This window comes from Triturus cristatus, chromosome 3_1, assembly GCF_964204655.1.
Source record: "Triturus cristatus chromosome 3_1, aTriCri1.1, whole genome shotgun sequence".
Taxonomy (NCBI): Eukaryota; Metazoa; Chordata; class Amphibia; order Caudata; family Salamandridae; genus Triturus; species Triturus cristatus.
The window spans coordinates 1086629189-1086773367 of record NC_140583.1 but is presented as its reverse complement, the minus strand read 5'-3'; positions in this window follow the sequence as shown (position 1 = coordinate 1086773367).

Genomic DNA, 144179 nt, shown 5'->3' with positions numbered 1-144179 from the left:
CACACCCCATCCAACCACACACAAACTCAGTGTCCCATACAAATACTCACCCAACTAATCAATAACTAATATAGAAACTCATGTAGTTAGTGACCAACTGATGTAGCATGTTATACAACAACAGAGACAGTGATGCACACATTCACATAGTTTAGTTACTAATTCATGTATTAAGTGAGACACGTTTAATTACTCACTTAAACAGACAGTCAGACAGCTACTAAATCCTCCATCTAGACAGTTATATATCCACTCAATTTTCAATACAGATTGGTATATATATAATACATATTTAAATTTCAAACTAAGCCACCTTCACTGGATGATGTCATCAGTGATGTCATTTGAGATGTCATCAGGGATGTCACTGACCATGTCATGAATGATGTAATATGTGACATCATCAGCAGTGCATTGCGGGCACGTGAATTATAGTTAGCAGAACTAACTATAACAAAGGAATTTCTATGGTTTTGTATGAGTGAAATGTCCAGCTAACTATAACACCCCTGAAACCTATGGTTTTTTCTGTGAATATGTATATATATATATACATACATGTATAAACATATATATACATCTGCATATCCATATAAATACAAATATAAATGCATGCATACATATACATATATACATACATATGCATGTTATGTACATGAAAGGTTGAAAAACACTAATAAAAGCAAAGCTAAAAAGCCACCTAATTACAAACAGAATTGCTTTAACTTAAACGAGGGCGAGACCTATTGCATTTTCAATGCTTGTTTTAAAGTGCCAGAACTACCATTAGTGCAGCAGGTGTAGGGGAATGAGGCAAGAGGTGTGAGGGCCCCTTCATCACAATTATGGCTGTCTTACTACTGAACAGAAGCGTGTGGGCCCATTTCCTTACCAGCATTACGGCCCATTTGAGTCATACTTGCTGCACAGGACCCAAGCAACAGTGAGGTGGGATGCGGGACTATCCTCCATTTCTTTTTTTTATCAAATGGGCAGACAGCCTGCTTTGGGCCTCAGGTCTTGGAGTGGGTAGAGGAGACAGACTGCATCATAGGGCTGTAGGCATCATTGGTGCTACAGGTACAGTGGCACTGGAATCCAGGGTGCTGAGGGGACAAATACACCCCAATATGGCTGTTTTTGCTATCCTTCCCTGCTCATGTTAGGGCCCAGTACACCCTTGCTGTGCCAGTGTTGCTTTGGATATTAAAGTAGTGCCCAAGAGAGGAGAAAGTTGAAACACTTGAGACAGCTTAGTTTGGGCAACAGAGATTTGGCGGTGAGGTAGGGTGTTAAGATGGGGCCCTATGTTTTAAAGAAAGGCAGAAGGAGACAGTTCACTTTACAAGGTACTACCTATCTAAAGATGAGCAGTTACAGTGGCACTAGGTAGGGCCCATGGGTGTGAGGGACCCACTGCATCACAATTATGGCTGTCACACTTTACAAAAGGGGCATGGGAGCCCTTTTTCCATGTATCAGGGTTGAAGACTCCCTAGTTCCAAATGGGAGCTCATTTTTGTCAGAAAGAGAGAGTCTGTTTCAAGATTGGAGTGGTGACCAGACGTAGCAGGGAAAGGGAAAAAGAGGTAGAGAAGACAGCCTGCGAGTCAGTGCCATAGCTATCATTAGTGAAGCAGGTGCAGTTGCATTGGGGTCCAGGAATGTGAGGGGCTCATGCCACCACAATTATTGGGAGCAGTGTTTTCTGGTCAGTTTCTGTTTTTGTTTGGTGCTTTGCTATTTTACAAGTGGTGCACCTAGTGTGGATTATAAGCTACTGAAAAAGTACACCTGAAATGTTCTCAGTAGTCCGCCTCCTGCATTCAGCCCAGCCCCTCACGCTTCCCCGGCCCTTACCATAAAAGTTTAGAGACGGCACGACTTCAAAACATTTTGCTTAAGGGGCCTCGGGGCACAAAGGTTTGAAGACTTCTACTTTAATATGTCACTGTATGCACAAATGAGTGTAGCAATTAGCAGCTGCATTCCTCAAGTAAGTAAATTAAGGCCCAAATGTAGAGTTTGGCAGGTAAACTCATGGCACTCCCACCATACTTAATGTTGGAATACCCAACACTTTTCTGTTGTTAAAGCCCCCTCTGATTTTGCTGAATGAGCAGTTGAAGGGAGGTAATTATGCTTCCCGCCCTCTTTAGGATGGATGATGTGATGTCTTTTTTTCTGTCGATCACTGCCAAGTAAAACCTTGCTGTGAGGGACAGAAAAAACAAAATAAGGAACCCCCACACCAAAAGAAAATAAACCCCATTGTCCTGAGGATCATTAGTTTGTTGCTTTTCTGTAACAAACTCCCACTTTTGGAGTTTATATTTGAAAAACAAAAGCTTTGTAAATGTTTAATGGCCAGCAGTAAACACTGATGGCAGCCAGCCACCAACATGTTGGTACCTTGATCGGGTTGTATGACATTACACAAATGCCTTTACCATGCAATGCTTTTACCACGCATTGCCTTTACCAAGCAAGTCTTTACCACGCATTAGCCTTTACCATGCATGCCTTTACAACAAAATGGTAAGTATATATCAGGTAAGGGAAACCCCTATTCTATCTATCTATCTATCTATCTATCTATCTATCTATCTATCTATCTATCTATCTATCTATCTATCTATCTATCTATCTATCTATCTATCTATCTATCTATCTATCTATCTATCTATCTATCTATCTATCTATCTATCTATCTATCTATCTATCTATCTATCTATCTATCTACATAGCTATATCTATCTGTATATACATATATATACTCCCTTATCAACCCCTAAACACACCCAACCCAAAAAATACCCAATACCCTTACAATACCCCTAGACCCTAAAAACACCCTTGCCATCAAATACTCTTACCCACCACTAAATGCTAAAAGCCCAATACCCCCACCCACTTCTAAACCCTAAAACCACCCTTGCCACTTTACCACCCATAAGCCCTAAAACACCTTAATACCCAATACCTGTACCCACCCCTAAATCCTTAAATTAACCTTACCACCCAATACCCTTACCCACCCCATAAAAGTAAAAATACCCCTACAACCCAATACCCATCCCCACCCCTAAATCCTAAAAGCACCTTTACCACCCAATACTCTTACCCACACCTAAACCCTACAATACCTTTTCCACCCAATACCCTTATCCACCCCTAAACCCTAAGATCACCATTACCCCCAATACACATACCCACCCCTAAACCCTAAAACATCCTTACCACCCAATACCCTCACCCACCCTAAACCCTAAAAATACACTTACAACCCAATACCCTTACCCACAGCTAAACCCTAAAATCACCCTTACCACCCAATACCCTTACCCACTCCAAACTCTAAATACACCCTTACCACTCTATACCCCAACCCACCCCTAAACCTTACAAACACCTTTACCACCCAATATCCTTATCCACCTCTAAACCCTAAAAATACTCTTACAACCGAATACCCTTACCTACCCCTAAACACTAAAAATACCCTTACAACCTAATAACATTAATCATTAACCCACTCTTAAACCCTAAAAATACCCTTACCACCCTATACAGTTAACCACCCCAAAACCTTAAAAACACCCTTACCACCCATCACCCTTATCCACCCCTAAGCCCTGAAAACGCCCTTACCCTAATCACTAATATATATATATTCATTTTCACAATTTCCCCCAGGATGCCGAACATATGGCGGGTGATTCCGTAGACGGTGTGAGTCCTGTTTTTGTTGCACAAATATAAACACAGGTCGGAGCGCATGCAGAGTGATGAAAATGATTTATTCCTGCAGATGCATTTCGGTGTGATTCCTTCCTCAACGCAAGAAAATAATTTTATTTCAAGCACAGTGTTTCAATAATTTCAATCATTTATAGTTCACTTACGGGCCTGAATGCCCTATAAACCATCTTGCTCCAATGAACCGGGTAAAAAATGTTTGCAGTCTCTGCTCCAGGCCGAAATGCTGAATGCGTCTGCATAAATAAATCAATTTAATCACCCTGCGAGTGCTCTGACCTGTGTTTATAGTTGTTGTGCAACAAAAACGGGCCTCACCCTCCATCTAAGTAAGCACCCGCCATGTGTTCGGCCTCCTGGGTTAAATCTTGCAAATGAATTTGTTTGGAGTGCCAGAACCACCGCTATCAGAGCCTGTCGGCCATGTAGGTTGTGGATTATGCAAAACTAGGCGTTGCAACTAACTGATGGACATCCGCAGGAATCCTGTGTATCACAACCTGCGGCGGGTGAGAGAGGTGTGCACAGTAAAAAAGTGCCTGAAAGTGTCAATTGAGAATCGGCAACATCATAAGACTAACATCTGGAGCGGAGACTGCGAGCGGTATTTTCCGGCTCATTGGAGCAAGATTGTTTATGGGCAATGAAATTTTAAACTATTGAAATGCCAACACTGTTGGCTTTATGTCTGGGGGCAATAAGATATTGACAAAGAAAGATGACGTCTGCCTATTGGTTGCAGCCCCACCAATAGTAGCAATAGCTGGACATTTAAATGGACCTCACACTGTGCTTGAAATAGAATGAGTTTATTGCATTGGGGAAAGCATCATGCCGAAACGCGTCTGCAGGAATAAATCATTTTCTTCACCCCGCAAGTGCTCCAACCTGTATTCATATACATATATACTCACTGAAAAACCAAAGGTTACAGGAACATTATAGTTAGGCTCAGATTTCACACGTATAAAACCATAAAAACTCAGCAGATTATAGATACATGAACCAACTGTAACTTATGCCCCTACAATGCACTACTTATGACCTCACATATACATCACTCATGACATGATCAGTGACATCACATTATGTGTGTATGTGAGTGGTTGTGAGAGTGGCGCTATGGATTTTGGGCATTTGCATACTTAGGGTATTTACAGAGTTGCACAGAAATAGAGAGACGGGCGTTTCAATAAGAAGGGTTTATTGAACAGTCTTATTTCTCATGCAAGAGATATGAACTGCTACAATCGTAAGACAGGCTGCAAAGTACAATATATACAGAGTTAGCAGTAAGATAAAATAATACTGCAATAGCTTGGTTTGTAGCTATGGCATATATTTATAAAATACATACATAAATAACTAAGGCTAAAATGTGGATACTCACCTGATGCTTCTAAATAGTTCTACCCCAGTGTATCTAACCTAAGTGTCGTACAAGGTAAGAAGTAGGTGCTGTTTTCTAAAGTATAGCTAGCTATAGCTATAGTTTTAGTTTTGCCAAGAGTTGCCAAAAGGTTCTCCAAGTTCTAGTCTGCTCCATACCTTAGAATGTGTGAGGTTGGAATCTCTTTCCGGAACTCGATATCTAACACCCCGCAAGGGGAGTCAGAAACACTGGAGCTGGATTCTCTGCGGGGAGGATGACAGTGTCTGGTCAGTGCGTCAGGCTGGAACTCGATTTCCTTCCGAAATTGCCATGGCGAACCGCAAGTAGTCAGTTGAGCTGGACCGTACCGGAACCGTGGTTTTCCAGGGCAAGTGCTGGTATATTTATACCTTGAAGGTGTTTAGGATTGCCTTTATTGACGTAAAAGTCGGGCATCGGAACGTCATGAATGAACCCCTAAGGAATAGATGTTCATGCATAATAAATGAGTTCCTGGAGAAATCAATATCCAAGCAAGGGAAATTCCTAAAGGCTTAAGAGTCTGGTTTTCCAAGAACTCGTTGTGACATGGATGGACGGATGTAGGAGACCATGCTTGTATTTGGTTAGCATGTACAATGCCTAAATAAGGGCTGGATTTTCTATGCCTAAATAAGGGCAATATGAATTGTACCTATATAAGGGCATAAATCAGGAAACCTATATACGGAATCTAAATCTACACACAACACCCACTCCAGTTTCGTATGAACAACATTACTAAATCCTAAACATGTCTAAAAGAGAATATCACATGATAATCGAAAACATGCTAAAATATATCTAAAAACATATGTCCTAAAAATGCATTACAAACCCATTATATGCGTGCATTGAAAATGCCAACAAGAATGCACCAGAAATATATACATATGATGAAATGGCTCGTCAATACCGAAGAAAAATGGCTGAAACCATTTCATATCAGGTTAACACACATCAATTGTTGATGTGACAAGGTGGCATAATGTCCCTGGAAGATTTTCAAATAATTCAGTTCTCTATGAATAGTTCTACTATAAGCAGATTACTGTGCCAAAAACCGAAAAAATCCAATTTTGGAAAAAGAATTAATCATAGGAAAAAAGTTCCAAAGTTAGTCCCCTGTCTGAAAAGAACGAAGGCCAAATTTAGAGTCTCATCGGAACACTGCGTGCCTGAATCAAAAGTTAGTGTGTGGATCTGGAGAAAACATGAAATCTTCTAATCCTGTAGACAACAAGTTGTCTACCATTGTAGGTGAAAGTTGGAATACCTTGTTTAGAAGATTAACTGCACATAGATGTGAACTATCGCCTTCAGCATTGGTTGCATCAGCAATGTTCAAATCGGATGTTACCTGCGTGCCTGTTGTTTCCTCTCATACCTTAGCAGTAGCAATTTGCGTCTGTGAGATCTCAATGAGACCCGTCATCAGGATTGGTAGTCGCTGGGGACAAAACAGAGCATGGGCCGTTACTGGGTCCAGCAAAGTATCGATATCCGTAGGCATGACTGATGGGAGTGTAAGACAGATGTCTAGCACGCATTCTTCACCGCAGAGCAGGCAGCGTAGAACAGGTAAGATGCAATCTTGCCAGATTGGTCTGAATGACAGAAACCATGCGGTGCTTAATTCTCGTAGACGAGGCTAACCGAAAATTTGGACAATGCGCTCACGACATTTCATCTCCAATAGAGCTCTCTCTATGGTGCCTGGAGTGACGCTGGTGATGAGGCTTGCCATATCGTAGCAGAAGGAGCAAAAATAGAATCCCTGCAACGAGTGCTAAAAAGAGCGGCAGTCCGCCAAACACAGAGTGCACGAAGTTTAGAAAAATTCCGAGGAATGCTTGAAAAGGTGCTAACAGTCCTGCATACACGTTCTTAAATACATGTATAATACTGCTCGTATCGGACATGTTTAAGATACGACCTAACATTTCCGAGAAATGTACAGGGCAGTTTGTATACAAAAGGGTATGTATCTCCGCAGAAGTCCTTGCGACTTGGAGATCATAGGTTTCTCTGGCCGAGGTCAGTTGCACTGTTTTTTGTAAAAGAATGGCTTTCATTCTGCTTAGAGTATCAATTCGTATAGAAGAGATGTTCAGTGAAGGCCACAAAGGCGACTCCCTGATTGTGTCTATTTGTGGAAACAAGATTTCCATACAGCAAGTGACCCTGGATGTAACCTTAACTAGATATGGAATACCTGGCAACATGCCACAGCATCTGTGATCACTGCAGCCGGTGAACCTTGCAGGTGACAGGATAAGTTTGTAGTGGAACCATCACAGGCCCCGTGTTAGTTAATACCCTGAAAAAGGAGAAAACCGCTTAGTGTGTGTTCACAGTTTTCACCGCTAAGAAACAATTCACGTTCCCCACTCCAACATAAATGTGATATCTTGATGTATCCTTTACCCAACCTTTCATATTTGCCAACTGGTATATGTTCTAGGCAATATTGAAAATGGAAAGTTGTAACAGGCAGAGTAATTTTACCATGTATGATCCACTCAGTAGCTGGTTTTTCTGCCACCGTGAACTGTAATTTTTCCAGTTTTTCAATGCATAGAGTAGTTTGCTCTCCTGTGTGCCAGTCTGATCTGTTTATCAGTGAGATTGAATGCTGAAAACAGTGACGTAGTATTGATTAAACGCCAAGGCACATACCCTGCACGCAGGTTTTGTAGCGTCCAGCCCAATAGCATGATAGAACGTAGCTGAGACTGACCAAGTCTTGTTCCATGATGTCTATGACAGAATACACAATGCTGTCCAATGAATATATTCTGGTCGACAGAGTCGTTAACCCATTGTCTACTACAGAGAGAGTTTTCTCTAAATTAATACAATCAATTTCTCGTATTCGTTCTGCAGTCTCTGCTTGGGTAACCTTCCATACTTCATTATAAGCAGCGTAAATACCGGCATATATGAAACGTTTTTGACGCGGTTTTCTTGGTCCTAGCAAGAATTCCCTAAGGTCTGCGCCCCCTTGAAGTAAAGTGAAGTGTTGTTTAACATCCTTCAGTGTAGCTTTCTGTAGCCAATCAAGAAAAACGTTTCTCTACACTGTATGTTGTTACTACCCCTGGATGCTGTCTTTGAACATAGCATGGGTCTGGCCTATTGATAGTGAAACCCTGTGCTTTGTTCAGGAATCAATTTTGACAGTTATTTGTGTCTTTGGGCCAGAGCAACCATTGTTTCCATTCTGGATCTGATCCGTTGTGATGCAAAATATTATGTACGTTGACCTCCCACCGTGTAGTGCTATTACTTGCAGGTATAGGTATGGTCAGTATGTTCATGTCTTTGATCCTGGCTAATCCAAGGCAAGACGTTTGCTGGACAGTGTCATTCAAGCTTCTACCCCCCCTACTTGCCAATCTTTTGTACCCCAGACAGATTTTGTCTCAATGTTGTCTTTCCAAAAGTCGAAACCCTGTTTAGACAGTTGGGCAATAAAGGCTGCAGAATAAATCTGTTTCGTATTAGTTAACATATTTTTCATTCCTGTCTTGTTCATATTTTTAAAGTAAAACGTTTCTGGATTAGACAAGTTGAAGCCTGAAAAATATGGAAATTTCATTGCAAAAGTTTTTGAGCTAACCTTTGGAGGTGTATGACAATGTTCCCATTGCTTATACATAAATACATTTCTAGGTGTTGCAGATTTATGCAAGAAATGATGACCATAGTAGTTATAACAACACATTTGTTCATAGTCTGCTGAACCCTCTAAATATTTATGATTTGAGAAAACTGCAGACATCTCTAGATCAGACATTATGTTATTAACAGTCTCGAAGTCCCAATCATCAGAAAAGGTACTAGAGGTAATAAAGTTACTTAATGAAATCATAAATAAATGTGGAATCTTCAAAAGCTCCGACGGGCCAAAAATGTCATATTCGGTTTGGTCCCAAACTATACCATCATGTATAGGAACGGCTGTGATGTTCACTGCTGACAAGTCTCTTGCTGCACGATGGGATGATTTGTGTGGCTGGAGAAGCAAGTTCACTCTTTTACTTGCTGTGTCCATTTGAATATATCTTCCATTTATCAGCATACCCAGAGTTAATACCAGAACTAACCAAAGTAGAAAAAAGAGTATTCCAAAAAACAATCCATAGCTCAATCCATGGTGAAACCAGATAAGTCTTTTTCAGCAAATGAAAAAAGTCTGTTGCTTGTTCTTTGAAAGTTCTTTGTGCTGGCGTCATTTCAGGTTCGCTGGGATTCTCAGAAAACGTATCAAAGTTCATGAAATAGCCAGAGGCAGTTCTGTCAATGGTTGGAATTGCATCAGGATCTGTTGAATTTGCTGTAACCAGTCGATCACTTGTTACTTCATTGTAGACATGTGTATCGGGACGAACTGTTATTTGGGTTTCAAGAGGGACAAGTTCCATAGCTTTGTTGCTTAGTCCTTTACTTCTCACTGCAGAATCTTCAAAGGTGATTAGTCTCTCAGTTTGAACCTCTTGGATTGTAGCTAGAGGAGTGCGTCTGCTACATTGGTGGAGTCCACTTGGTTTGATCAGGTCGATGGACACAAATTTTTTCTCCTTTTTACCAGCAAGGGGCGGCAAAAGTACGTTCTTGATCCGTGGATTGCTAGGACAGGTACTGGTTGTCTGTAAGAAGGCCCAAATTCCTTCTTGTCCGCGATCTTTTCTCTGACTAGATCACCAAGCTTTGGGATCTAGACAGACCTTGCTGGGACGGACGTTTTTTCCTCAGTGATGGTTGGCTTCAGGAGCACTTTGCTTTGTTTCGTTCTTAGTTCACTTAAGTCCTGTAAAACAGCCAAACAATCTTTGATATCAAATTTCTTATTTTCCATCACTGTGCCTTGCATATCAAGGTCTGGTACCAACATTCTAGTTCCAAATAGACCTTCATATGAAGTGACACCCCCTAGAGAACTTCTTGGCAAGTTATTAAGTGCGCGCTGGACCCCATAAAGGTGTTTGACCCACCCATCACCCGAACCTAATACCCTAGCTGTTATAGACTGCTTTTTGTCACGTTTTTTTCTTTCCACAACAGAATTTCCCTTAGGATGGAATGGAGAAGAATACCGCAATGCTACACCCAAACTGGCCATGGCTTCTTTGTAAGCTCGAGAGCTAAACGCAGGACCCTGGTCAGAATGTAGTGTGCCAATTGCGTATGTGCCAATAAAGACTCGCAAATCTTTTATAATAGTTCGAGCATCAGCCGAGCGCTGAGGCCACATCCATAGGAATCTAGAACATGAATCCACTGCGACCATGACATATTTATAGTTACCATCCCTTTGTAAGGGACTGCAGTGGTCCAGGTAAACACAAGCTAATAGTTTATCTGAAATTAACATGGGTGTCTGCGCAGGGCGTTTCACAGTAGAGACTTTCATCTTCTGGCATATTTCACATTCCAAAACATAATGCCTGGCCACCAGTATCTCTGTTTTACTAATGATACTGTGGCGGAAACACCTGCATGGGTAGAGGCGATCCATTCATGTGCTGCTAGGATTAGTCCTAATCTATGTTCCATGTTTGGTATTACCCTATCCCCCACTCCAGGGATTCGAGCAAACGGAACATTGTTCGCATCAATTATACATGAGTATTTGAGTGGAAACTTTTTAGGTAACGCTGCACCACTGCCTTTGCTTGAAGCATTGACAGCCAGCATTATTTCACTGTCTATTTTAGTTTTTGAACGAGTGATTGCAGCTACGGAAGCTGTTTGCACAGCCCCTTTCGCGGCTTTATCAGCTAATGAATTCCCTTCAACGTGAACGCCATCACGTTGATGACTCAGCGTGTGTATCACGTGAGTGATTTGTAGTCCATTTAGCAACTGAACTACTTGCTCCGAAAGCATTTTATGCTTGATGGTGCCACCTTTTGCATCTTTGAAACCGTTTTGAAGCCAATTCTGTGAATATTCATTGTAAGATTGAACACAGTAAAAAGAATCGCACACTATGAGTGTGGGGAATTCGCCATCCGTGTTTTCAAGTGCCATCTTGAACGCTTGTAGTTCAGCTCGCTGAGCTGTACAATCTCCTAGAGATTGCGTTTTTGTGACCATTTGTCTGAATTTGCCATCGCGCATACGACCTTTAACGATCGCGCAAGCTGCACTGTAAGCTTGTTTACTCCCCGTAGCGGGTTGTGCAGATCCATCAGTATAAATTATAAATTCGTACTGATCAAGAAGGAGAATTTCAGTAGGCAGAGGACAATCATGTTTGTATTGCAGGAATGCTTGTGATTTCAAATAAGGATCAAAAATATATTCAACATCAGTTGCAGCAAGAGAATTAACCCATTGTATCCATCTCGGATGTAAAGCTTTTGCATTCAGAATGCTAGCTTTAGTAACTGCCTCTAAGGCTGGTACAGGAGTCACGACCATTATGCATTTCCCCTGTGCTAGGGCTCTTTTTTTTGGTACAGCGGTTTGAACTGCTGTCAGAATCTTTTCTGTAGAAGTGAATTTCATTTCTGCTTGTGTATACAAGTGTGATTTGTATGCAATTGGTACTTTTTCACCTTCGTTAAAAGTTAAGTAGGTGAATCCACATTGACCCGAAATGATTTGGATCTCTAAGTTGCATACGTTTACCCGTGTTTGCAAGTGTTTAGTTGCTATCATGTCTGTTTGAAGTGAACGCAGAATTTCTGTGTGTCCTTGTGTCCAAGCTGTGGCTTTGAAATCAGGTTTGATTAATTCGTAGAGAGGTTTAACCCTCTCTGCGTAGTTTAAAATGTATGTTCTTCCAAAATTTAGGAAACCTAGAATCGACTGTAAATTCTTCAGCGTTTTTGGAGGTTGGAGCAGCGCACACTTTTCTAAAAAGTTGGCTGTCAGGCTTTTGCCTTCACTTGAAAGTTCATATCCTAGGAAAAGGACGTTGAGGTGGGCAATTCTGGATTTTTTCAAGTTAAATTTGTAACCCTCAGAGGCGAAGCCCAATATAATGGTGTTCACACTGTTCAAGTGTCTGTCCAGGTCATCGTCTGTCAGATATATATCATCGACATATGACAATGCCTCGTCATCATAAATTTGTAGTAACTCTGTTACTCTTGCTGAGAATTACCCCGGGCTGTTTTTGAACCCCTGTGGGAGTCGACATAATTGACGCTGGGTCCCCATTATTGAGAAAGCGGTCAAATATCTACTTTCAGGTGCAATATTTTGACAAAAGAAACCATTTGAAATGTCTAATGTGGTTTTGTACTTTTTACACACAATGTTATTCATTAATGCTGTACTGTGTGCATTTTGCACTGCAAATGTTTTACAACATGAGTTTAGGTGTCTGTAATCCAAAACCAGCCGATATGTATTTTCTGGTTTGGAAACAGGAAACAAAGGATTGTTCATTGATGAGGTGCGTGTTTCAATTACCCCCTGGTATTCAAGTTGATCTAATATCTCCCTGACTTGTATTTTAGCTTTTTGCTTGACTGGGTACTGCCTTTGTGCAGTTGGTTGATTTTTTAACTGGATTTTGTGGTGAGGTGAGTCCTCATCCCATCCTACATGATTCTTGTATAATGCTGGGGCTTGGGCCACTGCCCATTTCCTGGCATAGGTATATTTTAAATGTATTGGAACATCGTTGGAGAAGGCTGGCATAATGATGTCTTCGCCATGTGGGCACTCCCTGACAAATTCTGGTGGCCAGTCTCGTTCTGCTAGAAGTATATCATAACCACTTGAAAGATGCTCCCAAAAGAGTGCTTTCCCTTTTCTTGGTATGTCTCCCTCCAGCTGGAGTGTTATTTCATATAACCTATGCGGAGAACTAGCCCTGGTGTCTGCAGTTTCAACTTGAATGTCCTCATTCATGTCCACTGTCTCCAGAAGCCCCTTCAGGTTCTGGCGAGCTACTGTAACTTCTGCTGCACTGTCCAACATTGTCTGAGCCCATTCTCTGTTCTTGAGTTGCGTTCTCAGAATCCTCGGTATGTCTGATCTTCAGACCTGGTACCTTCTTCTTGGAGAATTGAGGTTTTTGTTTGTTTTTCTGAACGTGTAGATCGTCTTTAGACTTCACGTATTCTTCTTTGTGCTCTGACCGTCCTCTTCTTTTGGATGTCTGTGATGATATCTGAAAGGTACGAGAGGAATGTGTATCAGTATCTTGATATCTGTCAGGTTTTCTCAAATTATCCCTATTCCTGAGGTTGTACCTCCTTTCAGAGGGCTCCTTTTGAGGAGACCTACCTCGGGATTGAGAACGCTTCTCTTTGGAATGCTGTTTGCTATTTTCCCACTTCTTTTTAGAAGAGGTAGGAGTGTTTTTAGGAAAGACTTTCAGACGGTTGTATTTTAACTGTATATTTCTATTAGCTTTTGTATGTTATTAAGTAATTCCTCGTCCGACGTTGATTCAATGTCAGGGTCACGTGTGGGTAGCCGTCAAAAATCGGCCATGTTGCTCCTGGTCTACCTAGTGGACCGAGCCTGGTAATGTGATTGTAATGTTTTAGGGTGCCTTTAAACCAGAACTCATGTTCCTGGTGTGTGAGTGGAATTTCAATATCCACAAAAGGAATATATTCCTCAGGTGGATCATCTTCTTTGTAGAAGTGAAACAAGTGTGTTACTGGATTTGATTCTGGGAATACTATCCATGAATAGAATACCTCTGTCTGGTGAGATTCATGTGCCTCTATCACAAAATCTGCTCTACCACCTCTTGCTGTTAGGCCATGTTTTATAAGTTTTAGAGTGATGGCTCTCCTTAAATTTGGATGGATGATTATAGTATCCTCGTCGGTTTCTTGAAAACCTGTACGATTAAAAGCTGCTGCGACTTGGTCAGCCGCAGCTCCACCAGTATCGGTGTTTGTGCTGTTTTCGGTCATTGTTTAATGAAAGTTTCATAGCAAGTTTCAAGGGAACAAAGATAAGGTGCACGATATTTTGGAACACTGTATCCTTCAACATTGAACAAACCAAACAGCTAATACATAGGATTTTTGTCCTACTCAGCTATGGCGGATATTATCCCTACCCACTCCAGACGTCTTATGGAGTATTATGAGTAGGGGTCTCTGAGAAAGGCACGACTGAGTTACTTCAGTATCTAGCGTTAAATTAGTGCCTTACCAAACATTGGGCGCCATGTATTGTAGTTCCTATATCCCTGATAGGCTCGGCGCATTGGAATAATATACACTATAGATTTGACATAGGACTGAGGTCAGTATGTCTCTATCGAGTACACTAAACTTAATTACTTGTGTGTGCCAGCTAACTCAGAGGTCACTAGAAACTTCTCGAATATACAAGAAGGGATTAGTTTCTCACAACCGAATAAACATGACAACTTTGTTTCCCTTAGAGTCGGAACAATCTCAGAACCGTGGAAACAATAGATAACAGTTAATTGTGCATTCTTCATTTCTAGAGAATTGCACAGAAATAGAGAGACGGACGTTTCAATAAAAAGGGTTTATTGAACAGTCTTATTTCTCATGCAAGAGATATGAACTGCTACAATCGTAAGACAGGCTGCGAAGTACAAAATGTACAGAGTTAACAGTAAGATAAAATAATACTGCAATAGCATGGTTTGTAGCTATGGCATATATTTATAAAATACATACATAAATAACACAGGCTAAAATGTGGACACTCATCTGATGCTTCTAATAGTTCTAAATAGTTCTACCCCAGTGTATCTAACATAAGTGTAAAATGAGGTAAGAAGTAGGTGCTATTTTCTAAAGTATAGCTAGCTATAGCTATAGTTTTAGTTTTGCCAATAGTTGCCAAAAGTTTCTCTAAGTTCCAGTCTGCTCCATACCTTAGAATGTGTGAGGTTGGAATCTCTTTCCGGGACTCGATATCTAACACCCCGCAAGGGGAGTCAGAAACACTGGAGCTGGATTCTCTGCGAGGAGGATGACAGCGTCTGATCAGTGCGTCAGGCTGGAACTCGATTTCCTTCCGAACTAGCCGTGGCGAACCGCAAGTAGTCAGTCGAGCTGGACCGTACCGGAACCATGGTTTGCCAGGGCAAGTGCAGGTATATTTATACCTTGAAGGTGTTTAGGAATGCCTTTATTGACGTAAAAGTCGGGCATCGGAATGTCAAGAATGAACCCCTAAGGAATAGATGTTTATGCATAATAAATGAGTTCCAGGAGAAATCAATATCCAAGCAAGGGAAATTCCTAAAGGCTTAAGAGTCTGGTTTTCCAAGAACTCGTTGTGACGTGGATGGACGGATGAAGGAGACCATGCCTGTATTTGGCTAGCAAGGACAATGCCTTAATAAGGGCTGGATTTTCTATGCCTAAATAAGGGCAATATGAATTGTACCTATATAAGGGCATAAATCAGGATACCTATATACGGAATCTAAATCAACACACAACAAGTCACTACAGATCAGATTGTGCTCCATTAGACCAACGATGCATTCACCTCTATTAAGGATTTTAGATTATTTTCAATGAGGAGTACGAGAAGGAACACGTTTGATTTGCCTTTGTCAAGCCCAAGAAGTTCTGAATGTGTATGATTTACTGGAGTGGAGCTTCAACTAGGGCACCTGCTATGTTTATATTTGTAAGTGTAAGTATAATTTCTGTGAAATATGCACCCGGGCCAGAATGGAACCTCATTTTTTCCCAGAAGAGCCCACAGTTTTGTTGAAAATGTCTACCAAACTGGAGTACTGATTAATTAGTGCATGTGATGTTGATAATGTGATTGTTCCTCAAGCGTCTTTATCACCAGATCTCTGATAACGCGAACCCTCGTCAAGAGAAATCAACAAAACTACAAAGAGGTGAGTCTCCACCAACAAGGGTGCTTCCTGTTAACTAAATGAAGTATGTTGTTCTTTGTTTGGGGGAGATGTCTTCATATTTCTCTACATCATGGAAACACACTCACATGCCTTAACTTAGGCTGTCCTTCGATGTGGGCAAAAGGGGAAGTCCTTTACATACTAGCTACAAAAACTAGGCAGGGGTCTGTGCCTGTGTCCCCTTTACCTGTCTGTACACAACCTTGAGGTGCTTGCAGTTGATGTCCCTCACTGCCCCTGTCCCCCCTATCAATACCACCTATTTAGCTGTTTTGTGTACCTCTCCATGCCCTTTTTAAAGTGCCTTATTCACTCTCTATTTTTTTTTATTATTCATGAATTTGTTGTGAAATATTGCGTTATGCATTTCCCGGTATCACAAATATGTGCGAAGTTAGTGTGTTTAAAAAAACAAACTACACATATATACACATATTGTAATTATGTTTGAGAGCAGTACTTTACTAATACAATGTTTAAAGTTGTATTTCTGTCATTTCTAGTTTTATTGTAATGCACTTTTTAATTGTATTTGGCGTTTTCGTGTTCGCACTGACGTCAGCGTTCGCGAATATCATGTGACTATGTAACAAAGAGATTTGTTTGGAGAAGACACTTTTCATTAATCTTCAAATGAAGTTCCTACTCATTTCTCTCTTTTTGAAGCTTCCAGTAGTAGTATTAGATTATTAGATTAATTCTAACAAGTGTCCTGTACTTTCACTGCAGAGGTGTCTTTTTGTTTATATTTTGTCTTTTTATCTGAGATAAAATGGCAACTGGAGGAAGAGAGGAGCAGGATGTATATTCAAAAGTAAAAAAGTTAATTTCTTACTATTCAATCTTACTATCACCGGCAGCATTCAGCCCAATCGTCTAAAAAAATGAACCATTTCTGATGGTTATCCATCTGAGGACTGCTGCCAATGGACTTGTTATTTTGTATCTGGACTTTGGCAATGCCGTCCCTGGCAGAGTGCATTGATCCTCGCTCAGTTCTCTCAAGGCAGCTCTACACTCTACAACCGAATGTCTATCTTGAACTAGAAAGCTTATTCATACTATCCCTATCCTTTCCACTTTGCACTGACTGACAACTGGATCAGGGATATAATTTAAAATGAATGTGCAAAACCCAGCACCTGAACATGTTGCCTTCTTTAGCCAAAAATGCCAACATCCCAAGCAGACGAGGAGTTAAAAGAAGGAATATCCTACTTCTTGAAATACCCAGTTACAGGATGGCCAATGCCAAGCACTAATTCTTTTCTGGAGCCGCAGCTTCTTTTTTAAATTCTCTGCCTGTGGTTCTAATGGCTAGACCCATGCTTATATAATTTCAATGACATCTGAAAGTCCACCTATTCCACTGTATATAAATTAATATGTTCCAAACCACCCTGCTGCCACACTTCTACCCCATGCTGAATGTTATGGTTTGCCTAGCGGATTTGCTAATATAGATATTGGACTTGGCTTTGTGGGCTCTCCGAGTGGTGCAGCCACTTCAAGTGCTGGTTAATAGTGCTCCCAGTCTGGTGGCAGAATTATTCCAGTGAAAAAGAGCCTGTGCACATGCGGCGATCTCTGAATTCGATGGGTGTGCCATCACTGGGTCAGTGGAGGCTAGCCCTCTACTGGCTCTGCAACTAAGTGACCCACTGCTGAACCCTAAATAAGGCCATTAGTCTGACTTTGATTTCTGAAACATTCATGCAGGTCACATTCATCACCTCAAGAGGCTGTATGTGCCACCTCTTCAGCACCTAAAAGCCAAGCATTTACATTAAGCAGTTGTGGGATGGAAAAGGATATGTGGAGTGGCCCTACTTTTCAGGACAGGAATTAGGCATGTTAAGAGTCCTGTAATACTTAGCCAGGATTGGTGTTCTAGGGCTGGGACACTAGTATTGAACAACACTCAGGCTTGTTCATGTTTGAACCCCATGTTTAACTTCACACACCTAACCTGTACCTTAACAATATTTGCCTGATGCTTTCAAAGCCGTTAGCCTTGCAGTACTTGCTGACTGCAACATTTAATTTCCTTCTGGAGTTATCCACTGCAGCATTTGACAATGCCCCTTGCCATGTTAACCTGGGGGTGATTTCTGACCACAGGATGGTGGTGCTGTCAAAGGACCATGCCTCCTCTGTTAGCCCCAGCCGGATGTCATGAAGGAGGTCTTTCCACCCCAGCTGGGTGAGGTCATTGCTACCCACGTGAATTATCAAGACATCAGGAGTCCCGACGTCTTGATAATCCAGCGGTGGCCCCACCACCTAATGCTTGTGTCTTCTGGCCCTACTGCCTGCCTTCTACTGCCGTGGTCCGCAATTTCTGCACCCTGTGAATGAATGAGTAGATGACCACGCAAACTGTTGTGGGTAGGGCCCCTGCCAAGGCAACAAGCACACTGTCTGTCTGACTCGCGGTGCATTCCCTTGCATGGTTACATGAGAAGAGGCATCACATAAGCTCTAATAACGCTGGAGTGCCAACTGCCCACCACCTTGATTCTCTCCCCTAGCATCCCATGTTGTGCGGCCATTATCGCCGCCCCTATTCTGAAAGAGTGGGACACAAATGTGGCAAATGGGAGGACTCCCTGCACCAGGGCCTTGCGTGTGACCGCTGAGAACTGAAGTTTGCTTAGTAGGTCCTTATTCTTGAGCTTTAAAAATGGTCCGCCCCCTGTGGGTGGCATTGCCATGTAAATGTGCAGGCAGCACACTGGACAGTATCTGGGGTTGTCTACGCAGTGTAGCTGCATCCATAAACCCTTGCCTAGCTGGTCTTTTTTAGACCTTCTCAGCTGCAGCTCTACCATTGGGACGCCTCACTTGAGATCTGTTTCTTGCAGGCAGGCTGTGTCTGCATCTTTTTTCACTGGAGCCACGAGCTCCCTTACCCTGAATGCCCCAACAAATGCTGTTGAGAAAACCTTGATATGGCCAAATGCCACTCCCTCGAGTCTGTCCATCACCTGGGTTAGTTTCTTAAAGTCCATGGGTCGCCTTGAGTCCTGTTTCTTTCCTTCCCGGCACCTCCAGCCCTTCAAGGCTGTCCTGATATAGTGTGAGACCGTTGGGTCCTTTTCTGTTTTTAGTTTTGAGAAGTGGGCCACTGCCACTAGGTGGGCCTGTGCCCAAGGTTTTGATTTCTTCTGTAGGTACGCCCATTTATTGAAGCATTCCACCACCCTAGCTGTGGCTCTTGGGTCCCCCACTGACTGGAGCCTCCCCACTTGCATCATCACGGTGCTCACATATTTTCTATAACATCTTGCGGCACAATTAGAATTGACAAGTCTGTTACGCCAGCTCCCACAAATTTTCTGGGAAAGGGGTCATACTTTGGTCTGCTTCTGACACTTGCCTTCTGAACTTACTCATCTGAGAAGAAGAGAGTGCATCTGCCAGTGAGTTCTCCACCTCAGCGATGTGCCTTGCCTTTATGTCAAGGTTTACCTTTAGATGTAACTTTACCATGCACCTCATCAGCCCTAATATGTCTGAACACCTCGCTGTACCATTATTTATGGCCTGCACCATTCCCTGATTGTATGACCACAGTGTAAGCTTCATGTCCCTCATCCTAACTTTGCACACTGTCGGGGTCATCACTATGGCGAACAACTTGAGAAAGGTGATGTTTTTGATGATGCCCAATTCCTGCCACCTCCTGGGTCATAGCCCTGCATACCACTCTCTTCCTAGTATTGCACCAAATCCCTGGCTGTCAGCTGTGTCTGTCAAAAGGGATATCTGTCTGGCAGTCACCCAACCTTATCTCCATATAAGGAACACATTAAAATCAGCCAGAATGAATCTGACATGACCAAGTCCCCTTCCACTCTTACCCCCAGTCTGGCGTAATGATGTATAGTGTAGCCTTCCCCTTACAGCACATTGCCCTATTCTCATCCCTTATCTCAAGTACCTTGTCCTTTGGTAACCTGGATGTCCCAGCCACCAAGACCAGTTCTATCCCGAGGAACACTTGCTTTATTGTCAGATCCACTGTCTTCTCTGCTGTGAGCAGCACGTCCAGCTTCTTGGCTAGCTCCTGGACAGTCCTCAGTCTGTCCCTGTACTCCCCTGTCCCTGCCCACTCTATGCACAGGAAATCATCAAGGTGGTGTGGCTTGCCTGCCTGGGGATCTCGCTTGTGCAAGACCTATTCCAAAAATGTGCCGAAACTCTTTCAGTATGAACAGGATGCCAAGCAACCCACTGGCATTGCCTTGTCGAAGTACGTTTCTCTCTCGCACTGAAAGTCTAGCAGGTGAAAGATATCTGGGTGTACTGGGAGGAGTCGGAAGCGAATTCAATATCTGCCTTCACCATGAGGGACCTGTTACCTATTGTCCTTATCATATTATGGAATCCTCCACTGTTGGGTACCCCACTGAGCATGCCTCTGGGATGATCCCATTGTTCACTGATGCTCCCACTAGGAAAAAAAGGTGGTGAATGACTGAACTTTCCCACCTCCTTGTTGGGCACCCCCCCCCCCCGGTGAGATCCCCAACTCCTTGGAGAATGGGGAGGAGAAGGGGCCCTATATTCACCCCAGGTCTTTCTACTTTTTGATCTTCTGCTGCACTATCTCAGGGTGCATCTCAGCAGATTTAAGATTCCTCACCATGCTAGTGGAGATGGAACCTTCAAATGGAATTTTACAACCCTCCTCAAAACCTTTCAACCATAACACAGCTGCCTTTTTGGTATTATACCCATGGGCTGGCCTCCTGAGCTGGTGCGTGTTAATGGGAGACTTGGCTAGCTGGAGAATTCCCCATCCCTGGTGGTCCCCCCAGCACTCTTGACACAGCTAGTGCTTCTTCTTCTTCTCTTTTTTGTTCCTATGATGTTTGCTGCACCTGCACCCTAAAGCCGGGTGCCCCCTCATTGGATGTGCAAACATGCCTAAATTTGCATGCCGCCCCCTATGTGCATTCGTCTGAGTTGTACTTCCAGCAAATTGCTGCTGAGGCCCTGCTGTCGTTGCTTTCCAGCTGTTGTATGGCTTGGGCTTGTAGAATGACTTCTGTTTGTCTTGCCTCCCCCTAAAGAGGGTGTTCTGAAAGGGCTGCTCAGCTTTCCCCACCCAATATTTTGACATTTTTTCCACTACCATCTTGTGAATGAATCCAGATATATCCTTCTCATTCCATTCCAATTCGGGGGGTGTCTGCATTTTTAATCTTAAATCATTGCCACAATCCAACCACGGGTCCCCTGGGAATTGCCTGTGTGCCTCATTTATTTTAGACTCATAGAGCCAGAGGTCTACTGCGCATTGCAGTAACTTTTCAACAGTAATGCATGTCATTATCCTGAATGCATCAAGCTTATTCCTTTAGTTTCTCACCCTTTTCCTTTCTCTCCTGTCCTCCTACTTCGTGTCACATAATGCCAGGGCCAAGCCATCTAATTGTGTTTCTAGCAGTGTAAAAATGTCAATAAACCCCTTCCTCCAAATTCTTTCCTTTACTGCCAATGGGATGAGACTCGCCAGCCCCTGTATCCTTGTATGAGTGATGGCTGCCCTAGTGAGGAACTCAGGCCTTACGTAGGCCTTGGGCACTTGCCCCACCAAGGCTGGACTTCTCGCCCTTGATGCACTGCAACCTGCTGTACTGCCCCATGCTGCCATGGGTGATGGTAGCCCCCGGGCATTGACATGTGCTGGGACCAGAATGTCTTGCTCTTGGCTCTCCACCTCCCCCCTGTTTGAGGACCTTGACACTGTGTCCTCCTTCACTGGGAAGCCCCACTGCCTCTTTGCGTGGCCCCGAAATGCACAATTTGCCTTCATCAGTTGCCACGGGAGCCCAGACATGCTTCCTTCTTGTGCAAGCGCACCTATTGTGCCAGTGCCATTAAACAGCATGTGTGCAAATGATTTCGAATATTCATGCCCCATTGCACTGATATGCTCACCACTTGCCGCTTTGCTGTTGGCCTTCTAACTGGATCCCACTATCACCGGGATTGCTGCAGGCAGCGGGTCCAAGTGCTCAAGACCTTTTCTCGCAGCCGCTTTCTTTGCAGCATTGCTCATGTTTCTCTGGCATTTCCTGGCTCCTTGCACTGCCTCCGGTTTGATATTCATATCCTCAGTCACCCATACCACCTGATGGCCTGCTGTCGCTGCTGGTTGCTCGAACCCGCACCTATTTCTTCGCCCAGCTTGTGACGCAGCCAATTCTTTCTGTGTTTTTCCTTCGCTGCTCATACCAGATGCAGCATCCCCTTCACGTTGTTTGGCTGCTCACTCGCCCCTTGGTTTTCCATGCTGTTTGCCTGTGCCACCAGGCTAGGTTGCATCACCTCATGGCTGTCCCTGTGCCCTGTTTGCTGGAGTGTACTCTTTGAGGAGGGGGGTCTGGATCGCGTTGCTCATGATTAGCTGTCCCCAGTCCTTCTAACTGCTGCTGTTCGCATGCCGGGTTTCATCACCTCAGCAGGCTGTCCACAACTCACTCCCCTTCCTAGCTACAGCAGCTGCAGCCTCACTGGCTGCCTCTTTATCATAGGAAAAACGAGGAGGGTTGCATCTCTGTATGCCAGCTGTGCCTGGCTCGCTTCCTTAATTGACGGCCTTCTGAAGCCGGGCACACATGGTATTCTCCTGCCTCTATTTACCTTGTGGCATTGAATTTGCAATGGAGTTAACCCCTTCCTGTGATAGTGAGTCAAGAAAAATGTACATATGAAGTTGATGCCACTTTAACTTTCCCCTGCACCAAGCTTGCGGTAGGAGGGGGTTATTGCCATGTGAGCAGGAAAAATACGGATCTGGCTGCAAGCATGACTTAAGATGCCTTAGCAGCCAAGCGACTCCATTCCAATTATGAATTCTCACTTTGAAATCCCTACAAGAGTGTACAATGCACACCATTGCCCAGTTAGAATTCCTGTATAGCGGGGTGCTGCAGCTTTAAGTATCCGCCGCACCAAAACTCACCACCGTGCAGGATAAGTGGTGTGGCTCATTGCTGCATGACCCTGAAGGTCTACTTTTGCAGCTGGGTGCAGCACGTCTCGCCAAGGCTCAATTCACCCGGCTGCAGTGATGTTAAGTCCCTCGCCGCGTGGATCCGGTACAGATGGGGCAGAGCAGGTATTCCCGCATGACCTGAAATCACAAAGAAATGGGCAGGTCCCTCCAAGGCCTCAGGCAACTGGATAGAGATGACCTTACAACACTTTGCCGCATCCAACAGGTACTTTTTCCTCTGCTCCGCTGAAGCCAATCATCGTCTTTTTGTGAATTCTGGTACACTGCCCCTGTTCCACAAATAGGGCCTTTCCAGGGACAGAGCCATCTTTTTAACCTTTGTCCCCCTAGCCGAGTTTCGGTGGTGCCCCCCCCCCCCACAGGGGAGTTCAAATAATTACAGATCTTGAGTGGGAGGGTCGTCTCCCTCCCTTAATATGTTGTGTGGTATGGGGGCCATAACTGGATTGTATGGGTCACCAGCAGATGTTACTGTGCCGGCCCCTCATGCCCCCTTTGGGGTGGCCTCTGCCAGAAACACCCCATTCTCATCCACAGTGACATACTCCGTACCATGTTTTAGGCACATCTATCAAGCTCATCGCACTCATCCAACATTGTCCGTATGGAACATATAACATTTGTTATCCTTCAAACCATATACTCAGAGTAGATAATGTTCCACTACTCAGTAACATTAGTCATAGATGGGTGGCTTCAATAGTAACAAGTTCAGAAACTGTCAGTAGACAACACTCAATTGTACAGGTAAAATGTTTGTTCTACTCAGACTGCATTCCATAGCCAATGCCACTGACTGTCCTGTTTCTCATAACCTGGAAAGAGGTAGTAGTCATCTGCCACCATGGGTGGGGCACATTCAGGGAGTACCCAGACCATACATGGTATATATTAATCAACTGCTGGAGTAGCATTACACACTTGGGACTCTCTCAGTCGTCTTGAGATGTGTGGCTGGTGGAGGGGTGTAATGCAGGTCCCTACAATCCCTGCAGTACAGGGGGCCCCCTCCCATAGATCCCTTTCAACCCACTGCTAAGAGTAACTGTAAGATACAGCAGTCGGCAGGGGTGGGGGGATTATATTTTATTATGCCACTGGGCTGGTGGACAGAAATAACGCACTGGACATTCAGCAGGAACAGAAATGGGGCAGAGTGTAACAACTGATCGTCTGAGACAACCTTCTGCCATCAGCCCAGAAAATTGCCCAATGGGCAACCTGTACCAACACAAACCTGGCTTGCTTACCTACCTTCTTTCCCACCCACATATCTATAGACTGTAAGCAATTGTGCCTTTTCCCTCTCCTGCATTATCTTTTCATTCACTTTCTACACTAGCAAGCATTTCTTTCCCCTTTCTCATTATTTTGATCTTCCTTTTCCCATAGTAAGATTTTCTCCCCCCCCCCACTATTCATCCTGTGTCCTTTACCTACACTGAAATAATCTGGGCAACCACAGAAAGAGACAAATTGGTTTAGAGACAAAAGTAAAATTGACATAAAACACTTGCTACCTTCGTTCTCCCAAGCCTCGCTTAAAATAGTGCCTCAAGTCGATATCAACAAGGCCACAGACAAATTCAACACCTGCATAGAATCCTCTATTGAGGAAACCGCACCCCTCAAAATAAAATGCAGCTGACCCAAACCGTCTATACCTTGGTACTTTAAAGACCTCTATGAAGAAAGGAAGCATCTCAGAACAATGGAAAATAAACGAAGACACGCACCTTCCCCACTCAGTCTGACTAAACTACAATCTGTCAGGAAAAACTACAAAGACTTAAATTTTTTAACCCAAGCCTTCATCTATCTGTTCCCTCATGGACACTGTCAAGAATAGACCTAAACCTCTATTAGAGGTCATTATACAAGCTAACAACATCCTTGCCAATACCTCACCCAAGCCCCGAGACTTTATACAACAACTCTGTGGTGGTCTTCAAAAGAAAGTCAAAAGCATTAACATCTACCTTCTGGACACTGTCAATAATGAAGCCAAGGAGAATCTACCATGCAAGGCACTGCAACCATGATCTTCATTCTCACCAGTCTCAGAGGCAGATCTGCTGTTGACGATATTCAAGGTGAAACCCTCAATCCATCTATCCAACACCATTCCTGGCTCCATCAGTAAACTCCTCGCCAAACAACTATTCCTTGCATGGAACACCAAGTTCAAAGAATCCCTTGAACACGGTTCGTTCCTAGGCCATCTAAAAGTGGGTCAAATCTCTCTTCTACTTAGAAAATAATCTTTGGATCCTACGACTTGAACAACTTCTGTTCTGTCTCCACCCTCCTATTCCTAGATAAGGTGATCGAGAGCTGCATAGTTTCCAAATTGTCATCTCACATCCATGTAAGAAACCACCTTGACACTCTTCCATCTTGTTTTCGTCAGGACACCAGCACAAAGACTGCAATTCGGCAGATTGTGGATGATACCCTCTGCAGCTTGACTCAGGAAACTCCTGTATTCTCGTTCTCCTCGACCTCTATGCATTTGACACAGTGAACCATACCAGGCTCTGATGCACACCATGAATCATCGAATGGGATTTGAAGATGTAGTCCTTAACTGGCTCAACTCATATTCAATAAATCACTCTCAAATAATTAAAATTAAGAACTTTGTTTCAAAGTCAGTTAGTCTGCAGCAAGAGGTCCATAAGGCTCAATCCTCTCTCCAACCCATTTAAATCTAACCCCTTTTTGTGGTCCTATGGAACTTCGGGATCTTCTTCAACCTGTATGCTGGAGATACCTAAATCTACCTTAAGGATGCATCCCAGGATGGCATCAACCTCCCATCCAATACCTTGACCGGAAGTAAATCATGCAAGTTAAATCACCACCTCAAACTAAATCCTGCAACAACAAAAAAATATTTCCTTCTTCTACCTCAGAAAAAAAGCCAGTCCTTCAGTTCAAGACTGGATGGATCACTCCCACACCTTGGAGGGCCATCCCTCCTTTGTTCAGAACACCAAGTCACTGGGATTCACCCTCAGCAGCCATCTCAACCCCCAGAGTCATATCTCAGTTATGACGACAAGCACCGACTTCCAGCGACTACTATTATGGGGATTCAGTCAACTCATCCCACAACAGAACCTAAAATGAGTTGTCCAGGAATTTGTTATTTCCAGATTTGACAACAGGATCACACCCCGCTCAGGCATCCCCAAAGTTCATCTTGTTCCACTCACCGACATGATACACCCTGCTTTGTGACGGGTTGAAGGAAATGTAACCACAGCACTCCTATCCTGCTAGGATCCTACTATTCTTCAATGAGTGGCAAGAACTGCGAAACACACATCAGGCGACATCCAGCAGTGGGACTAAGCTTCTAAACTGTTGAAATGTGAGTAAAATTAACTGAGCTACATCCACCATAATGTCTTGAAAGGACTGCTGCATATGTTAACTGAGTAACTCACGTCTGTGAGATAGTGCAAAATCTGCTTATTCTAATCCGTATTACACAAGCTTAAAAAGCATTAAAATGGATTTGCACTGTTTAAGTTCTGTACCTCATCTGCTGTCATTTAAGTGCCAATGCACTGTTCAGGCAATGCTTTCGCTATAAATCTACGTCTGTCCACAGCAAGAAGGGCAGTCCATAGAATACTGGTCCACTCAGAACACTTCTACATGATGCAGGCGGAGTGTGCAGGGGGAGTGTGCGGGTGGAGGGGCAGGGTGGGGGGGGTAGTAAACTCCGGTTTACGGCTGAACAGAGTTAATTAAATAAATAAATAAATAAATAAAACAAATTACATTGCGGGCGCTGCAACACCGATCGGCGATGCAGCACGCGCAATTTAATTCATTTTATTTATGTATTTAACTCAGTTCGGCCGTAAGCCGGAGTTTACTTCCCCCGACCCTGCTCCTCCTCCGCACCGCCTAACCGCCCTGCACCACTCCCACGAGGAGCCGACACTGTCTCAAAGTTCTTCTCTTTGAAAGAAACTTGGGTTAAATTCATCCTGCCTACACTCGATCTCCAATGTATGATTTAGATTTCCTAGATTCACATTTCAAAGCTACCTATGCACAGTATGTTGAGGAAATGTACTTATGTACAGCTTATCTCCCACCTGTTTCTGATGTCAGTTTTTTTTATTCCCCCTAGGTTCCATCACTAATGTATTCTTAATGTGATTGTTTGGGAGCGGTTTTTTTTGTTAAGCGCTCTGATGCCCCTGTGCCAAGTCTGCACTATATAAAATCAAAGTGTGAAGGAAAGAAAGAAAGAAAGAAAGAAAGAAAGAAAGAAAGAAAGAAAGAAAGAAAGAAAGAAAGAAAGAAATAAAGAAAGAAAGGAAGAAAGAAAGGAAGAAAGAAAATAAATCCTATTTTCCCTCCCTGAACTCCCCAATAGGATATTCTCTTTCGTTACCCTTCATCATTTTCTCTTCCCTTCTCCATGGTAAGCCTTTCTCTTCCCTTCTCCCTATCAACGTTTTGTCTCCCCTTCTCCCTCACTATGCTGTTCCCCTGCATTCTCCCTCTTTTCTACCTCAACTACTCTCACCGCACCCATCTATTTTCTTACCCCTTTCCTGTATTTTGTAGCTTTCTACATGCAACTATATCTCATTTTCTTTCCCTTCCTCGCCAGATATACATTTTCATCTTTTTGCCACTATTCTAAAGTGTGAATCACATCTCTACTGGCCCGTGATTGTCAAAGATGTCCAACACAGCGATTTTTATTTCACAATGCAATAATTGGGTGGTCTAAAAATACCTTACCCTTGACGTCAACGTACAGTCGCTGGCCTAGCTGTGACTTTTTGACAGTTTCATAGTCTCTCGTTGAGTTCAAGCTCTTAGATAAGCCTCCAGTGCTGGTGAGGGATACACCTCCCTACATACCAACCCTCCACTCCTACGTGGGGGGGGGGGGGGCATTCCTCCTGAGACCTGGATGAAGAAACTCTTGCTTTATTTCCACCTTAATCGCCAGCCCCCTTTAATGTCCATTCCTACCTTTAGGGTACCTGCTGTTACGGTATTTATTTTTTGGTCGAGCCTGGGCAGTGCATGCGCTGCGCTGCGAGGTATGCTGTATTAGAGTATGGACTTGAAGCCCCGCCCACTCTTTGCCTATATTTGTCATTGGCTTGTGCCATTGTCCTTCGTAAAAGCTGGCTTCTGATTGGTTAATCGGCTTGTTAGTCTCTCCTTAGTACCAACTTGTCTTCATTTGTAACCTCCCATGAGGACTGGCCCATTTACTTTGGTTGTTACATGGTACTTCTTATTGAGTCTGTAAGCACTATTTTCTTTAATGAGTTTCTCCTACTGCAGGCACAACATGGTTTCCTGCAACCTTCAGTGTGCCGTGCACGCTTGCACTTTTCAAGCAGTCTGGGACAATGGACGCTTCTTTGAAATGCAATAGGTCTCGCATTTACAAGAGTTTGAGCTATTGGCATTGTAAATGACAATGCCTTTTATTTATGTGTTATCAAAATAGATAAATAAATGGCATTGCAATTTACAGTTCCAATAGTAGCTTAAATTCTCGCCAATACAAGACCTTTTGGATTGCAATTGCTTGTTTTACTTATCTTCCCTTACTTATCGATATTTATGTGTTGATCGTTATCCTGTGTTCATCCATATCTATTTTGTGTATTATGGATCTGCAACAGGCTTATTTCCACATGGGTAAACAACCGTCACTCCGCATCCGTCACCCCGCATGTTCTTACAATTCGGTTGTTACAACGACCGCGTTGTAACAACGCATATCAGGGGGGAGAAGGTGTTGGATTTAAAACCCAACACCTAATCCAACACCTTCCCTACTGTCCGCACAGAATGGAGTTGCAATAGTAAATTAAACTATTCCAACATCCAGCGCCCCCCTCAGCAAGTCGTTGTTACGACTTGCGGGGTAATGGTATGTGCTGTTACAAACCGGTCGTTGTAACAACTGCATTGTAACAACATGCAGGGTGAGGGAAAGCGGGAAAAGGAGGCATATTCTTCCACAAGTACTCAATCAGCATACGGGCACTCACAGTTGGAACAGTCATGATTTTAGCCCCATCAGTGCTATATAAAAGACATCAATAGTGATCTGAAAATATAATTTTAGAAGTGTTCCACACCTCCAGCTACTTAAGCTAAATTGGGAAGCCACATCAGTTTCTTACACTCACCTGCTTTCCAAACTTCATGCACACCTACTCTACTAGAAATTGTGATTGACACCACAACAATACTAAATCACCATTGTTCTCTAAATTTAAAAATAAATATAGAAAGGGATAGATGTTTTCCTCCCTGAGTGTATGTGGGAAATTATGTTAAAAATAAAAAAGAAAACTGGGAGTCTTAGTTATCTTTTACACATCTATGTCAGTGTTTGAAGATAGCTCTGCGGGTTCAGTGCTTGCTGACGACCCCAGGACAATCTTGCGGTCACTGTGTGAACAGCTGGGTGTATCTTAACCTTTCAAAGTTAGTAATGTGAGCACCACTGTGATCTGTAATAGTAACTAACACATGAGGAAGTATCACAGAAACTTTGAAATGGTGCAAAATAACAATTTACACCACTTGTTATGCCAGTGCAATAAAATAGAGCAAACCGTATTTGCACTAAGGAAACACATGAAGCAAACTGATGTCACACTATTTTTAATGTATACAATAGAAGAAGAAGATTGAATAAAAATGATAGTAAAATTAATTGAGTGACTGCATGAACCATAATACTAAGGGAGGAATGGTGCACCGCGCTCAGCGTGTGCCTTCTAAACTGTTGAAATGTGAGTAAAATAAAATGTTTGAGCGACATCCGCCATAATGTCTTCAAAGGACTTTCTTCATATGTTCACCGTGTAACTCATGTCTGTGAAATAGTGCAAAATCTGCGTGTTCTAATCCGTATTACGCATTACCGTGAAAAGCGTGAAAATTGATATGCACTGTTTCAGTTCTATGCCTCATCAGCTGTTATTTAAGTGGCAGTGCACTGTTCATGCGGTGGCTTTCGCTGTAAATCCAGTCCATAGAATATTGTGCCTCCGTGTTTGTCTAACATTAGAATTCGAGCTTTCAAGAATTGAACAACATGTCTGGGGACAAGGTAGGCTTGAAACCTTTAGCACAGGGGTCTCCAACGAGTAGCTCGGGAGCTACTGGTAGCTCGCCAGTACCTTCAAAGTAGCTCTCTGAGGTGAAGTCAAGCCCAGTGTCAATTTCAGAGTAGGTGCCTATTAAAGAAGGCAGCACTGATCATCTCAAGACCCTAAGAGTGACAGCCAGCCAAACTTATCACAGTAACTCATACTAACACTCAAACACTGTGTCAGCTTATAGGACCTGCTACATGACAGTCTGTATCTAATCTCAATATAATTAAGCTACAAGGAGATTGACCATGTTGCAGTCCCTCCTTTATCAGTCACAACATGTGTGTGAACAATGCACCATCAAAAAAGTATGGCAGCAGTAGCCTGAGCTGTAATCAGTGCTGACCCACCAAAGTGCGGGATTGCAGGAGTCAGAGTGAAAATGGGTCAGTTAGATGCATGATCAACTCAAGACCTGAGGAGAACAGGGTATGATCCAGACCAGAGAAAATTAAGAGATTCATCAACATTTATGTGTGTGCCCATAATAAACACTACTGCTTCCTGAAACTATGCCTGGTGCCAAGAACCACCAAATATATATGCTAGCCCCATCATAAGAGTGTTATATTTGGCATAATTGTGTCCATTCCTGACATAGTGCCAATGGCATAATTATGGTCATCCTTGACTATTTTAGTATTTTTGGTCTAGTTGTGGTATGCTGGCAGCCATCATAGACCTACTCTGAGCATGAGTGTCCTATATGTACCTATTCCTGGCATATTAATGGTCATGACTGATATGTGGTCCTATCCCTGATCCTTCTGGTTTCGAGCCTTGGCACAACTGTGGCGCTAGTATAAGGGAAAGGCCTATCTGTAAAACTGGTGCCACTATGAACCACAACCCGTTTTACCTAGGATACCAGAATGTGTAATTGATTGGTTATTGAATTTGCCTTTTGGATTCCCCTCCTTTATATCTGTCCTACCTCACGAGCACTTTCCTTTTTCACACTCCCCTTAGAGCAACCTCTTTCTCTATTTCGAGCATTGAATATGGTGATCTGTTATAAAAGTAACTAAATAATAAACAGTCACTATTGGAGCAATATTTTGTGTCTTTTGAGGATATACTTATTTGCATTGTAAAGAAAATGGTGGTACATTAATGATACAATGCTAATTCTATATGTACCGGATGCACTTTGACTAATGAATGTTTTTCATAACTGAATTGCAGCTTCAACGAAGTCTAGGACAATGGTTTCCTATACCAATGGTGAGCATCCATGGCATATGACTGTAATACCTGGGAATTCAAAGTAGTATGTCCATATGAGGCAGTTGTACATGGGAGTACATGATGATAATGACAAGCTCATGTTTTGAGACTGAGCATTTCTCAAAAACTGAAAACGGATATTTTAAAGGCAGTTTTAGTTTTCAAAAATGGGGTTTCTTCTGGAAAATTGAGGTTGTTTGCCCACAGTGGAAAGTAGTATTAGATAGAAAAATTTGCATTTTCAGAAACTGGTGAATAATAATCCAAGCTGAGCTGGGGAGATGTACTGCTGTGCTAATGTCCTTTGTGCCACTGGGCATGTCAAGATTTGAATGTTACTTCATAAGTCAAGGGGAGGTATTTAATATTGAAGAACTTTTTCCCTGCATTTCTGGTGGTAACCGCACTTGGTATACTTGGGTGGTAACTACTGAAAATCTTGCTTTGGGTGGTCATAGTGTGGTCACTATTTCACAGGTATAAAATTTGCTAGTAGCTCAGGAAGACTTTCCTTGAGCAGAAGTAGCTCTCACTATAGAAAAGGTTGGAGACCCCTGCTTTAGCACGTCTCAACGGATTTTGTCAGGCAGACCTACGCAGTGAGAAATAATCTCTATTTCTTTTATTTTTTCTGGGGGGTTTCTTTCTTCGAGTACATATAGTAACAATAGTGATGCATGCAGTCATCATACTGACACAATTGTATCCACCAATCCGTGTAATGTTTTAGCTTTGGAGCCCAGAATCAGATCAGATCTGGTGAAGAACAGCTTCCGGACCCCTAATAGTGTCGGGCACGCAGAAAGTGCTTTTGCCCAGCCTTCCAAGTTCCCTACGTCATTACATTATTAATTTCTACAGAGCAAGAAGTGATATGATAAAAACAATGAAATCCTTAAAAAGTGTACGTTATTCATGTAAAACACGTTTCTGCTTGTTTTAAAGTTATTGATTTAAAAAAAAAAACGCGAACTACGCTTATGATTAACTAGTCGTAAACAGGATTTCATAATTCTTGTTCAACACAATTCTGTGTTCCTATATTCACAAAAAACGCCCCACCTCCGTTCATTTGTTCCCCGACCTGCCTTCTCCCACTCATCCCTTACTTCCTGTTCCCACCTTCCAAAACAGGCAGGCGCAGACACGTGTCCTAATTGTAAAAACTCGAATCCTTGCCCTCTTCAAAAGAAGTGAAAGCGTAGGCCTGGGGCCTTAACTGACAGTCACTCTCTCTCTGCCTGCTAACTCACAACTAAGCGCTATATAAATCCTATAATACAATACCAAACAACACAGGCGACAGGCAGCCACTGAGCATGTAATGTGCTATGTGCAGTGCTTACTTTGAGCCAGTACTCATTTTTGGGGGCTGGCACTAATTTTTCCTCGTCAGACATTTCCCAAGCAAGGAAAAACACACAAAGGGGAAAGACGGTAAACTCGTCACAAAAGGAGAAATAACGGATTTGCTGGAGTGATAGAAAGAGGCAGGGAGTGTCTAACGTTGGATTGAGGAGGCCTGAGGTGGATTCAAGGGTGTGCAGCCTTGGTATTCAGCGCACAGCATTTATTAGTACTGGCTGCGGGCTTCGGAAGAGTGCTATGTGTACCAGTACTCATTATTTTACAAACTAGGCCCTGGCTATGTGTATGCATGGCCATAAGGCAGTGTGTCTGTCGCAAACAGGTAAAGGCATGAAACATCTCAGACAGAGGTGGTGGAGGCGTGAAACAGCCTCAACAGATTTGTGAGATTCAAGACGCAGTCACCAACCACTTAACACCTTAGCTGCCAGGTCTTTCCCCCCCCCCCGTGCTAAGCCTTTTTTTGGCTATATGAGGTAGTGCGCACTTAGGCCCCTGTAACTTTTGGACCACATAAGGTATCCACACCAAATTTGCGTCCTTTTCTTTTGACATCATGGGGATTGTAAAGGTACCCAGGGTTTGTGGATTCCCCAGGAGGGGTCCCAGAAATTAGCCAAAATACAGCAAACTTTTGTTTTCTTGGGGAAAAATGGGAAAAACGGTCTGCAAATGAAAGCGTCTGGGTTTTTCTCTGCAAATGGTATAAAAAAAAGTTTGTGGGGCTGAAATCACCATTTTCCAGCTTTTCGGGAATGACAGTCTTTTGTCAGAAAACCAACATTTTTTACACAGTTTTGGCATTTTTCTGGGACATAGCCTATTTTTGCTATTTTTTGTGCTTTCAACCTCCTTCCAGTTAATGGTAGAAATGGGTGTGAAAGCTATAATGGATCCTGGAAAGTTATACATTTTAGAAAAGTAGATACAATTCTGAATTCAGCAAGGGGTCATTTGTGTAGCTCCATCAAGATTTCTTTATAGAAACTAACAGTTAAATATAGGAAAAATTGAAAATTAGTTGAAAAAAACAGCCTTTTGGTTTCAACGTTTTCACCTGTAACTTCTTCTAATTATGACAGCTCTTTAAAAGCTGGACCTTCCTGGTTGTGGGGATATATAGGACTTGTAGGTTCACCAAGAACCCGATGAACCCAGAGTCAAAAACTGAGCAGTAATTTGCAATGGTTTTTTATTATGTTCCGGGAATATAGCAATTATTGTGGGAAAATGTATACATGGAAAAATCGGTATGAAAGACACCTATGTATTTCTGAAATGGGAACAAATTATAGAGTTCAGAAACAGTACATATTTGCACATTTTCGAAATTGGGAATACTCATACTAGCATGAGAATTATCGGTCATTTTTCAAAATGACTTCTTTTTTACACAATGTCTTTCATTTGGAAGGCAGAAATGCATCAAAAATAAATAGGTAATAACAGTTGCTTTACAAATCTGAATTACCCTAACTCTCCCAATAAAAATGGTACCTCACTTGTGTGGGTAGGCATAGTGCCCACGACAGGAAATGGCTCAAAACCCAACGTGAACACACCACATTTTCACAATGAAAATTTACCCTTTTTTTGCGGTGTCTAGCTGTAGCTTTTGAACCCTAGCTCTGCCGGCACCTAGGGAAACCTACCAAACCTATCCATTTTTTAAAACTAGACACCCAGGGGATTCCAGGATGTGGTGACTTGACTGCCTCCCACCAGGTTCTGTTACCCAGAATCCCTTGCAAACCAAAAGTGGCAAAAAAACACATTTTCCCCACATTTCTGTGGTGGACAGTTCTGGAATCTGTGTGGATCCACAAATTCCCACCCACCCCGCGTTCCCCAAAGTCTTCCGAGAAAAATGGTACCTCACTTGTGCGGGTTGGCCAAGTGCCCGTGACAGGAAACCTCGCAAAACGCAACGTGGTCACACCTCAATTTCGCAGTGAAAAATGAGCCTTTTTTTGGTTAAGTGCCTAGCTGTAGTTTGTGAACCCTAGCTCTGCCGGCACCTAGGGAAACCTAGCAAACCTATACATTTTTGAAAACTAGACACCCAGGGGAATCCAGGATGGGGTGTCTTGGCTGCCTCCCACCAGATTTTGTTACTCAGAATCCCTTGCAAACCTAAAAAATTGTTGAAAAAAAACACATTTTCCCCACATTTCTGTGGTGGAAAGTTCTGGAATTTGCGTGGATCCATAATTTTCCACCCCCTCCGCGCTCCCCAAAGTCTTATGAGAAAAATCGTACCTCATTTGTGTGGGTTGGCCTAGTGCCCGTGAAAGGAAACGGTGCAAAATGCAATGTGGTCACATCTCAATTTCGCAGTGAAAAATGACCCTTTTTTGGCAAAGTGCCTAGCTGTAGTTTGTGAACCCTAGCTCTGCCGGCACCTAGGGAATCCTACCAAACCCACACATTTCTGAGAACTAGACACCCGGGGACTTCTAGGGAGGTATGGCTTGCGTGGATCCCCCAACGTTTCCTTACCCAGAAACCCCTGCAAACCTCAATTTTAGCTGAAAAAATCACTTTTTTCACACATTTTTGTGTGGGAAAGTTGTGGCATCACCGGGCTCACACAAATTTCCCACCACCCAGCGTTCCCCCATGTCTCCTGGTAAAAATGGTGCCTCACTTGTGTGGGAGGCCCAAGTACACGCGACAGGCAAGGGCCCAAAACGTAGTGAGGCGACATCAAAATTGCCTATCTCAAAACCACCTGGTTTTGCAAGGGGGTGTCACCTGGGTTTTTGGCCCCGTGCTCGGCGGCCATCTAGGGAAACCTACCAAACCCACACATTTCTGAAAACTAGACACCCGGGGGCTTTCAGGGAGGTATGGCTTGCGTGGATCCCCCAACGTTTCTTTACCCAGAATCTCCTGCAAACCTCAGTTTTAGCTGAAAAAATCACTTTTTTCACACATTTTTGTGTGGGAAAGTTGTGGCATCACCGGGCTCACACAAATTTCCCACCACCCAGCGTTCCCCCAGGTCTCCTGGTAAAATTGGTGCCTCACTTGTGTGGGAGGCCCAAGTACCCGCGACAGGCAAGGGCCCAAAACGTAGTGAGGCGACATCAAAATTGCCTATCTCAAAACCACCTGGTTTTGCAAGGGGGGTCACCTGGGTTTTTGGCCCCGTGCTTGGCGGCCGTCTAGGGAAACCTACCAAACCCACACATTTCTGAAAACTAGACACCCAGGGGCTTCCAGGGAGGTATGGCTTGCGTGGATCCCCCAACGTTTCCTTACTCAGAATCCCTGGGTACTTGGGCCTCCCACACGAGTGAGGCACCGTTTTTATCGGAAGGTTTTGGGGAACATGGGGTGGGTGGAATTTTGTGGATCCACGCAGATTCCAGAACTTTCCACGACAGAAATGTGAGGAAAATGTGTTTTTAAAAAAAGATTTTTAGGTTTGCAAGGGATTCTGGGTAACAGAACCTGGTGAGAGCCAGTCAAGTCACCCCATCCTGGATTCCCCTGGGTGTCTTGTTTTTAAAAATGTACAGGTTTGCTAGGTTTCCCTATGTGCCGGCTGAGCTAGGGCCCAAAATCGACAGGTAGGCATATTGCTAAAAACAAATCCATGCCTAGTCTGCTTTCTGCCGCCCTAGGGGGGGATATCGGGGGTGGGGTTTCCCTGATATGTCCCCAAGGGGGGCAGAAACACTGTGGCTATTTGTTTAGGGGGTGGGGGCATGGGCATGCACGTTTTGGGCAGCCCCACTCTAATTCAAATTTGCCTCCAAAAAAACCCTGGTATCTAGTGGGCTTTTTGCCCCCCCAGGTGTGGCTCATTGGGGGCTAATGCCCCCATCTGCCCCCCGGGGGGGGCTGAAAGTCCAATAGATGCCAGGGAGTTTTTTGGGAACATTTTAATTAGGCTGAGGGCTTCCCAAAACAGGCATGCCAATGCCCCCATCCTAATTAAAATTTGCCAAAAAATCCCTGGCGTCTACTGGGCTTTCCCCCCCCCCCTGGGGGGGCAGATTGGCGGCTAATGCCCCCATTTGCCCCCCAGGGGGGGCAGGAAGGCTGTAATTTTTACATGGGAGGGGGTGGGGGCATGGGCATGCCTGTTTTGGGCAGCCCCCACCCTAATTCAAATTTGCCCCCAAAAAATCCCTGGCGACTAGAGGGCTTTTTGCCCCCCCCCTGTGGAGCAGATTGGGGGCTAGTGCCGGGGGGGGCAGAAAGGCAGTAATGGTGGTGGTGGGGTGGGGGCGTTGGTGTGCCCATTTCGGGCAGCCCCACCCTAAAAAAAATTGCGCAAAAAAAATCCCTGGCGTCAAGTGGGCTTTCTGCCCTCCTGGGGGGGCAGATTGGGGGTTACTTCCCCCATCTGCTCACCAGGGGAGGGCAGAAAGGCTGTAATGGTGGTGGGGGTGGGGAGATTGGCATGCCCATTACGGGCAGCGCCCACCCTAAAAAAAAATGGTGCAAAAACAAAATCCCTGAAGTTTAGTGGGCTTTCTGCCCCCCCGGGGGAGCAGATTGGGGGCTACTGCCCCATCTGCCCGCCAGGGGGGCAGAAAGACAAATTTTGTGGCCGAGGGGTGGGGGCATCGGCATGCCCGTTTTGGCCAGGCCCCACCCCTAATTAATACCCCAGAAGAAAATCCCTGGTGTCTAGTGGGCTTTCTGCCCCCCGGGGGGGCAGAAAGGCTGTAATGGTAGTGGGGGTGGGGGTATTGGCATGCCCGTTTCGGGCAGCCCCATCCCCCCCCAAAAATGGGGCAAAAACAAAATCCCTGGCGTTTAGTGGGCTTTCTGCCCCCCCGGGGGGCAGATTGGGGGATACTGCCCCATCTGCCCCCCGGGGTGGGCAGAAAGACTAATGGTGACAAAAAAAATATGGGGGGAGCAAAGGCCCTTGCCCAAGGGGACGCTCCCCCCTCCCTGGTGCCTAGTGGGTGGATCCCTGCTTTGAGATCGCCCTCCTGGGGCGAGCCCCAAGCAGGGATCCACTAGGGAGGGGTACCATTGGAAAGGGGAGATCCTCCCCTTTCCAACAATACCTCTCCTGAGTTTCTACGTGCTCAGGGGGCTGAGATAGCCCCCTGAGCACGTAGAAACTGAAACTGAAATTGAAATGAGCCTCTTGGCTCATTTCAGTTTCACTGAAATGACGTCAGCGCGACGTGCATGCCGATCTTCATTTCAGGGAAACCAGGGTGGGGACCTCGGGAGCTGGGGAAGTTCTTCCCCAGCTCCCGAGACTATTTTAGCTTAAAGGAAATCCCTCTGGTGAGCGATCCTTCGAGCAAGCTCTAGCAGGGAAGTGTGTGTTTGAAAAAGACACAAAAGAGATGAAAATCCATGTAACAAGCTACACTCATCATCAGAGCCATCTGTAGAGTGCTATAAATCAGAGAGGGCATCCAGGCACCAAGTGAAGGTGGTGAATACATTAAATAAGCCCAGCAGGTTTGAAGCATTCATAAGTAGCTCAAGAAAAGTTGTAAATATTTTAACCAGCCCTAGGAGAAGGGATGGATGTATGAAACTTCAAGCCCATTTCTCTTCTGAACACTATGGCAAAGTTGTAGAAAATAAATGGTAATAGACAGCTTACTCACTTTTTGGAGAAAAACCTTTTACTACATGACTCACAATCAGGTTTTTATCATGGTTAAAGTACTGAGACCACTCTTCTTGAGGTCTCTGAGCATATCAAGAGCAATCTTGACCAAAATTCTCCTGATATGTCAATGCTTCTGGATCTTTCTGCAGCATTTCATAAGTCTCTCATGCTATTTTGCTTGAGAGACTGGAAGGCATGGTCATTACTGGCCGTGGCTTGTCATGGTTCAATTCTTTTATCACCAATTGCTCTCAGTCTGTCGTTCTCCCTCCCTTTATGTCTGCAGCAAAGTCTTTGAACTGAAGCGTTCCACAGGGTTCAACTCTCAGCCCTACCATTTTTAATGTGTATATGTCACTTTTGGTTAATGTGGAGTCTTTCAGAGTTAGACTAGGTTCATACGCTGACAATACTCAGCTGCTGTTGGCATTTCACAAAAATACTCCTTCATCATTGGGCTCTTTTAAATCTTGTCTCAGAGCTGTCTGAGAATGGATGAATACCAACTGTTTAAAGCTGAACTCAGATAAGACTGAAATTCTCTTCTTTAGGACTAAATCTATGCCTGACTCTAACCTCTGGTGGCCATCTGAGATGGTTAACGTCTCATGTCCTTCCCTTGTAGTAAGGAATTTGGGGGTCAAATTCGGTGCTGAACTCACTTTTGAATCTCAGATAAAATCACTGTCTTGCTCCTGTTTCTTGATTTGGAGATCCCTGAGATGTATGATGCATTTTATTCCCTTGGAACAGCAGCAAACCATTGTACACGCCTTGATCACTCCTAAACTAGACTACTCCAATAGTCTGTATTTTGGACTCCCTTCTTTTCCTACTCAGCGTCTGCTGCCCCATTGATCTTGAAAATGCCTTCTGGTGCTCGATTTAAAGTCACTTGCATCAGCTTCATTGGTTACTGATTAATAAAAGGATCTAGTTTTGCTTTCAAGATTTTTAACTCTAGGCGACCTCTTTATCTTAGGCTCTGGTTCAAATTGTCCTCCAAGGTGCAATCCCTTAGCTCCAGCAACCTTAAGCTGATATACGTGACTCTTGTTTTTGCCTAGTGATGTAGTATTGCTTAGGAAATATACCAAGTGGATTTGGTGGTTCTGACCAGGTTGCATCCTGCTGTCTCGTGACCATGGTGATTTCACATCTGCGGTATAGGACAGCTTTTGTGCGTTGCTGTAGGGGAAGGATCTGTTGTTTCAGACAAGGTTCCTGCTAGCTTGTTCCTTTAATTTGGGTGTTGGAAAGATATTAATGGATCCTTATTACTGATATATTGCTTGTAGGTATTTGAGGCAAAAAATCATTGTTGGTCTATTGGAGATTGTTGTGGTTGTTGCTGCCATAGGTTTGTTTGATGGCCACTTCTTTGGGCTGTAGCTGTGTCAATCTGCTTTTCTTCTCCTCAGATATGAGTGAAGCGGTTGACACTTTTAGTGATTGATCCTCGAATTAATGCCCAAAGCTCCGCTCTGTATGGCAGCATAGTTGATGAGCAAGGTCTAGTGATTTAGTTGTCATCTTGTTCCAGTATGCTGGGGATATATTTTACTAGAGATGGTTTACTAGATTTGGAAGGGTCTAAGTTACTTACATATCAGGAGTTGTAGAGGATTGGATAGGAATGTAATCAGCAGTAAAAGTTAGAAACAAGTAAGGTACGAAGGCATTAGAACAGGAAAGCGAGGGAAGGAATGTGTGGAGGAAGGTTATGTGTCTTCAGTAAGGTTTGAAGTTTAGCAGGCAGTACCTTTATGACATATGTTGTGGCTAGGGGTTTGAATTAGTACTAGTAGTCATTGTCAATATGCTTTTGAACTTGCAGAGGTAGGTCGAGTATAAGGAAGAAGTTGATGGTTGTGACAGTGTGGGAGGGGGACAGATGGTTAAACAGGAAGTGGTGTTAGAAATGGCTGTGGTGCTGTAAGAAGTTAAATAGAAAAATGGGAGGAGTGGTGTCAAAGCATGTTCTTTGGGAATGCGTGACATGGTGGGGTGAGAGGGTGTAGACGAACGTTGAATATTTGTGGTAGAGAGGGAGTAGAAGGGAGATTTGGTATGTGGGAGGTTAGATGGAGAGGGTTGTGACTCGAGGAGGGTCAAGGGGGAGGCAACAGTCCCTTCTGGGATATGGTGATATAGCCTGGCACTCATAGTAGTTCTGTTTTTTAAAAGTGAAAATGTTGCCATTGCATATAATCTGTTGCATGGCGCTATCGCCGTAGAAAAGTAGGTGTTTTGGATCATGGATTCAGAATATGATTGACTGTATATTTGCTCATCAATATGGGCCTTTGTTTATGTATTTTAGTACGATATCTAAAATTGACTCTCACTTTGCTATTTACAACAGTGCATCCCGCCTGTACACCAATCTTCATCTGGTCCATGTTAACCACTCCATTCACCCATCATGCTGTGCAACGTTTTTGTCCTCTTGAACAGCATTTCTGTTTAAAATGCTATGGCTACGGAATAAATCAATAAATGGAATAAATAGATAAATCAATCAAGAAAAAAGTGCTTTTAGACAGCAATTAGTGAATGCCGAGGAGATTTATTTATTTTTATTTATATTTAAAGTTTTATATAGCACGAACATGAACTGAGAAGGTTTCAGAGCACTTTACAGGTGATACGAAGTAAGTAACCAGTGATAAAAATAGGAACCAACTGTGAAAACAGAATTTGTGGAAAGTAACCTCAATACATAAATTGAACAAGGCAAATAATATACATATGGGAGGAACACGAGTCCAGTGTAAAGCAATTAGGATTGCACTTTGTTCATAAGAAATTATTTCACTTCTTTTTTTAAATGATGATGTAGAAGGGACCAGTCTGTTTTCAGGTGGAAGGGAGTTCCACATTTTTGGGGCAATACCTGAGAAGGCTCTGTTGCAAGTTTTCTTTTTATGGAATATCTGTGGTTTTAGGAGCAGGGTGCTGTTACTATTAGAGTATCTGTTTCCACCAGATAATTCTAATTTATGTGGGAAATATTTTGGTGTGTTGCAGAGTACTGGCTGAAGACGGCTGAAATGCCAGAAACCGGTCCTAGGAAGCTTGTTTCCGGTCCAGGGAAGTCATGGTTTGGCAGTTCGGGCTGGACTGTTCCCATGAGGCACAGGGTCAGACTGATTTGCATATGGCCATGTCTGAACTGGGGTGGCAGAGTGGGCTAAAGAACGGTGATGGATCAAACCCAGATCTGTTGACTGGGTGTGAGTGTTTGATTGGTTCTGATGCTCCGTCCATCACCACCCCCTTTTGTACCGTTTTGTTCGCCATAAGTTGGCAGGGTATGCTCAGACGTTGAGTCCCTTGCTCACTTTGCCACTGGATTCAAGCAAGCCTGGCTGAAGACAGCTGAAATGCCAGAAACCGGTCCTAGGAAGCTTGTTTCCGGTCCAGGGAAGGCATGGCTTGGCAGTTCGGGCTGGACTGTTCCCATGAGGCACAGGGTCAGACTGATTTGCATATGGCCATGTCTGAACTGGGGTGGCAGAGTGGGCTAAAGAACGGTGATGGATCAAACCCAGATCTGTTGACTGGGTGAGAGTGTTTGATTGGTTCTGATGCTCCGTCCATCACCACCCCCTTTTGTACCGTTTTGTTCGCCATAAGTTGGCAGGGTATGCTCAGACGTGAGTCCCTTGCTCACTTTGCCAATGGATTCAAGCAAGCCTGGCTGAAGACGGCTGAAATGCCAGAAACCGGTCCTAGGAAACTTGTTTCCGGTCCAGGGAAGGCATGGCTTGGCAGTTCGGTCTGGACGGTTCCCATGAGGCACAGGTCAGACTGACTTGCATATGGCCATGTCTGAACTGGGGTGGCAGAGTGGGCTAAAGAACGGTGATGGATCAAACCCAGATCTGTTGACTGGGTGTGAGTGTTTGATTGGTTCTGATGCTCCGTCCATCACCACCCCCTTTTGTACCGCTTTGTTCGCCATAAGTTGGCAGGGTATGCTCAGACGTTGAGTCCCTTGCTCACTTTGCCACTGGATTCAAGCAAGCCTGGCTGAAGATGGCTGAAATGCCAGAAACCAGTCCTAGGAAGCTTGTTTCCGGTCCAGGGAAGGCATGGCTTGGCAGTTCGGGCTGGACTGTTCCCATGAGGCACAGGGTCAGACTGATTTGCATATGACCATGTCTGAACTGGGGTGGCAGAGTGGGCTAAAAAACGGTGATGGATCAAACCCAGATCTGTTGACTGGGTGTGAGTGTTTGATTGGTTCTGATGCTCCGTCCATCACCACCCCCTTTTGTACCGCTTTGTTCGCCATAAGTTAGCAGGGTATGCTCAGATGTTGAGTCCCTTGCTCACTTTGCCACTGGATTCAAGCAAGCCTGGCTGAAGACGGCTGAAATGCCAGAAACCGGTCCTAGGAAGCTTGTTTCCGGTCCAGGGAAGGCATGGCTTGGCAGTTCGGGCTGGACTGTTCCCATAAGGCACAGGGTCAGACTGATTTGCATATGGCCATGTCTGAACTGGGGTGGCAGAGTGGGCTAAAGAACGGTGATGGATCAAACCCAGATCTGTTGACTGGGTGTGAGTGTTTGATTGGTTCTGATGCTCCGTCCATCACCACCCCCTTTTGTACCGTGTTGTAGAGTATACCTTTGTGAGTCATGCAAGCAAACTTTAATTGTATTCTTGCCTCATAAGGTAGCCAGTTCAGGGATTTTAGATCCAAGGAGATGTGCATGTTTCTCTTAGTTCCAGTGACGAGTGTGGCAGCTGCATTAAGTGAGGCCCTTAGAGGCACCAACGTGGATATAGGAAGTACACAAAGAGTTGCACTTCCATAATCCAATCTTTGAATGACTAAGGCTTGGACCGCTGATTTGAAGTCATCATGAGGGAGGAAAGGTTTTCATTTCCTCAGAATATTCATTTTGTAGTTTGCTCCTTTGGTGGCAGCACTGATGTGCACCTGCATGTTCAACTGCTTGTCTAATGTTATCCCCAGAGATTTTACAGAATCAATATTGTGAGGAGAGCAGTTGGGGGCTGTTCTATGCTTCATCCATAAATCAATTTTGGGTTCATGGTTTTAGTGGGACGATGAGGAGGAATTCTGTTTTGATAGCGTTTAGTTTGAGATGGTTATACGTTAGCCAGTTTTGAGTATTTTGTAGAGTTGTGTTGAGGGACCTGATGTCATCTGGTGAGGAGATTTTCAGATACAGTTGGGTGTCGTCGGCATTCATGTGATATAGAATGTTGGAGGCTTTCAAAGATTCTGCTATAGGCTCCATGAAGAGGTTGAAGAGAGTAGGTGAAAGAGAGGACCTTTGTAGAACCCCTAAGGTGACCAATGTTGCGAAGGAAAGGGATTGATTCACCTTAACTCTTTGGGATCTGTTATGGAGGAATAGAGTGAACCAGTTTAGTACGATTCCTGACAGACCCATCCTATGTTCAAGTAAATCTAGTAAACTGTTGTGTTTAACAGTATCAAATGCAGAAGATTGGTCAAGGAGGATGACAAGGCACGCTTCACTTTTATCGAGCATATTTAGAGCTTTGCTAACTAAGTGCATGAGTGCTGATTCGGTGCTGTGGCCTTGGCGCAAGTCAGATTGGAATTGGTCTAGAAGTTGGAATTGATATATATGTTTGTAAAGCTGGACCTGAACACATTTCTCTGGGATCTTTGGGAGGTTGGGAATGTTGGAGATGGGCCTGAAATTGTTAAAGTCCAAGCCATCTGCAGTAGGTTTTTTTAGGATGGGGGTTACCTGTCCTACTTTTAGGCAATCTGGGATGTTGCCTTGAAGAACGAGGCATAAACTATCCTTGTTCAGAGTGGGAGTAAAGAAGATTTGATCTCCCTGAAGATCTTCAGAGGTAACAGATCTATGAAGTGATTAGAGGGTTTCAAATGCCATAAGAAGGTTGTAGATGTCGCTTTCATTGAGGGATGTTAATGAGTGTCAAGAAGCATTGTTTTTGAGGGAGTGCCCTGAGCACACCCCAGACTCAATGAACATAAAGGGGGAGGATTGGCGTAAGGAATGATCGGAAGGAACATCCTTGCTGTCTGCAGATCATCCTCAAATTTTTTCGTTTTGCTCTGGAAGAAGGAAGCAAAATCATTGCATTTTGGAAGAATGTTTGACCCATTGCAAGAAGGATTGAGATGATTGCTAAATTGCTGTCTGGCAAGGTCAAAAAGTTTTTTAGGACTGTTTTTGTCTAGATCCAGTCGGATTCTGAAGAAATTTGCTTTTGAGCTTCTAATTTGTTTATTGTAGGAGTTCGTCACCGATTGTAGGTTTTTTAGGTGATCGATGAACCGCGTGGATCTCCAAGCTCTTTCTGCTAGTATCAGGTTGTGTCTTTCCGGGTTTAAGCTGTAGTTAAACCAAGGTTTAGAGTCTTTGGTGGAAATTCTTTATAGTTGCAAGGGTGCAACTGAGTCAAGAATGTTCACGATAGAAATGTTGTAATGATCAGTGAGAACTTTGACATTTGCAGTGTCCTCATTGAAGTCAGGAAGTTGTTAATGAAGGCAGTCAGATCATTAAGGTTTAGGTTTTGCAGGCTTCTTTTCCATTGTTTAGGTTTCTTTAGTTGGGACTTTTTTTTAACTCTCCACCTTAGTGATGAGGAAGGTGATACTGTGGTGACCTGACCAATCACAGGGGACAATGGATTCAAGTTGGATGTTGTTCCTTTTCGCAATGATTAAGTCCCTTGATGTGAGTAGGGTGTCACAGAATTGGACCAGCTTGAGGTCTGATAAAAAGTTTTTGAACTGTTCACTGCATTGTCATTCAGATAATTCTACAGTACGTTGAAGTCTCCCAGGAAGATCAGGGTAGATCGCTGATCAGTGTTCACTTGGATGATTTCCATGATTTGTTCAATGAAAGGGAGGTTGTGTCCTGGGGGATCGTAGATAGTGTGAAGTTTGCAAAAGAGTCTGTTGTTACTGGCCATATCAAAGACTTGGTATCCACAAGTGGTAGGAGTAACGGTATTTGATTGTTTCACGGCGAGAGTCTTACAGAAGATGCAGGCTACCCCACCACCTGGTCTGATTGCTCTATTAAGCTAATGATGCTGTGGCTAGTGGGAACTAGATGGTCCAGTATAGGAGCAGAGGCATCATTAAGCCATGTTTCTGTGTGTATATTGATGCCCAGCTTATGAATGAGGATGAGGTCAGAAATATCTGGCGTGTGCCTAACTGCTGATCAGTAGTTGAAGAGCATGCATTTAAGGTGAGTAGTGACAGTAACTAAGCGAGTCTGAGTGATGTTAATGCACTTAAAATTGTCTACGTTTATGACTCTGGTATTAAGCCTAGGTTTTGTGTGTGGGTTAGCAGGGTTAGGATCTGGCCCCGATCATCAGTTTAGGTATTCTTCGAGGGGTTATATGAGATGAGGAGGGTGTGTATGTCACAATCAGCAAGTTGCTGAGACAGTCTGAAAGGCCGAGAGAGGGCATTCAGGAAGGGTCCGGTTTTCCAACTTAGAAGAGAACCATGAGGGAGGAGAGAGGGTGGCCTAGCACATAAGTCAGCAGAGAGTGCTTGGGTATCCATAGGGATCATCGGGAAGCTGTTGGGCCTTTGATTGCCCGCCAGATCTGCATGATGGATGTAAGGGTCCATAGGTCTGCCTTGAATTGACGAAGGATAAGTGAGATATCATCTAGTCTGGATTTTAGATAGGCAGGGAAAGGTGTGGTTTTGGAGGGAGGGAGTAGAACAGGAGAGGGAGGATGGCCAAGGGTTGTGGTAATGGAGTTTTGCTGGGCAAGGAGGTCCAGCTGCGGGTATATCTGGGAGGACATAGGTGGTCGCAGGGTAATGGAGGGGTTCAAGAGTAGGGCGGGTATCGTATGGGATGCGATGATCGTCATGTTAGGGGACTCGGAATCCGAAATGGTCGACAAATGTGCCCCGGATAGAGCAGTGGGAGTGCAGACAGGAGTCATGGGGGTGAGTTCAGAAAACTGTGGTATAGACGTGGGGGAAGGTTTATAGCCAGGCCTAAGAGATTCTGCTCTCTATTCTGGGAGCGTATACTGAATGAGGACCTTCGTTGGGCGTTAATGGGGGAGCCATTGTCTGATCCGAAGGAGCAAGATTTTCAAGTATTGGGGGAGGGGTACGAGGTAAAGGAGCATAGTATAGCAACTGAGATGATGCTGGGAGTGGCTAGGGCGGTAAGAGGCGATACTAGGGATTCCTAAGACAGGACTGCGGGCTAAAGTGATCTTAGGAGAGTGGGGTAATATTTTTGTCCACAGCAGTTTTGATCATGGGAAAAATTTCATCCAGTGTTTCTAGGTTGTTATTTGATTATTGGAAGAGGATGATCCCATTGTTGTATAAGCATATGACAGCATCTGCTCAGCAGAGGGGAGAAGGGACTACCAATAGTCTGAGACCATGGGGTGTTTTCCTGAAGTTAATGATTTGGTGCAAGGAATATAGGACTTTCCTCTATTGCGCTTGTCTTTTAGTGAAAAAGATGATGTCACTGATTATAGTCTCTTTATTAGAGCAACAATATGGGTCAGAAGTAAGAGTTTTCTGGGTAAGATTTAAGAAATCTATATGTAAGTCTTTTAGTGGCTTTTTAGTAAAATTAGGAGGGTACTTAAATATGTAGGTATTACGTCCTGTTGGTTCTAGTTTAATATCCATTGCTCTTGGTGAATTGTGGCCCATAATGCTCGAGACATGGGTTAGCCCGGGAGGAGGGTTCCAGAAATGAAACCGTACAGTGTTAGTATTCTTTGCTGATTACACTCATGAGATTTACAGAGGCGCGCAAGTGATCATTTCCAATTTGGAGATGCTTATCACTACCATTTTTGAGGTCTGGCCTTTGAGACAGCTTTATGTCTCATCAGACTACTGTTTTTCATAAAAATCATACATTTTCAACTTAAAGAGAGCAGCTTTTGGTCAGCAGACATCATCAATTACTAGCATAGTCTGAAGCACTCGTCAATATATCATAAGGTTGGGGAACATTGCAGTATATACGACCAAGAGAAGAGTGTTTTCTTATAGAAATAAATGTAATGTCCGGTCTTCGACTTCTTTTTTATTTCAGCAGTCTAGTAAGCTTTAGCCAATACGTGTTTCTTCACATAGGGGCAATATCCCCACGACTTTCTCAAGGCTCCAGTTTGGTCAGCATCTGGTAGAATATCCTTACCATCAGCACTATGACACTTAAAAGGAAGAATTTCAACAGGACAACCACCATTGACATTGAAAGGGTTTGGTAAAAGAGTGAGACGGGTCAGGCCCTGCCCTGTTAAACCTGCCCTGCTGCCTTACTAATAAAGGTCGTAGTCTCTTGCCACAAGCTCAAGCCCCTCTCATCGCCTCACATTTAGGTTCTCTGTGCTTGAGATAAAAGTTTCAACGCACTGCAATTACAAACGTGTATTTGAGCTGCCAGACTATCCGACACTGCTCACCCATCTTCCACTGTCTCAGACACCTGGCCGTTTCAATTGTATATCAAGACAAGACTCTCAAAATATGCTGCATTCTATGGTGCCAGAGAGTAGCAGAAACAACAAACAACTACAATACCCAGCACTACTTGGAGCTGGACTACTAATGAGGAGATGTCGTTGTTTCATTAACACATTACATATAGAACCAATCTTTCTCTATCTTGCTGCTTCCCGGCAGTTAACTTCAATCCATTTGTTCATACTTAAGACATTTAGGGCCTGATGTAGGTGGGCTGGCATTTACCACTTCATAAATACCGAATCATACCGATTCGGTATTTATGAAGTGGTAAATGCAATGTAGGTAATGAGTCGGTAAATATTACTGATTCGGAAAAATTCGGTATTTACCGATTCGGTAATGAGGCATACCTTCCCATTGATGGGAAGGTATGCCTCATTACCGAATCGGTAAATACCGATTCGGTAATGGGGGAGCACATGCAAGGGTGGCAGGGTGTCACATTGACACCCTGTTGCACCCCTGATTCGGCCATGTGTGCACATGTGGCGCACATACATGCCCTAAGGGCATGTATGTCTGCCACATTGCACACTTAAACGTGCACAAAAATGCTTTTTTTCACCTATTCGTCATTTACCACCAACCTTTAGTTGGTGGTAAATAACGAATCCCCACACCCACCACACACTCCCCCTACATCTCTTTTCATGATTCGGTATTTACCGAATCGGTAATATTACCGATTCGGTAATTTTACCGATTCGGTAAATACCGATTCATGAAATTCTCCCCCTACATCTCAAAAGCCAAAATACCGGTCGGTAACGGTATAATTACCGAAAATCGGCCGTTACCGACCGGTATTTGGCTTCCTACATGAGGCCCTTACTCACTAGTTTTCTATTGTGAACTAGAGTAATGAACTCTGTTTTTATCCCCAGGGTGCTTTTTTCCTGGGCACTATGCAACGCTTTGTGGACATGTCTGTCCTGCTGGGGCTGCCTCAGCAAGGCGAGCATTTGCCCTGTTCCCGCTTGCGCACTCGCTGTTTACCTCACACACCGCTTGCTAGTGCAGGGGCACCGAGTACCTGGAGGCTGAAGGGCATCATCCCCCAAGGAAATATATGCATGAGGTTACTGACTCCTGGGCGTGTTCTTTGCCTTCTGCTGTACACAATTAAAGGCCACTGGAGAGACGAGTCCAGCCGCCATAGACTGTAGTTCTGCAGACATTCACCTCCTCCCACAGGTCTACAGGAAATGAACTTCATCCCAGAGAATCTTTGAACATTTGTGTTACTTTAGCCCAGTGGAGGTAAGAGGTGCCTAATCCATGACAATCAATAGATTTGTTGTGCCACTGTCAGATGCCTTGCGACTCCGTTGCGGCCAAAGGGAAGCGCAGTGGACACAGGTGGTGGGCACACTGAGTGAGGGTTACCATTTGTACAATAAATGTGGATATTCCTCTGCCATTTTCACCCAACGTGAAACATTGTGTGCGGCCCTTGGTTCCCAGCAGCAACAATTGAGCTTTGTATGGTGTTTTTTCAGAGGCAATGTTACTGGCTGCCAAGAGGGCTCATGTCACGTGGGACATCTTTGGCCAATATTGACCTTTAAGAAAACAGCACTTGATGATGGGATTTCTAAGCCAATTCTTAAAATGCTAAAAACAAAACTACATTTCCCAGATTGGAGCATGCTTTGGAGAAAAAACCAGGGTACGCCCAAATGACATAAAGCTACTTGGCAGCAAAGGGTGTTCATAACTAATCCAAAAGAATATACAAATAGGTTATTGATAAACACTGTCTGCTTTGGCCAAATAAACATGCAATTATCTATTTGATTCTAGGCAGGTTGAACAACTAAATTGTAGGAGATCAAATTAGTGTAGAAGGATTTCAAGCGGACACATTTTCCACCTTGAAATAAACCAATCCACTCTTCATACAAAAACATTACTTTAGCTATTGTTTGTTACAATGGGTTGCACTTGTTGCATCTTTAGGATATTAATGTGGCTTTTGAGTGCCAAGTAAACTTTATTGAATGAAACAGAGGTTAACTGTACATTCATTTTGTCAGTAAAATTCCTTAATAAGAGAGTGCATAATCCATCCAAATCTGAATACAAACGTCAAAGAACTAAAATAGTAGAGGACTTGATACATTTATTTCCACAAATGAAGATGTACTCAGTATTGAAGTTTTCAAAGCAGTGATGGCACAGTGCAGAAAACGTGAATGAGTGATAAGTGTGTATACATAAAAAGAATCACAACTCTCGACTACTGGGAACATTTTACAGATAAGGGTCAATGAGTCAATGTAGAGTCTATTGTTAATGGGGTTTCGACTGCTAACTCTACTGAAAGGTCATGATAATGAACAAGGAGTGATTGTAATGCACGGGGTCCAAAAATAAGTAAAGGGCTAATTTAAGAAATAAGTAAATGGTTGGTTTAAATAAGCTAGAATTAATTAAAGAATATGTCTGAACTGATTTTTTTTTAAGATGGGCCAAGATCTCCTTGAACATGAGCAATAGAAGTGGTACCGGCAAGGCATTAAGAAGATGGTTGGACCAACGGCAAAAGGCAGGAGAGCAAGGCAAGGGTTGAAAAGAAGTTAATTTTTTACTCACCCAGACAGATTAGCTGTTCAGTCAAAGATGGATGGAAGTCTGTATTAGGAATAATATAAAATTGCCAGAAGATTGTGTAAGAGAGAACATAGCAGTGCAAGAGAGTTAATCGGAGAGAGTACTCACATCAAAAGGTAGGGGCTAATAGTTAGGCATATAAGAAGAGATTAGAAGTTGGTCCAAAAGAAGGAAATTAGTAATAATTACACAACACACCTCATTAGCTCTACTTATAGTATCACGCGTAGAGGTGGGCACATTGAAGAAATGTGATTGAGTCTGATAACTCGTCTGATGACTGTGGCAGTCCACCATTCATACGACCTTCCAAAAGCGAGATAGAAAAGTGCTCCAGAAAATAACACCTGACAGACCATTTTTCAATCCAGTTTGGCAATGATTCGGAAGTAATTCCTTATTCTCCTGACATGGATTTGGATAAGCAGGACGATTCAGACTTAAATTGGTCACAAGAAAAATAAAGTTAAAAGACTTTCATAATATCCTCAAGAAAATAAAAATTTCAGTCCCTCATGAGAATTTTGTGATGCTTTGGGGGAATCATTACTCGAGCCTTCCATACTTTTTCATCCATGGTCATCACATAGGTCAACAATTCCTTATGTGGAGGACTATATACACGAGAATATTAGAGGTGCTTTTGGCAAGTTAACAAGAAATAAGCTTATATCTGATGGCCCCAGACCTTAACTTGCTGATAATATCCTTTCTACTCCAGTTACAGATGATAAGGGCCTGAAATAGATCCCAGTGGATGGGATACTCCTTCACAAACGTATTACAAGTGACATACGATATAATGCACTTGTAATACTGAGAACTGGATATGAGTCATATCGTTGACAGAGTATGCGTGTGCCGATATCTAAATCAGGCCCTAAGTTATTAAACTTCTTTACGAAATATGGCAAAGACCCTATGAACTGTATCGACAGGGCTTGGTCGACCTCCCAGAATAAGCTGCTGGATGCCAGTTTCTAAGATTTTCAAGTTGGCTGGAAGAAGAAGGTGCCATCACATTAAACCCTTCAGAACTGTCCAGTTGGACACAAAGTACTATATGTGCTCCTAGCAATGTGAATACTGCCATTTCTATGGAGAAACAAAGGGATTTCTTTTAAAGTGCGATCCGAAGATCTCAGATCTGGCTTCCTTTGAAGAAGGTCTAGTAGAAAAAGGACACTTTTTTGTTGACAGCTTTAGAAGGACTAAGGGCCTGATAATGATGATTGTGGGACCGCCACCGACAGCCCGTCAGTGGCGGTCCCACCGCCATTGAAATATTGTTTGACCGCCATGGATCCAACGGGCTCCTTGAGCCCGTCGGCCCATCAGAGGGCACATTGATCTCTACAATGGTGGCGGTGCCTACCAGGCACCGCCGTAGGGTTTAAGATGTCCCCTCCACCAGCCGTTTCATGACGGTTTACCCGCCATGAAAAGGCTGGCGGAAAGGGACATTGGGGGCCCATAGCGAGCCCCCCTTGTTTCCTGCCCCTCAGCTTTGAGTTAAGGGGGGCACCTATGATGCCCCTCAACATATCCCTGCACCATGTGGCAGGCACCGCATGGTGCCTGCCACGTTGTGCAGGGATATGTGTAATGTCCGTTTTCTGTACTGCTGCATGTGCTGCAGACCACAGCACCCGCTGAAATACAAAATATAGACATTGTGACCGCTGTGGTGGCGGTCGCATCCCAATTCAGCTGGAGGGACCGTTGACGTGTAGTCGGGTGGTCCCGTTTCCGTATGGATGGTGGTTGAACCGCCATCCCAATGAGGTCCTTAGTTCCGTTGACAAAGTACAACTTTCCCTGAGAAAAGTCTTTGGACAACGTGTTTTAAAGAGATCAGCAGAAAAGGGGGCCCTTCTGGCTGGTGAGGACAATATGGCTCGTGGACCCAGTTCTATCACAGCAGAGGCCCTTCCCGGTACTAGTGCAGCAGGCATACCTTCTACCCCAAAAGGAGAAATGGCAGACACCAATCCAGAGGCTATTACATAGCTAACATTACCGAAGGTAAGTATAAAACCTCCACCTCTGATAATTGGGGGCCAATCACAATGTTTTAACAATCATGGCTTCAGTTATCAATAGACCCCTGGATTCCACAAACAGTACAGGGTTACCACATAGTGTTTTTACAACAAACCAGTGCAAGTACAATCTATTCTTTTTCTTGCACAGACACCGTGCTAATTACGTAGGAAATAAAAAACGAATAGCATTTTTAAGAGTTAGCGAGGGACCAAAATGGTGGCCCCTAATAGAGACCTGCGAGGTTCGCTTGCCGCGAAGTGCTGACCCCTGGAGACTTTGTGAGGCAGATGGGGCCTCCAGCGACCTGCCCTGAGGGTCCGGAATACTAAGGTCAGTGCTGCCCTGATCCTGACTGCCGCCTGCTGATCGGTGGCGCCGTGGACCCCCCGCAGCCTTCCGCTTAGCCTCTGTGGTAACTCCTATGCGGCATAGGCCGCGCCTTACCTGAGCGGACTCCCTAATTACGTCCCTGCAGAGGGAGAGGCCTGGAGGGATGGATGCAGTTGGAAAAGGAGCCCGTCGATACTGCCCCACATCAAAAGCGACTCACCCACCAAACAAGCTTGACACTCACTGGTGTAGGGGTGATCCCCTTCTACAGGGAGAGGAGCGATCAATCTGTGGCCCAAGTACCTGAACGGTTGATTGGAGGTACCTGGGTATCCCTGAGGCCTCCTCAGCAACTTCTCACCAGAGACGAATGGAGGCCCTTGCAGCCTGGCCCCACTTGACCTAAGTGCGGGGTTCAGTGGCCCGCTCCAGGCCAAATCAACACACAGGCCACACATTTGGGGGGCCAGGCAATTGGCCTACACATTGGCGGTGCCTGTGGACACCCAGGACGCACCAGCAGACACACTGGGGCAAGTGAGAGAACCAGTTAAGGCGGATGCTCTACCAGGCAAGCTCGGTTGTGGAGGAGTGTGAGTACACCGAAACCTCGCCACAGAGTAATGGGGCTGGGGCTGCATGTCTTGCGCCCTTACTGACATGGCAGAGAGGAAACACCTGAGGGCCGGACTAGCGGCTCGGTGACACCTGCAATCCCGGCGGCAACACTCCGGCATCTCAGGTGATTGTGGATTGCTACCAACTGAGCCCCAATTAAATGGCGGCGCCCAATACACCCAGCTTAGCAGGCGGCATATCAACTGGGCACCGTGTCCGGAGAAAAGGTCCCGCGGGAAACTGTTGCATTGAAGTGGGGGCCTCCTGAGGTACGAGCATACGCCTCTGCAGACATTGCGGGTGCCTCCACCCAGCGGACCAGTGATGCTTGAACAGAAGCCCCCCCAACAAATGCACCCTGTTGGCCTTCCAATTCCGAGCGTGGTGGCCCCATTCCACGGGAGAAACCCCAAGCACAAGACATACAGGGCGAGGTGTTCACTAAATCCCCAGCCTTTGAAAACCCAATCCCACTGCGTGCCTCACGCAGGCGTCCTCTCTCACTTCTACCCAGTAGACATGGCTATGACCCACTATCATGGAGAGCTCCTCCAGGTCCTCTCATGGAACGTTAATGGGCTCGTAGATAAGGTGAAGTACACAGTGGTCCTAAAATACTCACAACGATCCACCCCTGATGTACTCTTACTGCAAAAAGAGCATCTCATGGGAAATCACTGTCCTTTCCTTGCATGCCAAGGGTGTGACAGGGTTTGTCACGCAGGTTTCTAATGGGGTTCTCATGATGTGACAATTCTCCTGCTAAGCTCCCTCCCTTTTACGATCGCCTGAGAGGTCAGGGATCCCCAGGGCCGCTTCGTGGCTCTTACTGGGGGCCTTGGAAACACTACCCTCAACTTCGTCTCGATCTACGTGCCTCCAGCGGCCCTTGAACCCACACTCCATGACACAGCAGACTTATTATCCTTTCTTCCCCAGTGGCTGACAGTGGTCGGGGCAGCTTTAATATGGTCTTGCGACGCTATCGGGACTCTGTCCCCCGCCACCGTAGGCTGAACGATAAACGCCTTGCAGACTGAGCACTCAGACATGGCCTGTACGACATGTGGCGAACCTGGAATCCCAGATCGCTCCAGTACACCCACACTTCTGCTGCACACCACACCCACTCCCGCCTCAACTTAATATTTATGCCCGCCCCTGAATGCCATACAGTAGCCAGTATCCAAATCCTCGCTCTAGGAATATCCGACCACTCATACAATATAACAAGGGAATGGTGGACTTTCAGGGCACACTATGAGAGGCTGGCAGGGCTATGATCAGGAGCTTTGCCAAGGGGTATCTCAAACAAAAACGCTTAGCACTGGAGAAATACCTCTCCCAGCTGTAAGCCCAGGCCCTTCACCTGGAGCAGACCACTGCTGTGGTGAACAGTGAGGTTGGCCACCGGTAGCTCGAACTTCTGAAGGAAGAAATTCGCCATACATCCCTTGAATCTGCCAAGCAGATGTGGAGGTGCTCTATGGCCCGAGTCTATGGGTGGGGAGATGGTAAGTTGCTCTACTTCCTTGCATTTTGCCCCCTTGCCAATAGGATAGATCTAGAGATTTTAGACACGGAAGGGCACACGCAATGCACCCCTACAGCTGTCGCACAGGCCTTCGCAAGCTATTACATGTCTCTCTACTCAGCAAACCGATGTCGGGAACCAGACTCCAGCCCTCAGTTTCTGCACGACGTCCCCTTCCCATGACTGAAGCACATCGATTGGACCAGCACATCGCACTGGAAGACATCGAGGAAGCTGTCTCCAGGGCCGGCCTTAGTGCTGGTGGCGCCCTGTGCAACAATGTTTGTTGGCGCCCCCCCAATGACCACCTCCACCACAGTTTCTCTCACTAGCACCGTTTAACAGGGACCAAGTCTCCATAACCACACCCTCTCAGATGCATTGAATTAGTTATATAGCGCCACTCATACCAGTGTAGGGTGTCCGAGCACTTTGCATCACACACACATTACACAGAGACAATCAATCATACATGTGTAAATCATTGTATAGGAAATGTTACATAAGCCAAAGGACTGAAAGTGTAGGAGTCACATGTCATCCATACTGGTAGGCAGTATGGTTTAGGAGTGCTTAGTGTGGAGAAGCACAAACTCAGAGTCGAAAAAGAAACAGCATAGTTGGGAGTTTTCTTTAATAATAAGAATTGATTTCTAGCCAAATTAATCCTTTTTGCAACATTAATCAATGTTCTAATAATGTATACTTTGCAGTGTGTATGCAGTTCAAAGATGAAAGTTAATAGCTCCCTATTCTATATTAGGACTTTAAGTTATAAATTGCAACTAACAAAAGGATGCCTATTTTGAAAGCAGTAACCTGCTGATCAGTTTACATCATATGCACTCTGTAATCTACTTGTTACACGTTCTGTGCAGCAGGCATATTAACCCTCTGCACTAACTTCACCCAAGTCAAAACCTCAACTTTACAAAACACTGATCTCTCTCCAGGAAGATAATTAATCACACGAGTTATCTTGACATTTATGTGAGCCCTGGTAATTGCTGGAGGAAAGAAACGCTGCAGCAGGTGCTTCAAAAGCATAATTAACTTTCAAATACGGCGCACCCAGGAAGCCAGCACCCGGTGCGGTGGCACCGGTCGCACCGCCCTAAAGCCGGCCCTGGCTGTCTCATTTGTAGCGTCCGGTAAGACTCCGGGCCCAGACGGATTCCCAGTGGAATATTACACTGCATTTAGGGATACCTTGGTACCACGCATTCATTCCCTTTATGAAGAAGTGGAGGAGAAAGGCGCCTTCCCAACAGACATTGACATGGCCACCATCGCAGTCATCCCTAAAACACACCCCCCATCACCCGCATGCTCGGACTACCGTCCAATCTCTCCCTTCAACAACGAAGTCAAGATCTATGCCACTATCCTTGTGGTACTCGCCAGCCTAATGAACCCCGATCAATGTGGCTTTATGCCCCATCGCAGCACGAGGCACTGCCTACGACGCCTGCATGTGGCATTGACCCACCACCATCTTCTTTCCCCATACCTAGCTTTGCTATTGATATATTTTTAAAAAGCTTTCGACACGGTCGACTGGCGATACTTGGGGGACGTGCTAGTGAAAGCAGGATTCAGCCCACACTTCCAGAGGATGATAGACTTATTTTACTATAAGCCATCAGCTCGGGTTCTCATAAACGGTGCACTCTCGAACGTCTTCCCTATCAGTTGGGGAACGAGGCAGGGCTGCCCCCTATCTCCCCTCCTCTTCGTCCTAGCAATAGAACTGCTCGCCTGGCTTTTCTGATGTGATGCACAGATACAGGGGTGTCGATGGCAGGGCTCACACAAAGACCGAATTGTCCTATATGCAGATGACGTTCTTCTCTTCCTAGCAGACCCGACATGATCTGGCCCCCGATGCCTCCGCATCCTGCGGTTATTCAGAGAAGCGTCCGCCTGCACTTGACCCCAGCCAAATCAACTCTAGTAGCCCTCCCAATGTCACGAGAGTGCATCGAATGGCAATTGGACATCCCCATATGAAACCTCAGCTTTAAATACCTGGGGATCTGGATTGTGCTCCTCCTGGAACTTACCTGGTCACTCAATCTCACCACATTAGTTAAAAGAACAAAAGAGGACCTTCGTAGGTGGCCATCCCTTCCCCTTAATCCCCTGGCAAAGATCGCCCTATTCAAAATGATGGTGCTTCCTTGGTATCTGTATATACTCCAGAACCTCCCGCTTCACCTCCCGCACCAGTGGTTCCACGAGTTAGATAAAATGACCACGGCATTTCCCTGGGGAAACTCTAGACCATACATGGCCCTTTCCCACTGCCATCGGGGATGGGGATGACAAAACATTTCCTGTGCTATATGGCTATCCACCTGCTGGTGATACATGGTTAGTTTTCCGGAGAATGGTCTGACCCGCCATACCAATTGGATCTAGGAAACCTGGAGTTCTCCTGGAACTAGGCAATGCTCTATGATGACCCAATCCCTCATGCTCTTCCGGCAGTGACTCGAGCTGTCCAGCTTGCGTTGCGCTCCGCACTGCGGTATACACAATAGGACGCTAAGCTCACACTACAGACACACCCCTGGCATGGCACCTTGCTGGTGAAGGTGGCAGCATTGGAAGGATTACAAAGATGGGACCTAATAGGTTTCACACGCGTTGGAGATGTATGGTCAGGGAGACACCTACGCATCTTTCAAGACTTACAAAACACATACTCTCTTCCCTCCACTCAGTTTTATAGGTACCTACAGCTCCGGCATGTCATCTCCCTCCACGTTGCCGTGGACACTACTCATCCTGAATTCAGCTCATTGGAAGCCAAGCTCCTCATGGGTAACCTAGGGAAGGAGGGGCATCTCAGATATACTGCTCTCTGGTCAACAACTCCCCAACCACCTTATAGTATCTGAGAAACCGGTGGGAGCAATGGCTGGGCCCCATGGAGGAGCAGGACTGGAGATATGCCCTTATGGTCCCCCGGGTGATTACCATCTCGGCCAAGCTCTGTCAAATCCAAATTTACTACCTTCACTGCACCTACCTCATCCCAGTCCGATTGCATGGTGCTGGATTCCCCCCAGGTCCCAAATGCCAACGATGTGCGATAGAACCTGCAGACTTTTATCATATGGTCTGGTCTTGTACTGCTCTCACTCAATATTGGACAGCAGTAGTGAGTGAACTGAGTGCCACACTTGGATGGGAGGTCCCGCTTAACCCTCTGGCCCTTGTCCTGGGAATCATGGAGGGGTTGGAGGGTTCCCACACTGTCTGAGCATTCAACTAGACATAGCGGCCATAAGGGAAAGACCCTACCACCTTACCATCCCCAGCTGGCGCAAGGGACACGGCTGGTGCACCATGCAAGAAAAAACAGTATATGAAGCAAGAGGGTGTCCAGCCAAATATGACCATGTATGGGGCAAGTGGTTGAGTCTCATGGACTAAAGGGACGGTAGATGGGCAATTGTGATCTTTGGGACTCAAGACATGTTTATCCCAACTATACAATGACAGGGCAGAAAAACCCTGGAAAGTCTGCGAACATACTGCATGCCAAAGTGTAATGAATTATTGTGCTGTTGTTTAAAACCCAATACAGTTGATTATCACAGAAAAAAATGAAGACAATTCTATACCCAGAGACTGGCTACAACCTGCCAACTGAATAGCTCATTTAGAGCTAAAAGACACCTATCTTTCAGGACTAATATATATGCACCACAAATTCCAACAGTTCCACTGGGAAGACAATTTCTACCAGTTTACAGCCCTTCCATTTGGCTTGTCAACAGCCCCTTCATGTTTCACCAAGCTTTTAAAGCCAGTTGACTCTCATATGCGATCTCATGGATTTTGGCTACTTATATAACTAGGGTATTATTCTTATTCTGCCTCAAGACAAGCACATACTCTTACATAAGTTACACATTACAATTCCTTTCATGGAATTTTTGAGAAACCAGACAAAGTCCCTTCTTTTTCCTGTTCAATCCATATAGGTTTTGGGATGCCACGTGAATTCCAACTTTCAATTTCAGATTTGCTCAGAAAGGAACTTTCAAACATGATATTGATTCCCCTAATATCCCTACATCACCTGGCACCCGTAGTGGGTCTTTTAGCTTTGCCAATCTTGGCTGTATATCCAGAGCCTCTCCTTTACTGAGCTCTTCAGATATTCAAAATGTGCCACTCATTGACAATTTATTCAGATTTAATTCCTCTGCACAAGAAGACAAAAGAAGAAGAAAATTGGTGTTAAGAACATCTACAAGCTGGATCAGAAAATCAATTTTCATTCTACTGTACATATTTTATTAGAGTCTGCAGCCAGTTTGCCAGGGGGAGGAGCTTGTTGTGGCCAGTTCTCAACTGGTGCTGTATGGTCACAGAAGGATCCCTCTATGCACATAAACTATTTAGAAATCCCTGCAAGCTCTTATGTGATCCAAACTTTCGCAAATAGTCATGTCAAATGTTCAGTTTTTCTCAGAATGGACAATATCACTTCAGTGAGATATATCAATTACGTTGGAGGCACGTGACCTAAGATCTTAGCAAATCTAGTGACAGCAGAATATCTTCCAGGCCAGCTGAACTCAGTGGCAGATTGAAGTCCCTGACATCTCAAGGATTACAGCAACTGAAAATGTAATTTACTAGTATTCCAACATTACCAACCAATCAAATCCCCTGGGTACGATTTCAGTGGATGTTTTTGTGTTCAGACTTGAAAAACAACCTCCCAAGTTTTACAGTTGGAGACCAAATCCATTAGCATCCACCCCAGATGCATTTCTCCAACTGAGGAAACAGGATCGCCTTTCCGTGTTTCCTCTTTTCCTAATGATTTTCCAATGTCTCTCCAAAATCAGACGATAACTGTCTACAGTGATCTTAATTACTCCATTTTGGCCGTTTAAATTTTGCTTTCTCGACCTGCTTCAAATGTCGACAGACATCCCCATTCTTCTATTAAGTCTCCTGCAGAACCATGCAGGTCAAAGTCACTATCTCATTATTTTTTGCAATCTCCAAATAATGGATTGGAGGGCTTTGGGAATCTCTAGAATTTTCTTTGACTTTCGTCAGAAACTATTAACCTCATTGAAAAAATCGGAGCACCAGGGTTTGCAAAAACAGGCTTGGCCTCAATTGTCTTGCTAGTGTTTGGGGTCAATCACAAGCCCCTTTTCAGGAGATATTGCTTCTATAGCAAATTATCTTGAATATTTTACGACTTTAGGTATGTCATACAGGACAATCAATATTCACGGTTCGGCTGTTTCCCTAGATCAACATTATAATGGAGGTTAACCTATCGGAGATCCCGCTTTAATCTGCAAATTACTTTATGATACGAGGATAAGTATCCCTTCTTCAGCTAAATATAATTGTTTATCGGATGTTAATTTGATCCTAAACATATTCAATATGTGGCCTGATAATTCTGGATTGTTTTTAAAAGCTGTAGAAACAAAACTAGCAATGCTGTGGTGCCTAGTCTCTTTCAAAGAATTTCTCCTATGAAATCCTTGGACCTTTCGGGTAGACAATTTACTCCTTCTGTAGTTTATTTCAATATTAACAAACAAACAAAAATGCTGCTTTTTCTGTTGAGTATGTAGCTTTTCTGGAACATCCAAACCTTTGTATTTTAAGAGGTTTGAAAGAGTATGAATCTCAAATAGTTGATCTCAGAAAGTCAATGAGTCATTTACTCATTCCCTATGTCAAACCACATGCATTTGTATCTTCAACTACCTTGGTAAAATGGGTTAAATGGATTATGTCCCAATCAGGTATTGATGCTTCAGATTTTGAGGCCACTTCTCTAGGGGATCCATGGCTTCTAATGCTTTTTGGGTGAGAGCTAGACTAAAAGACATTCCGAGAACTGCTGCTTGGTCTTCACCTCAATAGGCAGAACACCCTACTGCATCCTAATTTCTCATGATACTCTTCCAATAGTTAACTTGTTTAAAATTATAATATGAACCTCCTCTTTTGATATTATAACCTGGATTTTTTAAAGGGCTTTTGCTGGAAAGTCCTAATGTTATTAAACACTAGGAGGCGAGTATTATTCCATCTGAGTGTTTTGAAATATTATTGTGTATTATTATAGTATTCCCCTTCCTTTAACTGCTTGAATTTGCCATTTATTATAGCCTTATAGTCCGCCGTAGCGGGCAATACCGGCTACAAAGGCCTGCTGCAGCGTTAAAGGCCCGAGCCGAAGGCAAGGGACTTTAACAAGGCAGCGGGACTTTAATAGCCTGTATAGCCCAGCTACGAAGGGCTATAAGGCTATTAGAACATTCTGCCACTAGAGGGCAGAATGTTATAACAAATTAAACAAAGGCTACAGGGAGCGCGAGGGGATTGAAATCCCCTAAGGCTCCCTGAAGCCTTTGTTCACAGCCACAATGAAGCATTGGAATGTTGCAGCTCCGGGCTTATACCAGCCATTATAAGCCCGGAGCACTCCATTGTTTTCAATGGAGCTTCCAACATTCCAATGTTCTAATATAGCCTTATAGCCCGCCGTAGTGGGCTATACCGGCAATTAAAGGCCCGCTGCATCGTTAAAGGCCCTCGCCGAAGGCGAGGGACTTTAACAAGGCAGCGGGACTGTAATAGCTGGTATAGCCCAGCTACGAAGCGCTATAAGGCTATTAGAACATTCTGCCACTAGAGGGCAGAGTGTTCTAACAAATACATGAAAAGCTTCAGGGAGCGCGAGGGGATAGAAATCCCCTCAGGCTCCCTGAAGCCTTTGTTCACAGCCAGAGCTGTGAACAAAGAAGCATTGGAATGTTGGAGCTCCGGGCTTATACCAGCCATTATAAACCCGGAGCACTCCATTATTTTCAATGGAGGTGCCAACATTCCAATGTTCTAATTTTCCTTTCAGTGCCACAGTCAATATTCAGCCCAGTGATTCCAAAAGTATAAAGGAGTTAATTGTTTCTTTCCTGTGAATGAACATTCTGTTTATATACATTCTGTTCCCATTCTTCAACAAACTGACATTTTGAACTGTCTTTTTCTGCATCAAGAAAGAAGAAGTGACAGACTCAAAGGCAATCTATAGATGTATTAATGAATCACCTGTGTTATCTATATTAGTCATCCATCCAGACAAAATTCTCAGTTCTTGCTGACAAATACTGGAACAAGCTCCATCTCTCTCTGATAAATGCATCTCAGAGAAGAAAGCTATCTGCAAGCTCTTGAAAACTCATCTGTTTAAGCAGGTGCTTTCTGGTCGCCTGCCTCAGCACCGGGACACTCTCATAGTAACTGCAGCACTTTACAAAACCCTTCATCAGGGGCGGCCTTAGGCATGTGCAAGCTGTGCACCTGCACAGGGCCGCCAAACCCCAGGGGCCGCCTGGCCACGAGGAATCGGATACAATACATATTCGTGGCGGCCCCTGGCAGGGATTTGGCGGCCTCCGGCTTCCGCCCCGCCCGGACCCCCTCTTCCGGGGCCCCCTACCTACGCTCCCTGCACAGGGCCACCATGATCCTAGAGCCGCCCCTGCCTTCATTCATTCATTCATTCATTCATTCATTCATTCATTCATTCACCAAAGAGTGCTGGGTACTTTTGTGTTTTGTTGTTTTTGTTACTATCTGGCTGCTAATTAAGCAAACCAGAAAGGAAGACAGCATAGTACTCTCCTACTTGTCTTTAATAAAATCCTCATTCATGCTCTGAGACAAGATATCTGGGATGCCATGGCTACTAACATAGTGTGAGAGAAGTGCACACCCATGGCTGCCGATGACAGACCTATCCACAGAAAGCCACGCCAGCAGATCAGCGACGACTTCAACAGACACCTCCACAGAATGAACAACCAACAAAGCTGTGTTGATGTAAACTGGCAACAAAGCAGTCGCGCACATCATCAATGAGGCTGGGAGAAACAGGTTCCGCCCTCCTGAGCCAGCTAGCCCTGGGGGCCTAGGGTAGAGCACAGCTCACCTGACAGTAGAGGTTGCCACACCCTGCGAAGGCGGAGAGCTGTCCTAGCAGCTGGCGTGAATCAGCCTTCCTTGGGGCCCATATCGTTCCATTTACAGATTTTTCTGCAAGTATAACTGAGCTTTGCTTTTACAAACTGTTGCTTTCATGTGTGTTAACCAAGGACCAAGGAGATGTGTACTTTTCGCTATGTTGAATCTGTTTGTCTGCCTGTACCCTTCTTGCTGCATAATCTGTAAAGCGCTCTGATACCCTCTGTGGTCATGTTCACACTATATAAAACTTTCTAAATAAAATAGAATAAATATTAGACAGCAACCCCCAAAATGCACCACTGTATTATATATAGACTGAGACTGTGGGTTATTTATTCATTTTGTGTGTGGGAACTCACATAGTGCACAGCAGCACAAAGTTGTTTCAATTTACTTACCATTGAGAAGACCCGGGTGGAAGGGCAATATTGCAAAGCACTAACTTAGTGGCGAAACAATAATTAGTAAATCAAGGTCACAGTATCTGCAGTACTTGGAGCAATCAGTGACTCTTCTTAATGGTAGGGTGACCTGATGTCTCCATGTCACTGGAGCAGTACTTTTCCATTCCTGGACTTTGCTTTTACATATCAGTGCATTCTGGGAGTTGTAGTCTTGGTTCCTTTTAATTAAACTAGTTCAACTATAACACCTGATAAACATTTTTCCAGGATTGAAAAAGTGGGTCCCAGTGACCTGGAGCTATCTGGTCCCCTACTCAGGGGTCTATGACAGCATGCTATACACTAATGAAGATTTGCTGAGAATTGGATTAGTATTAGGTTGTATGAAAACTCATAGAGTTTAGATTGGATGCTTGGTTATTCTCTCTCAGTCTTCCCTTCTCTGTATTTCTGCACTCTGTCCAATAAACCTTCTGAAGGTTTCTTAATTCGATCCTTAAATATTGATTTACCAAGACGAAATATCCTGACAAGTGACAGTCAAAAAATAATGAAAATCTACATAGTATCACTGTTTCTTCATTTTGTAAAACGCATTTGTTATATTTTATTGGTAGCGTTAATATCAACTGTAATTATCAGCAAAAGATGCCAATAAAAATAATTAATTTGAAAAACGTCTGGCTACATCAACACTCTGTGTAGCAAACAAGCTTCAAAGCACTTTCTACATTAAATCATGGTTAAAGCAATGAGGTCTTTTAGAGTCAGCAATACACCAAGATCACACCTTGCCTTTTGGCATTAAGGGCCCTTAAATACAAGGGTAGGGTGGTCAGGTGATAGCCATAGAATGGTATAGAAAAGGTGGGCATTACTGTAATAGTGCAAGCACCGGCATTCTATTTCTTTTTTCCGTTGACAATGAAGAAAACAAAACAGTGGTGGGTAGATTCACTCTCTATTCCTGTCCTGACAAAGCACCACAGATCCTCCTGACCACTAGGGGCGCAAAACATGTTGACTGACTAGAGTTGGATCCTAAAGAGAGAACTTTCATCAGGCCACCAGGGTACTTTATTACCCCATTAGTAGCATTTACCTATAAAGGTTTTTAATCTGACAAGGCGGTACAGCTATTAAAAGTAGTTGGTGGCCTCCCTGACCAGTTTTAACTGATATCATCACACATGAGATACCACCCCATCTACACTCTAACTTGCATTCATCATACGGCATACCAATAAAAGATCTCCGCCAAAGTGCCCCTTCAGGGGACTCGTTGGGCTTTGCAGAGCCAGCCCAACAAGGAGCAATAGACCTATGATGAAACATGACATCCCTTTGGGATGTATGAGGCCAACATGAAACAGTCCTGTTGACTGCCACCGTGCATATGCCTGAGTCCTGCACAACCTGTCAATATCTCCGCTTTCTCTTTAGGAACAGTAGCCCTAATTTTTGTTTGTGACACTCCCACTCTTTGCCACTGGCACTGATGTTTTTAGACTGCTGTACACTGGGTCCCAGCTAACCAGGCCCCAGTGCCAGTGCACTTTCCCTAAAACAAGGTAAAATGTTCTAACTGTAACACAATTGGCACACACTTTGGCACCCCTATAAGTTCGTAGTAAGTGGTACCCCTGGTACCTGGGGCGTTGGTACCAAAGAGGGGCCCTATGGGCTGCAGCATGTATTATGCCACCCTCAGGTAACCCCATACAAATGGCATGCAGCTTGCCATTGCAGACTGCATGTCATGGTGCAAACCATGAGTGAAAACACGACATGGCACACTTGCTGTGTGCCATGTCAAAGCCACTTCATGTAATATATGTATGCCAGCCCTACAGCAGGCCTTGTGGCCCTAAGGCAGGGCACGTTTTTTTGCAAGTGAAAGCATGTCTACATGAGCAGATATGGCCCCATAATGCCTAGTCCAATTACTAGATGGTACTAGTGAACAGAGAAGCCATCTTAAGTAGATGCACTGGGCACTAGTCATTACGAGTTCCCCTCCTACATGATGGCTTTACTGAAACCTATGGTGTTTGGTATCAAACACCTTGACTTAATACATGTGTACTATTGCCAGTACAAGATGTATTATGACATGCACTCAGAGGCCACCAACCACTACCTAGTGTGCTGGCTGGCTGGTATCATCCAGCCTGCCACTATAGACATGCTTCTAGCCCCCTGTAGGTGAGAGCCAATGCTCATTGATGCCAGAAACAATGCCTGCTCCAGAGGCAGTTGTTCACATCTACTACAGCAAGATGGCTTGTGATTTAGCATATAAAGGCCATGAGCTTCAAAGCCCCTGCCACCTTTGATATGCAACTCTGGCTTCCCCCATACCTGGGAGATGCCACCCCCTGCCCTGAGGCTTAATTGGCACCAGGATAGGTGGGAAATTAGGTATGCAAGTAGGCGTGTTGCACGTCCAGGCAAGTGACACCCATAAGGATTGTACCATCTTGTTTTTGGTGGAATTAGCAACTCTGTGACAGGGTTATGCCCACTCCCCACGGGAAGTAGTCAATAGGGATTGAAGTGACCACAAGTGTAAGTAGCCCATTAGCTACTACCATTCCCCCCCTTAGCCCCCCTAAATTCAGTATTTTAGTAGCTCCATGACACCAGGAAAGCAGATTCACCTGACTAAAGAAGAAGAAAGACAAAGAAGAGCTGAAGAACACAAGAACTGTGAACTACCTGTGAACTTGGCACCAAATCATGCCTGCCTGCTCCTGTTCCAACAATTGCAAAGAATCGACTCATCTTCCAGCTGTGAATCCTCTGAAAACTTCGCCAACCAGCCAGCATCTTCCTTGAAGTGGAAGAGCCATTTCCTTGTAGCCTGCAGGCACCGACCACAACGACTGGTACACTGATCTGCTGACCACTAGGTCCATCAACTCAGCAGCTGCCCAGGAAGAGGTTGCCATGCTCCTGGATGTTAGATCCATCTCCCCACCAAGTTTTGAGATGCCAGGTCCCGCAGGAGATGCCCTGCACCAATACCTTGGGTTCCAGAGCCCTTGTAGCAGTCAAGGCTTGTTCAGTGTCCAGCCCGGACGCCAAGACCGACCTACCGAAGTGGGATATCAGCTCTAGGGAGGCCAACATTGAGAGTAGCCCTGCTGTCCTGTTTTGTCCCCATTTCCAGGTCGACCTAAAAAGTGAGAGTCTTTAACGCAAGAAACCCGACAGACAAAACACCTCTGCCCCCAAGGGTCTGTATCTGTGATGTGCTGTATTGCTCATTGGCCCACAATGTTGACCTCTGTAGCCATATGTGGCTAATATTACATGGGGCGCAATTTTGTCTGCTGTCACCAAAGAACGGACTCCTAAACTGAGAAAAATCCTAATTTTAAGACTTTCGGTATTCACATAAGGCTTTTAGGAGTCCTAAAGTTAGGACTCCTAACTTCTGTGAATACCGAAATGAGTAAGTGTCTTCTGTGAATACCAAAATGAGTAAGTACCTTCTGTGAATACCAAAATGGTAGTAAGTTTAGGATTTTGTCTTAAGTAAGTTCTGTGAATCGGGCCCACAGTTTCCTGGGCTGTGTGACGGGATTGCTGGGTCTTTGGGATGCTTAACATCAGTGCAGCAGTTAGTCAATCTCTGGTGGCACTTGAGCGTGCAACATACACAGAGTTTAGTTCTTTGCAACCACAGCATGTTGTTTCACTTTATCTGGTGTTGCATGCTAAATGAAGCCACACTCAAGGCATAGTTGTAACTGTGGGGTACTATATTGAAGGAACACAGCGCACCACAGCACCCAGGACCCACTTCGGGGTCACTCTCATTGGTGCTTTCTGTTCTTTCTCTGGCAACCCCGCAGTTCCGTTCCAAACCAGGGAGTGGTCTGAAATAATTCTCGAGGCCTGATGGGGCATCTCATGGCACAATATAGCAGAAGAGCCCACCGTAGAATATGGCCGGCACTGCAGTCATTCTAGGTGGTATGTTTCCATGATGATCCATTCAGTCTGACTCCTGTTGGGCCCTACTTCAGGCACACTCTTTCTGCAAGAATGCCACTCAGCAGGCCAGGCAGAATCCGCTTCCAAGAAGATCAACAGTTCACCAACCAGACAGTTTTAAACTTTAGCTGGTGAAGTCCACTCACCTCTGGAAAACTGGCTGTCTAAGACAGCAGCCCTGTAGTTCAGACTACTTTCCTAACACCCTGTGGGATGTCGCCTGCACTGGTGAGTGAGAATTTCTGAAGCACTGGGAGGTAATTTCAGTCCTTCTGTTATACACCTTTGTCAGAAATGGTTTGTGGTTTCCACGTGTGCTGGCCTGGAGGTGGTTCCTTCACTTTGTGTATCCCTCTTCTTCCAGTGCAAACAAACTCAGGGGCATATCTTCAAGGCCAGGCGATAAAATTATCGCCGCTTTAGCGTCCGTTTTTGGACGGAAAGCGCCGATAATTTTATCGCCTTATCAGCAAGGTCATGCTATCGAGTGAATCCTTGCCTTTTCGCCCTTTCCCCCAATGCCCATCTTCGCATCTCTAATGAGATGCAAAGTGGACATTCCACCCCAATATAATGGGAGAAATGTCGCTAAGCGACATTTCTCCTATTATCTAGCCACACGCTAACCTGCAGAGCGACAAGAAAAGTAGCGATAACCTCGGTTATCGCTACTTTCCTTACGCCTGCTTTTCAACTGACTTAGCCATGATATCCTATGGAAGGTGGATATCATAGCTAAGTCTGCCTTGCCCTATCAGCAAGCTTTCGCCAAACGTTGTGCGATTATCGCTGGATTTCCAGTGATAATCGCACAGTTGGCTGCTTGGTTGCTGATAGCACGCTATCTCCGCGATAAAATTCAGCGTTGGCCGGCGATAATTATCCTCGTGCTAAGAGCGCTGAGCGATAATTGTCGCCTGGCCTTGATGATATGCCCCTCTTTGTCTTCAGGTGATGGTAGGCAGTAAGAGGTAATGCTACGAGTCTCCACTGGGAGAAAAAGAGCAAAAAGAAGACAACTGCTTTCACAGATGATATCCATCAACTTGTTGAGAGCAGCATGTCTTGGAAGCAAAAGCAGCAGGCCCCGTCAAAGTCCAACTTTGCCATTCAAAGGAGGTCGCTATTTCCACTCTCTTTACACCTTCCACATCTTCCGTTGTGGCCAGCAGTACATAACTGGTGCACTGTCCTGTTTGTTGCTAAGGCACATGTTTAAACAGGTGCGCTGGGCACAGAGGAAGTGCACACTGGTACAAGTAATGTGGTGCCCCCAGGGCAGCTGCGAATGTGAAATTTACGGTGCTCTGAGGGCAGAGCATTAGTGAAATACATGGTGGCTGTTTGAATCAGCCGCTCCTCTCTCTGTGCAGGCAGTACCTTGATGCAATACAAGGAGGAAACATAAAATCCCTTGCAGGCAGGTGTAGTGAAAGACGGCTCCTGCCTTCGGAGTGTCGATTGAGTGATCCATGGGTCACACTCAGGAGGCACTATGACTGTGCGCCACCTTTTTATAGCACCCAGTCAGTGCGTCTCCTGACAGCCTCTTTGCCTCTGCACCCATGTACATATTAGGGTGTTGGTGCAGAGACCGAGGGGGATATTATCAACGATTTGCTTTAGACATCACAAATCACGTAGAGCGCGATTTTGAATATCGCCGCCTATCGCTGGTTTACATTGCCGTGTTAGCAGCATATTTACAACGTCTTGCTCACAGGCGATGTACAAACCTGTGATAGACGGCGATATTCATCATTAGCGTGTGAATTCAAGCGATGATTTCACACGCTAATAAAAAGCTTGATAATAGGGGAGTGTGGACGTAGCCAAACAATCCACTCCCATTCAAAACATGCCTAAGTCAAGTTTTGACCAGGCATTAAGGATCCTGCGAAAAACGCAGTTAGCGCGGCTTTCATCATCGCTTCGTGCTTCCGGGGCCGCGTTGTAAATAACGCAATGTCCTGTTCACGACCTTTTGTCATGGTGTTACAGGAAGGTACGCCTACTTTGCATCTCATTAGCGATGTATATCGCTAAGATGCGTGGCATTACAAAAACAGCAGCTAACATGCGCTAATGCATACTAGCGCCGCCTTGCTAATAGGGCGATAAAATTATCGCTCCTTCAGCGGCAAAAAGTGCAGCTAAAGCGGCGATAATTCCCTTGTAAATATGCCCCCAAGTGCTTCCTCCATTAGCACAAGCCCATCACCCCATGCTAATAAGGGAATGAACCCTTAAGGAAATCACCAACACTCTATGTGCACTGGGGCCATCTGTATTACAGACGAGGACACACAAGTTCTGCCAGCACAAAAAACAGGCTGCACGCCACTGTTGCGCTCAAACACTGTTTGTAATAACACCCCAGGAAGGTACAAAAGGCAAGACATAGGTGAATATCATTTCTGCACTTTTAAAGGCTCGTGTGAGCTCTGTCTTGATCCTCTAATGCTCAGAGTCTGATGCTGCAAAAAAGCTTCAGGATGCTAGTAATACACAATGCTAGGCTGGCAGGCAACCTCCAAACTCTATGGTTTCATTAACAATCCAAGATGGATTCCACTGAACTCCCATCCACACACTGCCAGTCCAGTCACATGTGCCATACACCTTTGACACATGCATACACTATCCAAACACACCTGGTGTCGCAACTGACCCGTCTTCAAGAGAATAGGAGGACCTTGAGAGAGATGAGGGCAGCTGTCCGCTCACTGAGTACAGAGAGCAGGAAAAGGCCTACTCTGCAACTGTGATTTAAAACACACGCAGCCACCACTGCTAAGCTCATATGATCCTACAAAAGGACAGTATTCCCACTTTCTAAGGAAGATAAGCACGGTGCACCCCTCCTGTCTGGCGTTGGTTTGAACATTCTTTTTAGCTGAAGAGGTCCCTAGTGCACAGGCATGATGGTTGTGTGCACTAAGGCCGAAAATTCAAAATACAGGAGAAACTTGCATTTGAGTAACTCAGTGTGTGTGGGGGGGTGCTCACAACTTACTGAAGGTGGTGTTTCCATTCATTACCCATGCCCCAGCACAGCGGTCATTAATTACCTAGCCTCCTGGTGCATTAGATTCTCTTTGCCAGAGTTTTGTCTGCAAGGGTGAGGGTATGTCCTCTCACTGTGCTTTCTCCATCTCACCCTCTCTCTCCTGAGAATGTCAGTACTAGAAACAACTTGTGCCAGTAGCGTTGTTGCATAGCGTTCAAAATTTCAGTTCACAAAAGTCATGAAAGAAGCTATCAAAAACGAATGAAATTCCATCAACAACATGGATCTGCATCAGAACTTTTCTTCGAGTTTGCTCAACTCATTGTAATTGTTATTATAATTGCATTTATTTAGCCATTACTACCCCTGACGAGGCATTGAAGCACTTTTTCGGCGAGTAGCACTCTACTCCAGAACCCAAAAAAGATTATTGGTGAATTAGTATAGTGAAATATTACATTAATTTGATCGGTCGACATGTTGGTCTGGTATTTGGATTGAAAAGGATAGTGAAGGGAAAGAAGAGGGAAGGGTTTGTATTTATATAGAGCTTACTACCCCTGATGAGGTGTTGAAGCGCTTTTCGGTGAGTAACACGCTACTCCGGAACCCAAAAAAGATTAGTGGTGAATTAGTATAGGGAATTATTACATTAATTTGAGCGGTTAAAATGTTGGTCTGGTATTTGGATTGAAAAGGATAGTGAAGGGAAAGAAGAGGGAAGGGTTTGTATTTATATAGAGCTTACTACCCCTGATGAGGTGTTGAAGCGCTTTTCGGCGAGTAGCACTCTACTCCAGAACCCAAAAAAGATTAGTGGTTAATTAGTATAGTGAAATATTACATTAATTTGAGCGGTTGACATGTTGGTCTGATATTTGGATTGAAAAGGATAGTGAAGGGAAAGAAGAGGGAAGGGTTTGTATTTATATAGAGCTTACTACCCCTGATGAGTTGTTGAAGCGCTTTTCGGTGAGTAACACACTACTCCGGAACCCAAAAAGGATTAGTGGTGAATTAGTATAGGGAAATATGAAATGAATTTGAGCGGTGGACAGGTTAGTCTGTTATTTGGATTGAAAAGGATAGTGGAGGGATAGAAGAGGAAAGGATTTGCATTTATAATGCGTTTGCTACCCCTGATTAGGTGTTGAAGCGCTTTTGGGAGAGTATCATACTACTCCAGAACCAAAAAGGATTAGTGGTGAATTAATTTTGGGTAATATGAAATTAATTTGAGCGGTTGACATGTTGGTCTGTGTTAGAAGATGACCTCAGAGGGGCCCGGAGGGGGCCCTGACTGCCCTGAGACCCACCCTCAAAGTATCGTAGCCGGGCACTGGTGAGAGGTTCCTCCGGGAGGAACTTCGTATCTAGGATCGCACACTCGGCACCACACGACAGAGGGACACCACACAAGGAGTTCTTACGAGCAAATCTTTATCATGTTAGAGCAGTAGGATCTTTATGATCGGCACGGCAAATATGTACGAGCAGAGCGTGGGCTCTCAGAGTCTTAGAGGGGGGTAGCGGGACAGTCTTTGGGGATATGGATCAAATGCAGGAGCGTACCCGGCGCACAGCTCACAATCCTCGAGCTGGGGGATACACTTGTCGTCGTGGGGTCCGGCGGGACCAAGAGAGTCTGCAGGAGCCGCGAGTCACTCAGCTAGGCTCAGATACTAGTTCGGTGGTCTTACGATCTTCGGGGAGCCGCGAGTCACTCAGCAGGGCTCAAGAACAAGTTCGGAGGTCTTACGATCTTCAGGGAGCCGCGAGTCACTCAGCAGGGCTCAAGCACAAGTTCGGAGGTCTTACGATCTTCAGGGAGCCGCGAGTCACTCAGCAGGGCTCAAGCACAAGTTCGGAGGTCTTACGATCTTCAGGGAGCCGCGAGCCACTCAGCAGGGCTCAGGTGTTCCAAGACGAATCTGCCGGACGGTCCCCGAGCGCCCCTTGTTATAGGGCGACCCCTCTTTGATGTCCGGAGTCTGTGCAGGCAGGGGTCTTGTCACCTGGGGGGTTGCTTGTTGGGGTATCCTGCTATTGTCTTTTGATCCTTCCAGTGCCGGGTCAGGAGGAGTCCCAGACACCCAGCAGGCGTGGAGCCAGCCCTCGGGGAGGCCGGCAGGTCGATCGAAACCCACCGTTCCAGGGAAGCGCAGAGGTGTGATAGAAACTGCTCCTCCCTCTCTCATCCCACGGGGAGCGCGATGTGCTCCAGCCGGAGTGGCGCCTCTAGGCCAGGGTCGCGCTGGGGCCGGCAGCCATCTTGGTGCATGAAGTGGGCACGCGGGCCCGGTGTGGCCGAAGGGAGGAAGGCCATGGACGGGAATGTCCGGGTTGGGTGCGTGTGAGTTCTGGTGGGGAGGATCGGCTAGGTCGTGGGTTTGGGGGCTGTGTGAGGTGCAGGGGTCGGGTCTAGCTATGGTGCGATGGCCGGGTCTAACATGCGTCCCCCCTAGCTGAAAGCCGGAGAGAACTACCCATCTTCTCGGGGGTTCTCTTCGCTGAGGCGGAAGAACCGGGAGAGGCCATCGGCGTTGGCGTGGTCATTCCCAGGGCGATGTTCGACGGTGAAATCCATCCCCTGGAGGGAGATTGACCACCGCAGTAGCTTGGGGTTTTCTCCTCGCATCTGCATGAGCCATCGCAAGGGGCGATGGTCGGTTTGGACCTTGAAATGGGTGCTGAACAGGTAAGGGCGTAGCTTTTTCAGGGCCCAGACTACGGCGAATGCCTCTCGCTCGATGGTGCTCCATCTTTGTTCCCTGGCCAATAGCCTTCGGCTGAGGAAGACCACGGGCTGGTCTAGACCTTGGTCATTCACCTGGGAGAGGACGGCCCCGATGCCGTGCTCGGAGGCATCAGTCTGTACCACGAACTCCTTAGAGTAGTCGGGGGCCTGGAGGACGGGGGCAGTACACATGGCCGCTTTCAGGGCCTCGAACGCCTCTTGGCAGGCAGGGGACCAGTGCACCTTCTTGGGCTGTTTTTTGGACGTGAGTCCTGTGAGGGGACCGACCAGGCTGCCGTAATTCCTGATGAATCTTCGGTAATAGCCCGTGAGGCCCAGGAAGGCCCGAACCTCCGTTTGGGTAGTGGGTGGTTCCCAGGCTAGGATGGCATCGATTTTGGGCTGTAGGGGGGCGACCTGGCCGCTTGCGACCTGGTGTCCCAGGTAGGTTACTGAACCTTGCCCAATCTGGCACTTGCTGGCTTTCACGGTGAGGCCTGCCTGGCGCAGGGCGGTCAGTACTCTCCGAAGGTGCTGGAGGTGCTCACTCCACTCAGAACTAAAAACTGCGATATCGTCGAGATATGCAGCACTGAATTTTTCCAGCCCGGCCAGGACTCTATTTACCAGCCGCTGAAAGGTGGCCGGGGCATTTTTCATCCCGAACGGCATCACGAGAAAGCGATAGTGCCCATCCGGGGTGGAGAAGGCGGACCGCTCCTTGGCTCCTTCTGTGAGCGCAATTTGCCAGTAGCCACAGGTGAGATCGAAGGTACTGAGGAATCGAGCAGCCCCGAGCCGGTCAATGAGCTCGTCGGCTCGGGGAATGGGGTGGGCATCGGTTCGGGTGACTTCATTGAGTCCCCGGTAGTCTACGCAGAAGCGGAGTTCTGGCGCGACCCCGGGGGCGGCTGCTTTGGGGACCAGGACCACGGGGCTGGCCCAGGGGCTATCTGAGGGCTCGATTACGCCTAGGGTCAACATTTTCGAGACTTCGGCCTGGATACAGGACCAGACCCGATCAGGGACTCGGTAGGCCCGGTGTCTCACTGGCGGACTGTCCCCGGTATCCACGTCATGGACACACCAGTCGGTGACCCTAGGGACCAGGGAGAAGAGGTCCGAAAACTGCCCCAGGAGCTGGCGGCAGTCTTCCCATTGCTGGGGAGTGAGAGACGGGGAGAGGTTCACTCCTTCTACGGAGCCGTCCTTCTCTGTGGTACACAGGAGATCGGGGAGAGGATCGGACTCCTCCTCGGCCCCGTCATCGGTGGCCAGCAGCAGACTCAGCTCTGTCCGCACAAAGTGGGGCTTGAGGCGGTTCACGTGAAGGACCCGGAGGGGGTCCCGGGGGGACTGGACGTCCACTAAGTACGTGACCTGGCTCTTCCGCTCAACCACTTTGAAAGGCCCTGTCCATTTATCCTGGAGGGCGCAGGGTTTCACTGGGGCCATGACCCATACCAGCTGGCCCGGCTGAAATTCGACCAGAGTTGCGTTCTGGTCGTACCAGCGCTTCATCTCTTCCTGACTCGCCTCCAGGTTGGCCTCGGCCATCTCTCGGAACCTTCGAGTCTGATTTCGGAGGGTCAGGACATACCGGAACACATCTCGGGGGGGGGCTTCGAGTCGCTGCCTCCCAGCCTTCCTTGACCAGGCTGAGGGGCCCCCTGACGGGGTGCCCGTAGAGTAACTCAAAGGGGCTGAACCCCAAGGACTTCTGGGGAACTTCGCGGTATGCGAATAGGAGGCAGGGGAGCAGGATGTCCCACTTACGCCGGAGGGGCTCTTCCAGGCCCGCGATCATCCCCTTCAGAGTCCGGTTAAACCGCTCTACCAGGCCGTTTCCCTGGGGGTGGTACGGGGTGGTGAATTTATAGGACACCCCACATTGTTGCCATAAAGACTTCATGTATCGGGATATAAAGTTGGTACCGCGATCGCTCACGACCTCGCGGGGGAAACCCATGCGGGAGAAGATTCCCATCAACGCCCGGCCCACCACGGGGGCCGTGACGGTGCGCAGGGGGATGGCCTCAGGGTAACGGGTGGCATGGTCCACCAGGACGAGGATGAACCGGTGCCCTTGGGAAGTTGGGGGGTCCAGGGGCCCTACAATGTCGATCCCGACCCGCTCAAAAGGGGTACTGACGACAGGGAAGGGTTGGAGGGGAGCCTTGCTCTTCCCTCCGCTCTTCCCACTGGCCTGGCATGTGGGACAGGACTTGCAGTGGGCTCCTACCTCGGCTCTCATCCGGGGCCAGTAAAAGTGGGTCACGAGGCGACTGTACGTTTTGTCCTGGCCCAAGTGGCCTGCGAGGGGGACATCGTGGGCCAAGCCCAGGAGGAGGTTTCGGAAGCGTAGGGGTACCACCAGCACTCGGCCGGACCCTAGCTCCACCGACTTCTGTTCACTGTACAGGAGGCCATTCTCCCAGTATATCCGGTGTGTCCCCGCCTGGTCGCCCGCGGCCTGGGCCTCTGCCTGTTGCCGGGGCCCGTCCAGGGAGGGACAGGAAGCCTGCTCTCGGCAGAACTCTTCTCGGGAGGGGCCCCCCTCGTGGCGCCACTGGGCTAATTCGGGCAGATCGCCGAACTCGGCGACTGGGGTGGAGTCGGAAGGTGGGGGTTCGTCACTGGCGATCGACCCCTCTGGTGGGGTAATGGGGGGACCCTCTGCTGGGACCATCCTATCTTCAGGGGTCGGGGCGCCTTCGACCTCCCCCAGGGGGGTCAGTCGGGCCGCCATGGATCGAGTGGTGGCGCACACCCACTCAGGGAGGCCCATCATCCCTAGATGGGTCTTGCGCTCAACCTGTCTCCAGGGGGAACTTTCCAGGTCGTTCCCCAGGAGACAGTCGACGGGCTGGGAGGTTCTCACTGCGACTTTCAGTTTTCCGACCACCCCTCCCCACTCAAAGGGCACCAGGGCTACTTTACATAGGCTTTCTGTATTGTCGGCTGAGATGACAGGGCAAAAGACGTTGGGGAGGACCTGGTCCTCTTGTACTAAATGGCTAAGGACCCCGGTGATGCTGGCCCCGGTGTCACGGAGGGCTTCTTCTTGGTGGCCATTGATCGTTACAAGCTGCCCATATTTCTTTGTGTTAGGGGGTAGGAGGCTCCCAGGGACCATCTCTCTATCTCCTAAGGATACTAGTGCCATAGCGGCAGGTTCCCACTCCTCGGCCTCCTCAACCTCCTCCCCCAGGGCTACATTGGCGATCTGTCTAGCGGGGGGGGGGCTGCCTGGGTGGTGCGTGGGGCCATGGGGCATTCAGGGTCGTTGGCGTAATGCCCGGGTTTCTGGCAACGGAAACAAGTGATGTTTACCCGGTGCCCCCGTCTAAGGGGGGGGCCGGATACAGCAGGTGGGGGTGCCGGGAAGGGTGGAGATTGGGACTTCGGGGGACTAGCTTGGGACTCTCTCTGCCCTCCCTGGTTTCCCCCCCCTCTCTGGCGGGGTGGTCCCTGACTGGCTCGGGGGTACTCTCCTACAGGGTTCCGGGAGACCCGGGTGTTGGTCCAGCGATCCGCCTCGACAGCCAGCTTTCTCGGGTCCGTGAGCTTGCTGTCGAGCAGATGTTGGCGTAGTTCTACAAAGCAGTTGGCCGCCAGGTGTTCCCACAACATGAGGTCGGTTAGTTCTTCCAGGGTGGTTACCTTGCTGCCCTTAATCCAACCATCGAAGGCGCGGCTGAAGAAATGCACATATTCCACCCAGGTGGTACCCGGGATCTTCCGGCAGTCCCGGAACCGCTGGCGGTACATCTCCGGGGTGAGGCCGTACCTTGTGAGGAGGGCCGCTTTCATGTGTTCATAGGACGTTTGCATGGAGGTGGGCAGGTCGAGCAGGGTGTCTCTCCCTTTGCTCAGGAATCGTCCCCAAAACCCAGCCCCCCAATCTTTCTGTGGGACCCGATGGGAGGCCATGGCGACCTCGTAGGCCCGAAACCACTGCTGAATGTCATCATTTTTATAATATTCTTTGACCACATCCTTGGGGATGTGGACCTTCTGTTCCGTCGGGGCGGCTGCCTCCCGGCTCCCCGGGGGCCGCGTTTCTTCGTTCCTGGCTTTCAGTTCTATTTCCTTCAGGCTGCGTTCATGCTCCAGTTGAAGTTTCTTTCCCTCGTGTTCTCGTTGGAGTTTCTTCTCCTCCAGCTCTCCTTGTACTCGCAACTGTTCTACTGCTAGCTTTTTCTCTGCTAATTTCAGCTCGCCCTCAATTTTGAGTTTCGCTAATTCGAGCTCGTGATGGCGAATTTTTTCTCTGTCTGCGAGTTCCTCCGGGGATAGGCCCCCGTCTGGTACGAAGCCTCGCACCTGGTTGTTGCTGCGTTCTCCTTGGGACGGTCCAGCTTCGTCGCGGGGTTCCCCCGCTCCTTCTGACCGGGAGGCCCCTGAATCCACCCAAGCTTTCAGTGCCTTTTGCATATCTTCTTTGGTGTTGAGACCAGTGGTAGCGATTCAGAGTTCCTTACAGAATTGTTTTAGTTCTTTGTGAGTGTACTCTTCCAGCTGTTCCACCTGGAACACGGCACTGGCGTCGTCTTCTACGAGAACCACAGCGTTTCCTTCTGCCATCTTTGTCGGTAGTGCGTCAGCCGTTCACGGTGCGATCTCTAGATTATGGGCCCGAATCCCGACGCTTGCCACCAATGTTAGAAGGCGACCTCAGAGGGGCCCGGAGGGGGCCCTGACTGCCCTGAGACCCACCCTCAAAGTATCGTAGCCGGGCACTGGTGAGAGGTTCCTCCGGGAGGAACTTCGTATCTAGGATCGCACACTCTGCACCACACGACAGAGGGACACCACACAAGGAGTTCTTACGAGCAAATCTTTATCAAGTTAGAGCAGTAGGATCTTTATGATCGGCACGGCAAATATGTACAAGCAGAGCGTGGGCTCTCAGAGTCTTGGAGGGGGGTAGCGGGACAGTCTTTGGGGATATGGATCAAATGCAGGAGCGTACCCGGCGCACAGCTCACAATCCTCGAGCTGGGGGATACACTTGTCGTCGTAGGGTCCGGCGGGACCAAGAGAGTCTGCAGGAGCCGCGAGTCACTCAGCTAGGCTCAGATACCAGTTCGGTGGTCTTACGATCTTCGGGGAGCCGCGAGTCACTCAGCAGGGCTCAAGCACAAGTTCGGAGGTCTTACGATCTTCAGGGAGCCGCGAGTCACTCAGCAGGGCTCAAGCACAAGTTCGGAGGTCTTACGATCTTCAGGGAGCCGCGAGTCACTCAGCAGGGCTCAAGCACAAGTTCGGAGGTCTTACGATCTTCAGGGAGCCGCGAGTCACTCAGCAGGGCTCAGGTGTTCCAAGGCGAATCTGCCGGACGGTCCCCGAGCGCCCCTTGTTATAGGGCGACCCCTCTTTGATGTCCGGAGTCTGTGCAGGCAGGGGTCTTGTCACCTGGGGGGTTGCTTGTTGGGGTTTCCTCCTATTGTCTTTTGATCCTTCCAGTGCCGGGTCGGGAGGAGTCCCAGACACCCAGCAGGCGTGGAGCCAGCCCTCGGGGAGGCCGGCAGGTCGATCGAAACCCACCGTTCCAGGGAAGCGCAGAGGTGTGATAGAAACTGCTCCTCCCTCTCTCATCCCAAGGGGAGCGCGATGTGCTCCAGCCGGAGTGGCGCCTCTAGGCCAGGGTCGCGCTGGGGCCGGCAGCCATCTTGGTGCATGAAGTGGGCACGCGGGCCCGGTGTGGCCGAAGGGAGGAAGGCCATGGACGGGAATGTCCGGGTTGGGTGCGTGTGAGTTCTGGTGGGGAGGATCGGCTAGGTCGTGGGTTTGGGGGCTGTGAAGGGTGCAGGGGTCGGGTCTAGCTATGGTGCGATGGCCGGGTCTAACAGTCTGTTATTTGGATTGAAAAGGATAGTGGAGGGATAGAAGAGGGCAAGGTTTGCATTTATATAGCGCTTATTTATTTATATTGTTTGTTCAGTAGATTAGATTTACCTTTCATCTTGTTTTCGGTTTGTACTCACGGTGACTGGTGTGATCTCTTTCACAGTAATACCTCTGTTGTTAACCACATTCTACGTGCATGTATTTGGTGACACTGAGCAAATAATGCAAACGTAGAATAATCAAATTTGATGATACCAGAACTTTGCTCCAAATACATTTGGAAGTGAACTCTCTGAATGCTAGTGAAGGATGGAATGGAACACACATTTGCATCTGAATATGGAGCGCTACCTGTGCTAGCAAGGTACGGTCACATGTTTCAGTTATGCAAGGGCCAGTGGCCTGTCTTGGTTCTTGAGGCTTTACACAAATCTACGAATCAACGTTTTTAACTAGTAAAGTGTGCAATAAACACAGACAATTATAATAAAGCCTCTTCAAAATTGTAAAAGGTAAACTTCAACATGCAGAACTGCTTCAATTCAGTACATTAGATTGTAAATCTGCATTGAGTGGCATTTAATGGAAGTGCTATTTTTTCAATTTGCAGAAAACATAGTAAATAACACTGCTTGCACACAGTGTCTGCATACATTGCAGAAATCAAGTTTTATCCCCGTCTCCCAGATGACCTTGCTCATGGAGTTACTTCCGCCGTGTGCCCATCCGTGCAACTATCACAGTATGTTCAATCCCCATAGTAGAGTCAGAGCACATCCCTCGTGTTACTCCATGGCTGCCACATTCGCTCCTGCTTCTGTGGGCACTCTTTATTAAGGTAAACGTGTTTCTCCTTTAATGAACAACATTTCATACCCCTTATCCACTGTTCGAAATCCAACACATGTGGCAAGCCCTCTCCTCGGAGCACATTTCAACGGGCCACCATGAGACCCACCCTACAGAATATCTTTGCACATCTAGGCAGCGTCACTTCGCCTCAAATATATAGAATGTACAGTTTTTTCTGGTAGAGGATCCAAAATGCCCACTATGTCTGTAAAGCACTGTTCCACCACCATCCAAAAGGGGCGTATCGCTGGGCAAACCCAGAGTGTATGCACAAGGGTACCCCTTAGGCCACAGCCAAGCAGGGAGTCATTTGTCTCCGCGCAGCCAATCCTAGCTAGCAGTGCCCTTGTTATACTCTTCAACTGCGCCAGTCTGAGCCTCTCGTCTATTGCCTCCTCCATGGGTGTAGCCATCGCCTTCTCCCATTCACCTTCCCCAAAAGGGCCCAGATCCTCCTCCCATTTCACCTTAACCTCCATAATGGGGTGTGGAGTGTTGTGGACAATTTTTTGTTAAATGAGGGACATTTATTTCTCTGGAATTATGTCTAACAGCACACTGCCCTCCAGGGAGGACGGGTCCACCAGCGGGGTCTCCATTGGGACATGAGCTGCTAAGGCATGGCGTAACTGGATGAATATGAATGTTTCCGCATTCGTCAGCTGAAATTCCTCCTGGAGATCTTCCAAGGTTTTTGGCCAAGTCTCCCCCCTGATTGTGCACCTCACAAAGCAGATCGCTGTCCCATAGAGGGGTTTCGCTAGAGAGAATCTAGTTCCATTTCAGACTCCTCAATGCCATATCCCATGCCCGCAGGCCACCTGTGTCCAGCCTCCCCATTTATACCACGCTACTGAGTATCCTATAGGGCCCACTGCATGTCTGTCAACCCTCAATGATGGTTCCAGTGGCAGCCGCTACTTAACGCGGGTGTCGGGGGTAAATGATAAAAGTAAAAAAAAATTCAAAATACTTACCTGAAGGCCGGCTGTCGCATCTTGGACTTCTTCGGCTCCTCGGACGACTCCAGGAGCAGGAACCAGGAAGCACACGGGATCCCAGACTCACCTAGCCAATCCAGACGCAGCCTTACAGCAGTGTCGTGAATGGTCTGAGCGCCGTGGTTCGGTGCTCAGAGAGGGACAGGGACCCTGTGCATGTTTTCCACCAAGGCTGTGCAATACAGCAGGTGGAAGACAAGCAAAGTGAGCAGGACTGTTTGGCGGCTGAAGACGGCCAGACAAACCATCATGTGCACTTAGAGTGCTCACCATTCTAATAACATTGCATTATTATCATTTTCTTTTTTCTTTCTAAACTGCTCGCAGAGCAGTGGGGCGACGCTCCTCCACCTAAGCGAAGGAGCCACCGCTGGATGGTTCATCCAGCGGGGCGAAGGCCCATCCATTAACAACCACCAGGTTTGAGGCCCGGTAGTACCCTTGCAGGTCTGAAAGGGCAATTCCCCCCTTATAAACATCCGTGGTTAGCTTCTCCAGAGCAATTTGCACAGGTTTCCAATCCCATTAAAGCACACACATCTCCGTTTCAGCACAACTGAAAAATTCAGCAGGAACCCAGTAAGGAGTAAGGGCGATAAATTTTAGCATTGCCGTTCTTCCCAGGAGCGACAGTGAGAGAGTACACCAATGTTGAACATACATCTGGAATCTCCCTAAAATTGTGTGCAGGCTTCTCCAGAAAAATTCCTCCCTGTCCCCAGTGACATATATACCCAGGTATTTAAAGCCATTGGGATCTGTATGGACCTGGTGCCTGGTGGTCCCAAGCACCGGATTTCCCAAGAGAGGGTAGAAAATGGATTTCCACGAGTTAATGAGGAAACCCGAGTACCCCTTGAATAGGTCAGTACCTGTAGCAGGTGATCTAGAATGAACACTGGGCCTGCCAAGTATAGCAGGACATCATCTGTATATAATGATATATGGTCCTCCCAGACACCATCCCACCAAAGTACACCCACAAGAGCGTCTTGCTGAATCCAGCACACCAGAGGCACCAGCGCCAGGGAAAAAACATCAGCGATAGCAGGCATCCCTGTCTGGTTCTCCCCCTGAGCAGGAAGGACAGAGACAGGGCCCCTTTCATTCAGACTCTGGCCAATGGGGAATTGTACAGCAAGTCCACCCAAGATAGAACAACGGGTCCGAAGCCCATACAGGGGACAGCTTTCATATAGGGCCACACTAACGTATCATATGCCTTTGTTGCATCTGAGGATAACACCACTGTGGGCTGTGCAATGGTCTAAGTGTATTGCAAACAGCTGAATAGGAGTCAGAGGTTCAGATGTATTCTCCGATCAGGCATAATACCCATTTGATCTGTCTGTATCAACATGGGGATAACTCGTCGTGGGCAAAGGGCCCAAATGTTTGCAAAAAATGTACCCTCCATATTTAATAATGATATCAGTCAATAGCAGCAGCAGTCCTCCATATCCTGACCTTTTTTTGGGGATGACTATAAATGTAACCATGAGATAGTCCGGGGAAAGGATCTCCTCATCCCGTGCACCCTTAAACAGATTGAGGAGGTGTGGTGCGAGGCTGCTGGCCAGGCGCGTGTGGATCTTTGCTGGCACCTGTTGTGGCCGGCCGTTTTACCTGATTGCATGGATATAATTGCCTCCTGAATTTCCCCCTCAGTTAGACCAGTCAAGATAAGGGATGCCTCCTGTGAAAGCTGGCGATTTCTGATATCCACTAAGAAGTCCCGTATCTCCTCCACCGCCCTGCTCAACTGTGGTTGATGGAGGACGTCATAGTATTCTGTGAAGGTCTCCGCTACAGTAACATTATCCGCCAACCCACTGCATGCATGTTACCCAGTTGAGGCCCCGGTCACGTTTCGTCAGCCATGCTAGTAATTTACCCTCTTTAGCCCTGACATCATAGAGACGCTGTTGCGTAGACATGTTCCTTGACCTTGCCTTATCCTGGGCCAGGCCAGTGCCTGCTAGACCCATTGCATGAGATGTAGACCATGTAGAATCTGCATATCCTGAGTTTTCACCCATTGGCGCTCAAACGGAATAATGTCCGTCTCAGCCTGTGTTGCGTCTGGCATGAGGTTACGTTTCATGCCCATAGCAAGGGATATCACATGTCCCTCATCACGGTTTCGTAGGCTTCCCACAAGGTTTCATGGGACTGGATTGTCTACCTATTAAATGTGAAGTATAGAACAGTCTCCTCCCATAATTACCCTGACACTTTTCTGTCCTTAAAGATCAAGAGGTCTAACCTTCGAGAGCCATCAGCCCTCACGCCCCCACCCAGAAGTGCTTTTATTTAAACGTGAACTTGGAAACCATCATGCTCGTCCCCCATACACAGCGAAATAAGGAAATTGCCCAGGATCACACAACTTGGTAATATGGGGAAGCCAGGAGTGATCATTTTTTTTCTCTCTACCATTTGACATCAAAGGTCAATGTTTTGCGCCATATTTACAATGCAACGCATCTAGGCAAATTAGTCACTTTGTGAACTCCTGTGCTACATTATACCTGCGACAGGTATAATATATGCAGGGTGGACATTCTGGCATAGAAAAGACTTGTAGCAGTGTCACAGTGAAATCTATGAGATTTGGTAAATAGACATAATATCGGAAAAAAAATATCGACTGGACAGAATATCGAGTTTTTAATATAGAATGGACAGAATATCGAATTGCCAAAATATAGTGGTGAAGAATATCGAAAATCAGGTAAGAAATATCGATTTAAATAATATAGAAGTAAGTAATATCGACAGTCATAATATAGTAATTAAAAATATCGATTTTGTTTATAGTGTTTTAAGTGTTAGTATATGTGTTAAAAGTATGTATTAATATTGGAATGTATGTTAGAATATTTTTAAAGTAATGAATTTTATGTTATTTCATTTTTGTGTAATATAATTCCGTAGCGGGTTGTGGGTTTATAGGGGAGTAGGGTGGGAAGTAATTTAATTATAGTACATTAAATAATAATTTATAGGAATTATTAATTATTTTTAATTTAATTTTGCGTTTTACTTCTGTAGCGGGTTGTGGGTTTATAGGGGAATAGGGTGGGAAGTAATTTAATTGTTATTAGTTAATTATTAATTAGTATTGAAAATGAATTGGTTGTTGATTAATTATTAATTGGTAAATAATTTGTATTAATTGGTAATTAATTTGTATTAATTGTTTAATTGATAATTATGTTAATTGTATTCATTTAATATTTGTAGCGGCTAGTGGGTTTATAGGGGAATATGGTGGGAAGTAATATAATTCTAAAAAATTAATTATTTAAATAATTTGTGTATATTGGTAATTAATATATTATTAATTAGTTATTAATTGGCATTATTTGCATTTATTAATGTTTGTTATAGAAAAATAATTGGTTGTTAATTAATTATTAATAGGTAATTAATTAATAAAAAATTTATTGGTATTTATAATTAATGAATTATTAAATATTGTGTGATTGGTAATTAATTTTAATACTTTTTTTGGTATTAATAATTCATTTATTTTTAATAAAATATTAATTTATTATTTTCCCTACTATTGCACTCACTGGAGCGGGAATAGTAATTTTTACCCCTACGCTATTCAACGTATTCCCTACTATTGCACTCACTGGAGTGGGAATAATAATTTTTACCCCTACGCTATCCAACGCTTTCCCTACTGTTGCACTCTCGGGAGTGGGAATAGTAATTTTTATCCCTACGCTATCCAATGGTTTCCCTACTGTTGCACTCTTTGGAGTGGGAATAGTAATGTTTACCCCTAAACCATCTGACGTTTTCTCTACTGTTGTAATCACTGGAGTGGGAATATTACATTTTGCCCTCCCGCTATCCAACGCTTTCCTTACTGTTGCACTCTCTGGAGTGGGAATAGTAATTTTTACCCCTACGCTATCCAACGCTTTCCCTACTGTTGCACTCTGTAGAGTGGGATTAGTAATTTTTAGCCCTACTCTATCCAATGCTTTCCCTACTGTTGCACTCTTTTGAGTGGGAATAGTAATTTTTACCCCTACGCTATCCAACGCTTTCCCTACTGTTGCACTCACTGGAGTGGGAATAGTAAATTTTACCCTCCCGCTATCTAACGCTTTTCCTACTATTGCACTCTCAGGAGTGGGAATAGTCATTTTTACCCCTACGCTATCCAATGCTTTCCCTATTATTGCAGTCTCTGGAGTGGGAATAGTAATTTTTACCCTCCCGCTATCCAACGCTTTCCCTACTGTTGCATTCTCTGGAGTGGGAATAGTAATTTTTACCCTCCCACTATCCAACGCTTTCCCTACCGTTGCACTCTCTGGAGTGGGAATAGTAATTTTTATCCCTACGCTATCCAACGCTTTCCCTACTGTTGCACTCTTTGGAGTGGGAATAGTAATGTTTACCCGTACGCCATCTGACGTTTTCTCTACTGTTGTAATCACTGGAGTGGGAATATTAAATTTTGCCCTCCCGCTATCCAACGCTTTCCCTACTGTTGCATTCTCTGGAGTGGGAATAGTAATTTTTACCCTCCCACTATCCAACGCTTTCCCTACCGTTGCACTCTCTGGAGTGGGAATAGTAATTTTTATCCCTACGCTATCCAACGCTTTCCCTACTGTTGCACTCTTTGGAGTGGGAATAGTAATGTTTACCCGTACGCCATCTGACGTTTTCTCTACTGTTGTAATCACTGGAGTGGGAATATTAAATTTTGCCCTCCCGCTATCCAACGCTTTCCCTACTGTTGCATTCTCTGGAGTGGGAATAGTAATTTTTACCCTCCCACTATCCAACGCTTTCCCTACCGTTGCACTCTCTGGAGTGGGAATAGTAATTTTTATCCCTACGCTATCCAACGCTTTCCCTACTGTTGCACTCTTTGGAGTGGGAATAGTAATGTTTACCCGTACGCCATCTGACGTTTTCTCTACTGTTGTAATCACTGGAGTGGGAATATTAAATTTTGCCCTCCCGCTATCCAACGCTTTCCCTACTGTTGCACTCTCTGGAGTGGGAATAGTAATTTTTACCCCTACGCTATCCAATGCTTTCCCTACTGTTGCACTCACTGGAGTGGGAATAGTAATTTTTACCCCTACGCTATCCAACGCTTTCCCTACTGTTGCACTCACTGGAATGGGAATAGTAAATGTTACCCTCCCGCTATCCAACGCTTTCCCTACTGTTGCACTCTCTGGAGTGGGAATAGTAATTTTTACCCCTACGCTATCCAATGCTTTCCCTATTATTGCACACTCTGGAGTGGGAATAGTAATTTTTACCCTCCCACTATCCAACGCTTTCCCTACTGTTGCATTCTCTGGAGTGGGAATAGTAATTTTGACCCTCCCGCTATCCAACGCTTTCCCTACTATTGCACTTACTGGAGTGGTAATAGTAAATTTTACCCGCCCGCTATCCTACGCAGAAAATATTGAATATTTTTAATTAATATTACGTTAATATATATGTATAAAATATTTTTTTTACTTACATTAATTATTTATTAATTTTAATGTTATTTAAGTATATTTAAGTATGTGTCAGTTAATTATATGTATTATTTCATTAATTTTACATTAATTTTAAGACATTTAAAAAATTCGATATTTTGACTAACTATATTTTTAACAACGATATTTTGGATTCTATATTTTTGTACTTACCTGTTTGGAGATAGGGATTCGATATTTTGGCATTCTATATTTTGGCATCCATATTTTTGTATGTCTATATTTTGGTAGTCGATATTATGTCAGTGATCCATGAGATTTCACTGCGACACTTCTACAGCCGCACTGTGTCAAATCCGTAGGCCTTGCTTGAAGCAGGCGTAAGGGGTGACGCTGGCCTTTTCACATGGGCCTTGCCCCATGTAAAATGACACATTGCTGCAATTGCGTCTGTTTCTAGACACACTAATGCAATGCGCCATTTTTGCGCCGACAGATACGTTGATATTCATGACATATCTGTCAATCCTTGCGACATTGAGTGCCATACAGTAAATACGTCACTTCCATGGTGTCGCAAGGAGGGCGCAATGAAAAGTGTTGCATTGCTGTTTTACCGCAGCAATGCAACACTTTTCATAAATCAGGCACACTGTGTCAAATAAATAACCAAATTAAATGTTAATTTCAGTGTCTCCCGTCTTAGCAGGCTGATTTCAGGTGAGGCTCTCAGGAGATTTCAGGAGAGCTGAACACCTTCAGGAAAGCTATGACATGCATTAACAAAATAAAGGTTTAGGAATGTGGGCATTTTGATTCCCTGAGTTGGGTCTGCATTTCAGGTCAGCTAAAATTGGCACTGAGGAAAATAGTACCATAAGATGGTTCACGAAGCGCTGTCACATTATTCTTCAGAATTTATACTATAAGATTATCTGAAAAATAAACATAGCGTAGGGCTGGGCAACGCCCCACTTCTGGTCTGGCGCCATTTGATGCAAGTTTCCAAGAGGACCTCAAGGCACCTGGATTGAGTCTGGCTCAAGCCTTCAATGGCTCGCCCACCTCAAGTAATTACGCATCCATGTTTGCAAACCCTTTCCTCAATTCTTTCCATGGTGTAAACACATTTCTGTAGTATGGACTGTTGTAAATTCCTGTTGTCCACATCACTGTTACAAAAGAAATTAAAATAGTGCAATAAACATTTTTTGCATTCTCTGTTTTGGGGAAATTCTGAAAATGTGGCCCCTATATATCAGTAAAATAAAACCTGGTGGTTGCTCGAGTTTATCTTTATATATTCATGAGGATATCCTCTAACTTATCCTACTTACAATGTCGCTTTCTTTTAATGGATAACTTTGGATTTTGTTCAGATTGTGCAAAGCAATCCCTTGCTGTTAATATGAAACCATCCGGTGACTGCATCTCGTGCAGCAAGCTTGAATCACACGTCAGTGGAATAATGCCAGAGTGGACAATCACCCCCTTTTCTGTCGGTTAGACCCGCATATATGTTTTCTGCACCATTACCCGCTGCGAGCTGGTGCGGGGCACCACATGTCTACCACTCATATGCCAAGCAAACAAACACTAATCAGGGACACTTTGCGAAGCATGGAAGTGTCCAACTCTCAATCTTTCAGCCAGGACCAGATTTGGGGGGGGGGGGGGGAGGGGGGGTCGATCGGTGCAGCTGCACCCGGTGCTGACCCGGGAGGCACTGTGTTTGGAAATAATAGAAATAGAAATGAGTTATGTATTTAAAAGCACCTGCTGCAGAATTGTGTATGTGTCCAGCAGATTTCAGGCAACAATAAAAATGTCAAGGTAACTCTTATGAATAATGTTCCTCCTGGAGAGAGAGGAAGCTTTGTCCAGCAGCAGTTTTCACTCATCATAATGTAGCACAGAGGCTTAATGTGCCTGCTGCGAAGAATGTGTATCATGCAAATCACTGGTATATATATTATTTAAAGCTCAGTGGGTGACGGCTTTTGTCACTGGGAACCTTAAGTTACTTTCAGTTCGTAAGTGACAATTCAAATATTAAGCAGTGACCTATGAACTATCAAAGAGCCAGTGGTGGCTCGCAGGGGGAGTGCTGCGGGGCGGTGAGGCGGGGCGGGGGAGGGGCATGGTGGGGGTGTAGTGGAGTCGGACATACGATGGCAAAGAGTAAAGTAAGTAACTAAATGCTTGGCGATGCAGCAAGCGCAAGGTAAATAGTTGTATTTATTTATTTACTTACTTTCTCCTTGCCGTCGTAAGTCCGACTCTACTACCCCCCCCCCTCTACCCCTCCCCCGCCCTACCGCCCTGCAGCACTCCCTCTACGAGCCACCACTGCAAAGAGCTGCTTTCATCTTAAAATATGCTGGCTACTAACATGGATGATTTCTACACCTTGTAATCCTCATTGTGTCATGCAACTTTTCCAATAGACAGATGTACAAACACATGATTTATTGTCTCCATACGACGTGTGTGTGATGTAAAGTGCTTTGATACCCAACACAAGTATCGCTAGAAAACTAATTAAATGCATTTGAAAGAGTGGCTAGGGAGAAACTGAAGGGCACTGTTGGAAAGTGGTAGTGAGGGAATCCATGGAGAAGGATGCCACGGTGGGTCTGTGCTTAATTTGTAATAAAAAAAAGTAAGTGCCAGTGCCCTTCTCAGGGGACCTCTGAAACCTGCACCACCCATTGACCCTGCCAGTGCTGCCAAAGACAGTACCAACACAACTACTAACTATCACGCTTTCCAGGCCACCCAAAGCTATAATAATGGCATGAGTGGCAATATTATTCTTTTTTAATGTATATTGATTTATTAAACACTGTTGTTGTGCTCATCTCAAAATTAGGCAGACAGTGCCGCCATGTGGCGAACTGTTGGTAGTCCCGGTGCTGACAATTAAGTGCTGGTGCCAAGCACCGGAAACCACCAGTTCAAATTAAGCACTGTTGTGGGACACCCAAGAAACTGTCGCCCCAGGTGCCACCAGCACTAATGCCAGCTCTGCTTTCAGCCAAAATGAGGTGCCAAAACTAGAGGTGCCTGTTGAGTTCTATCATTTGTTGAATGCATGGCTGAGAGGGAGAAGCTGCAGCACACGAATCTGCAGTAGTGCAGCCTCAGGAACTTGCCTGCCTTTAGAGATACTCACAGATATTGTAAACATCCGAAGAGAAACAGCATGAATGTGTGAATTAAATCTGGGGTCCTTTCTAGGAGCATGTCCGTGGTGCCCAATTTGTTTGTTAAGGTAGTTTAAATATGCTCACAATTGTCAAATAAGGGAAAAGAAGCACAGGGAAGTATGATTTGACCAGGATCAAACCATTTGTTATAGTAGCAGTACTGCTTGCTCAAAGGCCATAACTGTACTACCACATAAGATTTTATTGACTAGATCATGGAGACTGGGCACTGTTTCTCCATATCACAGAACCAGAGGTAATAACATCTAATGCATTTTTACCACAACTGGGGTGACAGTGAATCTGATGGTAAGGCTAAAGGACTGCCCTTCCCACAGACGCATCCATCTATTGCAGACTCTGTCCAAATGTATACTACATTGTTTATTTCCAGAACATTTGCATAAAGTCGTAATGCCATGTTATGTGTCAAATCAATGAATTGGTAGGCTAAAATGTACCCGCTGGACCACATCTAGTGGTGATATTTGCCCACCGCAGGAAATTGTCCAACTTGTTAGGGGTCCTGTCAAAGCAATTTTTTGTATTGAGACGTTTTTAAAAGACACTAATATTTTCAGATAATTGGAAAACCACAGTTTTGTAGACCTTTTCTTTGGGTACCGGGGCAGTGGGTAGTTACTGGGCAATATTCATTGTGGGAACTGTTGGGTACAATTGGTGCTTCATGGCCTAAGACTATTTATTTCGAGTTGCATAACAGCTTTTTACATTGTGCAAACCTAACTCTCTAAAAACAGTGAAAAAAAGCAGTCAATACTCACTCTAGGAGTTAGTAAAGAGACTTAAAATCACATACAGTACTCACAGGATTCACACTTGATAAACTTGTTATCCAACAAAGGTATATCTTTTAAGACTGTCTGATTTAAAGAAGGTTGTTTTGGAAAGAAACTCCAAAAATGAGTTATACGAATATAATCCTGCACGCGCCAACAAATATCTTCTGACTTCTCCCTCACACACACGGTTTCCTACAAAGTGGTAAAAGAAAATGGCCACACTGATTCATGTACCCGCTGTAAGATCTGTGCGAATCCAGTAGGGTGAATGTTTAAATGCTGATAGGGTCTACCCAACAGTTTATCCTCTGAAGATTGATAAAATGACCATTACTGGTAATACAACCGGCTGTCATAGTGGGAGAATTCTATCTATACAAAGACACATTATTAAACTCTATTAAAACTGAGTTTTAGTTAAGAGATAAAAAAAAAACACTGCATGGGTTTGAAAGGTTAATGTCAAAAACTGATGAACTTGGAGTGGGTGGGGTTTTGTATTCACAAAATAATAGAATTCTCTACCTAGATGTTGAATGATCGTAATACCAATGAGAAACAAGAGAAAAAAGACAGGAAGTACTTTGGGTAAGATAATGCTAATAGCGCCCAAGAGGTGGGTGGTTTTATGACCTTGCTTCCTGTGTCTTACTACTGTCAGTAGTGTGTTCAAACCTCAAAAGTAAGAAGGTTATGACGTAATCGTTTGAAAGAGCATCTCGGCCAGCTGACAGCGACATGAGGCTATGCTAATTACAGACTGCGCACAGTGAAATGCTGACAGCTAACAAAATACTAGAATAAATAAGAAATACTTGGACAAAAAAAATCAAGACATCTCCAACTTGATTTTAAAAATCGTGTTTGTGTCTGCAGTCTCGATAGTTAATGCTAAACTGTCCATAGCGTAAACTTTCTCGCTGGAAAAAAAGCACATCCGTCAAATAAACTTTGAACACGCTTCTTTAAGAAGTGTCGCGACAACAGCTCAAAACTAATTTCTCTGGAAGTTGGAATTCTCGCTCTGCCCCTTGACCGAAAGAAAAGAAACCGTCTCTTCGACTACCCCCCAGAACACACCCAGAGGGCAGCCATCAATTAAGGTGAGCCTTGTGCGAGAAGGCTTCATTCCCATATCTGGAGATCAGTATGTGTGGGTGAGCAGAATCTCAGAAATGCAGATTTCGCCTGCCAAACTAGACATCCCGCTCTAAAACATGGCCGCCCCCAGGCAGCGACACAAAAACAAAGGACCCTGAGTGTCTGGAGCGTCTCACAGGGCAGGAGAATTCACAGAAGACATCAGGCAAACTGAGAATTCTTCGTATCAATTTCATGAGAGATCTGTATTTCAGACACACAATAACAACGGTTCCAGTTTGTAAAACCTGTACTTCATTTTTTGGAGCGGGAAATTGCACTGTTATTAAGATGTTTTGTGCAAAGGAAGATTTCTAAACAGCCAAGCTGAGACACAAGTGAAAATGCTTGTCAATGCTTTTCAAAAGGATGTGGCATAGAATATTGCTTTGTAGAAAAATAAGAGCCAAGGGTCTTTGTCAGTGTAGGAGAGTAGGGTCTGCTTTCTATGTTCACCCCCACTTTTTGCTTTTGCTTTACTGGTTTTCGACTTAGATGTGGCTGTGGGCCTGCTAATCAGACCCACAGCCCTGCTGTTCTCTCTCTAAATTAATACTATGCACTTTAGGTGCATAACCCATTTGGATAGGATCACCTTATTAGCCCCTGTACAGTGTACCTTAGGTACCCAGGGCATAGGTGTACCCTAGGCCTACCAGGGGCTGCAGCATGTATTATGCCACCCCTGGCCTGGCCTTCCATTATGACACAACTGGCTGATCACTCAGCTGGGGAAAGGTCATGTAATCACTCCTTGCTTAGGTGTAGTATTCCTATACCTATCTTACATATAGACACATGTGTACCTATCAGCCACTCCTATGGCAGGCCTTAACAATCCTGGAGGCAGAGTGCTTGGTAACATGTGAGATGGTGCTCTAGCATGAACTGAGCCTGTCTGCAGCTTTCAGAACCATGTCCTTATAGCTGTTCTATGATATAGCCTACCATATACTCTTAAAGTGCCTTATAATCTTAAACGGTTATGGTAACTATGGTTTGGCTGTATCAAAACATGTCGTGTAAGGTGTCTAACACTTTGGAATAATACCCCCACCCCATTTCTGGGGATGAGGATATTATCCCTCCCTTCTAGAGGGAGAAGACATGTTGAAACCTACTTACCCGGTTAAAGTTAACCAGAGCCCCAGCATCACAAAATGGATGCTGCTGCCACGACACAAGTCTGACCTCCTGCTGCTGGGAGTGATCCCGGCACGGGAGGCTTGGACAATAGGTTTCCTGCCTTGGGAGGTGCGAGCACCACCCCAGACAGGCCTTAGTGTATTGGGGCAGGGAGGGATGAATGAAACGAGACACTGCCTGGGGCACACAAGGTGTCCCATGCATAGTCCAGTTCAAACCGGTGCTGGGGCACACCAGCCCCAGTCCTGGCGCGAAACTGGACAAAGGGAAGGGGGTGTAACCACCCCCCTCCCAGGTCCCACCCATAAGGCGTGACCTAGCAGGCAACCCAGCCCCCCAGATTAGTATAAGAGTGGTAGCTGGGCCCCAGGAGATTAGATTATCCTGAACCTGCAACTTGAACAGAAACTCTGGACCTTCGACATTCGACGAAAGAAGAAGACTGAAGAATCTCCCTTGTGGCCAAGGAGTGGCTACCCTGTGCAAACAGGCACCATCAAGAGACTACCCTTTGCTTTGCTGAAGTTCTACGAGGGACAGACTGCAGAGCCCGACCAGAGCCTTGACTTCCAGACGTCTCCGACCCTGATCCACATCCACAGCCGAGCGGAGATCCGTGGAGGCGACGAGAGACGTGGGACCAGCTACCTGGGAAAAGTGGCGAGTATCTTCCAGCGCAGCTTCTGAGGTACCCTCGAAGTTGTGCACCGGGGATTGAGAAGCCCCAACCCCAAGCACCATCTGCACCGAAGATCAGCCCCCCACACTCCACGAGTCCTGCGTGGGGCCCTTCTGCACTTTCCTGCTTGCCGCGTCTGTCCGGTTGCTTGCCCGTTGGCTAGCGGCCTCTGTGACGACACACCTTTAAATCGTCACGGCTGGTTTGGCTCCTCCAGACTGGCTCCCGCTTCTTTGCAAAAGAGAAGCACCCCAGATCTTCCTGGTCTGCACCAGAAGCAAGTCCTCCGTTCTTCGTGGGTTCCGCTTGCCAAGGCTTGGTGAGTCCTAGTTCGACTTCGACGCCGCCGACAGCAAGAGCCTTCGTGGGACAGCTCGCCTCCTGGTCCTGGTCGTCCTCGACGTCTCCTGGTACCCGTGGCTGCTGCGACAAGCTTCACCCTTCACCTGCAATCTTCACGACATCGCCTGGTTCCTTCCTGGTTCCACGTGGTCACTGGCTAGTGACCTTGACTCTGTCTCTTCTGCTTCCAGGTACCCTTCCTTCTTGATCCCGGCCTTGGGATCCACCGGACACTCTGCACTGACTGCCTGTCAGCAACTTTCCTTCAGGCATCCATAGAAGTCCACGACGAAACCCGACGCAAGTTCACACCTATGCACCCGCAGCCTGTGGGCTAGGTAACTTGGGTACTTCGGTGCTCACAAGGGTAGTGACTATCCTACGGTCTAGTTTCTGAGTCTCGACTTTCTAGTTGCTCCAGAAGTGTCCTAAAACTGCTTATTTCAGAACTGTACTATTTCTATCGATTATACGCATTACGCGTGAGTGTTTCCACTCTGCACCTGAATCCCGTGGGCCTCCCACTTCCTAACTGTTGGTAGTGTAGTGTAGCCCCAGCGATTCCCTAGGCCTAGGCCTATTCTATTTCCGTGACGGTGGTCCTTATACCACTTCTTTAGTATATGGTTTGCGTGGCCCCTAGGGCCTAACTGTATTACTTACCTGTGTGACTTAATGTATGCTTGAATAAGACTGTGTTGTACTTACCTCGAATCTCATAAAGAGTGCTGAGGGTTTGTCTAGAATAAATACACTTTATTTTATATATATATCTGTTGTGGTGTCCTTTCATTTGGTATTCAAGGGATTATATATGGTATCACAGCTGGCTTCACATGCCATTCAGAGTTTAGCCTAAGACTGCTCTTGTCCATGCTACCACTAGGATAGCTGGTCTATAAGGTTGACTTTACAACCAATCACCATAAGGGTTGTTTGGACTGATATAAGGTGTACACTAGAACTAGTGACATCATACATCAGGCCAACTTCTCACATTGGTGAGCAGCGGTTGGGATCTGAGCTTGCTGTTGTAATACCATTGTAATCTTGAGATACTAAATTGAAAGATCACACAGATATTGTTTAGGTACATATAACATAGATTATAATACTTAAGTCCTACTGGACTTAGTTGTTGTAGGTTGAAGGGAGTAACACACCCTCACTACAACTACTAGAGAGGTTTAGTAGAAACAACTAGTGTAGGTAGGTGCACACACCACACCCTCACTAGATCATGTCTCTGGGAGGAGATCAAGGAGATGCTCTCTCAGGAGGGGCAGGTCTGAAAAAGATCCCCTCTAGATATGATACCCTAACTTTTCAGGAGATGAGACATTTGTGTACCTCCAGAAAGTCAAAACAGGGTGCAAACCCTACCCTCCTTCAGCTAGTACAGATCCTAGAGGAATATGATGCTCTTAGGGCCTCACAGGCTGGTACCCTAAGTACAGGGGAGGGTCTACCCACTACAGATGAGTCAGATGGGACTTCAGATGAAGAGGTAGACAGCCAGGGCCAAGTAGGAAGACTTAGCCAGGCTAACCTAAGCTTACATGGGAGTTTGCATGGGGTCCCCCCATACAGACCCCCAAGTGGGCTTAACCAGAGAAGCAGGAGAGACAGATCCCCTTCAAGGGAATCCATCCACTCCCATGTCTCTAGCATCTCTAATGCCTCTTCTCACAGGGGAATGACTTCCCCCCAGAGAAAAGAGCATGAAGGCAGAATGAGGGAAGCTAATCTGAGGATTGAGAGGGAAGAACTTGCCCTTGCCAAGGAGAAGCTTGCTCTGGCTAGAGAGCAAAAGTTAAGTGGGTTAGAACCCACTGGTGGCAGCAATATCCCTAAGGATAGAGACAGGCACTATGATAATAGAAACCTGAGCAAGATTGTCCCTCCCTACAAGTGTGGGGATGACATCCACAAATGGATAACTGCTTTGGAGAGGGCTTGCAAAGTACAGCAGGTACCCCAAAGTCAGTGGGCAGCTATCTTGTGGCTCTCCTTCTCTGAGAAAGGTAGAGACAAGCTCCTCACAGTTAGTGATGAGGATGCAGACAATTACACTGTCCTGAAGAGTGCTCTAATTGATGGGTTTGGCCTAACCACTGAACAATACAGGTTGTTGTTCAGGGATAGCAAAACACACAAGATGATGGACGGAATGCTGCACATTGGCAAAACATTCACCCCCAGTCACAGATCTGGGTTTAATCCATCGTTATTTTGCTCACCACACCACCCCAGTTCAGACATGGCCATATGCAAATCAGTCTTGACCCTGTGCCTCATGGGAACAGTCCAGCCTGAACTGCCAAGCCATGTCTTCCCTGGACCGAAATCAAGCATCCTAGGACTGGTTTCGGGGTTTCACCCCTCTTCAGCCAGGATAGCTTGACTCCAGTGGCATAGTGAGCACGGGACCCACGTCTGGGCATACCCTTCCCACATAGGGCGAACAGCAAAACACACAAGATGATGGACGGAATGCTGCACATTGGCAAAACATTCACCCCCAGTCACAGATCTGGGTTTAATCCATCGTTATTTTGCTCACCACACCACCCCAGTTCAGACATGGCCATATGCAAATCAGTCTTGACCCTGTGCCTCATGGGAACAGTCCAGCCTGAACTGCCAAGCCATGTCTTCCCTGGACCGAAATCAAGCATCCTAGGACTGGTTTCGGGGTTTCACCCCTCTTCAGCCAGGATAGCTTGACTCCAGTGGCATAGTGAGCACGGGACCCACGTCTGGGCATACCCTTCCCACATAGGGCGAACAGCAAAACACACAAGATGATGGACGGAATGCTGCACATTGGCAAAACATTCACCCCCAGTCACAGATCTGGGTTTAATCCATCGTTATTTTGCTCACCACACCACCCCAGTTCAGACATGGCCATATGCAAATCAGTCTTGACCCTGTGCCTCATGGGAACAGTCCAGCCTGAACTGCCAAGCCATGTCTTCCCTGGACCGAAATCAAGCATCCTAGGACTGGTTTCGGGGTTTCACCCCTCTTCAGCCAGGATAGCTTGACTCCAGTGGCATAGTGAGCACGGGACCCACGTCTGGGCATACCCTTCCCACATAGGGCGAACAGCAAAACACACAAGATGATGGACGGAATGCTGCACATTGGCAAAACATTCACCCCCAGTCACAGATCTGGGTTTAATCCATCGTTATTTTGCTCACCACACCACCCCAGTTCAGACATGGCCATATGCAAATCAGTCTTGACCCTGTGCCTCATGGGAACAGTCCAGCCTGAACTGCCAAGCCATGTCTTCCCTGGACCGAAATCAAGCATCCTAGGACTGGTTTCGGGGTTTCACCCCTCTTCAGCCAGGATAGCTTGACTCCAGTGGCATAGTGAGCACGGGACCCACGTCTGGGCAACATTCCGTCCATCATCTTGTGTGTTTTGCTGTTCACCCTATGTGGGAAGGGTATGCCCAGACGTGGGTCCCGTGCTCACTACGCCACTGGAGTCAAGCTATCCTGGCTGATGACGGCTGATAGCCAGAAACCGGTCCTAGGATGCTTGATTCCGGTCCAGGGAAGACATGGCTTGGCAGTTCGGGCTGGACTGTTCCCATGAGGCACAGGGTCAAGACTGATTTGCATATGGCCATGTCTGAACTGGGGTGGTGTGGTGAGCAAAATAACGATGGATTAAACCCAGATCTGTGACTGGGGGTGAGTGTTTTGCCATTGTGCAACATTCCGTCCATCATCTTGTGTGTTTTGCTGTTCACCCTATGTGGGAAGGGTATGCCCAGACGTGGGTCCCGTGCTCACTACGCCACTGGAGTCAAGCTATCCTGGCTGATGACGGCTGATAGCCAGAAACCGGTCCTAGGATGCTTGATTCCGGTCCAGGGAAGACATGGCTTGGCAGTTCGGGCTGGACTGTTCCCATGAGGCACAGGGTCAAGACTGATTTGCATATGGCCATGTCTGAACTGGGGTGGTGTGGTGAGCAAAATAACGATGGATTAAACCCAGATCTGTGACTGGGGGTGAGTGTTTTGCCATTGTGCAACATTCCGTCCATCATCTTGTGTGTTTTGCTGTTCACCCTATGTGGGAAGGGTATGCCCAGACGTGGGTCCCGTGCTCACTACGCCACTGGAGTCAAGCTATCCTGGCTGATGACGGCTGATAGCCAGAAACCGGTCCTAGGATGCTTGATTCCGGTCCAGGGAAGACATGGCTTGGCAGTTCGGGCTGGACTGTTCCCATGAGGCACAGGGTCAAGACTGATTTGCATATGGCCATGTCTGAACTGGGGTGGTGTGGTGAGCAAAATAACGATGGATTAAACCCAGATCTGTGACTGGGGGTGAGTGTTTTGCCATTGTGCAACATTCCGTCCATCATCTTGTGTGTTTTGCTGTTCACCCTATGTGGGAAGGGTATGCCCAGACGTGGGTCCCGTGCTCACTACGCCACTGGAGTCAAGCTATCCTGGCTGATGACGGCTGATAGCCAGAAACCGGTCCTAGGATGCTTGATTCCGGTCCAGGGAAGACATGGCTTGGCAGTTCGGGCTGGACTGTTCCCATGAGGCACAGGGTCAAGACTGATTTGCATATGGCCATGTCTGAACTGGGGTGGTGTGGTGAGCAAAATAACGATGGATTAAACCCAGATCTGTGACTGGGGGTGAGTGTTTTGCCATTGTGCAACATTCCGTCCATCATCTTGTGTGTTTTGCTGTTCACCCTATGTGGGAAGGGTATGCCCAGACGTGGGTCCCGTGCTCACTACGCCACTGGAGTCAAGCTATCCTGGCTGATGACGGCTGATAGCCAGAAACCGGTCCTAGGATGCTTGATTCCGGTCCAGGGAAGACATGGCTTGGCAGTTCGGGCTGGACTGTTCCCATGAGGCACAGGGTCAAGACTGATTTGCATATGGCCATGTCTGAACTGGGGTGGTGTGGTGAGCAAAATAACGATGGATTAAACCCAGATCTGTGACTGGGGGTGAGTGTTTTGCCATTGTGCAACATTCCGTCCATCATCTTGTGTGTTTTGCTGTTCACCCTATGTGGGAAGGGTATGCCCAGACGTGGGTCCCGTGCTCACTACGCCACTGGAGTCAAGCTATCCTGGCTGATGACGGCTGATAGCCAGAAACCGGTCCTAGGATGCTTGATTCCGGTCCAGGGAAGACATGGCTTGGCAGTTCGGGCTGGACTGTTCCCATGAGGCACAGGGTCAAGACTGATTTGCATATGGCCATGTCTGAACTGGGGTGGTGTGGTGAGCAAAATAACGATGGATTAAACCCAGATCTGTGACTGGGGGTGAGTGTTTTGCCATTGTGCAACATTCCGTCCATCATCTTGTGTGTTTTGCTGTTCACCCTATGTGGGAAGGGTATGCCCAGACGTGGGTCCCGTGCTCACTACGCCACTGGAGTCAAGCTATCCTGGCTGATGACGGCTGATAGCCAGAAACCGGTCCTAGGATGCTTGATTCCGGTCCAGGGAAGACATGGCTTGGCAGTTCGGGCTGGACTGTTCCCATGAGGCACAGGGTCAAGACTGATTTGCATATGGCCATGTCTGAACTGGGGTGGTGTGGTGAGCAAAATAACGATGGATTAAACCCAGATCTGTGACTGGGGGTGAGTGTTTTGCCATTGTGCAACATTCCGTCCATCATCTTGTGTGTTTTGCTGTTCACCCTATGTGGGAAGGGTATGCCCAGACGTGGGTCCCGTGCTCACTACGCCACTGGAGTCAAGCTATCCTGGCTGATGACGGCTGATAGCCAGAAACCGGTCCTAGGATGCTTGATTCCGGTCCAGGGAAGACATGGCTTGGCAGTTCGGGCTGGACTGTTCCCATGAGGCACAGGGTCAAGACTGATTTGCATATGGCCATGTCTGAACTGGGGTGGTGTGGTGAGCAAAATAACGATGGATTAAACCCAGATCTGTGACTGGGGGTGAGTGTTTTGCCATTGTGCAACATTCCGTCCATCATCTTGTGTGTTTTGCTGTTCACCCTATGTGGGAAGGGTATGCCCAGACGTGGGTCCCGTGCTCACTACGCCACTGGAGTCAAGCTATCCTGGCTGATGACGGCTGATAGCCAGAAACCGGTCCTAGGATGCTTGATTCCGGTCCAGGGAAGACATGGCTTGGCAGTTCGGGCTGGACTGTTCCCATGAGGCACAGGGTCAAGACTGATTTGCATATGGCCATGTCTGAACTGGGGTGGTGTGGTGAGCAAAATAACGATGGATTAAACCCAGATCTGTGACTGGGGGTGAGTGTTTTGCCATTGTGCAACATTCCGTCCATCATCTTGTGTGTTTTGCTGTTCACCCTATGTGGGAAGGGTATGCCCAGACGTGGGTCCCGTGCTCACTACGCCACTGGAGTCAAGCTATCCTGGCTGATGACGGCTGATAGCCAGAAACCGGTCCTAGGATGCTTGATTCCGGTCCAGGGAAGACATGGCTTGGCAGTTCGGGCTGGACTGTTCCCATGAGGCACAGGGTCAAGACTGATTTGCATATGGCCATGTCTGAACTGGGGTGGTGTGGTGAGCAAAATAACGATGGATTAAACCCAGATCTGTGACTGGGGGTGAGTGTTTTGCCATTGTGCAACATTCCGTCCATCATCTTGTGTGTTTTGCTGTTCACCCTATGTGGGAAGGGTATGCCCAGACGTGGGTCCCGTGCTCACTACGCCACTGGAGTCAAGCTATCCTGGCTGATGACGGCTGATAGCCAGAAACCGGTCCTAGGATGCTTGATTCCGGTCCAGGGAAGACATGGCTTGGCAGTTCGGGCTGGACTGTTCCCATGAGGCACAGGGTCAAGACTGATTTGCATATGGCCATGTCTGAACTGGGGTGGTGTGGTGAGCAAAATAACGATGGATTAAACCCAGATCTGTGACTGGGGGTGAGTGTTTTGCCATTGTGCAACATTCCGTCCATCATCTTGTGTGTTTTGCTGTTCACCCTATGTGGGAAGGGTATGCCCAGACGTGGGTCCCGTGCTCACTACGCCACTGGAGTCAAGCTATCCTGGCTGATGACGGCTGATAGCCAGAAACCGGTCCTAGGATGCTTGATTCCGGTCCAGGGAAGACATGGCTTGGCAGTTCGGGCTGGACTGTTCCCATGAGGCACAGGGTCAAGACTGATTTGCATATGGCCATGTCTGAACTGGGGTGGTGTGGTGAGCAAAATAACGATGGATTAAACCCAGATCTGTGACTGGGGGTGAGTGTTTTGCCATTGTGCAACATTCCGTCCATCATCTTGTGTGTTTTGCTGTTCACCCTATGTGGGAAGGGTATGCCCAGACGTGGGTCCCGTGCTCACTACGCCACTGGAGTCAAGCTATCCTGGCTGATGACGGCTGATAGCCAGAAACCGGTCCTAGGATGCTTGATTCCGGTCCAGGGAAGACATGGCTTGGCAGTTCGGGCTGGACTGTTCCCATGAGGCACAGGGTCAAGACTGATTTGCATATGGCCATGTCTGAACTGGGGTGGTGTGGTGAGCAAAATAACGATGGATTAAACCCAGATCTGTGACTGGGGGTGAGTGTTTTGCCATTGTGCAACATTCCGTCCATCATCTTGTGTGTTTTGCTGTTGTTCAGGGATACCCAGAAGACACAGACTCAGGACTGGACTGACTTTGTAGATTGTGCCACTAAGGCTCTGGAAGGCTGGCTAGTGGGAAGTAAGGTTAAGGACTATACAGGATTGTATAATTTGATCATGAGAGAGCAATTCCTTAACAACTGTCAAAACCAGCTACTGCATCAACACCTGATTGATTCTGATCTGACTTATCCCCAAGAATTGGGAAAGAAGGCAGATAGATGGGTCAGGACTAGAGTTAAGCAGAAAAATCAGAACCAGGGCGGTGATCAGAAAAAGACAGACCAGAAGGGTAATGATCAGAAACAAAAAGACCAGAAGTCTTCAGCAGGCCCCCAAAAGGCTCAGGGGGAGGGTGGTCCCAAAAAGGATAAAAAGAAAGATGGCCAAAAGAAACCATGGTGCAACTATTGTAAGTCCAACTCACATTGGTTTAGTGAGTGCACCAAAAATTATAAGCCCCCAGCCACCATTGCCCCTAAGGCAACTGTACCCCCTAGTTCAGCTGTAAGTGGTGGTTCCCAGCAGAAGGGTGTAGTAGGGTTAACCCTGGGAACTGAGGAGGATTCTGGCCTAGTCAGAATACCTACTCAGGCTGTTCTGATCTGTGATGGGGACTTAGCTTTGTCCTCTACTGTAGGCCCCAGTAACCTGGACAAGTACAGACAGACTCCTTTTATTAACCAAAGAATGGCTCAGGCCTACAGGGACACTGGGGCTAGTGTCACAATTGTGACACCTGCCTTTGTGGACCCTGGACAGATCATACTAGGTGAGAATTACCTAGTGACCAACGCTAGCAATGCCACTACCTCCCATAGTGTGGCTATTGTTAACTTCTCCTGGGGAGGGGTAACTGGCCTCAAGAAAGTTGTTGTTAGTTCAGACCTTCCTGTAGAGTGTTTACTGGGCAATGATCTTGAAACTTCAGTTTGGTCTGAAGTGGAGTATAGGACCCAAGCAGAAATGCTAGGGATAGATGCACATGTCCTTGCTGTGACCAGGTCACAGGCCAAAAAGTGCACCACTGAACAAGTGCTGGATCCTGAAACTATGGACCAGTCACAACCCAAGAGAAAGAGCAGTAGGGTAAAGGCTGTGCCTTCCCCCCCTGCCTCAGGTACTGGATCAGCCCTCACAGGAGGATGATCCTGAGAGCCCTGAAGGAACTGTCCTAGAAGAACTTGAACCTGATCAGGTTGAGTTTCTTGGGACAGGGGGACCTTCAAGGGCAGATCTGAGGCAGGCTCAATTAGACTGCCCCTCTCTTGAACCCCTCAGACAGCAGGCTGCTGCTGAGGCTGCAGGGAATGCTCAAGGTACCCATAGAGTGTATTGGGATGAAGGGCTACTGTATTCAGAGGCTAGAGACCCCAAGCCTGGTGCATCCAGGAGGTTGGTCATACCACTGAAGTTCAGAGGCTTCCTTCTTACCTTGGCCCATGATATTCCCCTTGCAGGACACTTAGGCCAGAACAAGACTTGGGACAGGCTTGTCCCTCACTTTCACTGGCCCCATATGTCAGAAGATACCAAGGAGTTTTGTCGCTCCTGTGTCACCTGCCAAGCCAGTGGCAAATCAGGTGGCACCACAAAGGCCCCCCTCATACCACTACCTGTGGTGGGGGTTCCCTTTGAAAGAGTGGGCATAGATATTGTAGGACCAATGGACCAACAAACAGCATCTGGGCACAAATTCATACTGGTGATAGTGGACCATGCCACCAGGTATCCAGAAGCTATTCCCCTGAGGACCACAACAGCTCCTGTTGTGGCAAGGGCCCTGCTTGGAGTGTTCTCCAGAGTGGGCTCTCCAAAGGAGGTCATTTCTGACAGAGGTGCCAACTTCATGTCAGGGTACTTGACTGCAATGTGGAAGGAGTGTGGTGTGAACTACAAGTTCACCACACCCTATCACCAACAGTGCAATGGACTTGTTGAGAGATTCAACAAGACCCTAAAGGGAATGATAAAAGGTTTACCAGACAAGCTTAGGCGAAGATGGGACATCCTTTTACCCTGCCTACTGTTTGCTTACAGAGAGGTCCCACAAAAGGGGGTTGGCTACAGCCCTTTTGAGCTTTTGTTTGGGCATCCTGTAAGAGGACCCCTATGTTTAGTAAGGGAAGGATGGGAGAGACCTCTCAGACAACCCAAACTTGATATAGTGGATTATGTACTTGGTCTCCGCTCCAGGATGGCAGAGTATATGAAGAAGACTTCTAAAAACCTTGAGGCAAGCCAAGAACTCCAAAAAGCTTGGCATGACCAAAAGGCTGTGCTGACTGTTTACCAGCCAGGGCAGAAAGTGTGGGTGCTGGAGCCAGTGGCCCCAGCAGCACTCCAAGACAAATGGTCTGGACCCCACACTATTGTTGAGAAAAAGGGAGAAGTCACCTACTTGGTGGACCTTGGGACTCCCAGAAGCCCCCACAGGGTGCTTCATGTCAACAGATTGAAGGCATATGTTGACAGGGCAGACATGGGCTTACTCATGGCTGCAGATGAGGGGCAGGAGGAAGAGAGTGACCCTCTCCCAGACCTGTTGACTCAGAACCCTGATGATGGCTCAGTTGATGGTGTGGTCTTTTCTGACAGCCTCACTGTCCATCAGCAACAGGACTGCAGACAAGTTCTGCAATCCTACAGACATATGTTCTCTCTGACCCTAAGTCAGACAAACTGGTGCACCCATGAGGTGGACACTGGTGACAGTCTGCCTGTGAAGAGTAAAATCTACAGGCAACCTGACCATGTCAGGGACTGCATAAAAGTTGAGGTACAAAAGATGTTGGAGCTGGGAGTCATTGAACCTTCAGAGAGCCCTTGAGCTAGTCCTGTAGTTCTTGTGCCAAAACCTCACACCCAAGATGGTAAGAGACAGATGAGGTTTTGCGTGGATTACAGAGGTCTCAATGCTGTCACTACGACAGATGCCCACCCAATACCTAGGGCAGATGAGCTCATTGACAGACTGGCAGCTGCTAAGTTTTTGAGCACATTTGACCTGACAGCAGGCTACTGGCAAATCAGACTAGCTGAGAATGCAAAGTCCAAAACTGCTTTCTCGACCCCAGGAGGACATTATCAATTTGTGGTAATGCCCTTTGGTTTGAAGAATGCACCTGCCACTTTCCAAAGGTTGGTGAATCAAGTCCTTACTGGGTTGGATGATTACTGTGCAGCTTATCTTGATGATATTGCTGTCTTTAGCTCCACCTGGGAGGATCACCTGGTCCACCTGAGGAATGTTTTAGATGCCCTGCAAAAGGCAGGCCTCACTATCAGGGCCACTAAGTGCCAGATAGGGCAGAGCAAGGTTGTATACCTGGGCCACCTAGTTGGTGGGGGTCAGGTTCAACCACTGGAGAGCAAGATCCAGACCATAAAGGACTGGACTCCTCCAACTACCCAGACTCAGGTCAGAGCTTTCTTGGGCCTGACTGGGTACTACAGAAAGTTTGTTAAGAACTATGGGTCCATTGTGACACCACTTAATGACTTGACCTCCAAGAAAATGCCAAAGAAAGTTCAGTGGACAGTAAGCTGTCAAAAAGCATTTGATGACCTGAAGCAGGCCATGTGCAGTGCACCTATTCTGAAAAGTCCAGACTACTCCAAAGAGTTCATTGTCCAGACAGATGCTTCTGAGTTGGGTGTGGGAGCTGTTCTTTCACAACTTAATATAGATGGTCAAGACCAGCCCATTGCTTTTATAAGTAGAAGGCTGACCCCTAGAGAGAAACGTTGGTCAGCTATTGAGAGGGAGGCCTTTGCTGTGGTTTGGGCCCTGAAGAAGCTGAGGCCATACTTGTTTGGCACTCACTTCAAGATTCAGACAGACCATAAGCCCCTCTTGTGGCTAAATCAGATGAAGGGTGAAAATCCCAAACTTCTTAGGTGGTCCATTTCCCTACAGGGGATAGACTTCAATGTGGAACATAGACCTGGGACTGGCCATGCCAATGCAGATGGACTCTCCCGATATTTCCACTTAGAACATGAAGACTCAACTGGTCAAGGTTAGATTAATGTCCCTATGTTTGGGGGGGGGGGGGGTTGTGTAGGAGAGTAGGGTCTGCTTTCTATGTTCACCCCCACTTTTTGCTTTTGCTTTACTGGTTTTCGACTTAGATGTGGCTGTGGGCCTGCTAATCAGACCCACAGCCCTGATGTTCTCTCTCTAAATTAATACTATGTACTTTAGGTGCATAACCCATTTGGATAGGATCACCTTATTGGCCCCTCTACAGTGTACCTTAGGTACCCAGGGCATAGGTGTACCCTAGGCCTACCAGGGGCTGCAGCATGTATTATGCCACCCCTGGCCTGGCCTTCCATTATGACACAACTGGCTGATCACTCAGCTGGGGCAAGGTCGTGTAATCACTCCTTGCTTAGGTGTAGTATTCCTATACCTATCTTACATATAGACACATGTGTACCTATCAGCCACTCCTATGGCAGGCCTTAACAATCCTGGAGGCAGAGTGATTGGTAACATGTGAGATGGTGCTCTAGCATGAGCTGAGCCTGTCTGCAGCTTTCGGAACCATGTCCTTATAGCTGTTATACTCTTAAAGTGCCTTATAATCTTAAACGGTTATGGTAACTATGGTTTGGCTGTATCAAAACATGTCGTGTAAGGTGTCTAACACTTTGGAATAATACCCCCATCCCATTTCTGGGGATGAGGATATTATCCCTCCCTTCTAGAGGGAGAAGACATGTTGAAACCTACTTACCCGGTTAAAGTTAACCAGAGCCCCAGCATCACAAAATGGATGCTGCTGCCACGACACAAGTCTGACCTCCTGCTGCTGGGAGTGATCCCGGCACGGGAGGCTTGGACAATAGGTTTCCTGCCTTGGGAGGTGCGAGCACCACCCCAGACAGGCCTTAGTGTATTGGGGCAGGGAGGGATGAATGAAACGAGACACTGCCTGGGGCACGCAAGGTGTCCCATGCATAGTCCAGTTCAAACCGGTGCTGGGGCACACCAGCCCCAGTCCTGGCGCGAAACTGGACAAAGGTAAGGGGGTGTAACCACCCCCCTCCCAGGTCCCACTCATAAGGCGTGACCTAGCAGGCAACCCAGCCCCCCAGATTAGTATAAAAGTGGTAGCTGGGCCCCAGGAGATTAGATTATCCTGAACCTGCAACTTGAACAGAAACTCTGGACCTTCGACATTCGACGAAAGAAGAAGACTGAAGAATCTCCCTTGTGGCCAAGGAGTGGCTACCCTGTGCAAACAGGCACCATCAAGAGACTACCCTTTGCTTTGCTGAAGTTCAACGAGGGACCAACTGCAGAGCCTGACCAGAGCCTTGACTTCCAGACTTCTCCGACCCTGATCCACATCCACAGCCGAGCTGAGATCCGTGGAGGCGACGAGAGACGTGGGACCGGCTACCTGGGAAAAGTGGCGAGTATCTTCCAGCGCAGCTTCTGAGGTACCCTCGAAGTTGTGCACCGGGGATTGAGAAGCCCCAACCCCAATCACCATCTGCACCGAAGATCAGCCCCCCACACTCCACGAGTCCTGCGTGGGGCCTTTCTGCACTTTCCTGCTTGCCGCGTCTGTCCGGTTGCTTGCCCGTTGGCTAGCGGCCTCTGTGACGACACACCTTTAAATCTTCACTGCTGGTTTGGCTCCTCCAGACTGGCTCCCGCTTCTTTGCAAAAGAGAAGCACCCCAGACCTTCCTGGTCTGCACCAGAAGCAAGTCCTCCGTTCTTCGTGGGTTCCGCTTGCCAAGGCTTGGTGAGTCCTAGTTCGACTTCGACGCCTCCGACAGCAAGAGCCTTCGTGGGACTGCTCGCCTCCTGGTCCTGGTCGTCCTCGACGTCTCCTGGTACCCGTGGCTGCTGCGACAAGCTTCACCCTTCACCTGCAATCTTCACGACATCGCCTGGTTCCTTCCTGGTTCCACGTGGTCACTGGCTAGGGACCTTGACTCTGTCCCTTCTGCTTGCAGGTACCCTTCCTTCTTGATCCCGGCCTTGGGATCCACCGGACACTCTGCACTGACTGCCTGTCAGCAACTTTCCTTCAGGCATCCATAGAAGTCCACGACGAAACCCGACGCAAGTTCACACCTATGCACCCGCAGCCTGTGGGCTAGGTAACTTGGGTACTTCGGTGCTCACAAGGGTAGTGACTATCCTAGGGTCTACTTTCCGAGTCTCGACTTTCTAGTTGCTCCAGAAGTGTCCTAAAACTGATTATTTCAGAACTGTACTATTTCTATCGATTATACGCATTACGCGTGAGTGTTTCCACTCTGCACCTGAATCCCGTGGGCCTCCCACTTCCTAACTGTTGGTAGTGTAGTGTAGCCCCAGCGATTCCCTAGGCCTAGGCCTATTCTATTTCCGTGACAGTGGTCCTTATACCACTTCTTTAGTATATGGTTTGCGTGGCCCCTAGGGCCTAACTGTATTACTTACCTGTGTGACTTAATGTATGCTTGAATAAGACTGTGTTGTACTTACCTCGAATCTCATAAAGAGTGCTGAGGGTTTGACTAGAATAAATACACTTTATTTTATATATATATCTGTTGTGGTGTCCTTTCATTTGGTATTCAAGGGATTATATATGGTATCACAGCTGGCTTCACATGCCATTCAGAGTTTAGCCTAAGACTGCTCTTGTCCATGCTACCACTAGGAAAGCTGGTCTATAAGGTTGACTTTACAACCAATCACCATAAGGGTTGTTTGGACTGATATAAGGTGTACACTAGAACTAGTGACATCATACATCAAGCCAACTTCTCACAGTCAGGAACACCACACATTGTCCCTGCCAGCTGCCACTGTTGTAACAACACAACTACTAACCATCACACTACCACAAGTGTGACAATTCAGACTATTCCAGGCCCCCGAAGCTATAAGAAGGGCTTGGGCGGCAGGTAATAGTCATTTTTAATGTATATTGAACTAATAATCAACTGTTCTTGTGGTCATCTCTAATTTATAACAATCAAAGAGAGACCCTCTGTTGTGCCAAAAACAGATTCTTTTTCCTTTCTCAACTGAATGATAATGATGTTTTTATATATAAATTGAAAAGCACTGTGTTTTCCATAAATAACCTTCACCCACCAGGGTTGCATGCTTCATCTTCGGGTTCTTCCCATCCAGCTGCATAACGGGGCGTGCTGTGACCTACGGAGACGTGGGAGCACTTTTAGTTGGTACTATGTGTGGATGAAGTGTGGAGGTGTGAGTGGGGGAAAAATGGTTAAAAATATCTAGACAGTAGGAAAAAATCTTTATTATTACCCCTGTCCGATATAGTTAAAATATGGGGAAATGGGAACTTGAAGCTAACATTGTGCCTAGGTTCCACTGGTCCATCTCTAATTTGCCAGACAGCGCCACCTTTCTAAGCCTGCTAACGTGAGGAAACACTCTGTATCACCTATCTCTTGTAATCAGCCATGCCCGGGGTTGTTGTGCTCTAATAGATATGCTCCCTTGCAAGATTGCAATGGTGTTGATTGACAGGGGCAATTATTTAGGCTCATTGGTACTGATGGATTAAATAGCCTTGGGCCCTGAACTGCCTGCCATTCACTGAATGGGATAGCTATTGAGCAACCAGCTTTTTCTCCTATTGACATGCGCAGCATCCCCAGTGAAGTTTCTCCTAGTTTATTTAATATCCCTGCTCTAAAAAGCCCTATGTCAATTGACCAGCGTACCTTAAGGATAATGAGCTAGGATATCGCCGGGCTACGGAATAAGCTAGACATACCAGAGTGGCAACAGTTCATTAGGGGCATATTATCAAGGTCCAGCGTTAAAATTATCGCCGCTTTAGCGGCAGAAAACTGCCGCCAAAGCGGCGATAATGGGCTTGATAATATGGCCTGGAGAATTCCCATAGAAGCCCATGTTCTGGTGTGAACCTGGGCTTCTATTGGAATTCTCTGCTGCATATTATCAAGCCCATTATCGCTGTTTTAGCAGCAGTTTTCTGCCACTAAAGCGGCGATAATTTTAACGCCGTGCTTGATAATATGCCCCCTGGTTCTTGCAACATCCTGTAAATGCAGGAAACCTGGGCCATGGGCCCCATAGATTTTGAGGATTTTTCTTTGCTTTAATTCCCCAGCCATTCCCTCCCGTGTGGTTAGAGCATCAGGAGGTTTAACTATATGGATAAATATTTTACTTGAAGGCAACACAGTGGCCTTTAATGTACCAGAGAATGATTTCCAGACAGTGTCATTTATGGGAGAGCCACACCTGCACATAACACATTTTTAAAATAGTGATTTTCTTAATGTACCAAATCAGAGATTCCGAAAGCTCTTTGAATACATTGCTTTCCTTGTGGAACATGCTTCAGATAAGGGGCGACACTTATATTTATGCATGGGAGGAGATTTTAACTCTAAATTACCCGTAATTTTACACGATTCTCATTCCAAGGTAAAATTATAGACACTTTGGGGCATATTATCAAGCACGGCGTTAAAATTATCGCTGCTTTAGCGGCAGAAAACTGCTGCTAAAGTGGCGATAATGGGCTTGATAATATGCCGCAGAGAATTCCAATAGAAGCTCTTGTTGACACCAGAACATGGGCTTCTATGGGAATTCTCAAGGGCAAATTATCAAGTCCATTATCGCCGCTTTAGCAGCAGTTTTCTGCCGCTAAAGCGGCGATTATTTTAACGCCGATTCTTGATGTTATGCCCCTAAGGGGTATATTTACAGGGGCTTTATCTATGCTTTTTTGGCTTAAAAAGCCAAAAAAGCGGAGATAAAAATATCGACCTATTTACAAGAGGGTGCTAACAAGCATAATCGCATGTTAGGACCCTTTTTCCCAATACCTCCCTTTGCATCTCTAATGAGATGCAAAGTGGGCGTCACTGGGCGTTCCCCGGATGGACTACCTTGCAAATAACGTTGATGTTCACATCGCGATATTTACAAGGCAGCCCACAGGATTTTAGCACACGTTAGATTTTGGCGAAAACGGCTGTTTTTGCCAAAAACTAAGGGGCATATCAACAAGCAGGCGATAAAAAATTACCGCCGCTTTTGCAGCCGTTTTCGGCCGAAAAGCGGCGATCATTTTATCGCCTAATCAGCAAGGTCACGCTAACGCGTGAAACGTTGCTTTAGCGTCAGGATTCCTAACGCCCAGCTTTGCATCTCTAATGAGATGCAAAGTGGGCGTTCCTGACCTGGCATGACAGGAGAAATGTCGCTAAGCGACATTTCTCCTATCAGCAAGCCTAACGCTATGAAGCATAGCGTCAGGAAAAGTAGCGATAACCCCTGTTATCGCTACTTTCCTTACACCTGCTTCAGGACTGACTTAGCCATGATATCCTATGGAAGGTGGATATCAAGGCTAAGTTTGTGAGTCCCTATCAACTAGCTAACGTGAGATTATCGCTGGGTTTCCAGCGATAATCTCACGTTAGCCAGTTAGCGCTAGGATTTTTATCGCTGATGAGATAAGTGTTGCTAATAGCAAGCTATCTCAGCGATAAAAATCGGCGCTAGCCGGCGAAAATTATCCAAGCGCTAAGTGCGCTCAGCGATAATTATCACCGATTGTTGTTGATATGCCCCATACATCTGCTAAAATACAGACTTACCTATGCTTTACATAGGGATGTTTTATGCTGATACGACCACAGGGCCGTATCAGCAAGGTTATCGCCGTTTTGCAGGGAACGCGGCTGGAAAACCAGCTATGTTCCCTGCAAAACGGAGATAACCTTGCTATCTCTGGAATTTTTATCGCCCTGGAGGAACGCGTTAATAACGCGCTACCAGGGCGATACATTCCACAGATAGCCTGCGATAAAAAGGTTATCGTTAAACACGGCCAGCGATAATTATCGCTGGCCGTTGCTAATATGCCCCTAACTTTGGGGATCACAACCCGGTTGAATTTGAGCTCGTTGTACAGTCTCGGAAAGAGTTCGAGACTGTGCCTACTCTCAATGGGGCATATTAACAAAGGCTGGCGATAAATATCGCAAAGCGCGCTTAGCGCTTGCATATTTATCGCCGGCTATCTCTGGAATTTATCGACTGGTTTGCGCGTTATTAACAACGCGCATCGCCGAGGCGATAAAAATTCCAGAGATAGTTGGGATATCGCCGTTTTCCATGGTGGAAAACGGCGATATCCTAGATGATAGGGCCTGTGGTCTTAGCCACAAAATCCACCCCCCCATGTTAAGTATGCCTTAGTCAGGAATTTAACAGACGTTAAATTCCTGCGTTAAGGCATACTTAACGCGATTTTAAAAATCGCTACCCTCCCTTGTTAATATCGCGAAGCTGCCTTCGCGATATTTTCTCGAGGGAGTCTTGTCAGGCACGCCTCCTTTGCATCTCATTAGTGATGCGATCGGAGGCGTGCTGCAAACGGGCGCTAAGTCAGCAAGACACGCGATAGCGTGTCTTTGCTGATAAGGCGATGAAATTATCGCCGCTTTTCGCCGGAAAACGGACGCAAAAGCGGCGATAATTTCATATCGCCGCCTTATTAATATGCCCCTTAGTAACGAAACCTAAGGCATGGACGTAGAGAAATTTTAAAGCAGCAATTGGAGATACTGAGGTATACAGCCAGTACTAAAAATAGTAAAGATTTTTGGGGCGCAGGAACAAATATGCCCAAAATAGACTGGAGATTGGCTCACATTAGCTGCCACAGAAACAGTGAGGCCTTGATAACACAGTTCTCGCACATCTATTCTGCAACTGAGGAAAACCTTATAGTGAGTCAGGAGGTTGGTTCTGCGGTGGTTCAATTTTCTATACAGGAAGTCGAGGCTATTTCATAGAACACAATAGGTAAAGCCCCAGGATCCGATGGGGTACCAATGGATTTAATTAAAACGAGCATTAATTTCTAGGCCCCTCTATTATTCAATGTTCATAATAACTTTACGGAATCTACTGCTCCTAGTTCTTGGAGCAGTCCAATAATAGTACCAATTTTCAAGAAGGGGGACCATTGCAAACCACAAGGCTATCGACCCACTTAATTGATAGACCTTCCGGAAAGGTTCTTGGGAGGGTCTTATATAATAGAATCAAAAATTGGGCCGCTGATAATAATATCCTGCACTCCAGCCAGTATGCTTCCATGCTGGAATTGGCACAATAGAACAGTGCCTGAATCTAAACGTAATTATCAGGAAATACACAGTGGCTAGGTGGGTACCGCTGTATCTAGCTTCTAAGGACCTGACCATGACATTTGATTATGTTAAAAGATCTAAGTTATGAAAAACCCTATTAGAACAGGGCTTAGATGGCGACATTGTCAACATGCTAGTAGTGCTCCATACTAACACTGACGCTAGGATGAGGTTTGGTCGGGGAAGCGAAGTTACAGATACATTCAGCATTAAGAGAGGTGTAAGGCAAGGCTGTAGGCTCACCCCACTTCTCTTTATCTTACACATCAATAACCTCAATTCTCACCTGAACAGAAGTATGCAGGATATTCCAAAAATCAATGACACCGTCCTTCCTGCAATACTTTATGAGAATGATGCCGTTTTAATGGCCCGCACCCGAAGGACTTACGCCAATTGGTTCATTCTTTTGTGACCTTTATGAGTGACCTTGATCTGATGACCAACTTTATGAAATCATATATTATGATCTGTGGTCCGAAGCGCTCACGTATTACCAGCATTACTATCAGTACCGGCCGGCATGGCTCACGGGTGGGGGATGTGGGTGTGAGGGGTGGGATTCGTGGGGGATGTTGCGGGAGGATCGCAGGGGTGTCGCAGGGAAAGAAGAAAAAAGGAAATAAAATTAAACTTACCTTTCCGCCGTGTCCCGCGTCTTCTCTGCTCCTGCTCTCCTGCCTCCGACAGGAACAGGAAGCAGGCAGCCACGCTTCCTTCCCTAAGCCAATCACAACGCTGCAATGCAGCATTGAGATTGGTCGGGATGGCGCCCATCCATGGGGCTAGTGGGGTGGGCTTGTTCTAAAGCAGCCTGCATGGAGAGGGGCAGACTGCGTATGACTGGTTTGGCAGCCCGAGCAAACAGTCTTCGCGCACTCAGGAGTGGGCAAACCACTCTTCCAACGCCCTGCTCAAAGAGCAGAGCAGCCTCCCTGCCCGCCCGCAATGCACAAAGCAAACATAAAATGGGAATAACTAAAAGTTATTACCATTTTATGTTTTGGCTTTCTTGCACTGCGAGAAAGTGGGGCGACATTCCTCCGCCCTAGTGAAGATGCCGCCCCTGATTACTGTTGGCTCCAATAGTTTGTAAAACACTGATAACTTTCCATATTTGGTTATCACTACCACTGCAACGAGAACTTGGGCTGCCCATATTTCCCAAAATAGGTTAAAGCTCACGCAATAGATGGGCTCACTGTTGAGTCTTCCTGGTCCTGTGGGGCGAAGGTCCCTAACCCCTTTGTTGCAGCGAGGTAATGCACAATGCTTACCAATTGAATGTATGTTGTTATCCCGCAGTCTTTTTCCCCGCAGGGAATCACAACGCGGTCGTTACAACGACCGCGTTGTGATTTCGCATACCAATACTCCGTAAGTCGGAACAACGACTTGCGGAGGAGGGGCGCTGGATGTTGGAATAGTATAATTTACTATTCAAACTCCAGTCTGTGCGGACAATAGAGAAGGTGTTGGATTTTAAATTCAACATCTCCCCCCCCCCGCAAGTCGTTGTTCCAACTTGCGGAGTAATGGTATGTGGAATCACAACACGACCGCTTTGTGATTCCCTGCGGGGAAAAAGATTTGTGGTAAACGTTGTTTACCTTACCAATTGCATCATATGGGGCAGGAATTTGGGGTGTTTCAGATTGCTGGTGGTCAGAGGAATCATCACTTACCTGAGATATAATTGCTGATTCTCTGGCTTGGGATAAGGGGCTATCAATATCTTGGCTGGCCTACGTTAAAAAAACAATGGAGGGAATTAGGATCGGCCATGTCTGTTTATTAACATTCATCGACATATAATGTACTGTACAGAGGAATCAACATCATTGTACATTGTGGAAACAAAGGTAAACATTCTTCACAACAAAATCATTATGAAATGGATTATAGGGAGGGGGTTTCATCCTGATTTACACTACGTGGTGGGCGGCATATTTTCCCCCGATATGAGTTCCATGGACTCCATATTCGGGACCATTTTTGGGGACAACACCGGGCAATATAGGTCGTCTTTTCTCTGTGCATGCACCAATCAAGATCCTTCTTCCAGGACTCTACTGTAGGTGAATGTGTTGCACCCCATAATTGCGCGATATTCCTCTTTGCCAACATGAGCCCCAGTGTGACCCACTGTGTTTGGCTAGTGTTCAGATCGGTAGGCTCCCAGACATTCAGGAGGCACCTACGTTACATCACTTATTATCTCATGTATTTGTACACCTGTGATAAGTGTAAACTTGAATTCCCTCGGCTCCCCCCTGCCTCTATAGGTGAGACGAAGGGCAGGATGGAGCTACATGATATTAAGGCTGTTCTTATTAATGCCCGTTCCATTCCTAAGCATCATCAGGATATTTTTGATCTGCTGTCTCTGGACCTGCTCTTTGTTACTGAAACATGGTTTAACTCCTCCTCCAATCCAGCTGTGAAAATGGCTATCCCTAATGGGTTTAAGATATTTAGAGCCAACCGCAAAGTTGGGCGGGGCGGGGGTGTTGGACTGATTGCGAGGGAAGAGTGGGACTGTCAATGCAGCAAACTGACAGGTTCCTCTGACATTGAATCCCTCGATTTTTTTATCAAAATTTTCCCTCCCTACTGCTTGGGTGGGATACTGTTATATCGTCCCCCTGGACCTGCTGGTCCTTTTCCCACATTGCTTGCCGATTGGACCATGCCTAGGGACTTGTGATACTCGCATTTTCTTCTTCTTGGTGATTGTAACATCCACATTGATAATAGCAGCGGGAGTGACACACACAATTTTTTATCAGTGATACAATCGTCTTCACTCCAACAATATGTGACTGCCCGACTCATTGCGGTGGTCACACGCTTGATGTAATTTGCTCTAGTTTGCCTCTGGTTTTGTCTCCCCCTCTACCAGGCACCTGGTCCGACCATTTTTTGATTCCTTTTTCCTGGCAGATTTTTAAAGGTCATCCCTCTCTCAGGTCTCGCTTCAGTGACTGGGGTAGGGTACCTCCTAAAATTGAGCCCGCTGCTTTCTGTCTAGCTTTAGCAGAATGTCCGCTGTCACTTCCTGACGATCTTAGTCTTGCTCTTGCACATTTTAACAGTTGGATTGAGAAGGTGGTGAACAATCTCTCTCTGCAAGTCAAACCTAGACACCACAATGCCCCACTGCCCAAACCCTGGTTCTCGCCCCAGCTTAAAATATTGAAGCAACATTGTAAAAGGCTGGAAAGAAAGTGGAGACAAGATTATGACTCGGGGGCCAAGACCACATTGAAATTCGCCCAAAAGGCTTACTATGCGGCAATTAGATTGGCCAAGCGGACCTATTACACTGACTGGATTGCCCAGTCTAGTAATATTATTAAAGAGTTGTTTAGCATTGTAAAAAGCTTCACTTCTCCTAATGCAATGAACGTGGCACACACCCCTTCTCTCAAATGGTGTGAAGAACTTTCCACTTTTTTTATTAATAAGGTCAGGGCATTGCAATTGCATTTTCAAAACTCCAATAGCCAGTTCTCTCAGCTGTCCCCGACCATCTGCCTGGCTACACTTCCTGTGTTACTTTTTCTTCATTTGAACCTGTATCTCTGCCAGATTCCCTGGCTGCCTTATCCAGCCTTAAATCAGGCTCCCCCTATGATCCTTGCCCTGCGAAAATTATTGCTTCTGCTGCGTTTGTTGTTAATCCCTTTGTGAACAAGTTGATTAATACCTCACTTTCTCTTGCTTTCGTGCCTATTGACTGGAAACAGGCGCTCCTTGTTGCCCTCATTAAAAAAAACACTCTTGATCCCCATCTCCCTTCCAGCTATCGCCCCATTTCTATGCTCCCTGTGATTGCTAAAGTCTGTGAAAAAATGGCTAACAAGCAGCTCACTTCCTTTATTGAACATTATGGCCTTCTCCACCCTGCACAATCGGGCTTTAGGGCCACTTACAGTACTGAGTTGGCCCTTTTGGAAGTAGCAGAGGCTATCCGTGAGACCTTTAATGCTGGGGGCAGGGCCGTCTTGGTCCTGCTGGACCTCTCAGCCGCTTTTGATACTGTCCCCCACTCACTTCTCCTTGCCCGTTTACATAAGCTTGGCATCATCGGCACTGCTTGGGAGTGGTTAAAATCCTTCCTCGAAAATAGAACTCAACAAGTTTGGATTCCCCCTTTCGTGTCACCATCCCAAAATTTGCTGACAGGGGTTCCTCAGGGGTCTATTCTTAGTCCATTGCTATTCAATGTTTATTCAGCTGGCCGAGGATCTGGGTGCCAAAGTGGTTGCCTATGCAGATGATACGCAACTCTTGTTCACCTGGAAGAAACACGAGGCTGACACATCTCATGTCAAGGCTTGTCTGTCTGCGGTATTCAGCTGGCATGTGTCGGCTCAGTTAAAATGTAACGCAGACAAAACTGAGATTCTCTTCTTTGGGGAGTTTCCCCCTCTGTTTTGGCATCACTTCTGGGTGGCGGAGTCTCCCTGCCCTTCCCCTTCTGGCCATCCTGTGAAAATTCTTGGCATCTGGTTTGATGAGAAACTCAGATTTGGTAACCAGATTGGCAAACTTACTGGCACTTGTTTTGGTATTTTAAAACTTCTCCGTAAATATCTGTCACTATTGCCTCTCTCTGCTAAAGAAATAGTGATCCGTGCTCTGGTCATCTCGCGCATAGATTATGCGAATGCACTTTAAGCCGGTTTGCCTTGTTACCTTCTGGACAAACTACAGGTGGTTCAGAATGCCGCCGCTCATCGCCTTCTGGATCTTCCTAAGCACTCCAGTGTCAGGCATAACTTGCGTAATTTACACTGGCTGCCAGTTTAAGCTAGGATAATGTTTAAGGCTGTAACCATCGTTCACGCTGCACTTTACGAGTATGGCCCTGCCTATTTTAGGGAACGTTTTCAGTTCTATACCCCTGGCAGGTGTCTGTGCTCCTCGAATATGCTTCTAGCATCTGTCCCCCGGTTTTGTCTGAAACGTAAGGATGGTAGTTCTCTGTCCTATCTTGCAGCAACCTACTGGAATTCCCTCCCCCTGGATCTACGTAACCTAAAGAATCCTTCTCAGTTTAGGAAAAAGTTAAAAATCTTCTTGTTCAATTAGCTTGTTCTTCGCTTACTCTGCTTTGGTTCCCTTTGATGCTTGGGCTCGCATCGGGACACTCGACTGAGTAGCTGTGCGCGCTATAAATCCTGTAAATAAATAAATAAATATTTTAACCCAGTAGTGTTGCATATGTGGTCATTCCCATATTATGTGCATAAATGTACCTATTTGGCCGCATTGCCTTCAGCAATTTCCTTCTTCTGCTTTACCCATTTGTACCAGTCGGGGTCCCGTAACATACTCTGTGAAGGGTTTTGAGCAGTACCAATTTAAGTCGGGCCGGTATAGCGACCATTCTTGGGGAGGACACTGCTTCTTGCCAGTCTTCTTCGTCTAGTTCGATACCGTCATTTATCAATTTTTCCCTCAACTGCTGGAGGGAATCTGTCATATTATTTAGCAGTTTCTTATATATTAATGAGATAGTCTTCTCAGGCATATGACCGTCCAGTATTCTATCTTCCAGCGGGGAAGACTCAGGAGGGGAGAATCCTGTCGGGAGTTGGGATTGTAGTGCATGCCGCACTTGTGCATATCTAAAATGCTCTGTTTTGGCTAACTCATATTGCTGCTGTAAGTTGGCAAAGGACTTCACTACACCATTTTCCCACAGGTCTTTAACGTGCAAGATCCCTATTAGGTCCCACCTGTCTAATCCCTTCGATCTCCATAGACTACCCAGCCTTTCAGAATCCCAGAGGGGAGTTACTAACGTCAGTTTACGTCCCATCCAAGGGATTTCGTGGCAGCATGCCAAATTTTGACTGAGTGTTTAGTAGGGCCCGCCAGTGGGTATCGATTAGGCCTTGAGTAGCGTGCCCTATTGTAGTTGCCCCCCGGGAGCAGCCATCTGTCCATGGCGTAACCGGGATCATCCGGGCGACCATGAGTACTGTGGTTAATGGCTGCCCAATAGGTGTGCTGCCCAATAGTATTTCTTAATGTCAGGGAGGCTAATGCCCCCATCAAACCAGTTTAAAGTTAATTGTGTCAAAGCAATTCGAGATTTCCCGTCCTATAACAAGTCTCTCTGGAGGCTCTCGTTTTCTTTAAAGTAGGTCGTAGGGAACGATTCTAACGTATTTTGTTGGGCATATAAAAAACGGGGCAGGGACATTATTTTAAAAAGAGCTGCTTTGCCCAGTAGTGAGAGGGGGAGCGTCTTCCAGCTAGCTATGTCACGCCTAAGTTTCTGTAATGGTGGGAGAAGATTACAGTTGTAGCGGAGTGTTTGGTCTAAGGAAATAAATATTCCTAAATATTTGAAACCCACCGTAGTAACTTGTATTGGGCAGTCTCTAGGTGGGGACGGAGGGTCGTCTGTGAGGACATAGAGGAGGGACTTACTCCAGTTGATGGAGAACCCGGAGTATCTACTGAATATCGCCATTATGTCCAAGACTGTTACCAGGGACCGCTTGGGTGATGCCAAGTATACTAGTATGTCGTCCGCGTATATCGAAATGCCGACTTCCCAGTCTGGGGACCAACGCAGCCCCCGCATACTTGGATCTCTCCAGATTCATGCCGTCAATGGTTACATTGCTAGAGCGAACAGAAGGGGGGAAAGCGGGCATCCCTGACGGGTACCAGGACTTAGTTCGAACCTCTCTGATATTTTATTGTTGACCACTACCTGTGCCATGGGTTCCTGATAGAAGAGGCGTATCCATTGTATGAAGCTTGGGCCAATTCCCATTTTTAGAGAGCGCCACCCACAGATATGGCCACTCAATGGTATCAAAGGCCATGGTTGCGTCCAAGGAGACAATCACAGCTGGTTCTTGTATTGTGGCTGCTCTACTCAGAACCCCATGAACTCTGCGTAGGTTCAAAGCTGTGTTTCTGTGCGGCATAAAGCCTGACTGATCTGGGTGTATCAGGCCCCTAATTACTTTTATTAGGCGATTTGCCAGAAGCTTGGCCAAAATTTTGGGCTCTGCGTTGAGGAGCTATATCGGTCTATAGGAGGCACAGTCCGTTTTCGGTTTGCCTTCTTTATGGATGGTGACTAAAGTAGCTACTCTTTGGTCCATTGGTAGTATCCCCCGCTCCTTGCTTTCATCAAACATGGCTTTCAAATGTGGGGCTAGAGTTTTATAGCTCAATGGGGATCCCATTCAGGCCAAGGGCTTTCCCTGAGTTCAGCGATCTAATGGCCTGCGCTATTTTGTCTGTCGTCAAGGCACTGTCCAGAAAGTTGCGTTCCTCGGCTGAGAGTGTGGGAAGCTTTATGTCTCGCAAGAGTCTTCTTCGGTATATGGCGCTTTGGTCTCATAGACTGTACTATAGTGGTCTGCAAAACTGTCTGATATGTCCTTGGGGTCTGTTATGGAAACATCTCCCCCCACTATAAGTTCTGGAACCAACCTGCTCGCCCACTCCTTTTTATCAAGCCATGCTATTAACTTCCCCGCCTTATCTCCCAACTCATATATTCTGCCTAGTTTTTACCTCCCCAGATTTTTAGCTCTGTTAGTTACTAGCGCCTTGTATTCACCCTGCTTGAAACATAGGGAGTGGAGTGTATCTGGTGTAATCTCGGATTCCAGGTCTCTTTCTAATTGGTAGATTTCTGCCTCAGTTTCCGAGATCTCTTTCTGTCTATCTTTCTTCATACGGATATATGTGATGGGGCTTGTCCCCGGATCACTGACTTAAAAGCCTCCCACAGCGTCTGGGCCGAATCCACCGTCCCTTCATATTCTTGAAAATAGTTATCTATGGCTTTAACAAGGTCATTACGGATTATCGGATCACGGAGATACCAGGGGCTGATCGGGGCAAGTCTCCCTACCCTTGCTTGAATAATGATCATGTGTGCCCACATCGGGGAGTGATCAGAAATGCCCCTAGCCAGATGACGTATTTTGTGAATATATGCGACTTGTGGGGCAGGGGATAGGATATAATCTATACGGGGAAGGCTGCAATGAGCTCCTGAATGAAAAGTATATTGTAGTTTGTCTGGATTATATGTTCTCCACCCATCTGCCAGCCCCAAAGCCTCAAGAAAGCCCGGCAACGAATGAGAGGATGACCCTTCCTCCCGCAGGGGATGGCTGTCCAATACTCCCGATACCACTGAGTTAAAGTCGCCCCCAAGCACTAGTAGTCCGTCTGGTAGTGATAGTAAAATTGCGCCTAGGTCTTTTAATGTAGTGGCTTGCAGACCAGGCGGAATATATACTGATATGAATGTTACAGTGTATCCTTCCCACATTCCTGTGACTCTTTTACATCTACCCCGGTCGTCTATCCATGTGGAATGATGGTGAGAGGAAATTAATTTCTCATCATAATCCCAACGCCCCATGAGCTAGCTGTAAACCCTGCATGTACAACCATTTTGTATACCCCCCTGTGTAGCGCCCTACAGGAGTTCCCCACCAGATGTGTTTCCTGAAGCATGACGACATCAGGAGCCTGCCGTTTGATATATTGAAGGACAACACTGCGCTTGATCTTATCCCGAGCCCGTTTACATTCCAACTCAATATTTTAGCACCTTTGTCCCATTGTGTATACATCGAGTCCAGTACCAGTCTTCGCTTCCTCTGTATTCATGTCAACATATCTTGTCGATGTAAAAACCTCAACTTTAAACAAACATAAACCCTCCTCCCAACAACCCCCCACCCTGCTTCCCTGTACTCTGGGCGCCGCCCTGCCCCAAAAAATAAAACCACATAAAAACTGTGCAGAGTGCCTGTCGCCCTTGTGATTAACTAAGTGTAGAAATAGAGGGGGCGTAATACTCCATCCCTCTGCCTCCCCCTCTCCAGCATTCACCATGTATCCCCCAGGAAGAGTCCCATTCAAACAGTCTAGATATAGGTAGGTGGGAGAGAACCCTCATCAGGTATCAGCCGTGTTGGGACCCCGTACCTGGTTCACACATCTGCGGACCCCTGGTGGAGGGAGGCCTCATCTTTGTCATTGGACTGTTCATCTCTTTGACTGGGAGTCGGACTCATTGCCGCTGTTGCGTTCGCTAGGGTATCTGTCTGGCTCTCTAGCCAGTCGGACGCTGCCTCCGGTTGCTCTAAAAACCAAGCCCGCCCATCTGCCTCCACTCGGAGTCGAGCTGGGAACAGCATTGCATATTTAAGTCCTCTCTCTCAGAGCTTCTTCTTCACCATGAGTAGAGTTCATCTCTGCTTTTTCACCAGTTATGTGAAGTCCGGGAAAAAGGTGATTTCCGCATTCTCATAACGTAGGGGGGCTGTTAGTCGGGCATTTTGAAGAATCACATCTCTGTCTCGGAAGTTCAATACTCTCGCTAACATTGGGCGTGGGGGGGCTCCTGGCTTCGGGCGCCCCCCCAGGTCCCTATGCGCCCTTTCTATGACGAAGAATTTGCCGAGACCCTTAGGTTTAAGATGGTTAAGGATAAGGTCCTCTACAAAGAGGTCCGGTGCCTGCCCTTCCATTTTCTCCTGCACTCCCAAAATGCATATATTGTTTTGCCTCAAGCGTCCTTCATAATCATCCAGTTTACGCTCAGCCATTGTGCGGAACGTTTTAAGGTCATGAATGTCTCCTTGAATTTGCGTTACATCCCCCGCAAGGCTTGTCATGTTGATTTCTAGCTGCTTGACTTTTCCGTTGATCTTGGTGAGGTCAGGACACGAATAAGATTCACTTCAATTGAGATGGAGTCCATCTTATGTTCTAAGGAGGTCTTTACCCCAGATATAGCTTCCATGACATCTTTTAAAGTCAACTCTTGGCTTTCTACACCCGGGTCGCCCGTAGTTCTGGCTCTGACGTGGAGTTCTTGAATCGCATCTTTGGGGAGGGTGTAGCGATCCAATTTATTTGCTTGGACTGTTTTGGAGCCCTTTGCTCCCGTTGTTTTAGCTTTGTCCATTGTAGCTTCTCTGTCAGCCCTGACCGCCGCAGTTCAATTTAAGCTTGCTTCAAATCACGGCGCTGTATTATTTGGTGTGGAACAGTGCTTTGCCCTTGGTCGCCACAATCATGCCAGGTCACCGGGTGGCGGAACAGAAGGTGGGGAGGGTATAATTTTCAGCCCTTCACCAGTGCACCCACTGAGAAGGTGGATAGTCCTGATCGATATGCGCTAGTTATTGCTGCCGATTAGTATGGGCACTCACTGTGGCGTACACAATGTTCGCGGGTTCACACCCCCAATCGTGTCCCTCTAGGTCGTGCAATGATGCCTCCTGCTTCCGCATGTATTCCGCCTTACCCCTCAATCGTTACTGTCTCTGTCTCACTGCAAGCGGTTGCGTCATTGAGGGGGAGAGGGGAAGGGAAAGCCATGGACTTCACAGCTGCAGTTGCACCACGTTAAGAATGGGGCAGGCCGTATAAGAGAAGAGGGGGAGGCATTTTTTCCCTGCCCCAGCACCGGTACCTCACCGCTCCTCACTACCTCTTCTGATGTACTCCACACCGCCGGGCTCTGCTACCGTCCCTCATGCGCCTCTTGTTCTCCGTGTAAGACCCGGCAGTGGTCGGGCTTCGCTTGCGGCGAGGTTGCTGTCCCTTCATTTACCTCCACCTTGCTCTGGGGTCCAGCAGGCGTTACTGGCTCCGGCAGTGGCAATGTCGCACGTCTCCGCCTGAATTCGAGGCTCACGAGCGATTTGGGCCGCACTTCCTCCTCCCCTCTACGGTGCCAGTCAGCACTTTAGCTCCCGGCTTGGGCAACGTCACAGGCCCTTGTGGAACGGGAGCTGTAATTTGAGCTCTCTGGATGCGGGAATTAGTGGACACTGCTCCACTTGCCCTCCGCTGCGTTTTCCTCTTCTTGGGGTTCAGGATATTTGGACGGATAGACGCCGGGGAGACAGCAATGACGGAGCCGATGGATTAGGCGGCCATCTTGCTCCGCTGCTTGGCCACACCCGCGGCCATGCCTTTCTTGACCCTACTCTATGCTTCACTTTGGATAAAAAGGGGGTACAATCCTTACTAATGACCAAATTAGAAGAAGCCAGGATAAGGCAGAATCACTAAAGTCAACGGTTGCAACTTCTATGAATCTTAACATCAAAGTTCAGCTCTCGACTAGTTACATATGGGAGCCCAGAGGTAATTGGAAACTCTCTGTACTATTTCGTTTTAGGGCTGACACACTAAAGTTTTTATTAGTTTTCTAGCAGGGTTCAAACAAAACCTTGATTTAAGAACATGCCCGTGCAATGGTTCCTCGACACAATCAATGATGCATTTTTTATTCTTTTGTGGTTTTTATAAACTTTTTACCCAAAAGATTTTAGTACACTTGTTGAAAGCAAGAAAGTTTTGACAATGTAGAAGAGCCTATAATTATTTAAACCACCTAGAGGACGATGAGACACATCTGTGTTTGGGGCTTTTTTTTGGCAAGTGGTCCGATATATGGAGTCAATGCTTTTCTAAGATAATTTGGTTGCATCACTTAAGCCCATGTTGCGGACTGGAGGCTTAACAAATTGTTACTCTAGCCCCCTTTCGGCCTACTAATTGACTCTGGAATAGGAGCTAGATCGTTTTATCATACTTTTTGTTATTTTTTGTGTACTTTCATAGTTGCTTGCAGCTCAATAAAGAAGAAATTATGAAGATGATGATGAACCCAATTACTAACCATCACACTCCTACAAGGGTCACAATTCGGACTATTCAAGGCCTATGCATATTGAATTCATAAATGACTGTTGTTGTGGTCATCTCTAAATTTGCCAGACAATGCCACCATATAGCGGACTGTCACAAGGGCCGTGTATAGAAACCACCGGCTTAAATTAAGCACTGCCTTCATCCCCTAAATGTTGTGAAGAATGCACATCGTAAATTTTACAAACTTTTCCACCCTTTCCCTCAGGGGAAAGCATTCCATTAATACATTTTGGAAAGTGAATTTGCTTACATGTGAGAATAGTCTTCAAAAAATATGTTTTCCAGGATTTTATTTTTAAATAAAAATCCTATACGTAGGGGTTATTTTCATTCACTGATTTCTAAACTTTTTAAATGTTTGGAAGCTCATGAAAATGTAAATCTGTAAAAATATCTTCATAAAGTTTGTGTAAATGAATATCAGCAATTTCATTTTCCACTAATCTGAATATTACTGCTTGAGCCATTCATAGACAAACATGTCTACTGCACATTTATTGCAGAGAAGCTGCTTCATTCTTTAGGAGAGTTGTGAGAGTTATGCAGGGATAAAAGGCGTGAAATATCTTGAAAAAGTTGTGACACACAGTGCCCACTTCCAATTTTCTAGCTTGGCGTTAGTTTCTTTCCATCAAACTAGATAATCTACCAGTCTACGTGAGGAGTTCCACGAATTGTGATGGTCAACAACAGTCTTCATGGTGCAGGTGGCCACAGTAGACTCCAAGTGTCCCTCGACATAGCCAAGAAAGGTCACTACCCATCAACCCTGGCTATGGAGCGACTGTAGGATGGTAACACAGGTTCATAGTTTCAAGGGTGTAAGAATATTTACCAGACCTCGAGGGGTAAAGGGCAGTCTATAAATCCTCACTTTGTAAAAAGTCTCTGCTGTTCTTCGTATTTGGAGTCTTCAGTTTGTCCTATGGTGTGTGTGTGTAGTGTAATGTGTATGCGATCAAGCACAAAAGAATAGAGCATTTTAAACCCTAGAACAACTGCACTGGAGTAAGTATACAATGAATCACTTGATAGTGCTCCACCCCTTGTGGTTACACTGCCTGGGAACCACTAAACATATACCTAAAATTGCATTAACGAGAGAATACTCAAAATATAAACAATCTCAATCACAAGGTAACTCATAATGGAATCTCACAAAGTCTTCTTGTTTTTCTTTTTTCTCAATCCACATAAGAGGAGGGAGCCAAACAATCTGTAGTAATAACATCTTTATTAGTGTTGCATCAATATTCAGTACTTCATTCCAGCCAACGCGTTTCTTCCGGTAGAGGACTTCATCAGTGCTGTAATTTAAAAATACATACAATCTTTTTACCAATAAATAATTTATACAAAAAGAAAATGTAAGTACACTGTTATATGAGAAAACCCCTCATTTACATCCTAAGCATCCTATATCAAAATAGACATAAACAATATATGCAAAACCTTTATGGACACAAAAACCCGTAACACTCCCCCACACCCTCAAGGAGTTCAAAATCAATACCTAAAGAAATTCTTGCATAACATGCTTGTAAAGTTTACCAATCTACAACTAAGATAAAAAACATTTCACTTACATTACAAAAATGTATTCTAAAACAGTAGTTCATTTTTAGATTATAATTCATTGTGTCAATGGTCTCAGTAATAAAACAGAAAAAGTTTTTTTTTAGAAAATTTCTTTCAATAAGCAAATATGTTTAAGAAGCAAATTTTTTTTGTCTCGACCACACCCTAAAAAATAAGCATAAAATACCAAAGTTACAATCACTTATCGTGAACTCGTGTAAATCCTATGCCATAAAATGTAGTCCGAAGGAATAGAATATAGTATTCAATGGACACTATTATTCTGAAAGTGATCGAAATCGGAAAAGTCAAGCAGAAAAGGCACTAAGACTAAATGAACCCTCATGTCCAGATTCTTACATTTCCAAAACTTGTTAGTATAACATTCAGATTCAAACCTATATAATATACTCACATCCTATGAGCATGAAGTAATCCTCAATGGTAATGTATACACAGTGAAATTAGGACATTATGCGAATATTCTCTGCCAAGTATGCCCAAAAAAGAACTCCATGACTCTCCTCACCATACATGCCACAATTGTAGTACATGTAAATATCTCTTCATACAACATCAGTGCATCATAAATTAAGTGCTGTTGCATTGGATTCCAATGTGTTTACCATACAGACTGTGTGGCAATATTTATCGTTCTCCCATCCTCAATATATATTCCTATACTCATACAGAGTCCAATGTGTTTATTGTTGAGTGGCTATACTTATTGTTCTCACATTCTTGGTATATGCTTATATATTCCTATCAAACAAACCCATTACATTGCAGTCACAAGCTCTATCATACTCACAGCCTGTCACAATCGCCATTCGATCACTTCCTCCCTCACCTGCTGTGTAGTACAGTGTTACATGCATTAGCGCAGTCGTCATGAAATTATGTATCCTGAAAAATCCTAATATGTTGCGTGTTAATTTTATGGTGCACATTCATCAGTCAAACTGTTCACCAGCACCTGACCAATAGGAACAAAGTTAAGAATGCCACTAGTCCAATCACTTCTCAAATGACATTGTAATGCCGGTGCACTAACTCCAAGAAATCTTACCCTTCCTATTGATTTCATAGGTCAAGTACGTCCTCCAATCTCATCGTCCAAATATTTAAATGAGCCAATCCCTCGCAAAACTTATCGAATACTTGTTTGTATGAAATTTAAATTCAAATGAGAAAACTATTCCACACATACTGCTAATTCATGTATGCCACTGTGCTTTCTTGTCTTTCCTCTGTGTATAAATTATCCCCACAAGTGAATATCAACTTGATGCACAAACCGGCTCAAAATATATCTTCAAATGAGATTCCCTCCAATGAAAGCACGCCAAATTTGAACTGGACCAGTGAGGAAAAGTTCTTGTCCATCATCAATACTGCACTGAATTACACACGTAATCATGTAGTGAAAAACAATACAAACACAAGAAAGTTTTGTAACATCATATTAATTAATCTAAAAAAGGAAATTTATAGGCACTAAAACCCCCATTAAAGAAAATCTATTATCACTCGTACACATGAGAGGAAAAAGAAAATCCAAACTCTCGCCCAATTAGAACCCTAAATTTTGAGTCATATTCAATCAAGCGTGAGCAACCCTTGGTTATTCCGTCAGGCTGAACCGCGTGATTGGAAATTTCCACAGAGACGAGCCATGGCATGCCATATCACTGCTCCCACATCAAAACACTGTACAATTTGCACTGCAACATGTACTCTGCACATTAAGGGCCTGATTATGACTGGACCGCTGTACTCATGGTGGGAGGCCGACTGCCGCCATACGGCGGGTACGACCGCAGTATAGTGAGTTTGGTGCCCACGAGACCGCTGACTCGGCCATGTGGCAGAGGCGGTGCTGACAGGGGCAGCAATATGCAGGTGGTGTATATCACAAGTTGCCTGCCCACCTCCCGTTTCATGGCAGTGAGCCCACCATGAAAAGGGTGGCAGAAAGGCAACTAAGGGGGCCCTAACAGGGCTCCCTGTCATTCCTGGGCCTGGAAGGAGCATGGGGCGAGAATATTAGTGCCCCCCTGGATTTGCACTCCCAGTTCCTACATGGTGTGGCATGTATGCCACACCGTGCAGGAGGGTGCAGTCGGTGCTGACGGCGGCAGTCTGCATTTTAGGCTCTTCTATGAAGCTAACAGCTGCTGTTGTCAGACTGCTGCAGGACCGCCCACCAGACCAGGATTTAGCTCTTAATCAGGCAGGCGATCGCACCACAGCTTTGAGGGTCCTACAGTGGATAGCGTGTTGCTGCCCCCTCTGTTAGACCGCCAAAGTCGTAATCAAGCCCTAAGTCAAGTTATAGCAATGGGAATATTATACACCAAATATTGAATGACATCATTTTAACAATTAATCATTCTTTGGAAAAACCATCAACAAGTTCTTCCGATGGACAGAATGGTTACACCCACACCATTGTCCAATAGAAGGTCCTGAAATCGAGAACTAGCCAATCTAATGTAAGGGACCCATAGTTTGCATGTTAATTCAAAACGTGGGATTGGAAGTGTCAGTTAAGACAATGGCCTATCATATATTCCTAAATCAGTCCCATCACGCGTTACAGATCATGTTTAAAATATGATATTGATATTAAACCATGTGAAATTATACATTTAAGAACTATTTTTGTAAAGTAGTAAGACTTAAAATGAAGCACCTAATAATTCAAATACCATGTCTCAAAAACGAATCAATCAGTAAACCACAAATCTTTAATGGTGTGAGAACTAAACATGGGGATCATTGCCTTAAGGGGGTTGTGAGAAAGTGCCCTCTTTCTGCATGGTTGCCCCCACTCTTTGCTGAACTGCTGAAGTGCTTTGACTGAGTGTACTCTGGGCTCCTGTTAATCAGGTACCCAGGGCCTATGTTCTTTCCCTAAAACTGCATTGGAGCCTAAACCCAATTGGTACTTTCTGGCCACAAGTCAGTCCCTGGTAAATGGTACCATAGGTACCCAGGGCACTGCGGCCAGGGAAGGCCTCTAAGGGCTGCAGCACTCATTGTGCCACCCTTAGAGGTCATGTACCTTTACACTCACACACTGCCTTTGCATGCTGCGTGCTTTGGTGCAGAACAAAGTAAAGAGTCAACATGGCACACATCCCTGTGTGCCATGGCTACAGCCCACTGCCCTGGCATAGATCGGTCATCCCTCTATCTGGGTGCACTATACCTGTGGTGAGGGTACAGGTGCATGAGCCCTGTACCTCTACAGTGTCTACGTCCATTCTTGGACATTGTAAGTGCAGTGCTGCCATTAAGTGTAAATGGTGCCGAGAGTTTGTCATTACGAACTCCACAGCACCATAAATGCTACACTGAAAACTGAAAAGTTTGGTATCAAACTTCTCAGCACATTAAACCCACACTGATACCAGTGTGGGATTTCATGAAAAATGACCACAGAGGGTATCTTAGATATGTCCCCTGAAAAACGGCCTACCACTAGTGTCCAGGCGGTAAATAGACATAATATCGAAAAAAATATATCGAGTGGACAGAATATCGAGTTTTAAATATAGAATGGACAGAATATCGAATTACCAAAATATAGTGGTGAAGAATATCGAAAAACAGGTAAGAAATATCGATTGCAATAATATAGAAGTAAATAATATCGACAGTCATAATATAGTTGTTAAAAATATCGAATTTTTTATAGTGTTTTAAGTGTTAGTATATGTGTTAAAAGTATGTATTAATATTGTAATGTATGTTAGAATATTTTTAAAGTAATGAATTTTATGTTATTTTATTTTTGTGTAATTTAATTCCGTAGCGGGTTGTGGGTTTATAGGGGAGTAGGGTGGGAAGTAATTTAATTATAATACATTAAATAATAATTTATTGGAATTATTAATAATTTTTAATTTAATTTTGGGTTTTACTTCTGTAGCGGGTTGTGGGTTTATAGGGGAATAGGGTGGGAAGTAATTTAATTGTTATTAGTTAATTATTAATTGGTATTGAAAATTCATTGGTTGTTGATTAATTATTAATTGGTAAATAATTAGTATTAATTGGTAATGAATTTGTATTAATTGTTTAATTGATAATTATGTTAATTGTATTTATTTAATAATTGTAGTGGGTAGTGTGTTTATAGGGGAATATGGTGGGAAGTAATATAATTGTAAATAATTAATTATTTAATTGATGTGTGTATATTGTTAATTAATATATCTTTAATTTAATATCGCGTTTTACTTCTGTAGCGGGTTGTGGGTTTATAGGGGAATAGGGTGGGAAGTAATTTAATTGTTATTAGTTCATTATTAATTGGTATTGAAAATTAATTGGTGGTTGATTAATTATTAATTGGTAAATAATTTGTATTAATTGGTAATTAATTTGTATTATTGTTTAATTGATAATTATATTAATTGTATTTATTTAATATTAGTAGTGGGTAGTGTGTTTATAGGGGAATATGGTGGGAAGTAATATAATTGTAAAAAATTAATTATTTAAATAATTTGTGTATATCGTTAATCAATATATTATTAATTAATGATTAATTGGTATTATTAGCATTTATTAATGTTTGTTATTGAAAAACAATTGGTTGTTAATTAATTATTAATAGGTAATTAATTAAACAAAAATATATTGGTATTTATAAATAATCAATTATTAAATCTTGTGTGACTGGTAATTAATTGTAATACTTGTTTTGGTATTAATAATTAATTAATTGTTAACAAAATATTAATTTATTATTTTCCCTACTTTTGCACTTACTTGAGTGGGAATAGTAATTTTTACCCTACTGCTTTGCAACGCTTTCCCTACTGTTGCACTCTCTGGAGTGGGAATAGTAATTTGTATCCCTACGCTATCCAATGCTTTCCCTACTGTTGCACTCTCTGGAGTGGGAATAGTAATTTTTACCCCTACGCTATCCAACGCTTTCCCTACTGTTGCACTCGCTGGAGTGGGAATAGTAAATTTTACCCTCCCGCTATCCAACGCTTTCCCTACTGTTGCACTCTCTGGAGTGGGAATAGTAATTTTTATCCCTACGCTATCCAACGCTTTCCCTACTGTTGCACTCTCTGGAGTGGGAATAGTAATTTTTACCCCTACTCTATCCAATGCTTTCCCTACTGTTGCACTCACTGGAGTGGGAATAGTAATTTTTACCCCTACGCTATCCAACGCTTTCCCTACTGTTGCACTCACTGGAGTGGGAATAGTAAATTTTACCCTCCCGCTATCCAACGCTTTCCCTACTGTTGCACTCTCTGGAGTGGGAACAGTAATTTTTATCCCTACGCTATCCAATGCTTTCCCTACTGTTGCACTCTCTGGAGTGGGAATAGTAATTTTTACCCTCCCGCTATCCAACGCTTTCCCTACTGTTGCACTCTCTGGAGTGGGAATAGTAATTTTTATCCCTACGCTATCCAACGCTTTCTGTACTGTTGCACTCTCTGGAGTGGGAATAGTAATTTTTACCCCTACGCTATCCAATGCTTTCCCTACTGTTGCACTCACTGGAGTGGGAATAGTAATTTTTACCCCTACGCTATCCAATGCTTTCTCTACGTTTGCACTCTCTGGAGTGGGAATAGTAATTTTTACCCCTACGCTATCCAACGCTTTCCCTACTGTTGCACTCTTTGGAGTGGGAATAGTAATTTTTACTCTCCCGCTATCCAACGCTTTCTCTACTGTTGCATTCTCTGGAGTGGGAATAGTAATTTTTACCCTCCCGCTATCCAACGCTTTCCCTACTATTGCACTTACTGGAGTGGTAATAGTAAATTTTACCCGCCCGCTATCCTACGCAGAAAATATTGAATATTTTTAATAAATATTACGTTAATATATATGTTTTAAATTTTTTTTTTACTTACATTAATTATTTATTAATTTTAATGTTATTTAAGTATTTTTAAGTATGTGTCAGTTAATTATATGTATTATTTAATTAATTTTACATTACTTTTAAAACATTTAAAAAATTCGATATTTTGACTAACTATATTATTTACAACGATATTTTGGATTCTATATTTTTGTATTTTCCTGTTTGGAGATAGGGGGTCGATATTTTGGTATTCTATATTTTGGCATCGATATTTTTGTAAGTCTATATTTTTGTAGTCGATATTATGTCAGTGATCCTGTCCAGGCTGAGTGGCTGCTTTCAGCTGCCACCACCAGATATGTTACTGGACCCCTGGGTAGAAAGCCTGCTGCTCACGGATCTGGAATCAAAATATAGACAAAAAGGAAAATACATCAAAAGAAAACCACTGGTCTTGGATTGCGGAGAATCTGAATGGAAATAATGGAAATAGTGGAAATAAACAGGGAAGGGAAAACAAACTCCTTTTCTAACAAAGGCTTGAGTATTGCGTCTTGGAACATAGCAGGGAAAAATCAGGAGAAACTAGCAGTAATTATTGAAGATAGCCCGGGGATCGTGGCTTTACAAGAAACGTGGCTAACAACAACTTTCCACCAAAATGAGTATTTCGTATGTGACATCCCAGCAGAATCTGTTAGTCAGGGTCACGCGAAAGGAGGGATCGCAAACCTCCTAAGCGAAGATTACATCTGGGATCAGGAAATCATCCCGATGAGTACAAGGAATATCCAATACATTAAGGTGAAGTGCTGGAACAAAACTATGGGTACTCTGTTTGACCTAATCATTTTTAACGTCTACATCCCACCTGGACCCAAAATTGTTGCACTCTCAATCGAAATTTTTGAGGAAATTGAAAAGGTGGTGGAAAGTCAAGGATTCCCCTCAGTTTTCCTCACAGGAGATTTTAATGGGAAAATCTCTAATGAACTCTTGGAAAATTGGGAATACGGCGAACAAGAGGAAGCCTTGTCAATCCCAACACCAATATTTCCCCCAGGAATTAAAGCAGACAAAAGAGGGAAAATATTACTCTTCTGTCTTTCAGTCTTAAATGGAGTTATACTTAATGAAATCATAGAAGGAGATATACCAGCAACCTGTACGAGAAAAGGTAACCTTAAGTCATCAATACTAGACTACATAATATGCAGCCAAGACCTGTTTGGGAGAGTAATACATTTAAGCACTAGATTCATACAGGGAAGTGACCTTGCAATACTACATCTTAAACCAGGTCTAATAGTGCAAACTACCTCGCCATGGTACATCATGCATTTGCACAGTACTGTACTCTTGAACCAGGCACAAGGGCGACTGACATGGAACTCGAGAACACAAAATAAAATAAACTCTGCAATCATTACTGCACAAGCATTGCAGATCATTCATTCTTCAAACCCAATAATAACCCTCGAACTAGTTCTAAATAAAAATAGTGCAAACCCTGCAGGATAACCTCAAACATAGGAGTTCCCAACAAGAAAAACAAAAAAGAAAGATCTACGACAAAAGAGCAACTGCAGTAAATAAATAATTTTCTGGCACAATTTCTCCATTTGACAGAAAATAGACAACAGGAAATCAAAACATTAAAAAATCGTCGCTGGAGGGAAAAAGAAAAAAATCTGAAAATTCAGCAAGATCAAAAATGGGTCGATATTCAGATTGCAGCCAAACAAAAAAAAATCGCGAATATGGGAGCTTCATTGCCAAAGAAACAGGTACAAAATAATCCCGGCAAGACTCACCAGTTCCCCCTACTGGATGGGAATCATACTTACAAAATCTATACAAATTAAACTTGAGGCAAGAAGGTTCGATCCAAGACTTAAGCAAGACAGGTGAAAATATTCCTGACAACGCTGCTCCTGGACCTTGGCAAATCGAATATTACAATAAAAATAAGCTAGATCTTCTGCTGCAATGGGTCCGGATCAGATACCAATAAAAGTACTTAAAGGTAAACCAGAAAAATGGAGTACATTTTCAGTCGCACTCTATTCTTACTGCTATGTTACTGGTCAAATCCCCAAATCATGGAAGGGGAGCATCGTAATTCCAATCTATAAGAAGGGCTCTCGGTTGCTTCCCTGCAATTACCGACAGATCGCCCTGCTAGACGCTACAGGGAAGATCTTTACAGCTAGTGTCTTGGATCATCTTAAAGACTGGGCTTTTTCAGCTGGATTGATCCTCCTAAATCAAGCTGGGTTCCGACAAAAACACTCTGTAACAGACAACATAGCAGCATTACAAACAATAATTGACAAATACGTGGTCTTAAAATCACAGGTCATCTACGCTGTCTTTGTCGGCTTCAGGACGACATTTGACAGAGTGGATAGACCCACACTTTGGAGTAAGCAGAAAACTAGGAATCCCGGACAATCTGCCTCATATAATTACATCACTGTACTCGGAAACATGGTGTCAAGTACAAATGGGGAAAGAGAAGGGACTCACTTGTCACTTGTCCAATAGTACACCAAATGGTCTTCGGCAAGGTTGCCTCTTAGCTCCCCTCCTGTTCTCTTTATATCTCAGCGATCTACCGGACTGTTTTACACAAGTCATCAATTTTTCCCCAAAAATATCACAACACAAAATTCATATCATGCAAAGGATGTGGTTATATTAGATCATACCCCATTCGGCCTACAAAGGATAAGTACTCACTAAATATACAGAAGAAAACTTTCTAGTGCCAAATATAACAAAAACTAAAATAGTTGTGTTCAGAGGAAGAAAACAGTATACAAAATACAACTGGACCCTAAGGGGTAAACCGCTAGAAGTGGTGAAGGAATACACCTACTTAGGGCATATATTCACACAAACTTTACAAAACACCCCTCATCTGCAGCACCTGGCCCGTAAAGCTGATGTACATGTCGGGGCTCTCCAACGATTATATTTCGCCACTGGGCATAGGTATTTCTCTTCCCTTTTACAGGTTTTTAGTCCCAAGATCCCACCTATACTTTCTTATGCTCTCGAAGATATCCCAATAAGACAATGGCAACAAATACAAATTAAAGAAGGGAAGATACTTCGGAAACTTATTAAAGTGCACCAAGCAGTTCCTGCACAAGCTCTGCGCCTCAAGTTAGCTATAGTCAGCTCATATGCCAGAGAGTACCAACATTATAAGATGGGCCTCCAATCTTGTACATGCAGAACAAGGCACTTTAAGATCTTTACTAAAAACAGAGACATTCGACTTAGGACTCCCAATGTACATTTTTAGTCAAAATCTAGTTATAACATTTAAATTAACGAACTGTACAACTGAACTGCTGAAATCTTGGTCTCCTGCACACTTGAGGCTTTTCCTAAAACATTTAATGCCAAGGATAAGCTATGATGTTGATATTCAACATTGCTCTAAATTGCACCATTACGAACCTTATGTAATGTAATGGGGTTTTTATAAAGCGCAGGTTGCACTCCAGGGAGCATCTTTGCGCTGTAGAGAAAATTCAGATCCTGATGATGATCCAGGCGGAAGGTAATTACACTAGATTTTTGCACTCCCATTCAGGGAGAGCAAAAGTCCAAGTTTTGAGGGCCTTTCTGAAGGTTCCAGGCCTTGGACCCAAGTACTGCCAAAGATTTTCCTCCTTTAGTCTTGAGTCTGAACTTAGGAATGGTAAGAAGATTGGCCGCTTGAGGCCTGAGGCATCGCGTGGGGTTATAATGTTTGAACATTTTTAGTATGTAGTTGGGTCCCTTTCCATTGAAAGCCCTAAAGGTGATCAATAGAATTTTAAAGAGCACCCTTTTGTTAATGGGCAGCCAGTGTAAGAGGTTCATTGCTGCCGTAGCTGAGGTCCTCTTTTTCCACCCTAGTACTAGTCTGGCAGCCGCATGCTGTACCATTTGTAATTTATGGCGGACTTCTTTGTTAGTCCCTGCATGTAGGCTATTACAATAGTCAATGCGGGAGGTGATGAGGGCTACTGCGACCGTTTTCCTTGCAGAGAAGGGAATTAGGTCGTAGAATTTCCTGAGCCCTTTAATGATTCCGAAGCAGGTCCCTGCTACGGCTGTAGCTTGCTGTTTGAAGCTCAGGGTGGGGTCAAATTTGATCCCTAGATTACGGACTGAGGAGGCAGTGCTAGGGGGGGCAATGGCATCGTCAGGCCACCACAATGAGGGATTGAAGAAATTATTTTTGCCAAAGGGAAGGATTTCAGTTTTCCCCGTATTGCACTTGAGATGATTCGAGTTCATCCATCTGAACGTGGCGGTAAGGCAGCTTTGGAGCCTTCTCTCGGCTTCTTGGGTGTCATTTTCCAGTATCAGAATGAGCTGCGTATCATCTGCATATGCAATAGTGTCTATGCCAAAGGATGAAATAAGGGTGATTAGTGGGGCCATGTATATATTGAAAAGTGTAGGACTCAAGCATGAGCCTTGAGGGACTCCAGATCCTACTAACTTTTCCTCTGATCTGTACTGTCCTAGGACCACAACTTGTCTCCTATTTACGAGAAAGCTTTTTATCCAGTTCAGTGCGGTTCCAACAATTCCTGCCGCGGCTAGACGGTCTAACAGAATGGCATGGGACACCGTATCAAACGCCGCGGATAGGTCCAATAGAACCAGGACTGCTTTCTTTCCCTGATCTAATGCTCCACGGAGGGTTTCAGATGAAAAGATTAGGGCTGATTCTGTGGAGTGTTGGGATCTAAAACCTGCTTGGTTGGGATGCCAGATGTTATTACTTTCCATAAAGGCAGTAAGTTGTTTGTTAACAGCTTTCTCCGTAAGTTTACAGAAGGCTGGGAGTAGGGAGATCGGACGGAGGTTTGTAAGGGTAGCGGGGTCCGGTAGTGTTTTTTTTTGCAGGGGTTTAACTGCTGCGAGTTTCCATTCCTCCGGGACCAGACCCTGGGTGAGTGAGGAATTTATGATACTATTGATGAATGGATTAACAACCACTATTAGTGAATGGAGCACTAACGGAGGGCAAGGATCAAAGGGAGATCCTGATGTAAGTTTAAGGATTTCTGTCTGCGTTTCTTCTTTGCTTACCGGTTGAAAGGAAGCAAAGGTATTGGTTTTTAATCCGGAATTGATGACCTTGTTCTCCTCATTGCTGTGAGGTTGCGAGAAGTCTTTGGTCAATGTTAAAATTTTTCCCTCAAAGAAGTCCGCAATAGTGTTGCAGAGACTCTGTGAGGGGGGGATGTCTTTCTGCATAGTTTTAGGGTTAATAAATGTATTAACAATATTGAAGATTTCTTTTTGTTTGTTATTACTATTATTAATGGCTTCCGTGTAGTATTCCCTTTTGGCCGTTTTAATCGACCTGTGGTATTGTCGACGGGCGATTTTATACAAATCTTGGTCATGCTCTGTATAGTTGAGTCGCCACTTTCGTTCAAGTGCCCTAACTTTCCGTTGTTCCTCTTTTAGAGTGAGAGAAAACCACGGGGCGATAGGTCTCTGTTTTCTCCTGGTCCTCAGACAGGGAAGGATGGACTCCTGGCCCTTTATGAGTGAGTTGATCCATTCCCTAAAAGCCTGGCTGTCTTTGTCAGGGGCTCCCGACAGAGTCGGTCTGGATATGTCAGCTCTTATCAGGAAATCTGGTTGTCCTATCAAATCTTTCCAACGGGGTCCTTTCATGTCAGACCCTGGGAGGTCATTGGTTTTCTTAGTCCGAGAATGAAATGTTACGGGGAATTCGAACGGAATGTAGCTATGGTCTGTCCAAGTTTATATTTGTGGGGTATCTACCTTAAGTGTTTCAATATTGGAACAGATGCAGTCAAGTATATGTCCCGCCTTATGAGTGGCGGAGGTGGTAAGAATTTTCAGACCGAGTACATTCATAGTATCGGTGAAGCAGATTGTAGCCTGATCTGAGTAGGCGTCTAGATGTATGTTGGCGTCTCCCAGGATGGTGAAATTGGCTGATTTGAGGACTAAGTTGCCTATCGCTTCACCGATGCTATTCATGAAGTCAGTATGTGTGCCAGGTGGTCGATAAATCAGGGCCCCTGAAAAGGTGAAAGAGTCATGTATTTTTAGAGCAAAGCCAACATTTTCCGCCCCTTTGAGGCCAGGTATAAGGAAAGTTTGGCAATTCAGGGTGTCGCGATAAACAATAGCAATGCCTCCACCCCTGTGACAAGTTCTATCCTCTCTAGAGATTAGATATCTTGGGGGTAGGGAGTTTGTTATGTCAGGGTTACTATTAGGTGTCAGCCAAGTTTCCGTCATAAAGAGACAGTCAAGTTTATTTTCCATTATAAGATCAAATATATGTGCGGCGTGCTTTCCCATGGACCTGACATTGATCAGTCCACATCGTAGATTCCTAGCTTGTATGGGTGGCTGATTACTTGCTTTGAGGCCAAGATTGTAACTACAGCACCTGCAGGTCCAAGAACCAGACCAGGTGGTCAGATCAAGTGATCTGGTGCAGGATGTTGGGTCTGGTTTAATTTTTAATAGGGCTTCTCTTGAATAGATGGTTTTTTGTGCAGGGGGGGTGGCACTGGGCACGGGCGAGGCGCGGACGGGCGCAGACGGGCTTGCCTTTAGCGCGCCTTCGGCGCACTGGCGGCGCGCCCGCTGCGCGCGTCCGCTGCGCGACCGGAAGATACACATGATTATAAGGGAGGTGGGAGGGTAGATGGGGGTGTGTCCACACTAAGGGGGCGTGGCCTGAGGGATCGAACGGTGATGGCGTGCGAGGTGTGCGAAGCAGGCCCTACAGCGGCGCCAAGAACCGCCACAAATCCCTTCAAAGGCGAGCCTTGAGCCCCAATTAGTGCCCAGGAATAAGATAAGCGCAATTTAAAATACAACAATTTGTGACACTCAAGATTTAAAACAACTAGCTTACTCCCGGCTTCCGCCTCAGGAGGATACAGTTCTATGCAGAGACAATAGAATATAAACAAGTGCAACAGTATACTCGTTTTACTTTAAGGCATGGTGTCAGGCTATGCATTATACTACCTCTGCTCGGGATTCTCCCTTTTAAATCATTTACCTCTAAGTAGATTTTTAACGAAAATGCCTGTAGTTTAGGTGACCTTTGTAACGGAGGTGTGCAAGACATGAAGCATGTTTTGTTTGTTTGCCCTAATTCGACAGCGGTAGAAGCCAGAAAATTGTATTTAAAATTAATTCAAACAAGATGTAATAGTACAACCGTTCAGAGTTTGATTTTGCTTCTTAAGTCACCTCCTAATGAATTTGTGTGTTATAATCTGTTTACATTTTTAAAAACCTTTTTTAAATTGTATTAGAATGATCAATTACCAGTTTTTAAATAAAAAATGTATTTTTATTGTATTTTTTGAAGTTTGTTGTTCTCAGTAGAGAACTAAATCAAATAAATAAACTTGAAACCTTGAGCCTGCTGCTCACCAGGGCCTGAAACAATGCACATCCTGGAACGAGGTGCCCAGCCTCCTCTCCCAGGATGTGCAGAGTGCATGAAGGGGAAGCTTCAAAGGCTTGCCGCCTTTGTTAGCTTCCACAGGACACTTGCTGCTTTAAGCAGCTGATCCCCACTGGTTCTGACCCCCACTTTGGGTGAGAGAACCGGCGGGAAAAACAAGTGAGGAAAAGAGGTGTGCCCACCTCTGCCAACTCCACCCCTCAGGTGGGGAGGCGAGGTGAAGCACAACTTTCAGTCCCCGCCATCTTGCAGATGGGAGTCCCAGCGAACCAGGGAAAGGCTTAAGCCCCTCTCCCACAGGAGGGTGGAATAATAGGGGGTGTACACACCCCAGGGAAGGGATATATACGGCATCCTGAAAAGCATTGCATTATCAGTAACACTACTGTAATCAAACCAAAGTACATTTACAATTGCAAACCAAACTGTTACAACTGCATTACTAATGTAAATTATTTATTGCTTACCTGTGCCAGGTTTCCTTGGTTCTAGATAATAAAATAACTAAAAGAATATTTTTTTATACAAAAACAATTGGTCTGAAGTTCAGTCTTTGAGTTTGTGAATTAATTCCCTGACTGAGTGTGTGCAACAAATGCTTAACACTGCCCTCTTCTAAAGCCTTACTGCTCGACCACACTACCACAAATAGAGAGTGAAGTGCTATCTACTTTACCTCTGCCTACCTTTTGGGTTCTACTGGACTCTGTGCATACTATACCTCACTTTGGTATAGTTTATACAGAGCCAGCTTCCTACAGGGGTTCATCGTGAAATAGAACCACTCAACGTAAACTATGTTCCACTCAGCAATCCGGGAACCCAAATGTCATCAACAGATGGAAACACTCAACAAACGTGAATTTAGGATCATACGTTTCACGTTGTTGACAATGGGACAATGTCTAAAAGAACAAAGAACAAATGTCATTTACTTGAGTCATTCAATGTAGAGTGCACATGGAAATACAGTTATACAACAAAACATTAGGAACTTCAATAACCATCTGATCACTATTTCCACAAATGGCTAAAATGTTCCCTTATGAAATTAAAACACATTGTGAACAGATGCGGCCCAACACCCATTTTTCAAAAGCAACCAGATTCTCATAAAAAATAATGCAATTCACTTTCAAGATTCAGTCCCCTAGTGTTCTTGATCTGCTGATCCACCTAGCCTCTGTTTGTCAAAGTCTCAGTTCATTGTCACAACCCCTGGGATCTTTTTCTATTCCCTGTAAACCATGAAATCGGAAATCCATACTAGTCGGGTGACATTCTTTTATATGTTGCAACAAAGGTAAATGTACATCTTCATTTAATACCACCCTCTGATGTTCTTGCATTCTAAATTTCAAGGGTCTCTTTGAGTTACCTATGTAAACTTTGGAGCAGCAACATATAATGGCACACACCACATATACGCTATTACAATTGTTAATTTTTTGAACTAGATATATTCTATCCATTTTGTAACTGAAGTTTTTGAGTTTATCGTGGCCAAAGTGACACACATTATTACAATTACCAAAGGTATAGAATCCCTTTGGGTGTCTGGTAGCCAATTTATCTTCATGTCCTCAGAGGGGTCAAGGTAGCTTCTCATAACCTTATCTCTCATTGTTGGATTTCTTCAATAAGTAATATAAGGTTTGGCTGGTATCACCTCCGCTATGCCCAGTGCACTGTTCAGGAGAGACCAGTGTGTTTGCAAGATCTTGAAAACTTTTCCATGATTGTGATTGTACGTGGTTAGCCTTTGTCCTCATGTTTCTTCCTCTGGGTTTCCATCCCAAGGTGAAACTTCGGTCTATTTTCCAAATTCTGTTCTCTGCTCTATTTAGTAAATTGTCATTATAACGTCTCATCAGTCATTAAGCTATGGGCTTAATGCAGCACACATGGAAGTTACAAAATGTCATTTAAAAAAAAAAAGATTGTTTATGTGCAGGAAGGGTCACCTTCCTGAATATAAACAATAGAAAGGCGTTTTGCTTTTTCCATGTGTGCTGCATAAGGCAGCACACTTGGAAAAAGCAAAAGCAAAAACAAGGAGAAATAAAGCATTTCACCTAGTTTTGCAAAGTTAAGACCAGGATTTCCCTGGTCTTAATATTGGTGCTGCCTCCTCTTTACGCCACCCTTGTAAATAGGGGGCAGTGTCAAAATCAATGGGTGTTGCGGTGAAATGCCCACCGCAACACCCATTGCCCACCCCTTTCAACCTAAGCATAGCGTGAAAGAGGCGTTATTTACAAGCTAGCGTTAAGCTACATTAAGTGGCTTAACGCTGCCTTGTAAATAAGGCAAGGCCCTATCCCCATAGGAATGTCTGAAAAAGTGACCTTCTCGTGGCGATAGGGGCCTGTACATATGCCCCTTAATTTCAAACAAGGTCCTCCTGTTTGAAACTCTCTTTATTCTATCTTTTTTCCAATCTTACACTTCCAAATAATATTTTCTTGGTCAAGACAGGAGACATCTATTAACCAGATGATCATTTCTGATTTCTTTTCCCTTCCTTATAGGCATCGAATTCCAAGCTTAAAATGTGTTAAAGATTGATGGGTTTGAAAGGATTGGGAATCCAGAGGGTCTTATCTGGGGAATCTCAGGCAATTTCCCTATGAAAGCCCAGCTGAAAACCCTTATTGAAGAAAATGCAAACAGTCTATGATTCTCTCTGTGGCGTATTAGCCATTCCTTGCGCTTTCCGGTTCCAGATTCTAGGCTCCGCCCTCCAGGCGTGGTGAACTTCGGCTTTGGCTCCAGGGTCCGGCGAAAATCAAACCTGACGCGCGGCAACGCGCCGCGCCAGTCCTGCACCCCCCCACGTCCACCGTTCGCCCCCCGTTGCCCCCCGCTGCCATCACAGATCTGCCATCGGCCGACACCATGAGGACAGCGAGTGGAACGGCGCGCTAAGCCTGTTGTAACGCCGCTCGCTGGTTGTGGCCTGTGCGTGAGGTGGGTGGCTGACTGTGGATTGGTCACTTGCGGCAGAGGGTCAAGGGGGAGGCGGGGGAGGTGGGTTAACATGGGTGAGGCTGGCGGGTAAACAGGCTTGTCCCACTTCAGCCTGCTCCACCTTAGCACACTGGGCTTCCTCTACTCTACACTCCGCTCGCCCTGCACCGTGTAGTTATCTTGCCCTATCCTGGCCTCTCCTGGTCTCTCCTACCCTCATAGCTTTTCCTACATGTGCTTTATTATCAGCCTGCCTACTGGTACTCGCGTCTGGCCCAGCTGGCCCGTTCTCGTCCCTCTGTAGCAAAACGTTTAGCTCCTGACCGTGGCGCAGAACTGGAAATATCCAGAAGCACCTCGGTGGAACTCATAGCTTAGAGGAGGGGAGAAGCAGCATTGTAGGAGAGGAGAGACAGGGGGACAGGGGGGACTGGAAGGGGAGGAGACAGTGTACAGTGTACGGGGTTCAGCATAGCAGAGTGTGCTCCAGTACGAGGGGGTGCAAGGGGTGTGCCTTTGAGTCTGAGTCTAAGCTTGAACCTTAGCCCCTGTCAAGCTCTTGCCAAGCAGCCAAGCTATTAAGCTGCCAAGCTTAACAACCACAGCTTCTCAAGAATCACCGGGCATCGGAACCCCGGCTCAAGGACGAAGCTAAAGGATGAAGCTAAGAACAAGCTAAGGCTCAAGTACAAAGCCAAGAACAAGTGTTTAACCATGCAACGGTTAATGTTGTTGCACCAAGGATATTGTGCTGCATAGCTAAATACTTATAAGGTCCCAAAGGTGAGACCTATTGGCTATGCCAATGCTTGTTCTTATTCCACTTAAAGCCCTACAAGACGCCAAACAGGAACACATTTCTCCGCCGCCAGATAGATAAAAACCCAACTACCTCAAGTTCAGCAGAGACAAGGCAGAAGCAGTAAAATGCCACAGCAAACCGTACCACACCCAAGACCCCATCCCTGCTTTTGTTTCAGATGCCTCAAAGCAGGGATTTCACGACCAACTACAGGGGGGACACTTTCACTGCGATGGGGAGAGATGTTAGGGTGTTCAAGCGCTGGACACGGAGACATCGGTCCAGCACACAGACACATCCAGCATGCATCTGGGGTGTCACTCAAGCAGAATAAAATAGCTTTTATGTGTCCGAGCAGGACCTACCAACTACTGATGTGCGTCTCGGGTGTTTTACTGCTGTGCTCCCGGCCCCTCCCAAACACTGGCTCCTCTCAAGATATACCGGTGCGACCCACCAGGGGGAAGAAGTGTAGACATTGGTCAGACAGGATTACTGACTAGGCTGTGATTTACACTTGAAATTCGTAAATGGTCAACATGAAGTCATACACCACAGAAGAATACTTACGGTGAACTGGGCTCCTAAACACATCAGTAATAAAACACCAGGTTACGAACCAGCAAAGTGTCCCTGGCTGGGTAGAGAATCGGCAAAATCTTCACAACAGGGGGAGGGGGGTAAAGGCGTGCCTTTTGAGTGCAGCTAGATAATCGTGAAATACATTCTAGGTAAAAGCGAGAAACTGCCTAACAAGATTCTGGTTCCCCACACATGGAAGCTGAGAGGCCGGACTAATAAACAATCACCCGCCAGAACCAGTCCTGATCACGTCGCACTGCCCAAGCAATGCCATGCAGCAAAGCATGATTAGGGAATAGAGACGTCCAGCTGCACAATGCAGGCCTCTTTATACACAAATGACTAGAAGAAAACCTACATACATCCAAAAGCAACAAAGACTCTGGCAGCCCCCTGTAAAGCAACAACAAGTGGGGGAGTGCGGCCGGGAGCAGGGACGCACAGCGTTTACCTGGCGGGAGCGAGCACGATAATTGCTAACAGATAGCGCAGCTCGCTCCCGCAAGGGAATCGCCAAACGTGCATGCCTTGCCATTGAAAGCAATGCGAC